The 142,393-nt window shown below is 43.2% G+C and overlaps 6 protein-coding genes and 1 non-coding gene across 10 annotated transcripts; 5 read left to right on the top strand and 2 right to left on the bottom strand.

Moving 5' to 3' along the window:
• The first annotated feature begins 8,649 nt into the window (after positions 1–8,649).
• On the top strand, positions 8,650–9,586 carry LOC128115403 (RNA-binding protein with multiple splicing 2-like). Its single transcript, XM_052746034.1, is given in 2 exon segments — positions 8,650–8,680; positions 8,683–9,586. Coding segments are annotated over 2 exon segments (606 nt in total). The 3' UTR covers positions 9,258–9,586.
• A 29,005-nt stretch (positions 9,587–38,591) lies between these two features.
• On the bottom strand, positions 38,592–44,791 carry Hnrnph2 (heterogeneous nuclear ribonucleoprotein H2). The gene is made up of 3 exons (XM_052735692.1): positions 44,659–44,791; positions 43,248–43,317; positions 38,592–40,784 (listed from the first exon to the last, which is right to left on the bottom strand). Exon 3 carries the CDS (start codon positions 40,729–40,731, stop codon positions 39,382–39,384), a length of 1,350 nt encoding a protein of 449 aa, XP_052591652.1. The 5' UTR covers positions 40,732–40,784; positions 43,248–43,317; positions 44,659–44,791; the 3' UTR covers positions 38,592–39,381.
• LOC128118281 (small nucleolar RNA U13) lies at positions 41,643–41,748 on the top strand. The gene has a single exon (XR_008221097.1). It is a non-coding gene; the product is annotated as a small nucleolar RNA U13 (small nucleolar RNA).
• A 131-nt stretch (positions 44,792–44,922) lies between the features above and the next one.
• Positions 44,923–56,988, top strand: Gla (galactosidase alpha). The gene is made up of 7 exons (XM_052735703.1): positions 44,923–45,264; positions 50,623–50,797; positions 51,721–51,898; positions 52,627–52,718; positions 54,090–54,251; positions 55,466–55,663; positions 56,441–56,988. The coding sequence occupies exons 1-7, from the start codon at positions 45,071–45,073 to the stop codon at positions 56,699–56,701; spliced, it is 1,260 nt and encodes a 419-aa protein (XP_052591663.1). The 5' UTR covers positions 44,923–45,070; the 3' UTR covers positions 56,702–56,988.
• A 1,617-nt stretch (positions 56,989–58,605) lies between these two features.
• Rpl36a (ribosomal protein L36a) lies at positions 58,606–61,931 on the bottom strand. 2 transcript variants are annotated; one of them, XM_052735716.1, is made up of 5 exons: positions 61,806–61,931; positions 61,341–61,446; positions 60,922–60,989; positions 59,462–59,584; positions 58,606–58,724 (listed from the first exon to the last, which is right to left on the bottom strand). In XM_052735716.1, exons 1-5 carry the CDS (start codon positions 61,914–61,916, stop codon positions 58,704–58,706), a joined length of 429 nt encoding a protein of 142 aa, XP_052591676.1. In that variant the 5' UTR covers positions 61,917–61,931; the 3' UTR covers positions 58,606–58,703. The 2 variants fall into 2 exon arrangements, with proteins under 2 accessions (XP_052591676.1, XP_052591687.1); XM_052735727.1 differs by lacking the exon at positions 61,806–61,931 and adding an exon at positions 61,544–61,770.
• A 3,971-nt stretch (positions 61,932–65,902) lies between these two features.
• On the top strand, positions 65,903–110,491 carry Btk (Bruton tyrosine kinase). 2 transcript variants are annotated; one of them, XM_052735669.1, is made up of 19 exons: positions 65,903–66,016; positions 73,105–73,274; positions 74,120–74,218; positions 80,471–80,539; positions 84,312–84,393; positions 93,167–93,295; positions 93,691–93,758; positions 95,754–95,941; positions 96,334–96,396; positions 97,507–97,561; positions 97,811–97,890; positions 98,066–98,193; positions 99,717–99,791; positions 100,490–100,661; positions 101,383–101,599; positions 103,577–103,641; positions 106,056–106,174; positions 107,088–107,245; positions 110,009–110,491. In XM_052735669.1, exons 2-19 carry the CDS (start codon positions 73,134–73,136, stop codon positions 110,078–110,080), a joined length of 1,980 nt encoding a protein of 659 aa, XP_052591629.1. In that variant the 5' UTR covers positions 65,903–66,016; positions 73,105–73,133; the 3' UTR covers positions 110,081–110,491. The 2 variants fall into 2 exon arrangements, with proteins under 2 accessions (XP_052591629.1, XP_052591638.1); XM_052735678.1 differs by having other exon boundaries at positions 65,917–66,027.
• Positions 110,492–111,014: 523 nt separating this feature from the next.
• Timm8a (translocase of inner mitochondrial membrane 8A) lies at positions 111,015–115,160 on the top strand. 2 transcript variants are annotated; one of them, XM_052735656.1, is made up of 3 exons: positions 111,015–111,192; positions 111,284–111,474; positions 114,131–115,160. In XM_052735656.1, the coding sequence occupies exons 2-3, from the start codon at positions 111,343–111,345 to the stop codon at positions 114,290–114,292; spliced, it is 294 nt and encodes a 97-aa protein (XP_052591616.1). In that variant the 5' UTR covers positions 111,015–111,192; positions 111,284–111,342; the 3' UTR covers positions 114,293–115,160. The 2 variants fall into 2 exon arrangements, with proteins under 2 accessions (XP_052591616.1, XP_052591607.1); XM_052735647.1 differs by having other exon boundaries at positions 111,015–111,474.
• The last annotated feature ends 27,233 nt before the right edge of the window (positions 115,161–142,393 follow it).

The following is a 142,393-nucleotide window of genomic DNA, read 5'->3' as shown; positions in this document are numbered from 1 at the left end:
AGCTCAATCCCTTTCCCCATTAATGTCCCCAGACTGTATCCTTGGGGAGGCAGATTTGAAAAGTGTAGATCTGCTCTTCCACCCATGAATGACCTGTGAACTCTGTTTTGGGGCGGGGGGGGGGGGGCATCTGAGTGGTTGATACAATGTGAGGTGGCCAAACAGGCCTGTTGTAATAACAGTGAGTGTAAGGAGTAAACAGGAAATCCTGTGCAGATGGTATCTGAAGATAATGCAGTGCTATGAGATTAATTACTTCCGGGCTTCAGAAAAGAATAGCGAATCTTTATTTGATTTCCTGTTTCTAACATGTGCTTTCTTGTCCTCCTTTATCTTCTGGAAAGTGGTAAGGGAAAAACGTAAAGAGCAAATCTGTAGAGAATATCTGCCATCCAGCAGGACTTGAAGAACAGTTCCCCTCACCCAGCCTGCTTTCTCCCACACATTAGAATGTGATTTCTAGGAGCCAAGGACATGGCTCAGCACATAGGGCTACTGCTGCAGCCTGGCACCCCAAATTCATGCCTGGAACCCGTGTGAAACTAGAAAGAGAGCTCCAGCTTCACGACGGTGTCCTCTGACCTCCACATGCACAATGAGTGAGCACATAAACACATGTGCACACTAAAAATACATTTTAAAATGTTAAACACATGACTTTGACGAAACTGCATGTAATCACTACTGTAGCTTCTGGATTAGGAAAGAAATGAAATGTACACGCAGTTACAGTTACATAATGTTTTCTCCCTGAAGGGAGACAATGCTCCAGTTTCCCTCTATTGCAAGGGCTCACGTGGCCTTGTCAGGTTAGTTGTAGCTTGACATTGGAGAGGAATCATTCCCACCTATACAGTTCCCAGATTGCTGATCAGGGCAGTCCTAGCCAGTGGGAACCCCAGTCTAATGAACCATGGTTATATGACCGGAATGATGCCTGCAACTGACCAGTCACTCAGTACATGGAATGAATAACTGAATGACTAGGCCTCAGTCTCTGGAAGACCACTGCTCCCCTAATGCTGGGGCCTATAATCACAATTTCTGACAAGTGGGAAGAAGCAGGTTCTGACCCTGCCAGTGTGCCCAGTCTTGTTCTGGGTTTAGGAAATACGAATGAAGAAAAGAAAGTTCTTGCCCTTCATACACCAAGGTCCTACTATCTTAGACTATGAAAGGAAGAAACATCATGAACAATGAAATGCCATATGAATACAATGTCAGATAGTGATGAGTGTTATGAATATGAGTGTGGAGATGAGGTTTTGCAGATATGGGGTTATTGCTCTACCAACACTTTGGGGAAATGGTTGATGCCAGTTCTGGGGTATTTAATGTGCAAAATAAATTTAAAATATCTTGTTACACAATTTACTAAAGAAGCTGTCAAAAAATACTTCAGAGAAAAAAGTTAAAGGATATTGAAGTCATGGCAAAGGAACATGACTGAAACTTAAAGATACTTCTACTGACCAAAGACAGTCCTTTTCTTTTCTTGGTTGTGCATGTGTGAACTTCACATACGAGCACTGAATCTGTCTACATCTCTCCTACCGCTCCCTCCTCCCCTCCAACTCCTCCTGTGTCCCACCCTTTCCTCTCAAATTTATAATCCGTTCCTTAGTTATTATGGTTACATATATGTGTGTTATATGTATGTATAGAGATGCACACATGCGTATGCAATCTACTGAGTTCCCTTAGCATTACTTGTTGGTATATGTGTCCAGAGATGCTCACTTGATACTGGCCAATCTATTCCCTGAAGGAAACTGATTCTCTGTCTTTTAGCAGCCATCGACCACCTATAGCTCTTCATCTAAGGGAGGGACCATATAATGCTTTTCTTTTTTAGTACAGAGTCTCCTGTATCCCAGGTTGGCTTTGAATTTGACTTTGAACCTTTGATCCTCCTGCCTCCACCTACAGAGTACTGGAATCACAAATGTAAAACAACTAAAGCCAGGTTCCATGCATGCTAGGCAAGTGCTCTACCAATTAAGTGATATCCCCATTTCCAAAAGATAATAATTGAACAATAAAAAACTATAATAGTTTGAAACACACACACACACACATATATATATATATATATATATATATATATATATATATATATATATATATATATACTGTCAAGACAATACTCACTGGGGGCTGGAGGGATATCTCAGCAGTTAACAACACTAGTTATTCTTACAAAAGACCCAGATTCCATTCCCAGCACCTATATAGTGGCAAACAACCATCTGTAACTCCAATTCCAGGGGATCCGACTTCTTCACTTCTGGCTTCTATACACACCAGGCACACATATGGTGCACAGACACGGATACTGGCAAGGATACTCATACACATAAAATTTTTCTAAGTAATTAAAAAGAAGTCATAGCTCAGAAAAAAAAGTATTCAATCATATGAAAAGCATTTATCATCTGGATATATATTGAAAGTGAACTATGATATGATTTCTTACTTATCAGATTGGCAAAAATCCCAAGTTTTGTCTGCATAGTGTTCTGGTGAAGCTATGAGCAAGCACTCCCTTGTCATTTTGATGGTGGGAATACAAAACAGCACCACCTCATTGGATGGGAAATGGTTGCTATCCTGTCAATTCTCCTTTCACCTATCAATCCCACTTCTTGAAATCCATCCCAAAGAAACACTGACAAAAGCCCACTATGACATTTGTAAGGTCATTCTTTGCAGCTCTATATGCAATACCAGGATGGTTTAAAAAAACTAGACTAAAATGTCCATCAGTAGGACTGTTTGGACCAACTTCAGTATATTCCTTAGATGAAGTATTATGAAGCAATATAAAAGGGAGATCGTGCATCCATATATCTGGAAGTGATCTTTTGATATATTGTTAGGTGAAAAAAGCAAGATGGAGAAAAACAGAAGTATGCTACTATTTGTCTAAGAAAAAAGAAGGGTGTTACGTATATATAAGACATAGGATTAGTAGACAGATGATAGATAGATAGATAGATAGATAGATAGATAGATAGATAGATAGAATAGACAATTATTAATTCAGGACCCCAGTAGCTCAGGCTGTGGATTGCATGGATTGGAAGTAGCTGGGCAGATGAACTTTGTGAAGACCCACAGGCACCTAGGAACCCACTCTGGACAATACCAAGATTTCTACAAAGAAAGTTAATTCAGCTAAAGAGGTAGTAAATAAAGAGGTCGGGAGATCTGCCGCCTGCAGGTTAAACCTACTGCTGCAGACGTTGAAACAAAGCCCAAAGCAAATGTCAAGAGGAAGAAGATAAGCCTTAAGGGAAAAGTTCGAACATTCGGGAAGGAGAGGCAAAATGAAAACCCACAGCAATGGCTAGCAAAGACTGCAGGACGTGAAAACAAGGAAGGCAGTCCCACCCCTGATGGAACTGGACAGAAAGAGGTTAAGAACAACTGAGGTCTTTATAGCAAGTCTCATTGCTGACACTAGTACTTCCCTCCTAGAGCACAGAGTCATGTCTGCTACCAATTCTCTTGAAAATGGGAGCGTTTTAGTATTTAGTAGCTCCAGGAACACATTTTCTGAGGCGTGACCTCATGTAGCCCAGGCTAGCCTCAAACTCACTATATACTTGTCTTGAATTCCTGATCCTTTAGCCACTGCCTCCTGTGTGATGGGATTATAAGTGGGTGTCACAATGCCAACTGAAAATGAAGCCACTTTCTGATGCTTTTCTCGGGGTTGTTGTCTTTGAGACAGAGTCTCACAGACTGACCTGGAACTCATTATAGTCAGGCTGGCCTTAAATTTGTGGCAGTCCTCCTACCTCATCCTCTCCAGTGCTGAGATCATAAGTATGAGCCAACACACTTGTCTATAAATTCATTATGAATAGAGAGTTTGTTTGTTTGCTTTTTTCTAGAAGTGATGGGGATCAAACCAATGGCCTTACAAATTATGGGGAAATACTCTACCACGGAGTCATATCTCCAGCAGAGAACACATGGATAGGAAGGAAAAAAAGTCCATGTCATTTAAAAACTGTTTTCAGTAGATATAAGTGCTTTGTTGAGGCGTGAAATCAAGTACAGGCAACAGCGAAAGAAAGAACTAGGACTGTAGGCAATCTGAAACCTCAAAGCCCACCACCAGTGACATACAGCAAGGTCACACCTCTGAAACCCACCTGAACAGCACCGTCAGCTGACAAAACTCCCTGGACAGCACCATCAACTGACTTTGTATTCAAATATCTGAGCTTCTGGTGGACATTGTCATTCAAAACATCACAGCAACATAGTGAGACCCTCATCTCAGAACAGAAGGGAAAAAACTGAGAAACTTGAAATGGGTTATACCTGCCTATCTCAGTATCTTTAAGAAAAATAACAGCAATGAGCTGCTAAGGTACATTTAATAACTTAAAACTGCACAAGCTTATAATCATACTACCCCAATTTCATTTGCCCCCCCTTGGAAGATGAAGCCAATGGAATTCAAACTTCACTTCCTACACTTGGGACTCTCTCCTCAACTATCAGACAACTGAGGCAATGGACCTCAAGAAACTGGAATTACCCCAGAAGGAAACCGCTGGGGCCCTGGTACCAGTGGGTGGGGAAGGATGAAAAGGTGTGATATTTTCCAGGAAAGAGAGTTCACATGGTTTTTATAACTTATCAGACCATCTCAAGGGACAGCCTAGCAGTTGACAGTGATCTGTCCGTGATAGGTAGAACCCTATCTTAACCAGAATTGCTTAGTTATGCAGACTTCTTATCCTCTATTTAAGCCTATACCTCCCTGGGGATGTAACAAGGTCAGTAGACTGCTTGCTTAGCACATACAAAGCTAGCATTGCACAAACCAGGTACGGTGCTGCGCAGCTGTGATACCAGCACTCAGGAAGTGGGGACAGGAGAACCAGAAGCTCAGCTTACACAGCGAGTTCAAGGCCAGACTGGGCTTTGTGACACACTGTCTCAAAAAAGACAGAAAAGATTTGCATATATCTTAGTTGATTCTTGTATAATATTAGAAGGACCAGCCTTAATATTAATACTTCCCAGGGGCTCAGGAGAGACATCTATGAACAGTGAGGACTATTTTTGGGAAATGAATCTCGGCACACCGAGCTCTTTAGTCTACTTGCTTTAATTCCTCTGGCATAACATCCTATCTACACAGCTTCAGTTCTGTTCTCCTGCCTAGCTCCTTTCTTGCCTGATTTCTCTCTATATTTATCTACTGCTCCCTCTAAGTTTCTATCTTAATTCTCTCATCTTAATTCTGCCTCATCTAGGTTCTTTTCATCTCGTTCTTACCCAGCTAGGACTTCCCCATCTGACTCTTCCTCATCTTCCGTCTTGTCCACACATTTTCTCTGGTCAAAATCCTCCTTATACCTCTCTGTTCTCCACCTCTAAGTTCTCTACGTTCCTCTAAGTCTCTCAGGAATCCAGTTACAAACCCAAGCAATAGCAATCCTCTCGCAGAGCAAGGTCACCAGGCTTGAATTCTTACGGGGTCATAAAGGCAGGTAAAAATTTTCCTCAGGCAGTGACCACCAGGCTTTCTTTTACAATCCAAAATGGGAGTGGTTAAAGAGGAGGTCAACTGAGTGCTAATGACCGGTTAGTATATCAAAAAGGGGATCTATGTGCTCAGTCTACATTCCAAGAAGTGGTTAGGTAAGAAGTTAGGGGTCTATGAAGTTGTAAGGTTGTAAGAAAGGAGGGTCGGAGCTAAATTGTGTAAGCTATTACTTAATGTCCACCTGACCTAGGCAGTGTCTCCTTGTGGAATTTACCTTAAATCAGGAGACTTATTATGTAGTGGTTTGGACTGTTGTTTCTGTTAGTCCTTGAAAGTGGCTAAGGGAGATATATGATTTCAGTGCTGAAAGAAGAGAAACAGATGGGCTGGGGGGAAGGAAACCTTTCCTGAGGCTGTTCTCCAAATACCTTGAATGTGTATGTCCAAAGAGTGATCAGTCCATACTCTTAGCAATTCTTAGGAAAAAATCAATTGGAAAAACTATGAAGGCACACATGATTTTCATAACAGAAGACAGCTGATATATAACAAGCCAAATAATACCAAAAGCTCCTTGGAATTTGGCTTCCTCTGAAGGAATTCCTTGATCCCTTCAGTGGTGGCTTTGCCAAAAACAGCTGAGTTCTTATAATATATTCCTGCGGCCCGTAGCAGTTGATAAAGTGATCGCTTAGCATGCCTGAAGTCCTGGGCTCCATCTCCAGCACTGCATAAACCTGACATGGTGGTAGATGTCTGTAGTCCTTTGCTAAACAGCTAAGTTGAGGTCAGCCTGGAATACAACACTCCCTCTCAAAACAAACAAATAGCCTGAAACTCTTTATAGGGGCTGGAGAGGTGGTTCAATGGTTAAGATCACTTGTTGTTCTTGCAGAGGACCGGAGTTCAACTCCCAGTCATCACATGGTAGCTCACAACCATTCAGTTCTAGATCTTGCATCCTCTTCTGACCCCCACAGGCACCAGGTATGTACATGATATACATACACTCATGCAGGCAACACTCTCATATACATGACAATAAATAAAAATCATTTGGGGGGAGCACAACAGGGGCTGGAGAGATGTCTCAGCAGTTAAGAGCACTGGCTGCTCCTCCAGAGGAACAGGGTTCCACTGCCAGCACCCACACAGTGGCTCACATCTGTCTGTAACTCCAGTTCCAGGGGGAACTGACACCGTCTTCTGGCCTTGTGGGCACCAGGCATGCACATGGCACACAGACATATATGCAAGGCAAAACACCCATACACATTAATTTTTTTTTTTACTTAGTTGGCCTGAAATTCACTAGGTAGACCAGACTGGCCTTGAACTCAAAGATATGCCTGCCTCTGCCTCCCAAGTGCTGGGATAACTGTCTTTAACTGTCCTAGTGAGTACATGTAGCAGAGCCTAGTTGTTGGATCTTGAAGGCTTTGAACACAGCAACTCTAGTAACACTACAGCATAGCTGGGATCTGAAACCTGCTTTGATCACATGGATCTGAGTCTCTTCAGCAGTTGACTCTTATGCCTATTAAGAAACTACTAAGACTGGGCAAGTTTGAAAGACCATGAGGAAAGACTTGAACAAGTCCACTTGTGGGTTGGCTGGGGAGTCTTCTGAAAGATGCTCACAATTCCTATCCTTGAGGAGAGCCGAGAAATGTGTTGGTTGACAGACATCCCTGGAATGATGCTTAAAATGGACCTACTAAAAGTCTACTTCCAGTAGAGACTGAAGAGCCTCCAGGAAAGGACTCAAGCTGTATCCTACACTTGATCTAGGCAACATCTGGAAACCTGATTTGGAGACCTGACTGTTTTCGGGTCACATAGGTAGGGAAGCATCCACTACTAGGCAGTCAAATTGAAAGAAAAACAGAGCTAAGTGCAAGGAGCTCAGCTCAGAATTCAAGCTTTGTCTTTAGGGAAGTAGAGCTATGCTAAAAGCAGTACTGAGATGAGTATAAGTAAACAGCTCAGAAATTAATCACTGAAGAGATCATGGGAACTCTCAGCTGTTGTCTCTCAGTGCCCATCTCTGCTTTCAGAAGCCTAACTTCCGTCAGAGGACTGCAGCCATGTATAGTCTGTGCACGTCTGTGTTGACCACTGATGGAAAAGTGGGGTCTGAAAGGTCCAGGAATATAGAAATATAAAATTGTAAACCTAAAAAAATAAAAGCTGACACTCATCAGCTCTAAACGTTAACTTCCAACAATGGGTCTCTGCTTACAGCCAGCTCCTCTGTCAACAGTCTTTAAGCCACTTGCCCCTCATAGCCAACAACTGCCTGGACCAAAGTTAACTTTTAATAGATGTTTCTACGTGACTTCTAGCCTGCATCCCATGCCTGATGTTTCTACATGACTCCTAACAGACACCCCATGCCTGATGCTCTCCCCCTTACTATAAAAAGGGGGTCAGAACCCACCTCCATTGCCACAGCCTCAAAATCCAACTCTGGCTGTGGTCTCAGCTAGCTGATAAGCTTTTGTGCCCCCATGGTGATATTTTTTTCTCCTTTCTTTCTTCCTTCCTTCCTTTCTTTCTTTTTCTTTCTGGAATAAAGTTTGCTTCTGGTTGAATTGACTTTGATGATCTTCCCCATTATTGCGTGGCCCTGGACCCAACAGGGTCCAGACACAAGTTCCAGGACAGGCAGAGCCCATCACCTCCTCAGTGGAGTCTTGCTCTAGTAGCACACAAGGTGGGGAAGAAGCCCCTCACTACGGAATCTGGCTAGGAATTAGAAGCTTCAACACAACTGATAGATCAGAATTGCTTATAAAGGTATGCTTGTTTTCCTAAATACTTACCAAATAAAGATGTTAAAAACAACAAGCTAAGCTGGGCAGTGGTGGCCAGTGCCTTTAATCCCAGCATTTAGGAGACAGGCAGAGGCAAGTGAATCTCTATGAGTTCGAGGCCAGGTTGGTCTCCAGAGTTCCAGGACAGCCAAGGCTACACAGAGAAACCCTGTCTCAAAAAAACAAAAACAAAAAACCAAATAGCACTAGCCCGCACGCTCCTGGGGGGCGGGGAGGCGCACCGCTCACCGCGCCCCTGCCCACCTCGGGGGCCCGGCGTCCCGCTCCCCTCTCTGCGGCCTCCCCCCTCCTCCCCTCACCATGAGCAGCGTGAAGCCAGACATCGAGCACTGCACACGGCCCCCGGCGGCCCGCTGGAGGAGGAGGTCCGCACACTGTTTGTCAGTGGCCTCTCTGTGGATATTAAACCTAGAGAACTCTACCTGCTCTTCCGGCCGTTCAAGGGCTATGAAGGGTCCCTGATCAAGCTCACCTCAAGACAGCCTGCTGGTTTTGTGATCTTTGACAGCCGGGCAGGAGCAGAAGCAGCCAAAAATGCATTGAATGGTATTCTCTTTGATCGGGAGAACCCACAGACCCTGAGGCTAGAGTTTGCCAAAGCACACACCAAGATGGCCAAAAGCAAGCTAATAGCAACACCAAATCCCACCAATGTCCAACCTGCCCTAGGAGCACATTTGATTGCACGGGACCCTTATGACCTGATGGGGGCTGCTCTGATTCCTGCACCCCCAGAGGCCTGGGCCCCTTACCCGCTCTACACCACAGAGCTGACCCCAGCCATTTCACATACTACGCTCACCTACCCAACTGCCACTGCTGCTGCTGCTGCCCTTCATGCTCAGGTGCGCTGGTACCCCTCCTCAGATACCACTCAGCAAGGATGGAAGTACCGCCAGTTCTGTTAGCTCCTCAGTCTTGTCACCCTGGAGTTGGTCCTGGGTTGTGTGGGGCCAAAACAGGGCTCTGCCCTCACTGCCACCCGAGGCCTGTGCGGAACTGCTGCTTCCCTCTAGACACTGTGAATCTGAAGCCTGACTCAGTGGACGGCTCTTGTTTCCTTCTTCCTCAGTTCTCCAAGGCCCTCCAGGAGGATCCGGAGGCCTTCTGACTGGGACACCCAGGCCCAGCTTGCCCGCCTCAATGGGAACCCAGCACAGCCTGACCTCCTGCTCAAACTTACTTCCGTAGTTCCCCATCAAGGGAAAGGGACATTTGATTTTGCATGTTTATGAATTGTGACGCTTAAACTTGTGCATATGAGTGTACGGTTTGTTCCCACACTGTCGCCATAGCAACAGGTCTTGGCACCGGAGGCTTGTCAAGCCTGGTCTCTCTCTCCACTCCTGACTCCTACACCCACCCTACTTCAGGGAGGCCTGAGCCTTGCGGCTGCTTCTGACTTGAAGGACCCTGCTCCTATCAGACACACACACACACACACACACACACACACACACACACACACACACACACACACACACCACACCACACCACACTTGCAGACTCCATCCTCATCTAGCAGCAGATCCACAGCCTCTGACTTTCACTTAATCAGAGTCCTGCGTCGTCGTCTCCTTGTCCAGAGGGCTGACAGCCTAAGAAGCCTCCCTTGTGCTTGCCTCCCCCAGAACACCCAACCCTGCCACTGCTCCTTACTCTTCCTGAACTCCGAAACCAAGCAAAACGTGAAAAGTATTTTTGTACCCTATGTAACAAAATATTTATGGATCATAAAGGGTTTTTCATGTGTTTACCATTAATTATTGAAGAGACCTTGTTCAGCCTGTCGGATAAGTTTAATGTTTAGTTTGAAGCGTGAAGAAGAAAGGGGGGGGGGTGTTCCGTTCCTTAGCCATCAGCCTTTGTGTCGGGCATTGGTTTAAGAAGAATGAGCTGAAGGATAAATTGTGCAATTCTGTTTTATTTTACAAGCATGTCCGTGCTCTACCTTTAACCTCAGCTCGGATGTTTGGCTGCTTCGGATTGTGGGTGATGTCTGGAGGTGGCTGTTGTAATTGCTGACCCTGTGAGAATGTGAAACTGGATCGTAAATGAAACGCAAAGTAAAAACCTGAAGCGACAAAAATAAATAAATAAATAATAAATAAATAAATAAATAATAAATAAATAAATAAACAAAAAAGCTAGCTGTACTTACCAAGGGCCAGAATGCTAATGTTCTTAACTGCATTAGCTCCCTTCTCATCCCTAAATCTAAACAGGGCATCTCAAGACAACCTCGCAATTTACAAAGGAAAATTCCTTATAAAAAGAAAGTAAACAGACTCATTTTTGTAGTTTATTTTTTATTAACACCACCCCCTTTTTTAAGATATCTGCCTGCCTGCCTCCTGCCTGCCTCTGCTTCCTGAGTGTGGGGATTAAAGGTATGCATCACCACAACTGGCTTTTTTCGTTTGACTTGATTTTTAAATTTTGCTTGATCTTTAAACCTTGTAAATTAGAACCTTTGAGAAAGGTAACTCGAAAAGCCACAGAATCTCCTATGAACCATTCTGAAGACTCCTAAAGGCATCCCTATCTCTAAACAACCACATTTAAAGATGAAGTGTGTACTATCTCTTCTATCTCCTTCCTAAGCGTGACAACATTCCTTCACTCTGACTCATTCTTTCAGGGGGCATAGTGGAGAAACAAGCTTTATGTGAGCGGAAATCCCTAAGTGGGGGACTCCTCAGGCGGCGACAATGCTGACACACCCATTAACCAGTGAGCCCAGCGATATGCCTGCTTTGCATTCACAAGACTGAATTCCAGGAATGAAAGTTGGAGCAGGTTATGAAACGTTCTCGTGGTACTCTCAGCCTGATGCCAGACAGAATTCCACCCCATCAGCAACTGTTTTACAATATCCCTTTTGCTCACCTTGGGGATTATTGTCCTTTAAGTAGAAATCATCTATGTTGAAAGATAAAAGAACTCAGTTTTGACCAAAAAAAAAAAAAAAAAAAGTCCCAGAGACGTCCTAAATTTGAACACAAGGGCCTGAGATTGATGGAGGAGAGATGAGAGAAGTTAATAATCTAATAGATACAAGTGAAATCTGCCCGTCCCGCGGGCCAGGTTATTTGATGAGACCCGAGGAGGCACCTCCTGAAAGATCAATGGGGGCGAGAGAGAGAGAAAGGAGACCAGGCGCATTAAGGAAGACAGAGTCAGTCTGAGTCGCGTCAAGGTCTCGTTTATTGACTGGGTATTGAGGCTTATAAGCAGGGCTTCAGGTAGGGAGGGGAGCAGGGGAAGCAGGGATAGAGAAAATTCCTAAGGAGGGGGTCAGGGTCGAGGTCGCTTTGATCCCGGGCCCCCTGCAGTTGACAGGCTCCAGAAAGTTTATCTAATCGCCATCTCCTGCAGTTAGGCCAGGAAGGTCTTATCTAGTCATATATCCTGCAATTAGGCCAGGAACCTCTTGTCAAGGCTTGACAAAGTCCAGGACATAGCTGTCCGGAGTCGGTCTGCCACAGAAATCAACATAAAGACTGTTCATGTGGAATATTTGCTCTACATCCCATCACAGCTGGCCATCAAGGCCATTGAATCCAGAAACTTTTGAGGCTGTTATTCCAAAAACATTCGAAAAGCAGTAATAGTTCTCTGTATGGGCTGCTTTTCTATTCCACTGCTCCCTGCTTTAGCTAAGGGAAATACATATCTCATGGAAAGGATGGCTCCTCTCCCTGTTCTAGTGAGGGTTTCTATTGCTGTGATAAACACCATGACCAAAAGCAACTAGACGAGGATAGAGTTTATTTCTGTTCACTCTTACAGTCCATCAAGACAGGAACTCAAGGCAGGAACTGATGTAGAGGCCATGGAGGAATGTTGCTTACTGGCTTGCTCTTCGTGGCTTGCTCAGCCTGCTTTCTTATATACAATGGGCTAGGCCCTCTAACATCAGTCACTAATTAAGAAAATGCCCCACAGGGTGGCCTACAGGCCAATGGAAGTATCTTCTCAATTGTGGTTCCCTCTTCTCAGAAATGTTTAGGTGTGTGAGTCGACAAAAAAATCAACCAGCACACTCTCCAAGGTTTGCCACAAATACTCCTAGCTCTGGGTCGGAGAGAGTTTCCCAATTGCTACTAAATTTTGCTTCTGGTTGTTTGTAGATTCTATAGTGGCCCCTTGTACTGGTTGGTTTTGTGTGTCAACTTGACACAAATTAGTGTCATCAGAGAGGAAGGAGCCTCAGTTGAGGAAAAGCCTTCATGAGATTCAGCTATAAAGCGTTTTCTCAACTAGTAATCTATGGGGAAGGGCCCAGCCCATGGTGGGTGGTGCTAACCCTGGGCTGGTGGTTCTGGATTCTACAAGAAAGCAGGCTAAGCAAGTCATGGGAAGCAAGCCAGTAAGCAGTACCCCTCCATTGCCTCTGCATCAGATTCCTGTCCTGTTTGAGTTCCCATCCTGTTTGAGTTCCCGTCCTGACTTCCTTCAGTGATGAACAGCAATATGGAAGTGTAAGCTAAGTAAACCCTTTCCTCCCCAGCTTGTTTTTTGGTCATGGTGTTTGGTCATTGCAGCAATAGAAACCCTAACTAAAACACCCCCTTTATTCTAGAAATCCCTTGGTCTCATGAGTTTTTGGTTCAATGATTTATAGCCAAATTTGCCATGCATTTTCATAACAATTTGCTGGGGGAGGTGAGTCAAAGGCATGCTATGCTTTCGCACAGGATGCTCTTTGTTTTAATTACTTTAGGATAGGATGAATGAATTCCAAAATAAAAGAAGGATCAAATTGCACAGACCATGAATAAACTTGGAGCAGAACTACCCTGGACACTTGTCAAAACACAACTTGTTGGGCCCATCTCCCAGGGTTTCTAAATCAGTCCATCTGAAGTGAAAATTCACATTCCTAAGGAAGCCCTAGGTCACAAGGTTGTAGCTGCTGCTGCTCCTGTGGATGACAATGATTCATAAACCACACTTAGACCCAGTGATGCAAGCCATTGCTGGAGACAGCCCTAGGCTTTGGTTTTTATTGTTTGGGGCCTTTTGAAACCAAGTCTTCTATGTAACCCAGGCTGATCTGGAACTTGAGATTCAGCAGAGTGCTGCAATTACAGGTGGATACCACAACCAGCTCAGGACACGATTATGATTATTGTGCCTTCCAACACTCTATCTGATCCTGCCAAATAACTCATCTGTGCATTCTAAAATGAATCCTTCTGGGCTCAAGGCCTATGCCAGTGATAGGGTGCTTGCTTGGCATGTGTCAGACCCTGTGTTCAATCTTCAGCACCACACAAAAATTAAAATCAATCCAAAACTCATTAGCTAGGGATGTGGGTAGGCCGCCAACTTTATCTGCCATCAAACCTTCCTAGGTGGTATTAGATTTGGAAATGTCACATCTCTGATGAGGGGACTGTGTACATTTGTGCTGTTGCTCTAGCGGGGACTGTTGACCCTTTGCAGGTCTCTAATGCTGACCACTGGTCCTTTCCAGGTTCTCTCTCCTTTGTTTTCTTGAAATCAGGGATTGATGGAAATGAAGGAAAGGATAGTTGCTTATCTCTCTGTGCCATTCAGCAAGTTCATCATGGGTTGTTTAAGGTCATGGGGGCGGTGCTTGTCTTTGAAGGTTATACCTGGTCCTCAGTCCCCTCCTCACTTTCTGCTTCCTGTCCATCATGGAGCGAACACCCGGGGTCTAGAAACACATAGAAGGGACCATGGACTGAACACTTTGAAGCTGTGAGTCAAAACAAATCTTCTCCTCCTTGAGTTGCTTCTGTCAGATATTTTGTCTCAATTATGAGAAACATAACCAGTAGTACATAAATGCTAGGATTAAAGGAGTGTATCACTACATCTAGCTGAAAAGGCATACATTCTTATAATATACATCAACATGGGAAACTCTCAAAACACTTATACTATGTGGAGAAAATCAGAAATATATTCTGGTTATTATCATCCCAGCCCTTTCTAATTTCCCTCCCTCCCCTGTCAACCTCTCCTTCCCTACAAGTCCCTTTCTTAACTGCACTGTTATGCCCAGATCACGACCCCAAAGAGACCACTGAAGACCATGGACGTCCAGAATGCAACAGCAAGGTTTATTCTATAGATACAAGCCTAGACAGGGAACTTGTTCCTACACCCAATACAGTGAGGCAGGGAGGAGTTGCTCTTTCTTTGTGAGACTAGCTATTTTTTTTAAAGATTATTTATTTATTATGTATACAGTGTTCTGTCTGCATGTATGCCTGCTGGCCAGAAGAGGGTGCCAGGTCTCATTACAGATGGCTGTAAGCCACCATGTGGTTGCTGGGAATTGAACTCAGGACCTTTTAGGAAGAGTAGCCAGTGGCCTTAACCACTGAGCCATCTCTCCGGCCCGTGAGGCTAGCTTTTTAAAAGCAAAAACTGCAAGCCCTTCCGGGCGGTTGGGGGGGGGGGGGAGTTTGGCACGGGTGCAACTCGGTTTGGTTTATTTTTATCTCTGTTCTCTTTTTTTTTTTTTTTTTTTTTTTTTTTTTTTTTTTTTTTTTTTTGGTTTTTCGAGACAGGGTTTCTCTGTGTAGCCTTGCGCCTTTCCTGGAACTCACTTGGTAGCCCAGGCTGGCCTCGAACTCACAGAGATCCGCCGGCCTCTGCCTCCCGAGTGCTGGGATTAAAGGCGTGCGCCACCACCGCCCGGCTCTCTGTTCTCTTTTAATTGGGTGAGGGTATGTAACCTTTGAATTTACTGGTTGGGGGTTACAATTACCATTTTGGGGGCTGTCCAGGATAAGTCCCAGGCTTTGTCCTTGAGCTGCCATGGGGGCTGGCTGGCCTAGCACGTACTGACTGTGGGGGCTGGCTCAGTGGCCCAGGCTCTGTCCTTGACTCACGCACATAGCTCTAAGTTGGTGAGGGGTCCCAGACAGTAAACAACTGGCTGAACTTGGAGCAGTCAGAGTATGTGCAGAAAGGGAGCTACTGCAGGGACTATGTCTTTTGTTCACGGCCCTCCTAGAGACTGTTTGCTCAAGTCTCAGGAAACTGAAATTGAGGCCTGATCTCCGAGAGAAGACTGAGCAGCCTGTTATGGCATCTGCTTGGTCCTTTCAGCATGACTTTTGGCTTTGTTTTATGACCCTCTGAGTCTAACTAGGCCATTTGTGCAACCATGAGTTTGGAACTATCCATTGGAGTCTGGCAGGTTCACCTATGGGGACTGAACTGGAGACAATGGCTGCCTATCTCCAGGAATCAACCAGTAGCCAATATTTCAGCAGGGAGAGGGAGAGCCCTGTAAGCCCCTCCCTAGTCCATGATTGACTAGTGACAGCTCAGTCTTGTACAGGCCTACTAGAAGCAACCCAGGAGGAGTTTTATGAGGCCAGCCTGGGCTATGTAGTGAGCTCCAGGCCTGCCCGGATTACAGAGTAGAACCCCTTTTCAATCAAAACCACGCCCCAAAATGTGCAGAAAACTGAAGCATGAGGATCATGAGTTTGAAGCCAGCCTAAGCTACTCTCTCTCAAAACAAATAAAAATCCATACTTTTTATTCCATCTGTACACTGTTCTATAAATTGTAAATTAATATATGGTTTGAATAATTAGATTAGCAGTTTCTTCTGGGGTGAAGATTAACTGGGAAGGAAATGTTTTATATCTTGATTGGGTACATTGGTACATATGAACACAGAAAGTTCATCAGTCTATACATTTAAAATTAGTGCACATTATTGTGTGAATTTTAATGTTATACCTTTTTTTCCAGTACTGGGGATTTTACCGAGTGCTCTACCACTGAGCTGTATCCCCAGTCCTCTTTTTTTTCTTTTTTCATGTTTTTGTTTAAAAAATTTTTTGAGACAGGGTCTCTTGTAGCCCATACTAGCCTTGAACTACATAGCTAAGGATGACCTTGCATTCCTGATCCTACGCCATCCAGTCTATACCTTCCAAGCGCTCGGGTTATATTTGTGTACCATCATGTCTGGCCTTTGTTTCTTCATCTTGAGACAGAATTTCTCTAAATTGCCGGTGGTGTCCTGGAGCTTACTCTGTAGCCAAGGCAGGCTTTGAACTTGGGACCCTTTTGCTTCAGCTTCCTGAGTGTTTGGTATTACAGGTTTGTACTATCAGATCTGTCTCACTGGACTGCTTTTGTTGGTTCCTTTCATCTTCCCCTTGATCACTTCCATCTTTCCTTTCTGTGGGAGCCCACAACTGACTCAGTTTCCCAGTTTGAATCTGAAGTCTATTCTGAGTCAATAGAGTTTAAGCTTGCATGCTCCAGGGCTGTGAGAAAGTCCTGATTAGCCCATGGGAAGGAACACACTATCTAGCTAGACCCAGGCTGTTAATACCAGCTGGAGGTACATTGAGATAGAAAAAGAAACTACCTGCTCCTTGATGCAAGGCAGGATAAATAGTGGTTGAATGCCTGCGCTGTGCATTGCTCTACCTCTGTCCTTCAAAACTGTATATAAGCTGGCTGTGAAATAAGCTCAGGACTGTCCGGCATTGACCGGCAGTCCTCACGACTCTTTCCTGTCTACTTCATTGTTTCGAAAATCCACATGCCTTTACCCAGATACCCAGTTGACTGGTCAGCAGGCTCCTTTCTCCATCCCTCTCTCTATTTCTTATGTATTGGGGGGGGGGGAGGGGATGATGTACCAGGCACTAATATTGATTTTATCTGGAATCCTGGAAAATCCAGTGTTCACATAGCCCTCACAATGAAAATGTGAAGGACAATTATTGCAGGAAATAAGATGAAACAAGTCTGGGGTGAAAGGATGACTCCCGGAGAGAATAGTTATTCCTGTTCCTTCCACTTTGATGCTGGGCCCTCACTTTTCTTGTGGAAATTCTCTACAACCTGGTCTTTGGGGTCAGAAAGATTTTCATCTGAGTTCCTGCTGTGCCATTTACTAACAACTTCACACTGAAAAACAGACTTAACTTCTGTCTTAGTTGTCGTTGTTGCTTAGTTTTCGAGACAAGATCTCTCGCTCTGTAGCCCAGGCTGGCCTGGAAGTCACAGAGATCTGCCTGCCTCTATTTCCTGAGCGGTGGGATTAAAGACATGTGCCGCTACAAGTCTCTCCATAGACTTCATATTTAGAGCACCAGTACCACAATTGCTCCCTCCTTGGCTGTTTTAAGAATTAAGCAAGATAATATAAGTAAAAAGCTTTGTTTACTGAGAAGCCACTTTATTCTGATTGGTTCTTTTATTTTCCTAGGTGGTTGAGAACCTATAATCTTTGGTGACATCTGGCTCTCCTCCACTGGACATCAAAATGCTATTATACTGACTGCTGCAGGTAAGAAGAAGCATTATACTTGCAATGTGATGCTTAAATCTATCATTGAGATCACAAAGCTTTTTTTTTATTTGTTTTTGAGACAGGGTTTTTTTTTTTTTTTTTTTTTTTTTTTTTTTTTTTTTTGGTTTTTCGAGACAGGGTTTCTCTGTGTAGCTTTGCGCCTTTTCTGGATCTCGCTCTGTAGACCAGGCTGGCCTGGAACTCACGGAGATCCACCTGCCTCTGCCTCCTGAGTGCTGGGATTAAAGGCGTGCGCCACCACCGCCCGGCGAGACAGGGTTTTTAATGTATTCCATGTGATCCCCAAACTCACTACGTAGCTAAAGATGGCCTTGAACTTCTTTTCTTCTACCAATAGGGAAACTCAAAGGAGGATCAGGACCCCAAGACCAAGTTCTCAGCACAAAAGAGATTTATTTGCCGCAGAGGGGCAGAGGGCAGGGATAAGGAACAAAGACGGGAAATAGAGAAAGAGGGAGAGGGGGAGGCGAAAAGGGAGAAGGAAGAAAAGGGGTAAGGGAGAGGGGCATGGGTATTTGTCCTGGAGGGACAAAGGACTGGCTTTGGATAGACAGGAGACAGGCTCGGTCCATAGGCAAATGATGGTTTATAAAGGTGTTAGGACAAGGTGTTTAATTTTAACTGGGCATGTTAATTAGGTGAGCCAAAGAGAGCTTCTGATTGCTGGACTTCAGTACTTTGAGAGCTGGAACTTGGTCGTCAGTCTCAGAAGGAGGAAGCGGCCAAATAAGGGAATCGACCTTGATGGCTAGCTTTCGGAATGTAATCTAACGGTTACAGCCAGACAGAGGGAATTGGGGAGAAGGGCAAGGCCTGTCGGAGCCACAAGTTCGCGTGGGCTAGTGTCCCTTTACTGCCTCTGCTCTTCAGTACTGGAATTGCAGGCCTATATAGCCATTCTTGGCAGTACATACCACATAGCCCCTTCTTTCCTTCCTACCTTCCCTCCTTCTTTGCCTCTCTCTCTCCCCCCATCCTTTCTTTGTTTTTTTTGTTTTGTTTTGTTTTTTGTTGGTTTTTTTTTTTTTTTTTTTTTTTTGAGATGAGTTTCATATAGCTCAGGCTGGCCTGGAACTTCCAACATAACCAAAGATGACCTCAAACTCCTGATTGTCCCACTTTTACCCCTTGAGTACAGGGATTGCAGACAGGCATTCCAATGTCTGGTGCAAGCCAATTTCTTCCTAAATAAGCAGTCCTGGGTGGTCAGATTGAAACCATTATTTGTTGCTATTCTGTTACAAAATTGAAGACAGGAGGGACATTTTGGCTTCCTGAAGCTCTCAGCCGTAGTGACAGGCCTAGCCTGTCTATCTTACTGTGTACAGGTATAATAAGACATTGCAGAAACGTTAGTAAATAAAATGTCTTGTGTTTTTTTTCTGTCCCCTCCAGACTTTCCCAGATGACCCATTTCTACCACATAGAAATGGTGGGCAGGGTCAATCAGAACACAAGGCCTGTTTGGTTCCTCCTTGCTGACCCATTTTTGAGAGTATTTTATGCTGTACAATTTAGTTGACATCAGAATTGTCTCCTCTAGAGGAGGTTCAGTGGAAATAGAACTGGCTGCTCTGTGTCAGACTTGGGACTAGGGTTTGTTTTCATACAGAGACTGGAAAGCATCCTGTAAAGCAAAACTCGCTATTGACGTTTGGAGTCGAGGAAAGTTGCTTTTATTTTATTTTATTTTTTAAGATTTATTTATTTATTATGTATACAGCATGTATGACCAGAAGAGGGCGCCAGATCTCATTAGGTGGTTGTGAGCCACCATGTGGTTGCTGGGAATTGAACTCAGGACCTCTGGAAGAGCAGTCAGTGCTCTTAACCTCTGAGCCATCTCTCCAGCCCGGAAAGTTGCTTTTAAAAGAGAGGACTGATTTCTAGGCAGACACTTGGTTGTGTGACAAAAGCAGTGTTCTCTATCTGCAGCCACCGCTTTGTTTGCCTTTTCTGTGTATTGATACAGATGTGTCAATACACGTGTATTAATACAGTCTAGCCTTTCCCTGTCTCGGCTCCACTGCAGACAACAGCGGAGGTGTTTTCCTGAAACTGAAAACCGTTCCGCTTAACCACAGAAGTAATCAGTTGTCAAAGGCTCATACTCTCTAAACCACCCTATGACCCAATAGCCTCCTACCTACACATCCATTTGTTTCTTCATTTCATAGAGATTTATGGACACTTGGACCAGGTACTAGGCATCATGTGGGATGAGGTGTAGGGACCTCAGAGTTGAACAGGATTTATCTTGTACAAATGAAGCAAGTGCCCTCTTGGGACCTCTTATAAGTAAACAGCCTTATAGTTGGGGTAGAAAGTGAGGAGAGTTTCAGAAGGCAGAAAAGCATGTATTGAACATGGATTGTATCCGATTCATGAGATCCTGGAAAACTCATTAGCTGCCGAGGAGATTGCTGACTCTCTGCTGCAGGCAGCAGCAGCATCGTAGAGACTTCCCCTGGTTTTGTCCCCTTCTTCTTGTCCTCTGTATGCCCCAGATGGTGACGACGATATCTAGATAAAGGTGCTTTGGGGTGTCTGTTTCTCGTCTCCCATGCTGTAGGGATATCTTGTTCATTTGGGATGGTCAGACTTGAGTTTCTTGCCACTTCAGAGGTGCCCTCAGGGTTGGGTCTCCCTTCCTAGCATGAAGCACAGTGAAGCAAGTACGAATAAGCCATTCTGACGTAGGTTAAACATGTGCTTTGCACACAATTATCTCTCGAAACGTGTTCTCTGCATTTAGTCTTTTCTCTGCTTTACATACCACACTCCCCAGAAGTTCAAAGTCTTCCCCAAACCACTGATAAACAGTTGAGGAATTGCCCATATCTGGTCTTAGAAAAGTTTACATAGCAAATTCCTTTAAGGCAGATAGAGAGATAGCCATTTTTCCTGGCTTTGTTAAGAAGTTGTATTGTTCTGATCTTTTAAAAATCACTGTGCTCTATAGCAGTTTATGAAAACACAGGACTACAGAGAGATAAAATGAACTAAGGGAAATTGCTGTTGACGTCTCAGCATATTTTCTCTAGTTTGTAAAAAAATGTGATCTTAAATCTCTTTTTCAAAAACTGGCATTATAACATGTATTTTTCTGCTGACTAGTTTTAATGTCAACTTGAGACAAGCTAAAGTCACCAGAGAGGAGGGAACCCCAGATAAGGAAATGTCTCCTGTGGGCATAGTAATGCAAGACTTTAATCCCAGAAGGATCTATGTGAGTTTGAGGCCAGCCTGGTCTAAGAAGTGAGTTCCAGTACATCCAGAGCTACATAGTAAGACCCTGTCTTGAATGAACAACAACAAAAATGTCTCCATAAGATCAGGCTACAGGCAAAGCTGTGGAGTGTTTTCTTAATTAATGATTGATAGGGGAGGACCCAGCCCATTGTTGGTAGTGCCATCCCTGGATTGCTGGTCCTGGGTTCTATAAGAAAGCTGGCTGAGTAAGCTGTCGGGAGCAAGCCAGTAAGCAGCACCCCTCCATGGCCCCTGCATCAGCTCATCTCTCCAGGTTCCTGCCCTGTGTGAGCTCCTGTGCTGGCTTCCTGCAGTGATGGATTATGATGTGGAAGTGTAAGCCAAACAATTCCTTTCCTCCCCTACTTGCTTTTGGTCATGATGTTTCATCACAGCAATGGTAACCCTAACTAAGACAGTTTTCCTGTTTCAATCAAATGTTTCATGAACATTTGCTTTTAAATTTACATGTTTTCCCACTTATTGCCACAAGCAGGTTCAGCACCTTAGCCAGGAAACCCCCTCTAACCACTCCTGCCCTCTCTTCCCTGACTCTAGAATGGACTGCACCTAATAGGGGCTCCCTTGCTATTCCTTTATAATGGCTTCCTATGCAATAAGAAGGTCTTTAAAACCATTTTTAGTAAAGACATTTAATTTCTCAAGGCCCTAGTTTCCTTATGGATCTATAAAGTACCACTTTTTTGGACTGTTGTAATTAAATGAGAAAATTCCAATAAATCCATGCTGGTGGCTGACATATGGAATGTGCTCTACAAGTCTCACAATTGCCTGAGAAATGACTTAAGTGAAGAATATGAATTGAATGGGTAAACCAGGATAAAACTGAGAAATGCTGATTAATCACAACACCAAAAGAATAGTCTTTGGAACCCACTTGTTCTATGTACTTTGGACTACAGGGGCAGACACCAAGTGAAACTTGAATCCAACTTAGAAAACATTTCACATAGCAGTATTTTTTTAATTTGGTGCTGAGGCTCAAACCCAAGGCCTCACACCTGCTGAGCATGCACTACCACTAACATACACTCTACCACTAAGCTACACCAGACCTCACGTTTTTTCATTCATTCATTCAATCAATCATTCATTCATTCACTTATTGCTGGACCGGTGATCAGACCCAGGGCCTCCTGCATGCTAGGCAAATAACCTGAGATTATTCATTAAGAACATTTGAGTGCAAGTGGGAAAGCAGGAAACTCGAGGGAAACTGGTGTTTGACACTGTGTCAAGAGCTTCATTCACCCAGGGTTTCCCACTCAACTTACACAACCCTACTGTGAAGAAGGAAGAGTCCGAACGCTAACCTTACTGATCATCAAGCTGACCCTTTCCCAAAGCTTTCAGAAGTCACAGAACCGCTAGGAGGCCAAAGCTTTATGTAAAACTCCATGTTTTCTTAATAAGTTCAATTGCATTGTATGGATGTGACAGTTTGTTTCTGCCCTCACTTATACATAAACATTTCAGTTGTTTTCAGTTTGGGACAATTACGAATGGCAATAAGTATAAAAGGCTCTCTCTCTCTCTCTCTCTCTCTCTCTCTCTCTCTCTCTCTCTCTCTCTCTCTCTGTGTGTGTGTGTGTGTGTGTGTGTGTGTGTGTGTGTGTGTGTGTGTATCATAAGCTTTCATCTACCTTCCCTGAAGATAGACTTGTTGGGTCATAGAACAAACATATGTTTATCTAGAGCTGATTTTAAAGAATTGAGTCTTCAGCTAGGGTGTGTGTAGTGGCTTACACCTTTTATCCCAGCACTTGAGAGGGAGAGGTAGGTGGATCTCTATGAGTTCCAGGCCAGCATGGTCCATAGAGAGGCCTTGTGTTTTGTTTTTTTTTTTTAAAAAATGGAGTCTTACCCTTTAGTCTGCCTTACCTGGATTTTAGGTAAATTAAATTTCTCCACAAAATGGAACCTATACATGCTCTATAGGTCTATAGGACATTGGAAAATGCAATGCAGATATGGTGTTGCAAACCTATATTTCTAGCACACAGGTGGCTGAAGCAGAAAAGTCGTGAGTTGGAGTACAACCTCGGCTACAGAGCTCCAGGACAACTGGAGCTACATATGAAACCCTGTCTCAAAAAACAAGGAACAGGGGAAGGGCTTGAGATGGCCCAGCTTGTAAAGGAACTTGCCACCAAGCCTGATGACCGTGGCATTGTGTTTGAAAACCACAGGGTGGAAGGAGAGAACAGACATGGCATGCACGTACACAGCCCCTCCAATAAATAAGGCAATAAGAAGTTTACAAAACAAAATGTCAGTCGGACATGGTGGTGCACGCCTTTGATCCCAGCACTCAGGAAGCAGAGGCAGGCAGATTTCTGTGAATGTGAAGCCGATCTGGTTGACATAGTGAGCTCCAGGACAGCCAGAATTCCATAGTGAGACACTGTCTCTAAATACATAAACAGTCAGGCATGATGGTACACACCTATCAATCCTAGCTCTTGGGAATTAGAGACAGGAGGATCACTACCAAGTGCATTATGAGTTTGAAGCTAGCTGAGACTATATGAGACCCTGTCTCAAAAGAGAAAGAAAGAAAGAAAAAGAAAGAAAGAAAAGAAAAGAAAAGAAAAGAAAATTCAAGGGGAAAACACACAAAAAAAGAAGAAGAATAGTAATACTCCTATAACAGGGCTCAAAAAATTCTCTTTTCTTTTTGGGATTCGGTGTTGATTACTGGCTGTCTTGAGACTGCAGAATCCTAGCTAGAGATTTTCTGCAAAATTAACCGAGCAGACTGTCAAGCACAAAATCAATTTGCAAATCCATGGAGATGCTCTCTATGGAAGAATCAGAGCTCAATATACTTTGAGGCTCAGTTCACACAGAGCCTCTAATCAGGCCCAGAAAGGCAAACAACTGCCAGCCTTTCTGAGCTTTCTTCCTACACAGCACAGGAGACAAAGGAACACAACAGTATTCTGCTCCGGCAACTCAGCTCGTGCCCATTAAGAGAAAAACGCTTAGCTCACATCATAATGCGTGCTGCATTTATTCTTCTCTGGCAACTCAGTGTATACCTAGTGGGAGAAAAAACAATGCGAAGATCACATTATAACATGTACTGTGTTCACACAAAGGAATACAATGCAGTCATTAAATATGATTATGTCGTCCTATAGTTAACAATAGTAAAGTGTGATCAGGAACTAATTTTAGGACATAGGTTCCTTTAATGGTCAAGATAGTTGGTGCTGGAACAAGGTAATCTGGATGTGATGGTTGGCTGCAAACCTAGCTTTCTAACCTTAAACAAAGACATTTAAATCTCCATTTTGTCATCTTGAAAAGGAGATAAAAATAATCTCCCACTTATTAGGCAGCTTTGAAGATTAAACAAAACACCATGCCACTTAGAAAACCCTTTGAAAAAGTCAAATGTGGTTCATAGTAAATTTTCCATTGACAACCTGACAATCAGAATTACCCAGTCTGTTCTCCAGTCATCCCACAACCTGCTCTCACCCTTCCACTTACTGAACCTTCTCCATTCTCTTCAAACTTCCAATGGCTCGCCTTCCCATTGTCTCTCTGTGTGTGTGACCACACCCATTTGCATAAAAAAGAATGGTTCTGCAGTGTCAGAAAAGAGCTCCCTCTCATCTTCCCTAGAGCAAGCATAAATGGTACAGATGCTCGAGCAGCCTTATGAAGAGTCTCTCAGTTACAAAATCGATGCCCTTGCCTCCTATGCTCTGCCTACATTTTAGGTCCCAGATCCTCCTCTTTTTAGATGTACACTATAGTGTAATGCTTTTCTCTGTTAGACTACTCAATCCCAACAGATGCTTAATTGTAATCTTTACACAGCCATACATTTCTCCCTATTAAAAAGGGCTTCTCTCGCCGGGCGGTGGTGGCGCACGCCTTTAATCCCAGCACTCGGGAGGCAGAGCCAGGCGGATCTCTGTGAGTTCGAGGCCAGCCTGGTCTCCAAAGCGAGTTCCAGGAAAGGCACAAAGCTACACAGAGAAACCCTGTCTCGAAAAAGAAAATAAAAAAGGCTTCTCTCTAGCACTTGGGAGGTGAGGGAAGACAATCTGGAGCTCCAGGTTATCTCTGGCTATTTAATATGTTTGAGGTCAGCCTGAGCTATATGAAAGTGGTCATCATCATCATCTTCATCATCACAATGAACCTCTCATCGAATTCCTGCTACACTATTGCATTTCCTTTACGAACAAACTGCTTCAAATAGTTGCCTATAATCATTTTTTTCTAGTTTGTTAGATACTCCTATCAGCTAGCCATACCTCAATTCACTCCAACCTAGATTTCTACCCATCATTCCACAAAAATAGATCTGGCACTGTGCATGGTACCTCACGCCTATAATCCCATCACTCAAGAAGCTGGAACAGGCCGGGCGGTGGTGGCGCACGCCTTTAATCCCAGCACTCAGGAGGCAGAGCCAGGCGGATCTCTGTGAGTTCGAGGCCAGCCTGGTCTCCAAAGCGAGTTCCAGGAAAGGCGCAAAGCTACACAGAGAAACCCTGTCTCGAAAAAAACCAAAAAAAAAAAAAAAAAAAAAAAAGAAGCTGGAACAGGAGGATTGCCATAAATACAGACAAACCTGGGGTACATAATGAGCTTCAAGCCAGCTTTGACTGTGGAGTATGATCTTTTCTCAAAGAAAGAAAAAGGGGAAGAACGAAAGAAAGAAAGAAAAAAAAACAAGCCAGACCTTACGGCCTCCATATTCACCAGCCCCTATTTCTTCTATCAGTGGCTTCACTGATTGAAGCCTCTCCTAATATTGTTTTTTTTAAAGAAGTTTCTAGGTGCTCTTTCCCTGTCTCCCTTGCATGCAGGTCCTCCTTTATTCCACATAAAAGGTTTGCTGCTAGTTCTTAAGGCTATTTGTCTTCTACAGTCTCACTCTGTCACTATCTGACTTAACCTGTGGTTTCAGTTAACACCACCTGAATACAAATAGCTCCCACTTTATACCTCCAGTCTACAGACTCCTCCTAAGCTCTAGACCTGCCCGTGCAACTATTTATATGGCTTTTCTTAGGCACATCCAAAGGCACCTGCAATACAACATATCTAAGGCCAATCTCATACTCTTCATCCCCGAATTTGGTATCAGTTTTTCTGACCAGTACCTCAAACCAAACATCCCGGTGTATAAATAAGAAACTAAGAAACTGTCTTCCTTTTTGAGTTTTCTTTCCTTCTTTTTTTTTTTTTTTCAGACAGAGTCTCATGTAGTCCAGGCTCCCTCACACTCACTTGTGGAGGCCCAAATTAGTCAGGGTCTGAGAATCTGAGCGTTACCCAGCAGGGCTGCATAAGGGGATGATTTGACCACGGGTGCGGTCACCAGGTGTTTGGAAGGGTCTACACTTGGCTGTGTGGTGTGCTTTGATCTAGCAAGGGGGAGGCCTTTTGCCCCACCCCTTGGCATTGTTATAAAAAGCCCTTTTGGATAAACAGAAAAGGCCATTGGGTATTGACCCAGGTCCTCCTGAAGCTATCTTGTGTTTCTGTCTTTTTTTCTCACCAGCTAGATCTCTCTTTCTATCTAATATTTTCTTATCCCTCTCTCCTCCTCATAGGAACCCTGGAAAAGGTAGGAGCTGGCCTCCCACACTCACTATATATGCAAGGACAGCCTTGAGTTTCTGAGCCTCCTGCCTCACCCTACCAAGTGCAGAATTAGAGACATACATCTCCATGCCCAGTTGAGAAAGTGTCCTTGACTCCTTACCAATGTTCAGCAGGAACCTCCAGCTCCCTCCTGCACTGAGAAGCTCCATTCCTGTCTCTCCAAACCCCACCCACTCAGAGAATCTCCAAACAAAAGGGAGGCCCCAAAAAGCCCAGTTCTACACTCTTGGTGGCTTTGGCAGCTTCGTCCTCTGAAATTGCCGGCCGCCCAAGTCCCCACCTAAAGCGTTCAGCTTTTAACCATACTTGGGCACAAAACCAGCTTGTGGTAGACACATCATTACCCCTCGCCTACAACCTATATAATCTCCCTGCTTTCATTTGTAGATACAGTTTCTCTGGCCTCCATCTCTGGGGGAGTTGCTTTGCTCAAATAAACCTGTTGTTATATTTTTTTCAATTTGGCTTGATCTGACTTATTGTATTCAGTGGAGAAACCTATTATCGGGGAACAGAAAAACCTATTAACCCCCTCACTTTCCCTATAAGTAATAGAGAGAAGAAACCAAAGTGATCTTTTTCTTCTTCTCTAGTTGACAGAATCTTTTTGTATTTCCACAAGTATGAGCAATTTCTTCATAAAAAGCCATCAGTAGCCGGGTGGTGGCACACGCCTTTAATCCCAGCACTTGGGAGGCAGTGGCAGGCAGATCTCTGAGTTTGAGGCCAGCCTGGTCTACAGAGTGAGTTCCAGGACAGCCAGGACTAAACAGAGAAACCCTGACTCGAAAAACCAAAAAAAAAAAAAAAAAAAAAAAAAAAAAAAAAAAAGAAAGAAAGAAAACTCCCCCTCCCCCTTCTTTCTCTCTATTCCCATGAGGTGCTCTCTCTCTCTCTCTCTCTCTCTCTCTCTCTCTCTGTCTGTCTCTCTGTCTCTCTATCTCTATCTCTATCTATCTCTCTTCCCCTCTTTCTCTCTCCCCTCCATCAAATAAAAGTGTTCACTGAGCGCTGTCTGCATGGCATCTCTGTCTCTCACCCGCTGTGAGGCATCTTGGCTCTACCTGCCAAAGCCTCCCTCCTGCATAACAAGTACTGCAGCAGGCATCAGTTGGGGCTTCTCTACAATTCTAACAACTCCTACTTTGAAAATAGGATCAGATCTCACAGGGCGAGGGTTCAGTTTCAGAAGAATGCCCCCCTCACCCCCCCACACCTCAGATGCCATAACTTTGTAGAGATTTCATTATGTAAGTATGATCAACCATCTGTGGCCCTCCAGATCACCTTAACCATCAACTCCTCTTCCCATCTCAGAGGCTGGGGGTGGGGCTGAAACTTCCAACCATCGTATTGTGCCTTAGTCTTAAATTTTATTTTATTTATTGCTATGGGTAGGCAGTTGTCACAGTGCACATTTGAAGGTCAGAGGACAGCTCTCTGCAGTCAGTTCTCTGTTTCCAGCTTTTATGTGGGTTCTGGGGCTCAAACTGAGGTTACCAGGTTTGCAGGCCTTCCATTGTGAAGCTACTATGGAGCCCCAGATACCAGTCATCCTCATAGGAGCAGGAGACATTCATTCTAAAACATTCCAAGGGTTTTAGGAGTTGCATCAGGAAACAGAAGTGAATACTGCCGTTTGTCTTACCCAAAACTTACGTTGAAATTTAACTGCCATTCTAACAGTATTAAGTAGCAGAAGAGCAGGGTGTTGTGGTACGCGCCTTTAATCCCAGCACTTGGGAGACAGAGGCAGGTAGATCTCTGAGTTCATGGATACCCTGGTCTACATAATGAGTTCCAGGACAGTCAGAGGTATGTAGAGAGACCCTGTCTCAAAAAACAAAGAAAGAAAAAAAGAAGTAACAGAGAGATCCGAGGTTCAAAGACAGTCTCAGCTACCTATGGAGAGTCTGAGGCCAGACTGGGCTACATAAATCATGCCTCAACAACAACAAAAAGGTAGAGTATTTAAGAAAAACATTAGGTGGGTATCAACACACAGGTAGATGAAAGTAATGGGTGTTCTGAAGTCTCCCACTCTCTGCATAATGTCTGGGTCTCTGTATTTGTTCCCATCTGCTCCAGGAAGAAGCTTCTCTGATGAAGGCTGAGGAAGGCACTGATCTACAAGTATAGCAGAATGCCATTAGGAGCCATTTTATTGTTGTTTTGGTTTGGTTTGGTTTTTTTGAGACAGGGTTTCTCTGTGTAGCTTTGGAGCCTGTCCTGGAACTCGCTTTGTAGACCAGGCTGGCCTCGAACTCACAGAGATCCATCCGCCTGCCTCTGCCTCCCAAATGTTGGGATTCAAGGCGTGTGCCACCACCGCCCGGCTGTTTTTTGTTTGTAAGGAGACATGGTTTCTCTTTGTAGCCTTGACTGTCCTGGAACTCTGTAGACCAGGCTGACCTCAAACTCAGAGATCTGCCTGCCTCTGCCTACCAAGTGCTGGGATTAAAGGCATGTGCTACCATCTCACTATTATTATGTTTGTTTTTTTTAGTAGAACAGTACCATTTGGTTTTACCCTAGGTCTCTGGGCTATCTAGTCTCAGGTTCTCGGTCTCCTATGCAGTATCGAGTATGGAGTTCATCTCATGGAGTGGGCCTTAGGTCAAATCAGATCTTGGTTGGTTACTTCCACAAGCTTTGTGCCACCATTGCACTAGCATATCTTGCAGGCAGAACATCCTTGTAGACCAAAGAGTTCGTGGCTGGGTGGATGTTTACATTTCTCTTTTGGTAATTGTGCAGAGTATCTTTCCCTACCACAGAGGCTAGCATGTAGGGGTGAAGCTCTATGTAGGCACCAGCTCAGCTTCTCCATGAACAGTGAGTTGTGTAGGTGTTGTCTTCATCAATAGGGCGCTGCTGTCAGTTTGTGGAGACCAACAGTCTTGACAATAACCTGGGTTGTTTGGGGGTTCCCATGTGACCCCTTTGTCAAATGACTCAATTAGATGTAACTGATTCCTGGTACTTGGAACACTTATCCCTAAATGGGATGTCTCCATAAAATCCCTCCTCTCAGGGTTCCGGGAATCCTGTCCATGTCTGGCTCTTGTGTCTTTTCCTGGGCTCTTCTGTTTGTTTTGTTCTACTCCAATATGTTATTTTGTTTTATCTTATTTTATTATTATCCCTTAGAAGCCTTTATTTTTCCTAATGAGACACAGAAACGGGGTCGATCCAGATGGGAGGAGATGTGGGGAGGAACTGGGAGAAGCAGAGGGAGGGGAAACTATAATCAGGACATATCAAATGAGAAAAAAAAATCTATTTTCAATAAAAGGGGGGTGGAAGTAATGGGTTCTGGGGTTCCATAGCACAATGTGGTGAGTGTATATGCAATAACTTATTACAGAGTTTCTAAAAAACTGGAGAAATAGAGTTTGAAATCACCAAACATAAATAAGGAAATAAGGAACATTAATTACTTTCATATGCACATTATATACAAGTATTAAAATGTCATAATGTAGCCCACAATCATAGATATGTACAATTAAAATAATAATAATAATGGTTCATTCATTTTAAAAAAGGAGGTCATGAGTTGGGAGGATAGTTCAGTAGGTCAAAGAGCTTGCTGCACTAACATAAGGACCTGAGTTCGAATCCCCAGAGCCCATAAAAAAGCCTGATGCATTAATACTCTGTCTGTAACACCTAATAGGAGCCAGATACCATGGCACATACCTTTAATCCCACTCTTATAGGGTCAGAGGAAAGAGGATTTCTGAGAGTTTGAGCTCAGCCTGATCTACATAGTGAGTTCCAGGCCAATCAGAGCTACAGTAAGACTATATCTCAAACAAACAAACAAACATCCCTGATATGACTCTCCAATACATTCTGATCCCTTTCCAATCCTTTGCTCACACTGTAGCCAAAGATATTACTTTCAAAAATCCTATCTGATCCATTGCCCCCACTCCACAGGGTTTCCAATAGCTCTTAGGATATTCGCAAAAACAGCTAAAGTTTGTTTCTAAAGCCTTGTCTGTCCTGACCCTCCACACTGGCACAGCCTCAACTCCAGGCTAATGCTCTCCCAACTGCCTCTTAGAGTCCATACATATTATTTTCAACTCTATTATTCTCCATTCTATCTCCAAACATATAGCCTGGGATCTATTTCCCAAGCTAATTAGCCTCCACCCTTCCTGTAGTTGTCAAGTCGATATTCACTGCCCTGGGGCATGATTCCTGACCACCTTGACTAGTCAAATCGCCCTTCTTTAAATTTTAAAGATTATATTTTATGTGTATAATTGTTTTGCCTCCATGTGTGTATGTATATCACATGCATGCCTAGTGCCTGCAGAGGCTAGAAGAGGGTATCGGATCCTCTGGAACTGGAGTTATGGATGTTTATTTACCGCCATGTAGGTGCTGGGGACCGAACCCAGGTCCTCTGAATCACTGAGCTATTTTCTCCAATCTCTTCCTTCTGGGTTTTTCTAGCACTATGTACCTTCTTCTACCCAGCACTTACCCTCATCTCCATTACACACACGCAGAGCTTTTTCTTGCTGTTTGGCTCCCCATTTGACTGTGGGCTCATTGAGGGCAGAGACTTTGGAGGTGCTCTGCTCACTCATCCTCTGCACCGAATGCGGTGCCTGGCAACAAGCATGGGGTCTTAAAAAATAATTGCAGGAGCCCGAGAGATGTCTGGCAGCATAAGCCTTTAACTCTACAACTTGGGAAACAGAAGCAGGCACATCTCTGTGAGTTCAAGTCCACCCTGATCTACACAGGGAGTTCTAGGCCAGTCAGGACTACATAGTAGGACCCTGTTTCAAAACAAACAAACAAACAAACAAACAAATAAAACTACACATACTGTTTTTGCAAATGACCCAAATGAACTTAGTGCCCCCATCAGATGGCTCACAACAGCTTATAACTTCAGTTCCAAGGAATCCAATGCCTCTGGCTTCTATCTCCCTCCCATACAGGCAATCATACATAAAACAAATAATTTAGCAAGTTTTAGGTGGGTGTTTTGAGACAGGGTCTCACTATGTAACTCTGACTGACCTGGGACTCATTATGTAGACCAGGCTAGCCTCAAATTCACAGAGAATTCACCTTCTCTGCTCCCCAAGTACTAGGCCTAAGGGTGTGTGCCATCATGCCCTGCTAAACTAAATCTTTAAAAAATAATTGTCCTCCAGGAAACCAGACTACTATATATTACCATAAATGCTGTGTCCGAGAGTGTCTTTTTCCCAAAAGAAAGAGAGCTATGTATTAGTGAAAAGTAGTAAAGGTATAAACTGAAAAATGGCTCAGTGAGTAAGAGTACTTACTTACTGTGCAAGCATGAGGTCTTGAATTTGGATCCCTAGAACCCATCTTAAAAAAAAAGACAGGCATGGCAGCATGACTTGCTGGCAAGCCAACCTAGCTGAAGAGAAATAATGAACCCCAAGTTCAGTGGCAGAATGGGGAGAATGGAGCAGAGAACTGACCCAACGTTGGCCTTCTTGGGTACACAATTCCCCCCCACCACCACCACCACACACAACACATGCATACATTGTTTATACCACACAAAAAGAAAAAATAGGAAAGACAGATCTTTAAATAGGTTTTAAACTTATTTTATTGTTTTACATGTAAAGAATGTTTTGTCTGCATGTATGTTTGTGTATCATGTGTGAACAGTTCCCATGAAGGCCAGGAGAGGGCATCATATCCCTTTGAGTTACTTTGTGAGCTGCCATATGTGTGCTGGGAATTAAACCCAAGTCTTCTGGAAAAGCAACTTGGTCTCTTAACCACTGAGCCATCTCTCCAGCCCCTAGATAGGTTTTTTAGTAATACTCCTATAATAGAGGAACAGAGGTTTCAATATAGAATAACTAATTCATATGCTGTTTTTGTTTGTTTTGGGACAGGGTTTCTCTGTGCAGTCCTGGCTGTCCTGGAACTCTCTCTGTAGCCCAGGCTGGCCTCCAGCTCAAAGATCGGCCTGCCTCTGCCTCCCGAGTGCTGGAATTAAAGGCGTGAGCCACCACCACTTACCTCCTCAACCCAAATTTAACAGGGATAGCATAGCTTTACAACAACCAAGGAGCTGAGTGAGGGTGTCTCTAGCTGGAGACTACTGAGAGAGACATCAAGGGAAGGAGAAGTCTTACTAAATAGTCAAACCATCACTGCGCTGAAAGTTTCGGACATTCTTAAAATCGCTCAAAAGCTTCATGTCTGTTTGTAGCCATCCATCAGTCTCCACCTGACAGCCACTTTGGGGAAGTCATCACATTTAAGGATTAAATAGAATGGCCTGTGGTAGCTCAACCAAAATAATAATAAAATGATAACAACAACAACAACAACAAACAAACAAACAAACAATCCTACATGCCTAGATTGTGCACAGCCCTAGGTGCGGGCCCCAATGCCACAAAAGGGGTAAGAGGTACAGCCTAACAGGAAAATTAAAAAGACAAAAAAACATAGAAAAATTAGAGAATGATAAACAGTGACTGCTCAGTTTACTTGCTCAAAAAAGACTGAGAGAGTGTGAATCAGTGTGAACTATCTCTGCATGGTAGCCCAGGCCTGAAATCTCAGCACTGGGAAGTTGAAGGCAGGAGATTATGTGTTTGGTCAGGTTGGGCTACACAGTTCAAACAAAACAAAGCAAAATGAGAACAAGTAAGTGTGACCTAGGGAGAGGTTCAGCAAAGCGGTGAAACATTTTTAGAGATTTTACTACATAGGGGAAAAAATCAAAAAGAAGAAAAGGAAAGTACTATGGGTAGAGAAAGAAAACAAGCAGCATGTTTTCAGAACTTTTAAAAGTTCCAATATGGTGTTTTGACAGTTGGTGAGCTGTTTGCCCTTGATCCCATCATCGATAGGAGATTCAAGAACAGAAGGAAAAAGATTAATCACAAGCCATAAAAATTGGATCAACACTCAACTGAAAATAAACTTGTATTCTGCCGCTTCCCGAATGAATGCCAAGCCAGGAGTACTGTGTTGGGTAATGCGACACCTTCTAGAGGAGATAGCTGCAGGGCCCCTTCCCACCCGCTCCTGGAGCTGCCCTTGGTGCAAAGTCCCCGATTGGGGGACAAACGAGCCTCTGACAACCCTGGCTGGAGGTGATAACACATTGGCAGTTAGGGGGTGGGGTGGCTGTCCAGGCTTCCTTATCTTTGTCTATGCTACATTTTGGCCAGGCTTCCCGCTTTGCTCCATAGGGCCAAAAGGAGAGAGAGGTCTGAGAGAGCGGGAGAGATTGCCCGGGCTTTCCAGATGCCTGGAAATGGCTAACAAAAGGGGTATTTATCCTTCTCTTAGCTCTGCAAACACCTTACGCGGCTTCCTTTCCTTGCCGCCGTCTGCCATTCATCACTCTTGACCACTCCCCCATTTGCTTCGGCGACACGGTGCCATCATCCCCCACCCTACCCCCGAGGCTCTAGCCGCCATTTCCTGGCAGCTTCTTCCAAACTCCTGTCCCTAAAGTGGAATATTCCAGGGGAGGGGGGGGCGGGTTGTTGGAGGGCCTCCGGAAATCTGGAAAGAGAGGACTAGATGGATTCCTGCCAAATTCTCTCCACCCTGCTGAGCCCCCCCCCCCCTTCCCCTTACTGAGAGCTCCCGAATGAGAACCAGAGAGCGGACTGAGAGAGGTTCCAGCGCTGCTCACAGATACTCTCACCCACAGGTTCCCAGGAACGGCTACACAAGCCCACGTGGATCCCAGACATGTCCTTCACTCCCCGATCCCCATTATTTCCTGCTTCCCTCCAGCACAAGTTTCTGTCCTCAAGATAGTCGACCGAGACTCAGTTTCCTCATCTCTAAAGTGGGAACAGCAGTGAAACCTAATGGCATCATGTATAGGAGAAGCAGGTCAAGTACAAAGGATAGCAGGAAGGAAAGAGGGTAAAAAGGACTTTGGGAAATGTCCTGGCAATGTTCAATTAGACCTTCTTAAAAAGGGTTAGGTATATAGCTCAGTGGTAGTGTTTGACATAGGCAAGGTCCTGGGTTCAATCCCCAGCTTCCCTTGACCTGTAAACAAACAAATACATAAATGACAGATAAGAGTTGGTCAAACAGTGCATTAGAAATAGATAAATGGAGCCAGATGGTGGGGGGTGCATGCCTTTAATCCCAGCACTTGGGAGGCAGAGGCCAGCCTGGTCTACAGAGCGAATTCCAGGACAGCCAGGGCTACACTGAGAAACCCTGTCTTGAAAAAAGAAAAAGAAAAGAAAAAAGAAAAGATAAATGGGACACTTACTTAATGGAGCAGCAGTTAGTCTGCTCACTTTTCAGAAAAGTTTCAATTTTCCTTTTCTTCTCTTTTCTAAGCGTGCTTTCCCCAGCACTCTGGGTTTCACTTTTTTTTTTTTTTTTTTTTTTTTGGTTTTTTGAGACAGGGTTTCTCTGTGTAGTTTCGGTGCCTGTCCTGGAACTCACTCTGTAGAACAGGCTGGCCTCGAACTCACAGAGATCCGCCTGGCTCTGCCTCCCAAGTGCTGGGATTAAAGGCGTGCGCCACCGCCGCCACCACCCAACTGGGCTTCACTCTTTAACTAATTCAAATAGTATGGCTTTTTTGGTTTTCTCCATCTTCCTCCTCCTGGCAGCTACCAAGATTTACAGCTTGCTGCCCTGGGATGTTTTAGATTAAACTGTCCTCAAGCTTGAGGGGTAGGGGGTGAAAAAACAAGCTGTAGGTTAAGGGCATTGGCTTCTCCTAGAGGACGCAGATTCTGTTCTCAGAACCCACAGGGTGGCTCATTCGAGTTCCCCCAATTCCGGCTTCCATTGGTCCCACGTACACAAGTGGTTCACAGATACACGTGCAGGAGAAACACCTACCCATACACATAAAATAGTTTTTTAATCTGCAGAAAAGAAGGAAGGGAGGGAAAGAAAAGGGATAAGCAGTTAAGAAACTATAATCTCAGCTGTTGTCTCTCAGGACCGATTTCTTCTTCCAGAAACCTAACTTCCATCAGAGGGTTGCAGCATGTACATCTGTGCACATCTGTCCTGGCCAATGCTAGGGAAGGTGGGGTCCATAAAGAGTAAAAAGGTTCCAAGACAGATACCACCTAACCTCTCCCCTCCTCAGACTAACCTGGTGACCCCATGGCCATGTCTGCTTTGCATTCACAAGACTGAACTCCAGTCAGTGTGCGACCAGGTTGTATAAGGGCTCTCACCACACTCAGCCCGGTACTGGGAAAGCAAATGGAATTGCTCTCCATCACCAGTTGTCTAGCAATAGCCCTCAAGGCCCATCTTGGGGGAAAAAGGTCATTTTTACTCCTAGTGCTAAAAATCATCTTGATGAAAAAGGTGTTGTTTGATTTACAAATGAATTTGACATCACATTTTCTTATTATTTTCCTGGGGGGATGAGTCAACAGTCTTCTATGGTTACATATGATTGTCTCTATTTGGTTACCCATTTTTAAGGTCAGATGAATGAATTCTGGAATGAACGAACGAATTGGTGAGTTTTACATTTATAAGCACATTAGCAGAATACATTACGTACTTGTCAAAAGACAGCTCACCCCGAGTTTTTCAATCATTTCAATCCATCTGGGGTGACACACCACATTCCTAAGGGAGTCCCCAATCATGCTGCTGCTGTTCCACAAACCACACTGGAACTGGACACAAGCTATCGTGGGGACGGTTTTAGGCCATGATTATTGTAGCGGACAACTTTTTGCTGATATTGCCAAGTACCTTGACCCAATGGAGTGGATCATGCACTTCCCCTCCTCTAACCCTCCGCTGGGTAACTTCTATGCTGGCTCACTAGTGGCGGTGGAGTGTACCTATAGATATGTGAAGTACACAGGGACCAGTGTCGATGCCTTGGCAGGTACTGTCCCTTTGCCACCTCTGGTCCTGACCACTGCCATCCTCCACGCTCTTTCCCTTGACTGTTCTCCAGAGCCTGGCTTTCCTACTAATTTATTGTGGTGGGAGACACACCACATGAGGAAATTGCTCAGAGGACAACTTTCTGGGCTCTGTTCTCTGGTGTGGGTCCCCAGGAACCAAACTCTGATGAGGGATGGCAGGAAGCATCTTGAACTGCTGATCCATCTTGCTGGCCCCATTTCAGTGGAGCAAGGGGCGTTCTAGCATCTCAGGATTCAGCTCTCCTTTTTTTCTGGGACTTGGTGACATCTAGTGGCTAACTGGAGCTTTTTCACTCATACTTTGAGAAACTTCTGGAAAAATTACTCAGCACTATGGAAAGCAAAACCACTTTGAATTTATTTACTCCTCTGAGAAAGGGTTCCAAATGAGCTTAGGAGAAAAGGGCAATCATTCCAATCCATTTTGGCACAATGGCATACGAGTCAAAATGGATTTCCTAGTTTCCTGTTAATTGAAATAGAAATTAGAAATAAAGAAAAAAAATCAACCAATCAACCAAAAATATAAATTAGAAACCATCAGTTAATCTCAAATCTCACTGCCATCTTTTCTCAGTTTCCAGAAATGGTACTTAATAAAGTATCCCCAATACAGGATCAATTAATATAAATTTGGTATCTGTATCCTATATCACAGGGTATTTCTAGAGATGCTAAAGCATAGACAACTCGAAGATCCAGTTTCTGGGCAGTCAGATATCCAGAAATATGTAGTTCATGTGCAGTCGTTACTGGTCTAAGGGTGTCCAGGACTAAAGGTCAGGGAGAGGTGAAACACCTAACCACCATGATACAGAGATGTGAGACACCCACAGACAGAAGTGCTGCAGGTGCTGAAGACTCATGGGAGGTGCAAGCTCCGGTAAATAGACAATCAACTGTGGCTTGCACTTCAAAAGAAATGCTGAACTACTTGCAATGAAAAGAGGGAGAGAAGGCGTGATCATAAATGAAGCCATTTCTTCACAGTCCCTTTTAGGGTCCGACGTTAGCAGTGGGAGAATGGTGAGCTGTCTCAAAACATGCTCTTGAGTAATCTCAGCGCAGTACTTGGCACCATCACAGAACCTTCTCAGGATGGGGTGCAGCAGTCAGCCTGTAAATATGTTCCAGTGACACTCATGCAGTGTCAGAGAACAAGTGGCTCACCATCGAGATCTTCTGCAAACCATGAAAATAAAGAGTACTGAAAGGTTTTTATTACTGAGCAGTGGTGATGCACACCTTAATCCCAGCACTCGGGAGGCAGAGGCAGGCGGAGCTCCGAGTTCAAGGCCAGCCTGGGCTACAGAGTGACTTCCAGGACAGTCAAGGCTACATAGAGTAACCCTGTTTTAAAACAAAACAAAACAAACAAAAAAAAACCAAGGGAAGGAAGAAAAAAGAAATCAAAAATAAAATTGCCGGGCTAGAGACAGCTTAATGGGTAAGAATGCTTGCTGTGCAAGCACGTCAGACCCGAGTTCCCATCTCCAGCACCCATGTAAAAAGCCAGCCCTAGTCATACACACGTCACCCCAGTGCTGTGGTTAGCAGACAAGAGGATCACTGGAACTTACTGGCTGCCAGCTTAGATGCAGGCTCAGTGAGAGGCCCTGTTAACAAGACAATATGGCAGAGAGCAATAGAACAGGGTACCCAATGTTTTTCTCTGGTCTCTACCAACACTCATGGTGTACACGTGTGTGCACGTGCACTTTAACACACACACACACACACACACACACACACACACACACACACACACACACACAAAATCCAAATTTAGGCTTTGGATGTAGCTCTGTTGGTATAGTGCTTGCCTTGTATGCAAAAAGTCCTGGGTTTGCTCTCCAGCACTGCATAAACTGGAAAGTCATACATAACTGAAATTACAATACTTAGGAGGTAGAGGCAAGAGGATTAAAATTTAAAGGTCATCCATAACCTGGAATATTTGAGACTTTATCTCAAAAAGAAACCTGAAAATCTACATTCAACTACAGAGAACTTTAAAAGTCAGATACTATATACCCATATAATAGAACATAATTAAAAAAAATCAAACTATACAAGACTTTTCCAGTTTTTAAAAGGAAGATTTATTTAACAAGTTTCACTTAGTACAATACATCTAAATGGAATTCACAATACAAGGTAAGATTGAAATCAAAGCCTCAGAATTCCATACAAACAACATGACCAAACTCCTAAAGTATTGGTTTTACATCTCAAAATTGTCCCAGATCTTTAAAAAAAAAAGTGAAAGTGTACACTCACGTGCCTTACAGGATATTAAACCAAAAAGCTAGAATTAACAAACATGCCAAATGTTGTCACTTTGAATCATAGACACAGCTCCTATATTGATTTTTACAGAAAAGCATGTTTCTCAACATGCATCTGAAGGTTCTGATGTATTGTGTGGTATAAGAGCAACATTTAACATAAGTGAAACTGCTTTAAACCTAAATATGCTTACTGCTTAAGTACACTCCTACAACATAACTAACTTGAGGAAAGCTGAAAGTGGATTTAACAGTTATGGTCAATACTGAACTTGTTATTACATCCTAGATGAATATTTCAGTGTTCAAAATTGCTGAGCTTAAAGTTTGAAAACAATCTTAACTTTCACTTTACAGTAAGCATGAATCACAAGCTTGTAATGCAAAACTGTTAAACTTAAATTTTGTTCTTAAAAAAAAGGAGAAAGAAGAAAGAAAGAAGCTGACCAGTAGTGATCAGAAGCAATTGTATTTCCCATTTACCAATCATACTGGATATGTTGGACATCCTTCCTATTCTATCCAGTTCCTATAAATGCACAGCTTTTATTCCTGGAGCTGTTTGGTGTTCCTTCTCTCCCTAAGCAAGGTTTGACTGATAGTCACTTGAGTTTTCCTGAAGAACTTGGTCATATCCACTCATACTGCTCTGACCACCATAACCACCACCATAACCACCACTCAGCTGCTGGCTAGCAGGCCCTCCATAACTAGACTGGTTGGATAAACCCATCCCTCCCATCATCTGGCTACCATAAGCACCACCGCTGGCCCCCGCTGTAGAATTCAAAAAGAGTTCCACATAGCTATGATCGTAAGCTCCTCCACTTGTCCCTGCAGTAGAATTCAGGAAGAGCTCCACATACCTGTGCTGCATATTAGCTTTATCCTTTGCCATAGCTGCCACAGCATCTTCATGAGTAGCAAACTCAACATCTGCCTCACCTGTAACTCTGCCATCCGGTCCTATTTCAATGTGTACTCTCATGGGATTAAGAGGTGAGAAGAAATTGTAAATATCATTCTCAGTGGCTCTGTATGGCAACCCCCTCATGTGTACACAGTGCCCTGTGGTGCTCTGGAAACTGGACCCACCATCTCCATATCTATGATCAGACATTCCTGAGAAACAGTAATTTAGGTCTCTTCCAAATCTATCAGACCCAAAACCATACCCGTCATTATACCCTCCATAGTCATCATAGCCTCCATACCCTCCACCATAGGCACCTCGCCTCATTCTTTCGAACCCAGCTCCTCTGCCAATGCTATTATACCCTCTTCCAGCCCCAGGCCTATCATAAGGACCCGGGCGCTGCATAGTCATGAGCTTTCGAGGGGGATCATAGTGGGTTCGGACTTCAGCTCTGCTACTCTTGAAGATTTCAATGTACCTGTGCCCTATTCTTTCCTTGTGTTTCTTTAAGGCCTTTTCGGCTATCTCCTGTGAAGCAAACTGCACAAACGCCTCCCCTGTGCTCCGCCCCTGAAAGTCCACCGGCAGTGTCATCCCATTTGGCACAATTTCCAACCCTGAAAAGAACTGAACAATTTCTTCCTTGCTACAGCCAAATGGGAGTCCTCTAAGCCGTACAAAGCCATCATTGGCAGTATCAGGACTATTTGGACCTGTATGCTTTAACACCCAATCCATTTCAACACTGTTGGACTTGAATACTTCAACATATCTGTGTCCCATGGTTTCTCTGTCTTTCTTTAAAGCCAATTTCACTTCATCTTCAGATTCAAGTTCGACAAACGCTTCGCCACTTGGTCTGCCTTCTCTGGTGTAGATAAAACGAACACCTGATGTGCCATTTTGGATTTTGCAATCAGAGAAGAAGCGCATCACCTCCTCAGCTGAGCAGGACCAGGGTAGGCCCCTGACCTTCACCACGAACCCCTCCCTGCCCTCTGTGCTCAGCATCATGGTGACTGTTGGGCTCTTGCTGGCAAGCTTGACTCAACACAATTTCAACGTGGCTTTAAAAAAAATTAGAAAACCATTGTCATGAAAAATTGTACAAATTATAGTAAGAGAAACAAAGAAAACTATTGTTATAGATTCACATCAGTAACTTTTTAAAAAGATAGCCACATGAACAAAAAGACTGCATTAAATTTTTAATGCATTCACTTAACAATGACTTATTCCATTTCTATTATATATCAGGTATAATTAATTAATGGTGATTATTTCTGGGTAGCAGTACTATAGGACTTGTTTCCATGGATATATACATGGAAAATATTAAGACATTTTTGAACATTCTAAATTGTCTTCACTGACCCAATGTATTAACATCATAGAGAGAAAATTAAAAACTGCAAATAAAATATATCTCATTATATAAAAATCAAAAATTTCTTTAAATCAAAAGACAAACAAAACTTATGAGAAGATGTAAGTCCATTAATATCCTAATATAAACAACGCATGCAAATCAATAAAATCCAGAACTATTAAAGACTAAGAGATAAACAGAAAAAAATTGGGAATTTACATATTCAAGCATCTTTTAGATGCCAGGTCCAGTACTCAGTTCTGACATGTAAGAATCAATGAGTCCAGAAAGGGCTTACAGTCCTACAGGAGAAATGTATGCCTTCACCAAAGGTAAGTGCAAATAGATAGAATAAAGGAAGGATTGGTTGATGAAGTGTTATCAGTTGGAGGCAGAATGGTTAATTGAAACAAACTAAACTGATCCTGTTCAGGGATCCAGAAACAATTTATAAAAATTGTCAATGGAGCAAAACATGTAAGAGTACAAAACTCCAAAGATAGGGCTGTCAAGAAAGAGATTAGCTCCTGAGGGTTTGATTTAATACAAGGAGGCTAGCCTCTTGTTTGGTTCACAAGCATGATGATGATTCAGTAGTCACACCACTGTGTGACATGTGCCTCCCCCAAACCTGAAGACGTTGGGACATTACCGCTCTGACGCTGGGTGTGGAGAGGGAATATATAGCATCTTTTATGGATTTTAAACAGGAGTGATGTCATTATAGCCCTTTCAGACTCATCACCCAGGCAACTGGAACATTCAAACAGAAGGAAGGGGGCTAGCTGAAAAGAGCAAATTAACAAAATGACCTTGCCAGGCAATGGTGGCACACGCCTTTAATCCCAGCACTCTGAAAGGCAGAGCCAGGCGGATCTCTGTGAGTTCGAGGCCAGCCTGGGCTACCAAGTGAGTTCCAGGAAAGGTGCAAAGCTATACAGAGAAACCCTGTCTTGAAAAACGGAAAAAAAAAATGACCTCTTAGAGGTATGTCAAGAGATTCACTAAAATAGGAGCAAAGAGGTAAGGAAAAAATCTGCCTAAATAAAAAAGTGGAATCTGCAGGACCTGATAAAAAAGATTATGGGTATTAAGGGTTGCTACATGGGATGGTACTCAGGAGACAGAGGCAGGTGGCTTTCTGTGAGTTCAAGGCTAACCTGATCTACATAATAAGCTCCAGGCCAGCCATGCAGAGCTACATATGAGACCCTATCCCCAAAACAAACAATAACAAAAGATATAGGACTGCAGGCAACTTAGAAATACTAATAGTGAGAGAAATAGTCTTCCCTAGAGAAGGGCATACTGGTTATCCAATACCAAACGGTCAACTCTGAAAACATGCATACTAATAACATTCTACAGACTAAGCAGGTTGTATCTATATATTTAGGAATATGCACACATATGCAACAACTATGAAAAAAGTCCAGGAATTTGAAAGAGCACAAGGTGGGGAGGTGTTTAAACATGGGATGGTTTGGAGGGAGGAAAACGGACAGGGAAAATGATGTAATCATATTATAACTTCAAAAAAATTTAAATACAGGGAAAAGAGGAGTATATAGGGGAAAAGTCTGGGAAATGTTCAAACTTCAATCACTGGAAATGAAATTTAAAGTAAAATAAACCTTTTTAACACCCATCAAAAACAGTGGCGATTAAACAGTAATAATAAGTCAACATTAGTCACAAACTAGAGTTTCCTAGAAGAGTGAAAACTGATGACTATTCTGGAAAAATATTTTGGTAATAGCTGGGCGGTGGTGGCACACGCCTTTAATCCCAGCACTCGGGAGGCAGAGCCAGGTAGATCTCTGTGAAGAGTGAGATCCAGGACAGGCACCAAAACTACAGAGAAACCCTGTCTTGAAAAACCAAAAAAAAAAAATAATAATAATAAAATAAATAAATAAATAAATAAATAAATATTTTGGTAATATTTACCACACCTTCTGACAGAAAATTCACTTCAGGTATGTGCCTTAAGGAATTATCTGAAATTAAGAGCAGGATTTATTGAACTATATATTGTTTGAAAGGCATTTTAGGAAGAAAACTGGAACATTATACATTTAATACAGTTATAAAATTTTAACTGATTCAAGATCAAAGATATTTTTTAATCTCAATTATGTAGAAACAAAAATTCACATACCCTTTGACCCTGCTAGAGTTTCTTCCAGGAATCTGGTCGACAGAAATACTTAAAAATTTTTGCTGCAGCACTGTAATGGTAGAAAATCAGAAAACTAAATAGCCATCAACAGAGATGGATGAATTATATGTCTACTTTTTAAATGGAGTTCTATGCAACCCCTTGCAAAAGAGATTTGCCCTTACCCAGAAAGATTTCCAAAACACATTGAATGAATGAATACATATAATATAATCCTATTTGTATTAAAATACAAGCATAAAACCAAGTGTATAAATGTGTGTGAGACGATGTGAAAGTAGCTTCATGTAAGATAAACTTTAAGAACAAACGGAGGGCAAGAAGTGGAGGTGGCCTTTCACTTTTTAATACCATACACTTTCATAGTTTTAATCCTTTAAGCTCACTGTATTGGAGCAAAAGTAATCTTAGAAAAAATATAAGCATTGGAAACATGACAAAATTTCTTAAAGAACATTTTGTGTGCGCTGATGGAGACTGGATCTCAAATGTTAACAGTGACTATTGAGTTTATGGTTTTTTTTTCCTTTTATTATTTTTTTATGTGCAGGCTTAATGGTCTGCTGAAAGAATAATAATTTGACAAAACATCCCAGGGACTATGGTGATTTCTACAGCTCTCTGCCTCAATAGATCCTCCCTAGTGGCTGGGAGGTTTTGCTTCCTTACATTTCCTGAGAAGGCCACCAGGACTCTGTTACCTAACGTAGTAACCAGGATTTGTGAGTTAAGAATCTGTGTACTTATACCTGTGCTACAGCATACTTTTTGTAACTGTAATAGAGTTGGGTAGTGCTCAACTGTGTCCTTTTTAAACGAATATATTACTTTTCGAATGACCAAAATTCAACTCGTAGATCGTTACAAGCAGAAAAACAAACGTTCCAATAATTAAGTAAAAGCATTTATTGGGCGCCTCTCGAGCACGCAGTAGCTGCCCAGCTCACACTCTAAAGGTGTAATGCACTCGGGACCCCTCGCGACCATCGCGCAGTTTGAACAGTTGAGCGCCTGAATGGATGGAGCGGTACTTCGACCGCGGGTCTCAGTATGGTTTTTTTTGTTGTTGTTGTTTTTTTTTCTCCTAACTCCGGCCGTGTTTTTGAAACGCTTTTCACCTTACGGTTCCCTCTTGCAGGCAGAGGGGGAAAGGTCCCCCGAGATCCGGCCACACGAACTGATTTACAAAAACACGCACGCAGTCACGACCGTCCACCATTTCCCCACCAGGCGCAGCGCAGGCCGCTTCCCGGCACTCGGGGAGGGGGAGGGGGGAGGAGGACGCGGGGGGGGGGGGAGCCGAGCACGAAAAAGGCGGAGGCGACCCCGAACTCCGCTCTGCTCTGCCTTATCACCACCCGGGGTCCCCATTTCCCACCCACACACCAACCTCCAAGGAGACCGGGGGATTATCCTCCTTCTTCCCTCAAACGGCTATAGCGAGACGATAGACGACGACCAGAACTACTTCTGCTCACGTAAGCGATTGATCACGTGAGCGCCTACGTCATGTGAGATCTCGGTCACGTGAGCAACTCTCGGCTTAAACTCGGGATCACTGAGGTGCCGCACTTCCTCCCCGTTTGGAAATGGGGTGGGTCAAGGTAAAGAGAGCGCCAATATGATTGGTTAATGTATGTCTTATGTGATTGTTCATTGGTCCACCTCTGGCGATAACCGTCCAGTTGCCTGAGAAACGATGATGTCATTACTGAATAGCTCATCCATGATTGGTCCGCCCCAAGGGTAAACTTAAAGCCCATGTTAACTGCAGGAAACTGAACCAAAAAATTCCTGTGAGCATGGAGCTTTTGAGTGGAGATCCGGGTTTGGTCTATGAGCTTGCGCTTCCTCCCCTGGCCTTAGTTTTCTGGAGCATTCTTGGGGCTAAAGCACTGGACAATGGCTTGGCGCGGACTCCTACTATGGGCTGGCTGCACTGGGAAAGGTTCATGTGCAACCTCGACTGCCAAGAAGAGCCTGATGCCTGCATCAGGTATGAAATATTGAGTGTGTTTGTGTGGGTGTATTTGGTAGAAGAAATGGGAACATTTGAGCTGGAGGGGTAGATTCCTCTACTATTGTTTCTTTTTTATCCCCAACAAAGTATCCATCCGGGATCTGGACGGTCCCTAAACTGTTACCAATGTGAGCTGTCCTGAGATGGAAGATAGGCAGCAGCCAGTGCGTTGCTCCCGCTCCATCTCTTCCTGCACTGGGAGTTTTTCATATATCATATGGTTCCATGCAGACCCTTTGAGTTTGTACTCTGCCCTTGTTTAGTGCTAGCCTTGAGCTAAGCCATAAGCACGGTTGGAATGGGTAGGAGGATGACGAAGACCAATGCCAGTTTTTCTTTTTGGATCACGGGTTCTTTGGCTGTACTGAAGCGAGAGTTAGAGAAACCATGAGATTACTGAGCTGTCCCTCAACCCCTTTTCCTTGAGTGTGGCATCAGGCTGGAAAGTTGACCTGAAGGAACTTTGCACATCAAAGGTGAGAGTTGAGACCGGGTACAACCTATCTGATTCTCGCAATCCTAGTTTACAAACTAGGAGTAACATCTTTTTTAACTCGAGGAGCTGACACAGAAAAAGCTGTAAAATTGCTGGGCATGGTGGCTCAGGACTAATCCCAGCACTCCAGAGGCAGAGGCAGGCAGATCTCTTAAATTCAAGGCCAACCAGTGCTGCATAGTGAGACCCTGTCTCAAAAAGAAAGAGCTTACTATCAAGAAAAAAAAAAGAAAAAAGAAAAGGAAAGAAAGAAAGAAAGGGCTGTAAAACGGTTATCTCACACAGATGAACTTTCAGTTAAATAAACCCATTTTAAAAACCAACCATTCATGCCCTGACCCCCTCAATTAGGCAAATAAAACAGATGTCTCTATCCTGGCATGTATAGGAAATGAATTGTAAGTTTACAAATATATGGGCATTTTTCTAGAGAGGAGATGTTTTCCTTTCTTCAAATTCTTAAATGAATCTGTGATCTAGAAATGATTAAGAACCAAGTATTAGATATTGAGTGACTGCCTTATAAAAATTATTGAAAACATAGTAAGATCACCCAGTGGTGCAGAACGGCCTCTAAAGGCAGCTGCCACAACTCCCGCTCTGTGTTCATAAATTATTTCTCTGAATGCCTGTAAAGATAAAATCAGGGTGTTGGTCAGATATCATAAAAGAAACTGGCTTTCTAATTTTCATACTGTCTGTTCTATCCCTGAGATAAAATTTGTGGCAATTTGCCAATACAGGCTTTTTATATTTTTGTTTTGTTAATTGTGGCTGTTTTGGGGTTTGTTTTTGTTTGTTATAAAACTAATGCATGGTCATTGCAAATAATGTAGATGGTAAAAATAATATAATAGAAATTAAGACTCCCCCTCATTTCATCGTCTAGAAATAATCATGGTTAGCATCCATACACAACCTTACAATTATTGTGTAAATGAATACACAGATTTCTAATTGACTTCCACAAAAATAGTATCACTTTATGTATGAGTGGATAACATCAAGACCTCAGTGCCCTTAAATTCTACTTCATTGTACCTTGAGGCAAATCATTTATCTTGTTTTGTTTTTCTTGAGGTTTGAGGACATGGCCACGGGCCTTGCAGATGCTAGGAAAGTGCTCTATTACTGAACTTAATTCCTTGCACTTGGATTTTGGGGACATGGTCACCCTGAGTGGATCAAGCTAGTCTTGAACTGGGGATCCTTTTGCCACCACTTCCTATTTACTGGGGTTACAGGCGTGCAAGATCATGTCCAGTTTAATTATTTTTCTTCTAAATTGGGCTGGGGTGTAGCTCAGTTGGTACAGTGTTTGCCTAGCATGCACAAAGCCCTGGGCTTTGATCCCTGTCATCTGGTAAACAGAGAGTGGTGATGCACATTTAAATTCCAGTATTTAAGAGGTGGAAGGAAGCAGAAACATCAAAAGTTCAAGTCCATCCTATGCTACAGAAGCCTGGGATACAAGTGACCTCAAAAAAAATGTGCCGAGTATATATAGTACCTGGTACAGAGTAAGAACTTGATAAATGCAAATGTTGTATATGCTCTAATTTATTTGTGCAGTCCTTTGTTTTCTTTCTTTCTTTTTTTATTTTTTTCATTCTGGAACTCACTCTGTAGACCAGGCTGGCCTCGAACTCACAGAGATCCACCTGCCTCTGCCTCCCGAGTGCTGGGATTAAAGGCGTGCGCTACCACTGCCCGGTGTGCAATCCTTTGTTAATAGCTACTTGGATTCTTCAATTTTTGTGCATCCTATTCTTACCTGATTTCTTTTCTTCTATTCTTCTCTTTTTTTTTTTTTTTTTAATGAGAAAGGTCTCACTTTGTAGGCCTGGCTGGTCTGGAACTCTAAGCAATTCTAATGCCTCAGCCTCTCAAGTGTTGAGATCACTGTCATGCACCACCACCACAGGCAAGCTCAATTCTTTTCTTAGAACATTAATTCTAGGGCCCAAAGGTATGCTCATTTTGATAACATCATTCATTTCCAAAGATTTCGCAGATATATGTACACAACAGTGTATAAGAATGCCTATTTCTCAACAATATATCCAAACCTGAATTTTGTTTGTCATTCTTTTAAATCTTTTGCAAATCTGTTTTGTATTATTCTTTATGTATTTTTTCTGCCTCTGTGGAACTTGAACCCAGGATCTAACATGTTAGGAAATATACCACTGAACTATACCCCAGTCCTTCTTAATGTACATTGATGTAATTACTAAGGAGGCCGAATGTCTTTTCCTACTTTCAATCTACTCCTTGAACTGTTGTCCTCCATGGATCTGCCTCCCCTGCTTTTTGCCATTACCCTATTTAACTCCATCACCTGCATTTTTCTTTTATTCCATTAGGTTTGGGTCTAATATATATTGCAAATACAGGTGGTTCTTGACTTTGAGTTGTTTTGATATTCATATAATGTGACATATCAATTCTTTCATTATTTCTGGCTTTGGAGTCTTATGCCAAGAAATCAAAAGTTAAGACACAAAGTAAAGAGCATTTTATTTGGATGCAGAGTAAATTTGCAAATGGGAAACAAAGACTCCTCAGTTCCACTGAAATAGCATTCCAGAGGGAAGGTGAGCTTGAGTTTTTTGTTTGTTTTGTTTTTGTTTTTTGTTTTTTTCAAGACAGGGTTTTCTCTGGCTGTCTGGGGAACTCACTCTGTAGACCAGGCTGGCCTTGAACTCAGTGATCCACCTGTCTCTGCCTCCTGAGTGCTAGAATTACAGGCATACACCACCACTGAGCTTGGGTTTTTATTTTTACTTATTTCTTATGTGTACAGTGTTCTGTTTGCATGTTTGCCTGCAGGCTAGAAGAGGGCACCAGATCTCATTACAGATGGTTGTGAGCCACCATGTGGTTGCTGGGAATTGAACTCAGAACTCTGGAAAAGCAGTCAGTGCTCTTAACCTCTGAACCATCTCTCCAGCCCAGCTTGGGTTTTTATAAGGTGATTGGATTGTTAGCCAGGCAGTGGTGGTGAATGCCTTTAATCAGATGCAGAAGCAGGTGGCTCTCTTTGAGATTTAGGCCAGCCTTGTCTATACAGCTGGTTCTAGGACAGCCAAGGCTACACAGAGAAATCCTGTATCGGGAGAAAAAAAAAAAAAAAGGGAAGGTGATTGTGAAACCTTGTATTCTTAGAGGAAGCTAGAAGACTCATGGCATGAAATGGGTGGATCTCTTTCTGAAGCCTTGAATTACAGTAATCTTTGTATTATAATGCCATGTTACAGTAGCTTCCTTTCTTTCATAACACAAAGCATTTTATCTTTCAGGTGAGCTTTTCAAATCTTTTGCCAAATTCCTTCAAAAGTCTTTTTGGAGTTTGTTCAAGGTTTTCTGAGCCAAGACTAAGATAATATTTCTCCAAAAAAAAAAAAAAAAAAGGTTAAAGCCGGGCGGTGGTGGCACACGCCTTTAATCCCAGCACTCGGGAGGCAGAGCCAGGCGGATCTCTGTGAGTTCGAGGCCAGCCTGGTCTACAAAGTGAGTTCCAGGAAAGGCGCAAAGCTACACAGAGAAACCCTGTCTCGACAAAAAAAAAAAAAAAAAAAGATATTATTTCTCCATTTATTTAAGCCAGTGAGGAGCAGGATAGTTTTAACATATGATTGATAAATATATTAATGTCTAGGTATCTTAGCTTTTTTGGTTTTCTGTTTCTGTTTTTCTGTTACTATTGTGAATGAGATTGTTTAGCTCTACGTAGGAAAAGCTGGTACCGGAAGCAGCTGTCTGTGATGTTAACTCTTACTCTGCTGGGGTTCCTCTAGTTGTCCGTAGGCCAGGCAGACCTTGGACCTGCAAATCGCCCTGCTTCAGTTCCCTCAATAGCTGGAATCACCAACCCGTGTCACCACAACTTCGGAGTTGCAATAACTTTCCAATTTTGTCATGTATCTCATTCTTAGTTTAATTATTTGCAGTTTTTGTTTATTTCTTTTTTTATATCTGTTTTCTTTTTTTTAAGAATTTATTTATTTTTATTTTATGTGCATTAGTGTATGCATGTCTGTGTGAGGGTGTCAGGTACGCTGGAACTGGAGTTACAGACAGTTGTGAGCTGCCATGTGGGTGCTGGGAATTGAACCCGGGTCCTCTGGAAGAGCATTCAGTGCTCTTAACTGCTGAGCCATCTCTCCAGCCCCTAAATATTCTTTTGTTTGTTTTTGTTTTTGTTTTTTTGAGACAGGGTTTCTCTGTGTAGCTTTGCGCCTTTCCTAGAACTCACTCTGTAGCCCAGGCTGGCCTCTAACTCACAGATATCTGCCTGGTTCTGCCTCAGGAGTGCTGGGATTAAAGGCGTGCGCCGCCACCACCGCCCGAAAATAAGGTAGGGAATTTCTTTATGGCAATGTAAAGGCAGGGTAAGACTAGGTTTCTTTTTTTTCTTCCTTTCTAATTTTTTTTTTTTTTTTTTTTTTGGTTTTTCGAGACAGGTTTTCTCTGTGTAGCTTTGGAGCCTGTCCTGGAACTCACTCTGTAGCCTAGGCTGGCCTTGAACTCACAGAGATCCGCTTGGCTCTGCCTCCCGAGCTAGGATTAAAGGCGTGTGCCACCACCGCCCAGCGTTTATTTCTTTTGTGGTTAGGGAAAGAACGGCCCCACCCTTCTGTGAGTTCTGGGGCAGAGATTGGGAGGAAAGGGAGAGGAGAAACAGGAAGGACGGTTAATTTTACCTGTATGGGTTGTGATTACTACCACAGTATCACTGCATTTTTGGAAACTGTGAAATCCCAAGGTGCCTTAAAATGGGAGCGTGTAAGCATTCATCTAGTGAATTGGAATGACCGTTGGAATTCCTTTTTCAGTGAGCAACTGTTCATGCAAATGGCAGATCTCATGGTCTCTGACGGCTGGAAGGACGCAGGTTATGAATACCTCTGCATAGATGACTGTTGGATGGCTCCAGAAAGGGACTCAAAGGGCCGACTTCAGGCAGATCCCCAGCGCTTTCCTAGTGGGATCCAGCACCTAGCTAATTATGTGAGTTTAAAGCTGTTTGTTTCTTTTTTTTATGGGTCTGTATCACTTACAAAAGCTTATTGAGAAACAGGCCACGTGATACTTCAAAAATGGAATGGTTGCTGTTATCTCAACAATAAATTATGGTGTTTACCAGGTGGAATTATCATCACATCAGCCTATACACATTTTCCAATAGCTCCTGAGGCCTGCCTTTTTTTTTCTGAAACCAGTGAATTGTCTAGGAGAAAAGGAGAGCTTGATTGTGTCGAGCATGCTTGTATCTCCATAGCAGTGTGGGAGGTTACCACAGTTATACCATTCATGAATTCTCAAAAATGAAAGCAAACGTTCCAGAGACTACTGAAGGCAAATGAAGCCCTGATACTAGCTTAAGGCAGTTAAGCAGATTTTATTCAGGACTGTAGGAAAAAGGGTCAAGCTCCAATCCAGATGGACAAGTGAGAATCTACAACCAATGAGCAAATCCTGGGAGTTCACTAGGTGGAAAACTGCTAAAAGGAAACATGAAGTCAGGGGATGGTATAGCTTAGCAGGATTCTTGCCATAGTGAGCTCACCCAGAAAGATACCATGGAGGCCAAGACAGGAGGAGATTCAGAGAGACCTAACTGAAATGTAGCCAGCCTTTCTCAAGATGTATCTGTTACCGTTTTGGAAGGAGACTGTTTGGGATCCCATGAGGAATGTTAAAGTGGCCATAGCTTTTTCCTCACTTCTGTGCTACAGTTCACCATGTATAGTTAGAACTATCCTAGCAGACTTGGAGGATTTGTTCTCTGCTTCCCACAAACTCAGCTAGAAAACTCGAGTGCTTTAAGGAGGCAACCCCCCAAGACCCAGAGAAGTACACATCTCTCTGCTCTAAGTCTTAGGAAGTCCCCCGCCTGTTTTTAACTACTTCCTGATCCATCCTCATTTCAGGTCCACAGCAAAGGATTGAAGCTAGGAATTTATGCAGATGTTGGGAATAAAACCTGTGCCGGTTTCCCTGGGAGTTTTGGATACTATGACATTGATGCCCAGACATTTGCTGACTGGGGTGTAGATCTGCTAAAATTTGATGGTTGTTACTGTGACAGTGTGACATCCTTGGCAGATGGTATGTTTTTTTAAAATACATTTATCTTTAAAATTACATTACAATCAACAAAATAAAAATGATTTATGGTGTATGTGCTGTGATGCCTGCTGAGAAGTCAGAGGACAGCTTGCAGGAATAGGTTCTCTCTTATCTGTGACTACTATGTGAGTCCCAGGGATCAAACTCAGGTCGTCAGGCTTGGCAGCAAACACCTTTACTGCCTGAACCATCTCACCAGCCCAAATAGTTTATTTTCTTTAAGAAATACAGCCATAAGCATTTCTCAGTTTTTACTTAACATCAACTGAAAGATCAAGCCACAGAGACAAGAGCTTTGAGGCTAGAGGAAGCCGAGCCTCCAAAGAACTAATCTCAGTCATTTATTCATCTACGTGGGATTCATACGTGCCTAACTATGGCACGTGGCATACACTGTGTACTTTCAAGCCAAGGACTCGGAAAAGGAATGATAATTAGTAATGATAACTAGATCTGACATCGTTTGTGAGAGTCCAGAACGTCACAGATAAAGTAACATCTTACCCCTGCCTTTCCTCTATATATGCATCATCTCTGCACTACCTCCCCAGAGCAATCCTGGCAGTCACAATTTAAGCAGAGAGCAAACTATCCCTGTCACTGGTTTACAATATAAACATGGACCTTTCAAGTGGCTTTTTCAAATGTTCGGCACTAACTGGAAATTCCCTTCTTTCCTTTATTTTACCCATTGTTTTCTCCTACAGGTTATAAGTACATGTCCTTGGCCTTGAATAGGACTGGCAGAAGCATTGTGTACTCCTGTGAGTGGCCTCTTTATATGAGACCCTTTCATAAGGTGAGCTAGTGAGCCCAGAATTTCAGAATCTAAATTTCAGAATGCTTGTAATTATAGTCTAAGCTTCCACTAACTGGGAAACCACCTCTTATTTTTTTCCTTTTATTTCACTGTTCATATCTTATCACCGGCAATCCTGCCAGTATTCGCTCCAAAAATCCATCCTGAATTTACTAACTCTTGTCCTCCCCACCACATCCCCACTGGCCTTCCGGGCCACTCTCATCTCTCACCCAGCCTGCTCTGACAGCCTGATCTCCCTACTTCTGCCCTCTTCTCTACCCCCACCATTTTCCAAGCAGCAGCAGAACCGTCTTCTGAGAAATGTCAAGGGCATCCATCCCATCAGTCACCTCCTTAAAACTTAACGGGCTTTGCATTGCACTTGGAGTAAAATCAAACTCCATTACCCTGCCTCTTACCTGCCTTCTATCCTCCAACAGCTCTTTCCCTCACCACACTTTGTTTCTTTCTGTCCGTCAAATACCGTATCGACTCCACTGGTGTATATTCACTGTGCATGGTACTTGGCCACACAAAGACATTTCCATATGCGTCTATGATTATGTATTTGCTTATTATTTCTGCCAAGTCTTCGCCCAAGATTTTAAAAGGGCTGGCTACTTAACATTGAAATCTGAGCAGGTGCTCCAAACTTGGGTCTTCTCTACTTTAAAATAGCCTTCTGCCTGTGCATTCTCTAGTCCTTAGCTGCTTGGTTTCCCTGGGAGAGCTTTCCTTTCCTGTTCACTTGTTTGCCCATCTCCCCTCTAGAATGTAAATCCAGGAGGGTAGGTCTTTCTCACTGTTTCCCAAGCATATGGCCACTTGAATAAGTATTTATGGAATGAGTCCCTATTATTTTCTTTAAATCTTTCTATAGTCTTTTTCCTCAGCATTTTAGCCCTTGGATAGCACACCTACATATCTACAAACTGATTCATTACACAAATTACATGTCTCAGATTCAGATTTTATCATGTTTGATGGCATCCTGTATAATTTTACAAGCCTTATTTTTGCTCATTTAGATCACTGTAATTATTTCATTACAAAAACAGAAACATGCCCATTTTAGGCTAGTTTACAGATTCCAATAAAAACAAAGTTCTTTCATAATGCTAGTACCTAGACACCACAGTTCAGTGCATGTCCAGCATAAATAATATTAAAGTCACTGTAAACAGGTACTTAAAATTGTATGGCCTATTTATAAAGTAAACATCTTCTAGTGGAACTCCCTTACATTTAGAACTCTAAAAGATGGTCAGGCCTTGTTATTTGTTATGGGGAGACTTTTGATCTGTAGACTAGAGGCCATCAGTGCATCTCACAGTAAAGTTAAGACTGCAAACAATTCTGTCTTTACAGCCCAACTATACAGATATCCAGTATTACTGCAATCACTGGAGAAATTTTGATGATGTTTATGATTCCTGGGAAAGCATAAAGCGTATCTTGGCCTGGACAACATTGAACCAGAAGGAGATTGTTGAAGTCGCTGGACCAGGGAGTTGGAATGACCCAGACATGGTAAAGACCTGAGCCCTCCTCATTTAAGAGCTGGTCGCTTTTTTTTTTTTTTTTTTTTTTTTTTTTTGGTTTTTCGAGACAGGGTTTCTCTGTGTAGCTTTGCGCCTTTCCTGGAACTCACTTGGTAGCCCAGGCTGGCCTTGAACTCACAGAGATCCGCCTGGCTCTGCCTTTCAGAGTGCTGGGATTAAAGGCGTGCGCCACCACCGCCCGGCTGCTGGTCGCTTTTTTTCTGTTGGTGCCTGGCTCTGAAACCAGGGCCTAGCACAAACCAAGCAATGTTTCTAGCACTGACCTACACACCCAGCCCTGGGAAGAGGCTCTCTGTGAGCACTTACATCACAGTGCTGTGGAAAATGGTTTCTCTCAGTTGACCATCTAGGAAATTTTTCAATTGTTCCAGCAGGCATTGGGTAAGCTGGTTAGAGTCTCAGCACTCCAGAGGCTGAGACAGGAGAGTTGTTCCAAATTCAAGGCCAGAAGGTTAGCCTGGACTACATAGTAAAGACCCTATCTCCAAAAAAAGAAAAGAAAAAAAGAACTGAGGGGGCCCCTGCAGGTATCCTGTCAGAGAAACGAACCTGCAAAGAGATGAGATTGAAAACCTGGTGCAGATTGACTTCGTCAGCCTGGATCACTTTAGGGAGTCTAATGCCAGGCAGTTCACTGTCAACATATTGAAAACACTACAGTTTGGGTAAAGGCTTCCAGGAAACCATCAGTCCAATTCCAGGTGCACAATAAAGCTTAAGGTGTGACTGCATAGAAACTTTTACACAGTACATGTGACCCGTTCTATAGCTAAAGGACCTAGAGTCTAGTGTGGTCTCTGACTGATAGCATAGAGGTCAGCGGGCCATAAAATACATGTGACATCTCCCCTAAGGATGGATAATGGTCTAGGGAGGGAAGAGTCTGGGATAATCATTCTGGGGGGTTTGAATGAGATCTGCCTCTATAGCAAAAGGTGGGTGAGGTCTGCCTCCACAGATAGCAACAAAGTCACCAGTTTGTTAACAAAATCCACTCCCAGCCTTCTGGACAGAAAAACGGGTATTTTATCTCCTCAGTTGAGAAGAGGCCCTTGTGTGTTTAACATTCCTGGCTTTCCTTAATGCCTCCCTGAGTACGAGGACCTCTGTACCCTCAGCAAACAACAAAAACCCAAATAGTTGAATCTTCTCTCATCTGAATTATTTCCCTCTTTGTCATAGTTAGTGATTGGCAACTTTGGCCTCAGTTGGGACCAGCAGGTAACTCAGATGGCCCTTTGGGCTATCATGGCAGCTCCTCTACTCATGTCCAATGATCTCCGACAAATCAGCTCCCAAGCCAAAGCTCTACTTCAGAATAAGGATGTAATTGCCATCAACCAAGACCCCTTGGGCAAGCAGGGGTACTGTTTTAGAAAGGTAAGTAATACTTCCTGACCAGGAGTATACTATCCTGCCTTCAAGTTTATGATTTGCACTATTTGTGATGGCCTTTTATCAAATTATCTCAAGCCTAACTGTGCTATATGAAGAAATGATTGGCTTCTTTTCTCAGTTATATTTCCCTTGAACTTGAGAACCATGTAGTTAAATAGTAAGACTTTGTCAGAACTGTTACTGGGTTTTGTTTTGTTTCGTTTTTTCAATACAGGGTTTCTCTGTGTAGTGCTGGCTGTCCCGGAACTCACTCTGCTGCCCATGCTTGTTAGAGGGTATCCACCAGAGAAAACTACTCTGACAAGAGCTTAAGCCAATAGGAAGGTTTTTTATGGTTTTTCCAAGACAAGTTTTCTCTGTGTAGCTCTGGCTATCCTGGAATTCCTTCTGTAGACCAGGCTGGCCTCCAACTCAGAGATCCTCTTACCTCTGCTGGGATTAAAGGTGTTCAGGATCCCAGTGTTTTTGTTTTTTGCTTTCCAAAACAGGGTTTCTGTGTAGCCCTGGCCATCCTGGAATGCCCTCTGTAGACCAGGCTAGCCTTGAACTCAGAGATCCACCTCTATATCCGGAGTGCTGGGATTAAAGGTGTGTGCCACCACGCACAGCTAGACATTACTTTTTAATTTCTAAAATATGCTGCTGGCCAATTTTAATTTTTCCTCCAAGTCTATGATAGTTCTGACAATAAGGCTGAATATCAAATAAGGCCAGTAATGGGGTTCCCACATGTTCACACTTCTTTTCTTGGCTTTTTAGGAAAACAACATCGAGGTTTGGGAACGACCACTCTCAAACTTAGCCTGGGCTGTAGCTGTGAGGAACCTGCAGGAAATTGGTGGACCTCGTTCTTACAGCATCCAGGTTGCTTCCCTAGGTCAAGGAGTAGCCTGCAATCCTGGCTGCATCATCACACAGCTCCTTCCTGTGAAAGTACAGCTAGGCTTCTATGGATGGACTTTAACCTTAAAATCTCGAATAAATCCTTCAGGCACTGTCTTGCTTAGGCTAGAAAGATAAGTTAGACTATCTAAAGGCAGAGATGTACATTAAATGGTCAGTTTTGCTAAGGACTACTTCCTGTCTCTTTCCTGTTTCCCCTTTAAAGTACCCCAAAGTCATGGCCTTTAAAAGCTACTTCAAGGTAAGTTTTTGGAAAGGCTTTTGAAATAAAGTGGGTACTCCTGTGCCAGGCACTATAACAGATGCTTCAGGTATACTGGTCCATTTTAGCCCTCATAATGCTGAGTCCGGTGTTCCACCTACTGGATTCTGTAGGGCCAGGATTAAAAAAACCAAAACTTTTATTTTTATGTGTTGAGTGTTTTGCCTACATGGATGTGTGTGCTCCACATGCATGCCTGGTGCCGTGGTGGCTTATAATAAGTTTTGGTTTTAATCACTGGGCAAGCTTCAGTGAAACATTTCACTATTGGGATAAGAATTTGTACTGTATCAATCTGATAATAGAAAAAATAAATGTCAAAAAAAAAGAAGTCAGAAGAGGGCATAGGATCGTCTGGAACTGGAGTCGGCGATGGTTGTGAAGCAAGTGCTCTTGATCACTAAGCCAGCTCTAACACATAAAGCAAGGGATTTAAAGCCAAGCCAACCCCACACTGATTGCTAGGTGAGGTACTTGGTGTGGATTGCTTAGTCTGGTGCAAAGAAAAATGAAATCAGCTTCCTCGGTTAAAGGATTGAAAACATGCCAGGGGATGGGCTGGCCCTAGTGGCATACCTTTAATCCCAGTACTTGGGAGCCAGTGCATTAACTAAGACACCAAATGATGAACTGCCCTATTGACAAGCTGGGGCATTCAAGCAGTTTCTAGTAAATTAGTAGACATTCTAATCCGTGAGAACAAACTTGTGGTCAAGGTTTCAAAACTGCCCCTTTGCTATCTTTTTTTTTTTTTTTTTTTGGAGACATGATTTCTCTGTATAGTTTTGGTGCCTGTCCTGGATCTCACTCTTAGACCAGGCTGGTCTCGAACTCAGAGATCCACCTGACTCTGCTTCCCGAGTGCTGGGATCAAAGGTGTGCACCACCACCTCCTGGCTGCTATCCCATTTTTCACTACTCTTCTCACCAAGAGGTGTGCATATACATAATCACAGGCATTCAGGAAAGCTGAAGCAGGTTTGCAAAGACTGAGACCAGCCAGGGCTATGTAAAAATCTCAATCATACACACAAATTCATGAGCAAACATGTACCTCTAATTCAGAATATATACAAAATGGTGCAAAAGCACCCACCTAAAATACTGAAGGGGGCAGATAATTTTCAGGAAAAGCCTATTGACCTGGGTTTGACCCTGGAACCCTTGGTAGGAGAATCAACTTTCAAATGTTTGTTTCTGACCCCCTGTATTCACATTCATGCAAAAGAAACAAGCTCAACCCATACATGGGCCAGAGAACTAATGCAGCAGGTTAAGAGCAGTGGCTGTTCTTCCTGTAGACCCAGATTAATTCCTAGCACCCACAAGGTGGTGGGTTTGTTGGGGGGCATTTCAACACAGTAAAAATCTCACCTGATGCTTGCAGACCTCCACTGCTGTACCTAACTCTAAAGACATGGGTTTTCTCTCAGTATCTCCTCCCTCATCTGGTTCCTGCTGGGATTCATATCTTGCCTGTGTTCCTCACACTAATAAACTGGTAGAGGGGCCTCCTTCTAACTGCCAAAAATAAATAACATTAAAAGCTAAAAAAAAAAAAAAAAACAACTCACCTGAAAGGTATGTGGCTCTAAGTCAAGATGTTTAAAGGGACATAACCTAAAACCAATAATGTACATTGGAGTGTACTATGATGCCTAGAGAACATAGCCAAATCTCCTTAAGTAGCAAAGATATAAGTCATATTTTACGCCGGCTCAAAGTTCAATCCTAAAGTAGTACTCAGACACCAAGCAGAAACTCAGAGAATTTGTTTATTCCCTCCCCCAAAACCAACTGCAATCGTAAGAGGTGAGTACAAGCTCATGATTTTACTGTCTTCATAACAAGATCAGCTTAGAACTGGATCACCTGGCCCTGTAAACAGAACAGAAAAACAAAGTGTTGTGTTTTGTAGTACCTTTTTTTCCTGAGACAGTGTTTTTCTATAGCTTTGGAGCCTGTCCTGGATCTCGTTCTGTAGACCAGGCTGGCCTCGAACTCACAGAGATCTGCCTGCCTCTGCCTCCTGAGTGCTGGGATTAAAGGTGTGCACCACCACTGCCTGGCCTGCTTTGTAGTTTTTAAGGAACCTTACATTATCCATGGTCTCGACACATAACTTATTAGTTGGTTGCCTGCCTACCATGGCCCTGGGTTCAATCCAAGACCACAAAACACTTCCAAGGAGACCATGTTGCCTCTTCCTTCCCTAATTGTAGCAAAATCTATACACTGAAATCTTGAAGCCATTTAGATATACTGGTGTTCAAGATTTTCAATTTTTCAGCCAATAAAGCACACGAAAAATCCACAAATCTGAAAAACAACATAAAAATAAAATACTCGCTGGGCGGTGGTGGCACACACCTTTAATCCTAGCACCCGGGAGGCAGAGTCAGGTGGATCTCTCAGTTTCAAGCCAGCCTGGTCTACAGAGGGAAACCCTGTGTTCAAAACAAAACACGAAAAGCTCCTGGTCCCAAGCATTTCAGATATGGGATATGTAACTTGTACCTTCAGCTGTGGACAATTATCTTTGATGGTACCCTATGGCATAGTAAGCTCAGAACAGTTACCCCTACGGATAAAGCAATTATTTAAAAGAAGGGTACCTTTCTCTTCTTATCGCCTCCCAGTTCAAAGTGCTTGCATCTCTTAATAGCCAGCATCCTCTTTGATCTGCAGTTGGGCTCAACACACTCAAGTCTCAGCACAATCTTCTTTGTCGTTTTAGCCTACAAAAGAAATGAAGTCAAATCCTTCACAAAATTACATTGTTGCCACGATCTGTATTTAGCTATGGAGGAAAAACAAAAACCCAGAAGCCAATGATTTGGAGAACTTAATAGTAACAAAGCTGAAGCTTATGTGGTTGTACGTGCCTGTGTTTCCAGCACTCTGGAGATGGAGACAAGTGGCAGCCACATGAGTCTGAGGTCAGCCTGGGCTACATGGGATTGCCACCCCCTACACACACACACCCAAAAAAAGCTACTTTAAATTTGTAGCCCTTCAGGCTATTTGTGTTGTTTACTGGTTGATTCAAATAAAAGCCAGCCAAATTCACACAAATATGAAATAAAACGTATGGAATTCACCAATCAAATTTTAAGACTTCAATTAGCCCTAAAGTCAGTTAACACTCACACCCCATTAATAATCAACTTCTTCTTTTTTTTTTTTTTTCCCGAGACAGGGTTTCTCTGTAGCTTTGCGCCTTTCCTGGAACTCACTTGGTAGTCCAGGCTGGCCTCGAACTCACAGAGATCCGCCTGCCTCTGCCTCCCGAGTGCTGGGATTAAAGGCGTGCGCCACCACCGCCCGGCAATAATCAACTTCTTAAGTCCACCATTTTAGCCAGTTTTGTTGCTAGTTTGCAATCTGAAAGCTGAAACACATAGCTGTCTTCCAAACAAACTGGCTGGACATTTAAATGAACAAGCATTCTCATTACCCTACATCCAATCCAGGACCCAAAGGAAGTCACTCATTTAATTTCTACAAGCAGGCTGGCAGAAGAGGAAGAAAGAGATGAACGAAGAAATGCTATGTTCCAAGTAGCTGAACCTTAAGGAACCTCATTAAACTGGAGAAGAATCCAGAATTCAGCCAGTGGAAGGCCTACACACATACTGTAAGAAATTTTAAGACTTCATGAGACTTGAGAAATCCAAATATCCTTCCATGGCAGTACAGGGAATTGAACCTGGGCTGCCCTCATACTTGGCAAGCACTCTACCACTGAGCTTCCAGCAACAAAGAGCTGAGGATTCAGACATGACAATAAATGAATGAAAGGTCTTGCTGGTGGACACATAATTCAGTTCTTAGGAAAGCAGGACATATTCCTTTATTTTTGCCTTTTTAGGGGGTATTGTAAATACTGAGATGCTATAGTCTAGATTATAGTCAGATCTGAGTTGACTCCCAGCTCCACTGCCTTGGAAACATCCCTGGCACAAGTGGGATAACTTTGCTGTAATTAACACTAGTAACGCTTGGAGACAAGAGATGACAAATGCAAGGTCCTTCCCACAATAATCAAGGAACATGTCAATTAGTAATCACTAACCTTTTTGCGGAAAATAGGCTTAGTCTGCCCACCATAGCCGCTCTGTTTCCTGTCATAGCGCCGCTTTCCTGGAAAAAGTCATTTGTTATGATATGCTACAGATCATATGTCAAAATAGCCACAAGGGAAAGTCTTAAGTTTAAATTGGAGCCGCCCTGCATTAATAAATTTTGGTTGCACCCAAGGAGGAGGAGGGGGAATATCTGGACTTGTTACTATGTCTCATAAATGTCACATCCAAACCAAGTTATTTACTCCGGCATGGCAGGAAACAGGCACAACTCCAACCCTTCAGAGGTTGAGGCAGGAGGATTGCTTATTCCAGGCCAGCTTGCTTTACATAGTTGGCCTTTATCTCCCACAAACTCCCCATCCCCGCCCCCTAGCCACCACCACCAAACTACATATAAACAGCTTACCCTGAGCATACAAAGAATCCTTGCCCTTCTTGTACTGGGTCACTTTATGGGGTTGGTGCTTGCCACATTTCTTGCAGAACGTCCGGCGGGTCTTAGGAACGTTCACCTAGTAAAAAGTGTTCAGAACGTGCCGTTACCAGACCACAGTGGCCCAGCACCCTCCCTGGATCGACATGAAACTGAATAACTCTACAGCTACTCACTAAAAACACATCGACCATGTAGATCTAAAAGTTGGTCCAGTCACACGCGCCATCAAACAGCGTATCCACCCACAGCTAAATCAACCCATCACTTCAATTCTTCCGCCCATAACTCGGTTCCCTGTGTGTCGCTCTCGGCAATGCTAGATTTCTTAGGTACATCGAGATCTTGCCAGAGCCTTGATGTACTCTGGGATAGTACTGTCTACGCCGGGAGCAAGGATTAAGCTGGATACTACGAAACCCCGACATACAACCATACCATGTTGGCGGGAGCGATATCGGCACAGAAAGAAAGAGGCAAGGCCAGCAACGGAAGTTTATAGGAGGTGCCTGAGTGCACTTCCTCAGAGCCGTGGGAGACAGCTACCATAGAGTCTGTAAGGATCCCAGCGCAGCGCCCTCGGATGGCTGGGATGATTTATCTTAGCCGCGGACAAGCGCTTCAGCCGAGGCTCCGCCTAAAGTCTGTGGCTCTGTCCTCCACTTCCTCCCGCCCAGCGCCCCGCATCTTCTTTACTCCATCCGTTTTGGCGGACGTTGCAATTTAGCAGCTTAAGCGACGAAAGCAATGCTCTTCCCAGACTCCGATCTGCCGTGTTGAAGCAGAATAGGGACTAGGATCAAGTGGAGGGGTCTTCCATCTCAGCCTAACATTCTCGTTCTGTTTCAAGGAGACTGAAATGATCTTTCACGGCAAACTGTGGCTCAAGAAAGCCCTGGGAGGGAGCCAATTGCTTTAGTTTGCTTATTTAATGTCTGTTCTGTTTCAAGCACTGTTGTAGGAGGAGGACATAGTAATTGATTATGCTCATCACTGTCCAATTCCAGGCTAAGTACTTTGAAGGAAAAGAACAATGCAAGCAATACCCTTTTAGCCGAGGAAGTAAATTGGCTGCTCTTAGTTCTGAAAACTGACAGTGAATTTATCTGGCTTCTGAAATAGTTGGGCCAACCAAGAAAACATACCTCAGCACTTTACTTCCCTGAATACTTGGCAGCAGACATGTATGAAGTTTCAAGATAGTTCAACAGAGAAAGGCTGAAGGGAGCTGAGGTTTGGGGTTTTGTATTTGTTTTTGTTTTTTTGTTTTTTTGTTTGTTTGTTTGTTTTTAAGATAGGACTGCAGGTAAGCCTGTAGCGTATTTTCTTTTCTTTTTTTGGTGGGGGAGGAGGAGCTGAGTTTTAACATTGATTCTCAGGATGATTCTAGGAGGAAGGTGGTAATGCTACTTCCATTTCCCAGGGGAGGGCATGGATCCAGTAGCATGTGAAACTATTTGTCCGGTGTTAACAGTAGTGGATTCAGGATGCACACCCCATCCCCATGCATTCTGATGACTCCTGGTTTCCTTTTACTATCACACAATATTACCATTACGGCCTGCCTATTATAACAGCTATCTTTGGGCCGGGGAGAGCCTCACAAATCCCAGGCGGGCCTTAAACTCACCTATGTAGCTGAGGATGGCGGTGAACTTCTGATCCTTCTCCTGAGTGTTGGGGTCACAGGTATGTGCTATGTGCCACCCGTGTCTGGATGCCTGCCTCTTTTAATCCTGCCAATCTTCGGGAGCTGTTTTCTATTACTAGTATTTACCAAATGAGGGAACTGAGGCACATGAGGCATTACATTCACTTATCCAAAGTCACACGCATGGATATTTTTAAAGTTGGGATTCGATCTTAGGCCATTGAGCAGTACATAGGCCTACCCTTACCCAGTATATTACACAGGGAAAGAGAAGCCACTGCAGGGTAGACGTTTGGGCTAGAATGCAGAGGAAGCAGCGGTGGCCTAGGGGCTAATGTTAGGGGACCCTGGAGCATCCTGCTTGCTTAATGCTCCAGAAATAAGTTGACTCTGTTCACCCATATTTTTGTTCGATGGTCTCTGGGGCTAAGATAATAACAACACCATAGCCTGCTTCATTTCTTTGCCAAGCTGCCAGCCTGAAGTCCAGCAGTATTTTCCTCCCTCTAGACTCTTAGAAATCTTGCTGGCCTTTAGGGAGTTTCTACTTTTTTTTATTGTTGTTGTTTGGTTTTGTTTTCCATGTAAGTAATCTGGAGATAGAAAGACAATTAGCCAGGGTTGGGGATTTAGCTCAGTGGTAAAGCACTTGCCTTGCAAGCCCTGGGTTCAATCCTCAGCTCAAAAAAAAAAAAAAAAAAAAAAGAAAGAAAGAAAGACAATTAGCCTTCATCTAATCAAACTTTGTTCCTTTAATCATTCCCCATGTGATGTGGTTCGGGGAATTTTTATTTTAAAATATTTAGTTGTCTAAATTGCATATGTTTAAGGTATACAGTGTGATCATATACACTTATCTTGTATAATAACTACCACAGTCAAATTAATACATCCATCACCATCCATTGTTGCCTGTGAGTGTGTGTGTGTGCATGTGTGTAGGGGTGAAGACACTTAAATCTGCTCTCTTATCCAACTTCAAATAAGCAATAGAATATTAATACAGTCTCCATAATGCATATTAGACCCCCAGAAATTATTCATCTTATAGTTCAAAATTTGTTTAGCAATATTTCCTGTTTTCTACATGTATCTGCTCATTGATTTCCCCAAAATGAAGCACTTAGAACTTAAGACAAGACTCTAGGTATAGTCTGTCATTGCACAGTGTGTGAGACATTCACTTTCCTCTAGATATTATGCTTCTATTAAAAAAAAAAACCCAATGTTCTCTTGACTTTTCTCTCAGCCGTGTATGTTTCTGACTTGCCATTTCTCTTAGCTGCTATCAGCAAAGCCCAGGTACCATTTTCACGGGCACGGCTGCCACCTTCTCCCTTCCATGGGGAGCGAACACAAGCCATCAGGCTTGGCAGCAAGTGCTTTTTCCTACTGGACCATCTTGCCGGTCCATCCCCGGGGAGCCATTTGCGTCACTACTGTAAGCGTATTTATTCACACTGTTTGGGCATAGTCCTGTCGGTATGAATGGGTGTGCTGGATGAGTGGTTGTGTGCAAAAGGTGAAGAAGTAGCTTTATTCTGCCCTTCCCCTTTGCCTCCCTGTCTAATTTCCCACAGTGCTCCTATTAATTAGCAATTCCCACCCCAAATGGACCTTTAGAAAGGATGGACCATGTGACAAGGAGCATCTGACTGAAGAAAAGGGGAGGGATGTGAATGTCTGTGGTCACTCCATTGGAACAGTTACTGCATGTGACCAGGGAAAGGACATAACTCGTCAATAAAGTAGGGAGAGCCATATAACACTTGGTGCCCATCTATCTGTACCAATGTGATGATTTACCAATCTGCCAGTCTATAAATGCTTTTAAAAAGTCCTGGTGCTTTCAGAATTCTGACCAATTTGGGGGATTGGTGATGTTTCTGTATTAGGGTGTAACATCTCAAGGTAAGGCAATATGAAAGTGCCCCATGAGTGAAGATGGACAAAGAAATCAGTCACCAGATACAGGCTGCATTTCTTTAGCGAATCCTCTGGGAGAAGACAGGAGCTGGGGCGTAACCTAAGGACCTGCTGAGGGACCATTCAGGCTTCAAATAACACATCTAGCCTTGCTTACTGCTTTACGGAATCAAAGAAAATGGTGTAAATTGTTTATCTTTGAGAGAGAAAAAAATTGAGGCAGAATTTCCTATGTTGTCCAGGCTTTCAACTTCCATCGCCCTAGTAGCTGCATTATAAATGTGTTTTCTCATGGTTAAGGTCGTAAGGCTGAATCTTGAAGGAAGAATATTCATAAAAGAGCAGTCAGAAAAAATGGGGAAGGGCACAAGTCTTTGTGTGGGCTTACACTCGGGCATATTTATCTGTAGAAAAAAAAAGCTTTCTTAGAAAATGACTCAGCAGGGGAAGTCTTGTCTCTACCTCTGTCAGGCTGTGTATCTCAGGGTCTCTGAGTGAGCCCTCTTTGTCCTTCAAGTTGAACTGTGTGGCCCTAAGTCTCCCCTGCTGAGGGGACAGGAGACTTTAAAGACACTGGCTTTGTTCTGTGTCTTGCCAGCTTAGGCATCTCTTTTCTTCCTGTGCTGATCATCCCCCACAATCCTTTAGGTATGTCATCCCTTTACCCCAGGGAGGGTAATCTTGATGACCTGTTCATTCGGTCCAGCCCCATCATCTTTGGGGACTCAGCAACCCCAGCAATGGTAAGATTCTGTCAGAGCTGGACTCTATTGGTGGAAGAGGTCCCAGGCGAATGAGGGTGGGGAGAGTTGGGGGCGGGGGTAGACTAGGGACAGCGGTACGGAACCAGATACCATATTGTTAAGAAGAAAAAAAGGCATTGGTTTAAGTCAGGAAACAAAAAAAGGGAACTGAGTGGCTGTGAAAGGGTGGGGTTTGTTCAGACTGTCCTTCCTCTCTGGACTGTAAGAATATGTCTCCAGGGCCAGTGTCTTCAGAGACCGAGTCCCACCTTCCAAGTCCCGGCATCTCATTACATCTGGGAAGCTACCTGCATTAAGTCAGAACTGAGGTGGGTCTGAGGTGAGGCAGAGACTGGGCACAGCCGTAACTCCTTCTCTTGGAACCTTCAAAGGCCAGACAGGAAACATGGCTGGTTCCATATATCTGCTGGTGGAGAAGACTCACGGAGAGTGGGAGGCCACCAGCAGAAGACCCTGGCATGCCCTTCCAATGATGGAGGGGAATGTAAAGGTCTTCTGAAGACAGCCAGTGTGGTGGGGGCATTAGAGGAAGAGGAAAGACTGATTTGAACATCTGAAAAGGTAGCCAACGTTAGACACGGAGCTCTGCAGCTCTTGGTGGGAAAGAAATACCTCAGGCAGCAGTAGGGCAAAAGCTAGCCACTTTCACCAAATACTGTTTGAAGACCTGAAATGCGTCCTCGTATCAATGAGACCCTTAGAAGAAGGAATTCTAAGCAGCCGCTTAATCTGCAAAAACTCTAAAACAGCTCATGTGTCTCAAATGGCAGTGCTAACTGGGGAAAGGTCTGGGCTACATGGGGCAGATGCAACTTGGTTTGGCCTTCAACCGGCCAGATATTACCAGGATGAAAGCCGGCTTATAGGAATGATTGTGTGGAGGCTGTGGCAACCTCGTGGTAATAGTGGGTAGGAGACAGGCAGCGGAAAGCAGCCTCCACCCCAGCTGAGACGGTGTGGCCAACCCCTGAGGTCTCTGGGAAGATTTTCCTCTTACCATTGCCTACCATGTGCATGGCTGCCTTTTCTCTTGGCTTCATTATCTCTCCTCTCGTTTCCTTTCCCCTCCCTCTCCTTCCTCTTCTTTTCCTGGTCACTAGCCCCTGATCCAGAATCAGCACGTAAGAGCCTTTAAATTGCATCACATTTATCTTGCCACTTTCTCCTCGAGCTATCTTTTCCATTTCTCTTCCCCCTTCCCACCTGCCTGTTACTTTGCTTGGAAGTTATTGCCAGGACTTAATGGGTAAATAAATGTGAAGTCGTTAAGACAGGCCCCTGGCAAGAGTAAGTGCTGTCTCTCAGCAGTCATTACTAGTTTTGTTCCTCCGGAGCCCTGCCAGTGGCCCATAGGGCTGGTCTAGGGGCAAATGGTGTGAAATTCAGACTCAGATTGCTCTGATCCAGCTGATCTAGACATTCTGGAGTGAGTGGCCAGACCTCCAAATGGAATCTTATCATCCTCACTGCTCAGCTCTCAAGGCTGGAAGGTTTATCCCATGCCGCGTCCATTGCCAGAGCAGAGTGGTGGTGGGGGATGGGGTGTTTATCCCATGCCATGCATTTCCAGAGGCAGAGGAGCAGCGGTGCAGAGGTTGGAGGTTGAGGGAGGGACACTCCGCGCAGCCCAGAGACTGTCCTCTTGACTGTTAGGTGTGCGTTCTAGCCCGGCTCCTTCCTTCATTTTGCATGCCACAGTTCTGAAGCAAGTGTACTACTCCCTTTCTCAATTATTTGAAATGCGCCACAAAATGCAGATTCTCATAGAAACCTAAAGTGTTACACCCATGCAATATCTCTTAAGGCTTGCCTCATCCACTCTAGTTTGATTTTATGTATTTATTTTATTTGGAGACAAGGTCTTACCTACCTAGCCCAGGCTATGTCGCCTGGACTAGTCTCAAACTTGTGGTCCTTCTGCCTTACTCTCCTGTGTACTGAGATTGCTTGTGGACATTGCCATACCTGGCCTGACCTGTTTCTGTTCAGACTGTTTAATCTATTTGCTCATGCAAAACTCCAGATTCCTGTTGCTTATGGCTGTTGATGTTTTGTTCAGACTCTTGGCAAATGCCTTCTGGGGGAGAACCAGTGTAACTTTGCATCTCCTTGTAGGAAGGGTCTCGATGCAATTTAAATAGTCACTATGATTTGTTAGTTCCATTTGAGCCAATTTCCTATAGAGTTGCTTGTCAGTGGTCTCGAGCCATAGCAGGAAGTCACTTAGTTATAAGGGGGAGGTTATGGCTGCTGAAAACCAAAGTTTGGGCGATCTCCAAAGAGTCATCTGTGTCTATATGTCCACTTTTCCCTCAGCAATGCTGAGAGCAGAACCTAATTCCTGAAGATAAAGGAGGGCTAGATTTTTTAGTGTAACAGAGCTCAAGAAACAGTTAAAGAAGAGCTGGGTGTGGTGGCACACACTTGTAATCCCAGCACTCAGGAAGCTGAGGCAGGAGGATTGCCTGGAGTTCCAGATCAACCTGAACTGCAGAGCAAGACGTTGTTTCACAAAGGGGGAGAAGAAGGAGGAGGGTGGAGAGGGGAGGAGGAGGAGGAGGAGGAGGAAGAAGTAGTTGTTGTTATGGAGGAGACTGACTTATTTTACTCCAAACCTGCTTGGTTATGCATGAAGCCATCGGGGGAGGGGAACACGCCTCTGAGGGAGCCTGAAACAATTGGGCCACGTGTAACTTTCAGTTTGTTATAGAGGTTCACATACAGTAATTGAGTATGATCTGAGAACTTTATCAATCTAGAATGTTTAATCACAGGCATTCCTTCCCAGTCCCCACTCTTGGAACGCCCTCTTCAAATAAGCCACAAAAAGCAACAATTTTGGGTAACACTGGTTATGTGAGCCTCAGCTTTTCTCACTGCGGACCCTTACCAAAATGAAAAAGTCTCACTACTAGAAAGAGCGTTTAGAGAGTTCCGAGGGATTGACAATGAAGACAAACTAGAGTTTGAGGTCACTGACTCAGTGAAAAAGTTAGTGTACAATAAAACCAGAGTATAAAATGACTGAAGGTGAAGTGAAAAATGAAGTAAAGATGTGGAGGAAAGGGGACTTCGGCTCTCAAAGCCTGCTCTTTGGAGCAGAAATTGGTATACTATTTCTGGAAAGTATTTTGGCAATATGTATCAAAATGCAAAATGTACACACAGTTTTCACATTTCTTTATGCACTGTGTATGGTATGTATGTGTGTATGGATGTCTTTCTCTGTGGTGTGTGGGTCTGTTTGTATCTGTGTGTATGTATGTGTGTGTGTATGTCAGTGTGTATGTGGTGTATGTGTCTGTGTGTGGTGTGTGTGTGGTGTGTGTGTGGTGTGTGTGGTGTGTATGTATGCATAAGTGTGTGCTGATGCCTTCAGAGAATGTCAGATTCCCTTGAGCTGGAGTTACAGGCAGTTGTGAATAGCTTGGTATGCATGCTGGGAACGAACTTGGGTCCTCTGGAAAAGCAGTAAGCACTCTCCTTAACTGCTGAGCTGTCTCTCCAATTCTTCTTCATCATTATTATTAATTATTGTTGTTTTGGGTATTGCTCTTGTTGTTTAGACTTCGAGACAGGGTTTCACTGTGCAGCCCAGGCTGGCCTTGAACTCACTATGTGATCCTCCTATCTCAGCCTCCTGAGTGCTGGGCTAACATGCCTACTTCACAGGCTTGGCTAGGAATAATGGTAAGCAAGAATCTTAGAAACGTTTTTTAGGAAAACGTATTGTTGCATGGATGGATGAATGGACAGATGGATAATTTTAAATATAAGCAAACTATACATGATATGTGCAATATGATTCCAAATATAATAAGAAATGCACACAGAAAAAAATGAAGATGCCAAGATACTAATATATCTATATGTGAGGTTTGTAATTGATTTTTTTATTTTTAATATCCCTGAACTTGAAAGATTCCCCACAACGAATTTGTGTTATTTTGATATAATAGGGAAAAAATAAATGTTTAACCAAAGAGAAACAAAAACTCAATTGAAAAATAAATCAGATATAGTGTTAGTCTTTACCATGAATTTGGTCACCTGTAATGCTGACAAAATAAGTTGGTTTCAATAGAGTCTAAACAGTGTTTCTTGGAAATTTACCACTAATAATTGGGTTGCTTTGATGACATTTTAAAGACCTTTCTTCTGCCTGGGTGTGGTGGTGCACGCCTTTGATCCCAGAACTTGGGAGGCAGAGGCAGAAGAATCTCTGTGAATTTAAGGCCAGCCTGGTCTACATAGTGAGTTCCAGTATAGCCAGGGCTACATAGTGAGACCCTGTCTTAAAGAAAAGAAAAGGAAAAGCCACTGGGTTTGATATTACCAAATAAACTAGGTGTGGTGATACAGCGTATAATCCCAACACTCAGGAGATAGAGGCAGGAGAGGATCAGAAGGCCAAGGTCATCCGTGACTTCATAGAAAGTTTGATGACAACCTGGGCTACATGGGACCTTGTGGTAAAAAAAAAAAAAGAAAAAAGAAAAAAGGAAACTCAACCTAAATCAATCTGGGAAGTAATGGCATGCTACAGAAACTGCAAGAACTATACAGCAGGAGCTATAGATGGATGACAATGGACAAGTGATGCAGTCTACAAATATTAGTTTCCTTATGTTTGTTGTGAAGAATACATGGAATGTCACATAGAAGATGTTGGTCAGAAGCTGGAATGCGTGGCTCAGTGCTAGAGCTCTGGACAAGCATGCACAAGACCCTGAGATTCATTCCCAGCACCACACACATAAATAGTCAAATAGTACAAAGTGCCTGGCAGGTAAATGACACTGGAACAGGAGTTTTCTTCCATATCCCTTCAGAGAGAATCGAAATGGCCAGACGCTTGATGATCAGTTGCCCGGAACTTTAAAGGAGACACAATGAGAAAACAATCCGTCCTGACTATTCTGGTGAAGTCGTTGTTTGAAGTCTGGTGACTCGCGTCTGTCTCTTCTACTGACTATTGCTGGAGTGCTGTCTGTCCCTAGCAGTGTTTTATCTTATCACAGCAAGGAGGATTGCCAGCGATGCTCTCATTTATTAACTCTTCAAGTGCGATTTATATTAATTCCCTGGCACAGTGCAGTTTGTGTGATGACTGAGCTCTCACTAACAGGCTTCCTCTGCCTGAATTCTACTGCAGCATATAGAGCTGAGAGACTGCAAAGAAAAGAAAAAAAAAAGGAATGCTTTTGATCTTCTTGACTGCTGATGCTACTCAGTTTCCTTCAGGTTTTATTTTGCCTTCTGTAATGTGGGTCTTGGATTTTGAAGAGGTATTTGATTGTGATTCACCATGAGCAAGAGTGATAGTATTACGAAGGTCTTCATGACTTAGCAGTTAATAAGATTAGAGTATGGTTGCTCTGTTACCACTACTTGTCACTAAATGGAGGAGTGTGTTATTAAGAGGAACTTCTTTGGAGTCTGAGCTGAAACTGAAGGTAGGACTGATTGATTGCTCATAATCTTGTCAGCTTGTCACTCTGGTGGGAGTCCATTTTAGGCAGAGGCCAAGAATGGAGACTTATGTAGCAAGGTACAGGGAAAGGTTTGCATTTCTGCATCAGTTTTCTCTAAAGATCACCAACAAAACATTAACCCGATAATCCACTGCCAGAAGACAGCAAGCAGCAGCTGTGTAGTAGACAGAAGGCAAACCTCATTCTCAACATTCTGACACTCTTTGAATCCATTTTTGTCTTCTCTTCATGATAACAGAACTGTCTATACCACAAGAAAGAAAGAACAAAGTAACTGTGAACAGCATCAGGCTTTCAAAAAAAAAAAGAAAGAAAGACACTCCCTTTCTCTCCCTACTGAAAAAAAAAACCCAGCTTTTCAGAGAAAAAAGTAAAGTGCTGACTTTACTTATTTGATTTCCGTCGTGTCACCAAAAGCAAAAGGAATTTAGTGAAAATAAAACTCCACACTCCTTGTAGGGAAGGAGCCCCTGCTTCTAACAAAGCTCAGAGGAGATCTGATGAATCATTTTACTCTGTGGTCCATTTTTATGACTATCATCTTTTCATTTATGCTTCTAATGAAAGTTTATAATTGGTAAAGTTGTGCATAAACTTTAGGTGAATTGACGTGTGTGTGTGTGTGTGTGTGTGTGTGTCTGTCTGTCTGTCTGTCTGTCTGAAAAAGCCATTGGTGAGCTGTGCCTGGTGCTGCAGGTCTTTCATATAGATAGCACTCCAGATGCTGAGGCAGCAAGACAGCTGTGCCTGGGCCACCAAAGGAGCTGGAGGCCAGCATGGGCTACACAGGGAGATACAGTCTCAAAACTATAACCAAAATTTCAAAGAGGCTAGTGATGGGCCTTAATGGTTGGGTCCCTGTCTCACTCAAGCAAGGCCCTGTGTTCCATCCTCAGCACCACAAAGACTCTTTGACTGTTTTATGGAATTTTCTGGAATATTCTAAGCATATTGTTTTTCCTACATGAGTACAGATGGCATCCTTAACAGCAACATAGTTACATTACTTTTTTTTTCAGAAAAAAAGACGATTTTTAAAAAAATTTTATTGTATGGTTATGAGTGTTTTGCCTGCACGTACATATATGCACCATTGGCATGCCTGGTGCCCATGGAGGTCAGAAGAAAGCACTGAATCTCCTGGAACTGGAGTTCCAGGTGGTTGTGAGCCATCGTACGGGTGCTGGAAACTGAACGCTGGTTGCATGCAGGAGCAACAAGTGCTCTTATCCACTGCGCCATAGTTACGTCTCTATTACCTGGTGCCATCTAAAAAAACCATCTAAGGAAAGGGGAGGGGAGCCCAAAGCACTACCTCTGTAGTAAAACTGTTCTCAACCTGCAAACAAGGCTTCTGTCCTTTGTAACCCAGGCAGCAGGGCATGAGCTATATCAGTTGAATGGCAGTTATTATATGTTCAGAAGTACAGGTGAATTCCAATGTCCTTTTGGCTACAGACCTGAGTGGGTCAACTTTTGAAAAATTACATTTATTGTTCAGGAAACTGGGAACTAAAAGTCCAGGGTCTGCCTTAGTGAAGTTCTGGTACCTGGATTATCCCTTCTGAGAATACCAAGGTCAACAGTTCATTTACAGATTCTGGCCATGTGTCATAAAAGGACAATGTCTAGACATTACCAAACAGCTGGTGTTTGTTGTTGGTTATCTAGAGCACTGCGTTCCCTTATATAAGAAGCCAGACTTTGTTTGGTGTGGGTTCACTGTACCTGAAACTTGACAGAGTTGGGGACTGTGGAAGAAGGCGATCAGGGAGAAAAATAAGGCTACTTGATAGTGCTGGAAATGTGCGGCTCATTTAAAACAGGTAGCAGGGCTGAGGGGGTACCAGGAGGGATAGAGGTGGCTGTGCTAGAACCTCAAAACCTTTCGTTATCCACAGCACACAAGCGAGCTCCAAGAGAGGAAGCCATGGCTGCAGTGATCCTGGAGAGCATCTTTCTGAAGCGCTCCCAACAGAAAAAGAAAACATCACCTTTGAACTTTAAGAAGCGCCTATTTCTCTTGACTGTGCAAAAACTTTCCTACTATGAGTATGACTTTGAACGTGGGGTAAGTTTCCCAAATGTGAAGTCTGAATTTCACCATTTCAAGGACTTAGTCTTGGATCTTCTGTGAGACAGGAGATAGGTCTTACAAAGTGTGTATGGGGGGGGGGCGTAGAAATAAAATAGACCTAAGTACATCAAACTCTGAAAAATATTTCCTAGTCTAGGAGTAGGTACAGTCATGCCAGGAAAAAAATTCAAGGGTGTGAGAAACTGTTCAGGATGTCTTACCACAGAATCTTGTGGTTGGTAAGAACTTGTTATATGCTTGTTAAGGATAAAAGCCAAGAAGTCAACATTGCCTTTTTATTTCTTGTGACAAAATTGCATAAAATAATTTATTCTTCCATGTTATCTGCCTCTGATTTGGTATTTAAAGGTTAGATAGATGTTGGATTATTTTTTACTTTAAAAATAACAGGTCTAGCCGGGCAGTGGTGACACAGGCCTTTAATCCCAGCACTTGGGAGGCAGAGGCAGGTGGATCTCTGTGAGTCTGAGGCCAGCCTGGCATACAGAGCAAGTTCCAGGAAAGGCACCAAAACTACACTGAGAAACTCTGTCTCCAAAAAACAAAAAAACAAAACAAAACAAACAAACAAACAAAAACAGGTTCTGCCAGGCACAGTGGCACACACCTTTAATCCCAGCACTCAGTTGGGTCTACACAGTGAGTTCCAGGCCAGCCAGGGCTACATAGTGAGACCCCATCTCAAAAACAAACCGAAACCAGGTTCTGTTAGGCTATGTGTGCCATCTCACCATAGAGGATGATTAGATAACAATGGGTAAATGTCTGATTGCTTGATCATTCTTCATCTTTCTCCATTTTCTTCTTCATTCCTTCAGAGAAGAGGCAGCAAGAAAGGTTCAATAGATGTTGAGAAGATCACCTGCGTTGAAACAGTAGTTCCTGAAAAAAATCCTCCGCCAGAAAGACAGATTCCGGTAAGAAGCCGCCAGAGTCAAAGAGAGGGAAGCTACAGATTGCAAGGCACTTGGAACTTCCAAATACTCCATCTAGAATGGTGGTGGTGTCGTGTGTTGTAGAACAGTTTTGTTTCTTTAGAAAACTCTTCATTGGGAGCCAGGGAGATTGCCAGGAGGGTAAGGGAAATTGCTGTCAAGCCTAATGACTTGAGTTCTGTCCCTGAACACATTACATAGTAGAAGGAGAGAGCCAACTCCTGAAAATTGTCCTCTTACCTCCACTGAAAACTGTGACACGTATGGACACACACTCACACACACAAGGAAACAGATAGAAAACAAGAATGTAAGAAAGAAAGAAAAAACAGCTAGGCAGCGGTGGCACATACCTTTAACCCCAGCACTCGGGAGGCAGAGGCAGGTGGATCTCTGTGGGTTCGAGGCCAGCCTGGTCTACAGAGAAAGATCGAGGATAGGCACCAAAATTACACGGAGAAACCCTGTCTTGAAGAAAAAAAAAAGGAAAGAAAGAAAAATAATTTTTTCATTCAGGCTGGGAGATGGGTCTGTGGTAAAGTGGTTGCCAGACAAGCCTGGGGACTCGAGAATCTCCAGAACTCATCTAAAGTCAGACCCTGTAGTGCGTCTGTAATCTCACACTCCTATGGCAAGGTGGGAGGTGGAGGCTGGAGAATTCCTGGAAGCTCAAGGCTCAACTAGTCTGGCATATGCAACAGCTGAAAAAGTGACCATGTCTCAAAGAAGGTGGAAGATGAGCACTCACACCCGAGGCTGTCTGTCCTCTGACCTCCACAGGCATGCTCCTGAAAATATGTACATACATACACAGAGAGGGAGATTAAAAAAGAATTTACCAGCCGGGCAGTGGTGGCGCATGCCTTTAATCCCAGCACTCGGGAGGCAGAGCCAGGCGGATCTCTGTGAGTTCGAGGCCAGCCTGGTCTCCAAAGCGAGTTCCAGGAAAGGCACAAAGCTACACAGAGAAACCCTGTCTCGAAAAACCAAAAAAAAAAAAAAAAAAAAAAAAAAAAAAAAAAAAAAAAAAAAAGAATTTACCAAGAGAGAATTTGCTTGCTTTTTTTGAAAATGTCTTTTCTTTTTAATGATGCGTTTGTGTATATGCCCACAGAGGCCAGTGTCAGATCCCCGAGTTAGAATTTCAGGCTGTTGTGAGTGGATGCGGCTTCTCGGGACCAAGCTTGGATCCTCTGGGAGAGCCGTTACGTGCTCTTAACCACTGAGCCATCTTTCCAGCCTGAAAAGTCTTCAGTCTTCCACGAGTTGGTGATACCAAGTCAGCATCTTTCCTTCTTAGCAGATACACACTGAACCTGGAAAACTTTATAGCACCCAACTTAAAATACTGCTGTACTGGCCTCTCACAACGAGCAAAGAGGACTAGTTTTCCTCCTTCAGGTTCCAGTGTCAGAGTCATGACTTGAGGAAGTCTCCATGCCAAGGCTGACTCACAGGAGATTTTTTCTTTTTTTATTAACTTTTAAAATTTTATTTTACATACCAACCACAGTTTCCCCTCCCTCCTCTCCTCCCGTTCCCTCCCCATACCTCCTTTCTAACCCCACCCCATCCACTCCTCAGAAAGGGTAAAGCCTCCCATGGAAGTAAGCAAAGCATGGCATATCAAGATGAGGCAGGACAAGCTCCTCCCCGCTGCATCAAGGCTGAGCAAGGCATTCTACCATAGAGAATGGGCTCCAAAACGCCAGCTCATGCGTCATGGGCAGATCCTGTTCCCACTGCCAGGGGCCCCACAAACAGACCAAGCTACACAACTGTCATGCAGGGGGGCCTAGTTCGGTCCCATGCAGACTCCACAGCCATCAGTTTAGAGTCTGTGAGATCCCCCTAGGTCATCTGTCTCTCTGGGTTTCCCTATGATCTTGACCACTCTGTACAATCCCTCCTCCCTGTCTTTGACTAGACTCCCGGAGCATGGCCCAATGCTTGCCTGTGAATCTCTGCATCTGCTTCCATCAGTTACTGGATGAAGGTTCTATGATGACAGTTAGGGTAGTCACCAATCTGATTACTGGAGTAAGCTAGTTCAGGCACCCTCTCCACTATTGCTAGTAGTCTAATCTGGAGTCGTCCTTGTGGATTTCTGGGAGTTTCCTTGGCACCAAGTTTCTCCCTATCCCCAAAATGGCCCCCTCTATTCAGATATCCACAGGACATTTTTTAAAAGAGCTTCCTTCCTTCCTTCCTTCCTTCCTTCCTTCCTTCCTTCCTTCCTTCCTTCCTTCCTTCCTTCCTTCCTTTATTTATTTGGAGTCTCACTCTGTAACCTAGGCTGGCCTGGAACTCACCATGCAGCTCAGGTTGACCTTTAATTCTTTGCAATTCTACCTCAGCCCTCCAAGTGCTGATATTACAGGCATGAAATTAGAGTCTACTTTTTAAAATTTCACAATAATTATTATTTTATTATGTGTATGTGTGTGGGTGTTTTGCTTGTATGTATGTCTGTGTGCTACCTTCTTGCCTTGTACCTGAAGAGGCCTGCAGAGACATTGGATCCTCTGGAGCTAGAGTTACAGAGATGGTTGTGAGCCACCGTACAGGTGCTGGAAACTAAACCAGGCTCCTCTAGAAGAGCAGACAGTACTCTTAACTACTGAGCCATCTCTCCAGTCCCCAAGATTAGATTCTTTACTATCTCATTGTTTATTCTCCCTGAATTCCCAGGCTCTTTCCAGGGAATAGCACCTGCTGATTATTGAGTTGATTTTTTTTTGTTATTTTTATTTTTCTTTTTTATAAGAGTATGTATATTTAATGTAGAAACTGGAAAAATATAGAAATCACAAAACTAAGATAAAATGATGTCAATTCCATTATCCACTTAAGTAATAATTATCATACTGGTACATACAGATTTAAATATATTTTTCTCCACCAGCAATACACATGCACTGATATATATTATATAATTAGAATCCAATACTACTCTACACCTTGCTTTACAATTTACCTTTATTTTCTTTGGGAGGGAGTTGGTATTTTAGATTTTTGGTTTATTTTTTTCTGGGTGTGCGTGGTGTAAGTGTATGCAAACGCATGTGCATCTGTCTGGGTGCCTGTGGAAGGCAGGAGGCCAGGTCAGGTGCCTTCTCAGTCTTTCTCCTCATGCTTTTTTTTTCTTTTTTTTCTTTTTTTGGTTTTTCGAGACAGGGTTTCTCTGTGTAGTTTTGCGCCTTTCCTGGAACTCACTCTGTAGCCCAGGCTGGCCTCGAACTCACAGAGATCCGCCTGCCTCTGCCTCCCGAGTGCTGGGATTAAAAGCATGCACCACCACTGCCCGGCTTTTCTCCTCATTCTTTTCCCTTTAAAATGTTTTTCGTTATATTTATCTAATCTATCTACCTGTCCATTTATTTATTTATTTGAGACAGGGTCTCACTATGGAGCTCTGGCTGGCCAGGATTTCACTATGTAGAACAGGCTGAACTCAAACTCAGAGATCCACCTGCCTCAGCCTCCTGAGTGCTAAGATTAAAGGCATGTACCAGCATGCCTCGATACACTAATCTATGTATGTATGCATGTATGTATGTATGTATGTATGTATGTATCTATCTATCTATCTATCTATCTATCATCTATCTGTCTGTCTATCTATCCATCCATCCATCTATCTATCTATCTATCTATCTATCTATCTATCTATCTATCTATCTATCTATCTATCATCTATCGAGTGTCAGTGGGTGGGTTCAAAAGTGGTATAGTATGAGTATGGAAGCCAGAGGACAACTTGAGGAAATCAGTTCTCGCCTTCCATCATGAAGTTCCTGGAGACTGAACTCAGGTCACCAGGTTGTGTGACAAGTGCCTTTACTCTATGAGTCATTTTGTTGGTCCTCTCCACCTTATTTTTAAAAATTATTTTATTATTTTATGTATATGGGTGTTTTGCCTGTATGTATATGTACCATGTGTGCAGTGCCTGAGGAGGCCAGAAGGGGGAGTCAGATTCCCTAAAACTGGAGTTACAGATGTTTGGAAGCAGCCATGTTGGTGTTGGGAATCAAACCCAGGTCCTCTGCAAAAGCAGCCAGTGCTCTTAACCTCTGAGTCATCTCTTTAGCACTCCACCCTTATTTTTTTTTAAGGCTTATTATTTTGTGAATGTTTGCCTGCATGTATGCTCACCACATATATGCTTAGTACCTGGTGCCAGTGGAGGCCAGAACACTGTATCAGATCTAGTGTAGGATCCCATGGAACTGAAGTTATAGGCAATTGTGAGCCTCCATGTAGGTACTGGGAACCAAATCCCGCTCCTTTGAAGATCAGCAAGTGCTTTTAACTGCTGAGCAATCTTCAGCCCCAAACATTTTTTAAAGTGCTTGAGCATTTTGCCTGCATATATATATATGCAGTGTGTGCATGCCTGGTACAAAAGGAGGCCAGAAGACGGTGTCAGATTCACTGGACCTGAAGTTACAGGTGTTTGTGAGCTGTGGTGTGCCTCCTGAGAGTTAAATCTACTCCTTTGCAAGAACAGCCAGTGCTCTTAGCCACTGAGCCATCTTTCCAGCCCCAATGCATTTATTAATTTTGTTTCTATTCCATTTCAGTTTCTAGAAGGGGAATTATGGTATCTTATAGTCCTATAAACTATGTAAGGTGGTATTTTCTTCATCTTTATAACGTAAGATTTTTTTTAGCATGATATTTTAAATACTAGTCGATTTTTCAGAGAAGAAAAATAATATTTCATCGCTGACTTATTTTTTACTTATAAGACTGGACAATAATGTGTCGACTCCTCATTTATATTTTTTTCATTTGTGAATTGCATGTTCATCTTTTGGCCCACTTTTATTGAGATATTTACTATGTTTCTAACACTTTTAAAGACATCTTGATATAAGAATATCAGTCCTTTGTTAATATTAATGTATTGAAAATATGCTTCCAGTTTTTTAATCTTTAAGTTTGGTTTTGGTTTATTTTATTCTGCCCAAACAGCAGTTTCTTTCCTTCCTTCATTTTTTTCCCTTCATCTTCTCTCTCTCTCTCTCCTCTCTGAGAAATGGTCTCACTATGTATTTCTGGCTGACTAGGCTGGCTTTGAACTTACAGAGAGCAGCCTCTGCCTCCCAGGTGGTAAAATGAAATGCATATGTCACCACACACAGCTCTTTCTTCTTTTTGTTTCTGTCTTTTTCTGTTTGTGTTTTTGACACTTTCGCTCTGTGGCCCAGGTAGCCCAGGTTGGCTTGATCTCCCTCTGTAGCCTCAAGCTTCCGAGCGCTGGGATTACAGGTGCATACCATCGCTCCCAGACCATAAGTTCTTTATTCGTTTTTTTGGCCATGCTGGTAATTGAACCCAGAACTTCATGCGCACAAGGCAAGCACTCTAGCACTGAACTACAGCCCCACCCCATAATAGTTCTACTTTCATCTTATGCTCTTCAATCTGCCTGAACTTCACACTGGGGTGTGATGTGAAATAGCTATGCAATTCCTAGCACCAATTATTGAGAAGCTACAGTTTTGCTAATGATTTGAAATGTCTATGGGTCTATGGGAAGTAATCATTACGAAATTATTTTGGAAAAAAAAAAAGAAATCATTTTGGGGCCTAGAGATTTGGCTCAGTAGTTAAGAGCAATTGCTGCTCTTGCAGAGGGCATAAGTACAGTTCCCAGCACCCATAGCGGATGGCTCACAAATGCCATAACTCCAGCTCCTGGGCATACCATGCTTTTTTCTGGCATCTGTGGACATTTCACGTATATATAAATAAATACAAAATAAATATTTTTTAAAAAGTAAGAACTGACTTTTGCAAATGTTTTCTAAATCCACGGTAGAAGATTCCCAAAACCTAAAGAAATTCAGAAAAGAGCAGCACTTCTGTCCTACCTATTTTTCTGTTACTGTGCTAGAACACCATGGCCAAAACAACTTATAAAAGAAAGTGTTGAATTTGGGGCTTATGGTTTGAGCAGGTCAGAGTCCATGATGATAGAGTAAAGGCATGTCCACAGGAACAGCTGAGAGCTTACATCTTGATTTACAACTTGGAAGCTGAGCGGCTGGGAATGAGTTTTTTGAAACCCCAAATCCTCCAACAAGACCACACCTCCTAATCCTTCCCCCCAAAGTTCCATCACTCGGGGGCCAAGTATTCAAATAGATGTTAGCCAACGGGGGCCACTCTCATCCACACCACCACAACATCCATAGGTAACTGTACTTCCTTCTTTCGTTACAGAGGAGGGGTGAGGAGTCCAGTGAAATGGAACAGATTTCAATCATTGAAAGGTTCCCGTACCCGTTCCAGGTGAGTTATTTTCTCTAACCCACTCTGGAAACGCCTCTGTAATGAAGTCATTAGGTATCAGGTGAAGGATACTAGGTCCCCGGGAGCAGAAATCGAAGTAGTCAAGGAAGTCACGTTAGGAAACCAGGCCAGTTTGGCCCACTGCATAGTATGCCAGCCACTGAGATGAGTTTCCAAGAGAGAAAGAGTTCATTTCCAAGGCAGACAGTTGTGGAAGTAGGAGATGCAAGTCTCAGATTGTCCTCCCTCAAAGGGTTGAAGGACATTTATCAGAAAAATAAGTGGGGCAATTTAAGGTATGGAGACAGGTTGTTAAAGATAATCAGTTGTCAGCAAATGTGAAGTCAATTGTCATGGCTCTCTGTGGGACATATGTTCAGAAAATGACGTAATATGGGGGTGGAGTTTTCAGTTCTAGACCATTCCTTGAGAATCTGCACAGGACCAACTGAAGAGTCAATGGTTTCTCCTAATTCCCTCTCCCACCATACTACTAATGAGATTAAATCGATATCAATCCATGGAAATAGTTTAATGATTAAAGGAATTTATTGGGGGGGGGTTAACTCACAATACAGGAAACTCACAATACAGGTAATAGGGATTATAGCAGGATTCTGGAAAGGTGAGGCACGTGCCAACGCTGTTCTCTGGAGAACTCTGCCATGGTCTGTCTCAGCATCATCCAACATTCACAAGGAAGAGAGAGCAACCCATAAGTGCATCTCTGGTCTTAAGGATTCCCGGAGGCCGTGCCCCAGGGGCAGGTACCTAATAGCTACCTGCTACTTCCCTAGAGGCAGGCTTCAGGGCATAGCACAGCCAGCCACCCACTACATCCTACCCATCCTAATTCTCTCTCTCTCTCTCTCTCTCTCTCTCTCTCTCTCTCTCTCTCTCTCTCTCTCTCTCACACACACACACACACACACACACTCTCTCTCTTTCACACACACACACACCCTCTCTCTCTCTCTCTCACACACACACACACAAACACACTCTCTCTCTCTCTCTCTCTCTCTCTCTCTCTCTCTCTCTCTCTCTCTCTCTCTCTCTCTCTGTCCCTCCTAACCCCCTCTCCTAATCTTCTCCCCCTTTGTCCTAACCCTCTTCCTCTCTCTCCTAACCCTCATCTCCCTTTTAGTCTTTACCCTCTCTCTACTAAACTCGCCATATTAACCTTCCTCTTCCTCTCTCCTCCAGTTTTTAAAAAGATGTCCCTCTAGGAGGTGTGAGGCAGGTCTCAGACTTCCGATTGTCCTACCATAATCACCCAGTTGCTGGGATAGCAGGTTTCCTAACCAGTGCTGCCACACCCAGTCAGAACTGGTGATATTGGTTGGGAAGAGACCTTGGAGGTCTCTGAAAGGTAACTAGGCAAACATTATTATAATTAACCCTGTATCAGAGCTCTTATTTACAGCAAAACTAGGGCTGGCTAATACATACCCCAGCTGTGTTACTTGCAGGATTAATGATTTCTTTTGAAGTCAGAGAAAAGCAAACAAAGGGTAGCTTGGTGTAAACATGATTCCGCCAGTTGTGTTTGTTGGCTGGTAACGACAGACGGATGTAGCACGAATCTTAAAAGGTCTTATTAACAAAAAACAAACCCAGAGCCAGGTATTGGGGTGAATGCTGAATGATCAGAGAAACTGAGGACTTAGGGGCTTCCAGTCTGAGGAAACAAGATCAGCTGAGGAATTGGCAAGGTGAGGTTAGCTGTGGCTGGTTCTGCTTCTCTGATCTTCCAGCGTTCACCTCAATACCTGGCTCCGGGTTTGTTTTTATTAATAAGACCTTTTAAGGTTCATGCTACAGACAGAAGTTAGGATTCTGGCCTTCCATGGAGTTTTAGAGACAGAGGTCTTAGTCTTTGAATGCTAATGTTCATGAGAATGACTCTCAGGTCCTTACAAGATGCTTCTGAGCTGCAAATGAGATATATTTACTACTGGAAGCCCTTCATTTAGTAAATATGCAGCAGAAGCCTCTTGGCCATCCAGCAAAGGCTTATTTATTTATTTGTTTATTTAACATTTAAATTTTTAAATTCAATATATGAGATTGACAAGTATATTTCCTTTTGTGTTTTTCTCATCTAACACAATTTCTTTCCATATCTACACCTCAAAAAGATTCTAAATAAACACCAGGCCTATTATGATATGTCTTGTCTATGATGGCTGAATTGAGAAAGACACTCTGCTTGTTGACTGATCATTTCACTTCCTTCTGGCTCTGCAGGTCTATTTAATGGCGGTCATGTGGGTTGAAAAGACAGAAAAGGGGAGGGAAGGGGGAGTATTAGGAAGTTCAGTGTGGGAAAGGTTTATTGACATAAAACAGACATTCCGGTCTAGACTGAAGCAGGTGAGGAACATCTTTTTGAGAGATGCAGCATAAGCCATAGAAAAGAGTGCGAGCTGGGCTTCAAACTGCCTTGCTCGTATCCTGAGAAACGTGTAGGCCCCACGCAGTGAATGTAGCAGCCTCAGCAGCAGTGAGAGGCAGAAAAGGAAGTGGAAAGTCTCAGGGGAGGGGCTTTCTGTCATGGATGTACGGGCACAAGCGAGCCCAACAAGCACAGAGAAAACTGTAGAACCATTTCTTTCGTGGCTAACTTGTGAAAGAAGGGTGTTTGTGACGTAGTTTTTATTACCACTGTCTTTGAACATGATGATCTTGTTTGGCTGCATGAGCAGATGATGAAGAATGGCAGTGTATAAATAAAAATAATTCGTAATTCAAAGATAACTTGTATTTGACTTTAGAATTCATTGTATGATATCTGCTAACTCTATGAGGGTTAGATACAGATTTTTTTTTTTGAGACACTACTTCACTATGTACTCAGGCTAGCCTAAAATTTACCATCCTCCTGCCTCAGCTTCCTGAGTGATGGGATTATAGGTATAAGTCACCATGCTTGACGTCAGAACCAAACCTTTTATATTTTATGCATGTGTGTAATACCCAGCATAACGAACATGGTAAGTGTTTAAAAATACTGATTTGATGATAGTCCCTGATAAATACTTACCCAATTTGAAATAAGTTTGTAGTTCCAAATTTGTTTTGGCAAATATTAATGAGAGAAGGCCGCTGGAAAGGGTTGTAACAGTCATGAATTAAATTTTTACTCCCTCTTTTCCAAGCCAAAAACCACATAAATAATAATCAAAGTTTAAGTCATATAGATTATCCTTTCAGTTTTCTTCCATATAAACCAAAATTTAATACTGAGATCACAAAATATCCCTTGTTAAAGGAAAGAAAAAAAAAACCTCTACCAAATGTTAAGGAAGACATTGTGTACTAAATAGGCACATAAATTAAAACATACACCAAGAGGACTTGAGTATTCAAAAGCTAAGAACTTTAAAGTCTTTTTCTAAAGTTTTTTTTTTAAAGATTTACTTATTTTTTATGTATACACCAGATCTCATTGTAGATGGTTGTGAGCCACCATACGGTTGCTGGGGATTGAACCCAGGTCCTCTGGAAGAGCAACAAATGCTCTTAACCTCTGAGCCATCTCTCCAGCCTCAAGCTTTGAAGTCTTACATCCCTGGACATGAGCAGTTTAGGACTTCTTCAACTGGTTTACCTGACCCCTGAACCACTGCTAACTGAATACACCAGTTTTCCTTCTTTCTTTTATACGACAGATATACAGTGCTGTTCCTTAAGATTCACTCATTGCGCTGAGATGTTTCTTCTAATTTCTGAATCCTAACCTTAAAATTTGCTGTGTTCATCACTCCAGGTTGTATATGATGAAGGACCGCTTTATGTTTTCTCCCCAACTGAAGAACTGAGAAAACGTTGGATTCACCAGCTCAAAAATGGTGAGGATTCCTTTGAAAGCAAACTAGTTTTAGAAAGGAAAAGAACGAAATTGTAACAAAGAGAGGAAAAGAGAGAGATGGAGACATGAAGCAGAGAGGAAGGAAGAACGAATGAATGAAAGAGAAAGGGCTCATGGAGGAAGGAGAGAGGACAGTGAGAGAGTTTCGCCTCAGTGGATCACTACTCCATCACAGGAATAAAAGATAACATACTAGACTGAGTTGTAACCCAGTTCTGTCATCTCTCCAGCACAATTTTTGTGCGTTTTAAATGTTTTTATTATTATTATTTGTGTGTGTGTGTGTGTGTGTGTGTGTGTGTGTGTGTGTGTGTGTGTGCCTGCACGCCCCAGCATGTATGTGGAGATACTTTCAGCAGTCGGGTTTCTCCTCCCATTGTGGGTTCTAGGAATGAAACTTGGGCTGTTAGCCTTCGTGGAAAGCTCCATTACCCAGGAAGCCACCCCATCAGCCCTTTCTAATGCAGTTTTGAATCTTTTTTGTTTGTTTGTTGTTTGTTTTTTTCGAGACAAGGTTTCTCTGTGTAGCCCTGACTGTCCTGGAACTCACTCTGTAGACCAGGCTAGCCTTGAAGTCACAGAGATTCGCCTGCCTCTGCCTCCTGAGTGCTGGGATTAAAGGCGTGCGCCACCATTGCCCAGCATAATGCAGTTTTGTAATTATGGACACCTTCATTTTATTTATATGAAACTTTACATAACAATATCTATGAATGCTGCACCATTTACAAAGGTGGTATGTTGCTCAGTGATCATACAGTATTTAAAGTCCTGGATGTGAACTACCTAGCTCGAAAAATTAATTAGATGGGGTGTGAGAGTGCTTGAGGTCAGAGACAAAGAGTTTGGTTTCAAGCCACTTTCTATTATTGACTTTTGGCAAGTAGGCCATGGGCTTCTTGGTGGTCCAGCTTTTTCTCCCAAATGGCAATGATGATAAAGCCTGCCATACCCACCTCCAGAGTTGCCTAAGAATCAAACAAATAATAACATATGTGAAAGTATGAGAAAAACCATAAGGCAGTAGATAAGACAGGGCAGCCATCTCCTCCTTGTGGGTAACTATCTCCGAAGGAGCTGCTTTGTAGTCATTGCTCTGTGAAGACCTAAACTTGAACACTTCCTCAGTGTTTCACCACACAGTGATAAAGACAAGTTTCACTGTAAATGCGTGCAGCACAGGATGCATGCGCATATTCTCGTGTGTGTATATATAGCTACATGTCAAGTGACTGAGAGATTAACTGGTTGAGTTGCCATCAGGAAAGGCTGCCTAGAGAAACAGGAAGGAGGAGGGCAGCCCGATAACGGCACAGTTGGGTTATCGCACGCCAGCCCTTTGTCTTCACAAACATTTAGACGCCGGGGCTCAGTGGTTTGCCTTGTTCACCCCCTTGGAAGTATCAGTACAAATTCCAATCACCAATTCTTTCAAACTGAAGGAGAAAAGGGAGGGAAGGACCATTCAGTTATTGAGTAGCTTCTATGTATTGTGTTTCATTCTCCCAATTATCTTGGACTCATAGCAACAATAACCAGCACCTCACAGGCAATTACTCTGCACCGGGGTCTGTGATTAGTGCTTCAAATGTATCAGCTCATTTAATCCTCACAACAGTTCGATAATGTACCATTCTCCTATTTCCAGGTGAAAGAAGTGAGGTTCAAAGAAGTGACATAACTGCTCATGAGCACATAGCTAATCAGTGGCGACTACAGGCTTGAGACTCCATTCTCTAAACAAACACACGATTTCCAAGTCAGAGAGCTATTCCTAGACACTGACACAAGAGTTATGGAGGGCATCTGTATTTGTCCTTCTTTGGTTCCCTTGACAGTGTTGCGTTCAATGTCTTGCACACAAAAAGCAGTTGATAAAAAGATGCACAAATAGATGTTTGTGTGGGAGTGGGTACCTACCACCAATGTAGGCTCTGCAATAATGGCTGGCAGCAAGTTAGGAAACAGGAAACCATGGGCAGACTATCTGAGGAGAAGCAAGGGAGAAATGTGTGAGTTAGCAGTTCTTTTACACCTCAAACACTAATTTCCAAACCAAGTTCATTAACCAAAATTACAATAGGCAACTCATAACGCTAAGACAACAAAAACACTGTCACTTCAGCTGGATTGCTAATGGCCAGTAGTCAGTGTGGCTAGGTACAGTTTTGCTTTCCCTTCTGTTTTGCTGAAGCCGCCTCTGGTATGACTTGTCAAACCTGTTTGGACATCCCACAGGAGACAAAGCAGGGGCTGCTTTTTCTCCTTCTCCTCTTCCTCCTCCTCCTCCTCCTCCTCCTCCTCCTCCTCCTCTTCCTCCTCCTCCTCCTCCTCTTCTTCAAAAGTTTACTGGGCTTTATTACTGTTCTCAATAATTTTTAGATATCCCCAGGACATATTTTACACACACACACACACACACACACACACACACACACACACACACACACATACACACACACACACACACAAATGTTACAGAGGAGTTAGATGAGAAACCATGTTTCATATCTTGCTGTTTTTGAATTGTGGTCTCTCTTTCTTCTTTCTTTATCCCTCTCCCCCCCCAAAAACCTACAGGACTGAAGATGTATCTCAGTGGTAAAGGACTTGCCTACTATATGCAAGGCCCTGGGCCTTGATACCCAGCATATTAAAATAAAGAGGCAGAACTTCAGTGTAGAAGTAGTTCCATGAGCTAAAGTTGGGTCAAGGGCCCCCCAAAGGACCAGGATGGCATGTTGCTAGCCTGCATGGAAACGGCGCTCAGAGCTCACATAACAGTGGCATCTTTTTAGACTCAACTGGCTTTCAGCTGCCTGAGTCACTCTGAGGAGACGAAGCAGGAGCATCTTCTAACAGTTAATATTGTTGCTGAGAGATTTAGATGAAAGTCCTAATAATCTCAGGATAGTCTTTGGTGCTAATAATGGAAAATAGTGATCTGTCCTGCTTGCTGTGGTGGCGCACGCCTTTAATTCCAGCACTCGACAGGCAGAGGCAGGAGGATCTTTGTGAGTCCCAGGCTAGCCTGGTCTACATAGAGTTCTAGGCCAGCCAGGGCTACATATTTTGAGACCCTTTCTCAAAAAAAAAAAACCCTCAATGAAAAAACGTTATTAGGAACCTTCAAGTTTCATTATACTAATACTATCCTTGTCTTGAGTTAAAAAGCATCAAGTGGGCCGGGCGGTGGTGGCGCACGCCTTTAATCCCAGCACTCGGGAGGCAGAGGCAGGCGGATCTCTGTGAGTTCGAGGCCAGCCTGGTCTACAAAGTGAGTTCCAGGAAAGGCGCAAAACTACAGAGAAGCCCTGTCTCGAAAAATCAAAAAAAAAAAAAAAAGCATCAAGTGGAAATCACCAACACACAAAGGAGAAGATTTCATGAGTATTGATTACTGAGGGAGGGGGGTTAATCATAAAGAGGCATGGAGGAGCCTTCTGAAGTATTAGATCTAAGTGAGGTTAAGCAATGAGTTATAATAGTGACTTGCTATACACCATAGGTCTGTGTAATTTATCGTAAGCAGGCCTTAATTTTTAAAGCAGGACCTAATATCCAGCCACTGTATTTTCTGTTTCCCGTTTCTTCTTCTTCTCCTTTTCATCCACTTCCCATTTCCCTTCCTCCTCTTCATCCTCCTCCTTCACCTCCTTTTCCTCTTCCTCCTCCTCCTCTTCTCCCATCCCTCCACCTTTTTATTAAGTTTGAATGTATGTGGGTGCAAGCCTGTGTACCGTGCCACAAGTCTGGAGGTCAGAGGACAGCTTGCCTTGTGGGATTCAGCTCTTCTCCTCCTCCTGTGGATCCTGGGGATTGAAGTCAGGTGATCAGATTTGGTGGTAGGAGCCTTTACCTGCAGCCATCCCACTGGCCCCCTTTTCTATTTTTGTTTTATTTGGTTTGTGGCGATATCTCACACTGTAGCCCAGGCCCATATTGAACTTATGGCCATCCTTCTGATTCAGTGCTAGGATTAGAGGTGTGAATCACCACACCTGGTCTGTAGTAATTTTCTCAGTGAGACTTTCCATAAAACAGCCTTATCGCTAGGACTTAGCCATGGGCACTTTCATTTCATTTCCTTGAACACAACAGTGGATAAAAACAACCAACATTTCTCTCCTATCACTCCTCCTCCTCTTCAGCGGTAGTACAAAAAACCAGAGCCTTGTTTGTGCTCAGCACTTGTTCTGTTGCTCAACTCCATACTTCAGCCTCACATTTCTTCTTGAGTATGTTTGGTCAAGCTCAACAAAGCCCATCCTAATTGACCTTCAGATACAGCAAGCGTCCTGACCTCACCAAAATTAACGGAACGAAGGCACAGGCAAAGCTTCAACCACGAACCTGGGCAGTGAATTATGCACGTTTGAAACAGAATTGTAGACAGTCTCCTGGTAGCATGAGGGCCGTGGATCAGTCTTTCAAGTACTCAGAGGATAAGCACCAACCATTGTACTTTCCTGACAGGCCACCTAGCTACCTTCTCCCGATGGAACACCCTGCCTTTCTAATTCTCTTCCAAGTCGCTGGAAATACACAGCTCTAGACAGCCAACAAAAGTAGGGATGCTGTCTTCAGTTTTGTTCTGGTGCTGTTTTGCTTTGTCTTGTTTGTTTTGAGACAGGGTTTCACTATGCGGACCAAGCTAGCTTAAAATTCCTTGTGCATCCCAGGCTGGCCCGGTACTCATGGTACCTCCTACTTTAGACTGCCCAGGCATAATGCAGGAGGCCTGGCCACAGCCGAGGCAATCATTCCACCACTGAGCTAGCAACCCCAAGTGACTTCCTTCTATTATTTTATTTTATGTATGTTAGTGATTTACCTGCATGTATGTATGTGCACCTCGTGCATGCTTGGTGCCAGCAGAGGTCAGACGACAACATCAGAGCTCCTGGGACTGGGGTTACACATGGTTGTGACCTACTACGTGGGGGCTGAGAACCAAAACCAGGTCCTCTGCAAGAGCAACAAGTGCTCTTAACAGCTAAGCCCACTCTCCAGCACTCCCTCCCAGAGAGACTTCTTAAGAAACAGACACTATTTAGGAATGTAAACAGTTCCTTCTTGTTGTAATTTTGGGGCTAGGGTCTCATCACCACATAGCCCAGCCTGGCTTGTAACTTGTTTGTAACTCAGGTTGGCCTTGAACTCCTAATCCTCCTGCCTGAGACTCCCAAATGCTGGAATTACAGACATGGCCCTATAATTACTTTTTGTTTTGTTTTGTTTTAAGACAGGGTCTCTCTGTGTAGCCTTGGCTGTCCTGGTAATTCTTTTTTTGTCTTTTCTTTTTTTGTTTTTCGAGACAGGGTTTCTTCGGCAGCTTTGGCTGTCCTAGAATTCACTCTGTAGACCAGGCTGGCCTGGAACTCACAGAGATCTGCCTGCCTCTGCCCCCCAAGTGTTGGGATTAAAGGCGTGCGCCGCCGCCGCCCGCCGCCGCCGCCGCCAAGCTTCTTTTCTTTTTTTAGACAAGGTCTCACTATGTAGCTTTGGACGACCTGGAACTCGCTCTGTAGACAGTGCTAGCCTGGAACTCAGAGATCTGCCTGCCTCAGCCTTCTGAGTGATGGGATTAAAGGTGTGGCCCACTACACCCAGTGGCGAGGAGGATTCTTTAATGAGTACACTGAAATTGTAGAAAGCAGGACGCTTCCCCGCCCCCCCCCCAGTAGCATATAAGCGTAGACTAGTTTGTCAGGGTGGCTAGATGTTAAGTATTCTAGCAGTGTCTATTGGTACCCTGTGGTCAAGAAGGCACAGAAGAACTGGAGGTCTTTTTTTCTTTTTAAGATTTATTTATTTATTGTGTATACAGTGTTCTGTCTGCCAGAAGAGGGCGCCAGATCTCATTACAAATGGTTGTGAGTCACCATGTGGGTGCTGGGAATTGAACTCAGGACCTCTGGAAGAACAGCCAGTGCTCTTAACCGCTGAGCCATCTCTCCAGCCCAAACTGGAGGTCTTGAAACCCCTGGGGAAGGGAATAGCACAGTGGGAGAAGCAGAGAGCGCTTGTGGTCAGAGCAATTAGCTCAGACAGGGTGGAGTTTCAGTGGCATTATTTAGAAATACCAGTGCCTGCTAATAATTAAAGGCAGATAAACATTTGGTCACTTGTATTACATTACTTTTTTGGGGGGGGGTTCGAGATAGCATTTCTCTGTGTAGTTTTTGGTGCCTGTCCTGGATCTGGCTCTGTAGACCAGGTTGGCCTCGAACTCATAGAGATCCGCCTGACTCTGCCTCCCCAGGGCTGGGATTAAAGGCGTGCGCTACCACTGCCTGGCTTACTGTTTTTAAAGTTTCTATAGGTGATGCAACTACCACCACCCTGTGCTTGGTAATTATGGTGATATTTTATTTGTATTAAAATGTTATTTGTATGTTAATAAATAAAGTTGCCCGGGGGTCAGAGCTATTAGCAAGCCATAGGAAAGCAGGGCAGTGGTGGCGCACACTTGTAATCCCAGCACTTGGTAGGCAGAGCTGGGTAAGTCTCTGTGTGTTCAGGGATACAGCCATTATTGGATACACATGCCTTTAATCTCAATACCAACCGTAGAAGACCTGGAGGTCTGTACAGACAGGCTGTGAGGAAGCGGTCATGTGGTTGGGTTTACAACCAATGAGAAGGCAGAACAGGAACTCTATATAAAGACTTTAACACAGGGGTAGCTCTGGTTCGGAGAGGTAGGACCACTGGAGGAGGAAGGGTAAGGTTTTAGCTCTTAGCTCTGACCTCTTGGCTTTCTTCTTTGCTTTGTTTTTGTTTTTGTTTTTGTTTTTTGAGACAGTGTTTCTCTGTGTAGCTTTGCGCCTCTTACTGGAGCTCACTTGGTAGCCCAGGCTGGCCTCGAACTCACAGAGATCCGCCTGCCTCTGCCTCCCGAGTGCTGGGATTAAAGGCGTGCGCCACCACCGCCCAGCAGGCTTTCTTCTTTGCATTCGTTCTGCGTTTCTTATTTAATAAGAAGGTTGGTTACATCTACAGGTAACGGTGAAGAGGAACTCTGAAAAGTTGGCAGGGGAAAGTGGGTAAAAGCCTCAAAGGTGGGGCTGGAGAGATGGAAAATGGGGCTGGAGAGATGGCTCAGAGGTTAAGAGCACTGGCTGCTCCTCCAGAGGGTCTGAGTTCCCAGTAACCACATGGTGGCCTCACAACCGTCTGTAATGAGATATGGTGCCCTCTTCTGGCCTGCAGGCATACATGCAGGCAGAACTCTGCATACATAATAAACAAATCTTAAAAAAAAGTCTCAAAGGTCATGATGAGGAACTGGGAATGTTGCTCAGTGGTACAGCACTTGCCTAGCATGCTCAATCCCTAGCACCACCACACGCACCCCTCCCCCAATGCATGTTGTGAAAAGCACCCTTCTGTTGTTTTACTTGTTTATTTTTTGAGAAAGGGTTTCTTGTAGCCCAGACTGGCCTCAAACTTGATGTGTAGTTATGGATAGATGTCCTTGAACTTCTGCCTTTACTTTCTGAGTTCTGGGATTACCAGTGTATGCCACTACCCCCCACCCCACCCCCCCAGACAGGGTTTCTCTGTGTGGCCCTGGCTGTCCTGGAACTGGCTTTGTAGACCAGGCTGGCCTCGAACTCACAGAGATCCTCCTGCCTCTGCCTCCCCAGTGCTGGGATTAAAGGCATGTGCCACCAGCACCCAGCTTGCAATAAGATGATTTTATACATACATACATACATACATATATATATATATATATACATTATATATATTATACCTATCTTAGTCAGCGGCCAAGGAAGATTGGGATCTTGATGTTTTTTTGGTTTGTGTGTGTGTTTGTTTTTTTTTCCCTAAAGGCAGACTCACAGTTCCCTTAAGCTCAATCCTACTAATTATTCTTCACACAGGAAGCCTAATGCTGCACGCTCTCCCTAAGGCAGGTGTCACTAAAGCATGACTCAGGATCCAGGCAGAGTAGCTCACACCTGGAACCTCAAGACATGGAGACCGAGGTGGCCGTCGTTAATTTTGAGTATAAAACTACCCCAGACTACATAGTGAATTCTAGACCAGCCTGGGCTACAAAGTGAGACTCTGTCTCAACAAACAAATAATAAAAAGATGACTCACAGCCGGGCGGTGGTGGCGCACGCCTTTAATCCCAGCACTCGGGAGGCAGAGGCAGGCGGATCTCTGTGAGTTCGAGGCCAGTCTGGGCTACCGAGTGAGTTCCAGGAGAGGCGCAAAGCTATACAGAGAAACCCTGTCTCGAAAAACCAAAAAAAAAAAAAAAAAAAAAAAAAAAAAAAAAAAAAAAAAAAAAAAAAAAAGATGACTCACGAAGTGGGAACCCGAAAATTGGTATGCTAAAATATGGAATGAGTTAGACCTGGGTACATTTATTTCTCTCCTCTGAAAAACAAACACCATAATTAACAACTGCCTTGCTGGGAAAACGCAAACAATATCTTTACCATTGGGTTCTGGAGCCACCAGCTCGTCTTATTGTGTTGATTGGAGAATAGTCCCTATGACAGACCACTAAAGACAACTGTGCAGGAAATAATTGGAGTTGGTGCAAACAGGCAGGCCAAGCTACTTCTGTGAACCAACCAGGCTGCTTGCTGTCCCTGTCCTTCAGGGTGATGCTTAAGGAAAGAGAGTAGTTGTTGGATGCTCAACACTTCCCTCTGGCAAAGAGGAAAGCAGGCAGCTGGTATGTTCTCTGGCACGTTCTGGGTGATTTTTCTTTTCTCTCGCAACAGTAATCCGGTACAACAGTGACCTGGTACAGAAATACCACCCTTGCTTCTGGATCGATGGACAGTATCTCTGCTGCTCTCAGACAGCCAAAAATGCTATGGGCTGCCAAATTTTGGAGAACAGGAATGGAAGTAAGATATCTGATCAGTACCCCCCCACTGTGTGTGTGTGTGTGTGTGTGTGTGTGTGTGTGTGTGTGTTGCTGGGGATGGAACCCAAGGCTTCAGACAACTGCATCCTCATCCTGATTTCTCCTTCCTTTGGCATTATTTCCATCATGGTCTCAAGGGTCTGTCAAATTCAAGGACACGGCACAAATTTGCACATTTGGACTGCTGGTGGGAGGGATTAGTTAATGGGGTCTGAAATCCAGCTGGTATTATGCTAAGGTGAGTGACTAGGCACCTAGAATCTTCTTTTGACTTGCCAAATGCAGTGTATACAACAGCAAAGCCCGGAACCAAACCTGTCTCTGGGCCTTCCCCTAAAATGCATTTTATACTATCACTGGCTTCTTGTTTTACAGGCTTAAAACCTGGGAGTTCTCATCGAAAAACAAAAAAGCCTCTTCCCCCTACCCCGGAGGAAGATCAGGTATAAAGGAAAATTACATACAGCTGTGGGTTAAATAAAAATTTGTTGTCATTGGGCATGGTGGCACACACTTCTAATCCCAGCACTTGGGAGGCAGAGGCAGGTGAATCTCTGAGTTGAGGCCAACCTGGTCTACAGGGCAAGTTCCAGAACAGCCAGGGCTACACAAAGAAACCCTGTCTCAACACAACAAGAACAAAAACAACAAGAACAACAAAAACGTTGTCAGTCACTGGCCACACATCAGAGTCTTAGACTTGCCTGGAACTTGGAAGTATGTGTTGATGTTTACACCAAGCGAAAGGGTTTGCCCATCTACTTACACTCCCTCTTCCATGAGGAGAGGGCTATCAGGTAGCTCTTGGCACCTATTTAATTTATTTAATCTCATTTTTTTGAGACATGTGGTAATTTGAAAGAAAATGGCCCCCATAGGCTCATAGGAAATGGCACTATTAGGTGGTGTGGCTTTGCTACAGTAGGTGTGGCTTTGTTGGAGGAACTATGTCGCTAGGGGGTAGGCTTTGAGGTCTCAGAAGCTCAAAGCAGCCTAGTGGCTCAGTCTCTCCCTGCTGCCTTCGGATCCAGATGTAGAACTCTCAGCTCCTTCTCCAGCACCATGTCTGCCTGCATGCCACTATGCTTCCTGCCATGACGATAATGGACTAAACCTCTGAAGTATGAGCCAGCCCCAATGAAATGTTTTCCTCTATAAGAGTTGCTGTGGTCCTGGTGTCTCTTCACAGCAATAGAAACCCTAACTGAGACAAGACAGGATCTTATTATATAGCCCTGACTGGCCTGGAACTCACCCTTGTAGACAGGCTGACCTCAAACTCACAGAGATCTGCCTACCTCTGCCTCCAGAGTGGTGGGATTAAAGGTGTACGTCACCATGCCCAGCTTACTTTTTTTTAATTAAAAGTGTTTTCAAACATACAGTAAGGTTAAAAGAATTTGGCACTGAACACTTTTAGATTCTACAACTACCATTTCCCATTTGCTTCTTTCTTGCTTTCTCTTTTGCATTTTGAGATAGAGTTCACTATGTAATCCAAGCTGGCCTCAGTCTCTCTCTCTTTTCCTTTTTTTTGGATAGGGTGTAGGGGGAGGGCATGATCTTAGGTAGCCAACTTGATATGTAGTTTAGGATGGTCTTGAACTGCTAATCTTCCTTCATCCCCCTCCCAAGTGCTGGCATGTGTGGTACCATGTTTGACTGACCTCAAACTCTTAATCCACCCACTTTTGTTTCTGGAGTGCTGGGATTGCATCCATGCTTCACCATCCCTGGCTAATATTTTACTTCACTGTTGAGATGGCTTGTCAGGTAAAGACCATTTCCACCAAGTCTTACAACCTGAGTTTGATCCTTGGGATACACATGGTTAAAGATAAGTTGTACTCTGACTTCCACATGTACACTGTGACACACTTGCATGAATACATACATACACGCGCACAGAGAGAGAGAGACAGAGACAGAGAGAGAGGGAGGGAGAGAGAGGGAAAGGGAGAGAGAGGGAGGGAGAGGGAGAAGGAGAGAGAATAAACATAAACCTTGATTTGGGGCTCCATTTTGACTTTAGGAAGTTTTATTATGATCATTTTGCAAAGAAGGAATCTGAGGTCCCAAATCAGTTACTAGACCCATGTACTACTTAAGTACCAAGCAGGTTTCCTGGTCGCAGACAGAGAATGCTAATGTTTGGGTTCTGTTAGCAGAAAATTTAACATAGTTGGTGTGTTGGAAACTTTCTGGAGATAAGAGTGTTGAAACGCTCCTTAGGTGATCTTCATGAGTACCTGAGTTGGAAACACCCGCATGAGGCTTAAATGGTTGTGGAATGAAGGTTGATTCAAATGTTTATTATGCCTGATGTGAGTTAGAATGGTTTCTTTCTCCTGTAAAGCAGAGAGTTAGAAGGAAGGAGAGGAGCACGTCTGATGACGAGCCAGCCTTCTCCCCTACTATTTTTCCTCCTAACCACACAGATCTTGAAAAAACCACTCCCCCCTGAGCCAACAGCAGCACCAGTCTCCACGAATGAGCTGAAAAAGGTTGTGGCCCTTTATGATTATATGCCAATGAATGCAAATGACTTACAATTGCGAAAGGGTGAGGAGTACTTCATCCTGGAGGAAAGCAACCTACCATGGTGGCGAGCACGAGATAAAAATGGGTGAGTGTGTGCAGCCCCCCTGAGCCTTTGCCTGCCCACTCCACCTGCACACGAAGTGCTGCAACACACTTCTCCTGTTCTGGGTCTGGATCAGTGCTCACTCTTCTCACAGCGCAATGAATACCCTCTCCCTTCAAGTATTTCTCAGTGTACAGCTCTCCATGCACCATCTATCCCCGCTAGGCACATCTGTGGCGATGCACACAATGCATTGTCAAAGTTCAGAAGCTCCACTTTTCACTGGCTTCACCACGCATCAGAGAGACAGTCTTCTCTAAGGGCTCTATTTCCATTTCTGTCTGTGATTTGCTTTGAGCTCAGGGAAGTGGAAACAGGAGTTGGTCTAGATGAGGGTGAAGAAGCCCTGCATGACCATGTTGTTTACTCTACAGGCAGGAAGGTTACATCCCCAGTAACTATGTCACGGAAGCAGAAGACTCCATAGAGATGTACGAGTGAGTATGCTTATGTTCTCAGTGCACAAACTTGGGGGAGAAACCAAGTACAGTATGTACTTTTTATACATTTGATACATTTAAAAAATGATGTATTTATTTTATGTGCATTGGTGTTTTGCCAGCATGTATGTCTGTGTGAGGGTGTCAGGTACCCTGGAACTGGAGTTACAGACAGTTGTGAGCTGCCATGTGGGTGCTGGGAATTGAACTCAGGCCCTCTGGAAGAGCAGCCAGTGCTCTTAACTGCTGAGCCATCTCCCTAAACCCCCAGTATATATATTTTTTATACTTTTTTTGTTTTTCAAGACAGGGTTTTCTCTGTGTAGCCCTTTCTGTCCAGGAACTTGTTCTGTAGACCAGGATAGCCTCGAACTCACAAAGATCCACCTGCCTCTGCCTCCCGAGTGCTGGGATTAAAGTTTATATACTTTTTGTTTTTTTGGTTTTTCGAGACAGGGTTTCTCCGTGTAATTTTGGTGCCTGTCCTGGATCTTGCTCTGTAGACCAGGCAGCCTCGAACTCACAGAGATCTGCCTGGCTCTGCCTCCCTAGTGCTGGGATTAGGCATGTGCCACTGCCGCCTGGCATAAGTTTATATACTTTTACTGAGCTTTGTTTACTTAAAGATTGACAACAAAATTAGTATTAACTCAGTCAAATGATGCCACCACATTAGTGTCTGTATCTTGTTAGGATATGCCCACCCCAAATCCCTATACATATGAGTGCTGGAGGATTTTTCAGACTTGCAGTACAGAAGAATCTCACTCAAAGAACTCTCACAGGAAACATTTGCAAAAACACCAAAATTAAAACAATGTCCTTCCTTCCTTCATCATTGAAGTGGATTGTCCTTGAGTGAGCCATCCCTAATACTTTCCTCATAAATCCCGCTCCCTGTTTGCCCTCTCCACTCTGTATCCATGAGTCCTCAGGGCCAATTTGAGCTTTGGAAGGGCTAGAGTGCACTGTGTGGTCTGTTGATAGATCCTTGCTAGTGTTGGAATGAAATGATGGAATCATCGTAGCAGTGGGCCCCGGGGATGCTCTAACTTCCAAGACACTTGGACATGGCCTAGAAGCCAATCAAGCACACTCTCTTCCCAGGTGGTATTCCAAGCACATGACTCGGAGTCAAGCTGAGCAACTGCTAAAGGAAGAGGTGAGTACGGGTCACAAGCAAAAGACCTTCTCTGTACACAGGGAATATAAGCTAAGAATTGGGGCCTCCTTCAACTGGAATCCCACTTCAACCTTTTAGTTCATTAAAAGCAAGGAGGCTGCATCTCCAACATGGACCTTGAGGGGAAAATCAGGGGCATTCTATTTTCTATCTCCAGTGTTTGGGCAGGCAGGATGCAGGCATAAACACCATTTTCTCTTACAGTGAACTTCTTTTTTATTGTTCCAGGGAAAAGAAGGAGGTTTCATTGTCAGAGACTCCAGCAAAGCTGGAAAATACACTGTGTCTGTATTTGCCAAATCTACAGGGCAAGTGTTACTGTTCCAATGGCTTGGGGGCAAAGGACAAGGGTGGCCTCTCTACGCTTCCTGATGGTTTACCTCTCTCACCTCCTCAGCCTTAAACTCAAAACTCATCTCACTTCACTCTCTGGGTCCTCCCGTATCTGGTCCCCAAGTTACTGACTAAATATCGTTTATTCAGGGACCCTCAAGGGGTGATACGCCATTACGTTGTGTGTTCCACACCACAGAGCCAGTATTACCTGGCTGAGAAACACCTTTTCAGTACCATCCCTGAACTCATTAACTACCATCAACATAACTCTGCAGGTGAGTACCCAAGGCAGCCCAGAAGGGTTATAAACACCTGGAGAAACAATTCAAGACAGAAGGATGAGAAATGTAGTCACATAGGGCAGTCAGAATTAGTTATGAAAGTTAATCCCTGTGGTGCTGGATAGAGTTCTAGTCAGGATATAACCACACCTCACATCCACTAGGGATTGACTGTTTTTTAAAATGTAGTGCCAGGGACTCGATCTCAGCATTTTAGGCAAGTGCTCTTTCACTGAGCAATTTTCCCAGCCCTCTTTGTTTTTACTTTTTTCTTCTTTTGGTTTTCGGGACAGGGTCTCTCTGTGTAGCTCTGGCTGTCCAGGAATTTACTTTGCAGACCAGGCTGGCCTCGAACTCACAGAGATCTGCCTGTCTCTGCCTCCTAGTGCTGGAATTAAAGGCGCGCGCCACTATGTCCCGCTTTTTTCATTTTTACACAGGCTCTCACTATGTTATTCAGGCTGACCTGGCCCTTAATCTACAGCTAGGGCTATCCTTGAATTCATGACTCTGCTGCCTTAGCTTCCTGAGGTGGGAGTACAGGCCTCACCAGGACTGGCAGGGCTATTTCTCTTCTTCCTTCTTCTTAACATACTTCTATTATTTAAATTTTTGTGTGTTTGTGAGTGTGTGTCTGTGTGTGTATGGTTGTGTGTCTATAAGAGCAGATGCCTGTGGAGGCCAGAGACATTGGATCCTCTGGCACTATAGTTATGTGTGTGCTGGGAACTGAATTCAGTTCCTCTACAAGAGCAGTATGTGCTCTTAACCACTGAGCCACGTCTCCAGCCTAGGACTAACTTCCTATTTGGTGCTAAGGACACATAATGAAGAGACTAGTGACTAATGAATCGGAAAATATTCACTAGTAATTATTCATCTTCCTACCATGTACTCTTGTCAATCACTCAGTTCTAGAAGCAAGTAAAATTCTGAGTTGAGATCCTTGGCCTGAAAGAACACTCAGGTTAGACAACAGCAGAACACAGTTTCTGAGCACCCCCAGACTAACAGATGAAAGCTGGGAAGACTGGTGGGGTGAGGCCCGAGCACTTGGGAATGCTTCATTGAGAAAGTAGGATGTGAGCTAAGGCCAGGCTGGGATGTGGGATACATTCGTCACTGAGTAAGAAGGCTGTTTCTTTCTGTCTTTTTTCTTTCTTTCAGATTGTTGTTTCTATTTTTATCTTCTTTTGAGATAAGGTCTTACCATCTTGTCATGTAGGCCAGGATGCCCTCAAACTTACAGCAATCCTTCTGCCTCAGTCTCCAGACTGATGGGATTACAGGTGTGAACCACCATACCCGACAATAAGGAATCTATTTCCATTGTTATTTTCCTTTTTTTTTTGTCCTCAAAAACTTTTGTGAGGAAAGAAACCTTCAACAAACAATGTGGATTGGTGGAGATCTGGGATTCAAAATTACTTAGAAAGATTCACACTAGAATTGTAAGAGTTTAAGATGTGCAAGGAATTCCCATGTCCTACGCTGACATTATAACCTCTCTGTTTCAGGACTCATATCCAGGCTGAAATATCCTGTGTCTAAACAAAACAAAAATGCACCTTCCACTGCAGGCCTGGGCTATGGTAACGGCTTCTCTCTGTAGATTTGGGTGGACTGGCAGTTACAAGAATTACCTCAGTAGATCTTGTCTTATGGAATGTTCTTAAGATGTACAGTTCTGTGCCAGCTGTCTCTAGGCAAGGCTAGACAGAACCAAGATATTTAACAATTTTCTCCCCCTAGTGGTTCCTTCTGGTACTGCAAAAACAGATTCAGAAAAGGATTTATTATTGATGGTTAAATTTTTTACATTTATTTATTTGTGCATGTGCACACAAATGTGCATTAGCACACAGATGTAGGTCAGAAGATGACTTAGAGTTGTTTCTCTCCTTCCAAAATGTGGGTTCAGGGGATCAAATTCAGGTCTTCAAGTTTGGTGGCAAGCACCTTTACCTACAGAGCCAACTCACCAGCTCTTTTATCATGTAAAAAAAATTCTATTCATGAGTTTATTAACTAACTGTCATTATTAGCCTAATCATAACTGAATTTTGGAAGGTTGTTTCATTTATCTTCTTGCCTTTTGGCCAATTTGTACCTAAAATCCCCAGATTCCTCTGACCAGTAATCCCTTCTGTTTGAGATTTATCTGAGTAAAGAAAGGTAGATTAGTACTCCTGAGAATTCACCCTTTACTGTTTTTCCTATTTATCCCCTAGTAGGGAATCTTGTATAGTGTAGGCCTCCTCAAAGATTCACAACAAGACTTTGTTGGTAGGATCATGGGAAATTGATCCAAAGGACCTGACCTTCTTGAAGGAGCTTGGAACTGGACAATTTGGTGTAGTAAAATATGGGAAATGGAGGGGCCAATACGATGTGGCCATCAAGATGATCAGAGAAGGCTCCATGTCTGAGGATGAATTCATTGAAGAAGCCAAAGTCATGATGTGAGTTACATCGTAAATTCGACTCCCAGTGCAATTGTAGAAGGAGTCTAAGAACTATAAGGAGAGCACACTGTGCTCTAAGATGACTTCCAGGGAGAGGAACTTGGGATCAGGGCTCTGAGGTTAGCCTTTGGTGGGTTGCGTTAAAGAACTGCTAAGGTGCCGGGCAGTGGTGGCGCACGCCTTTAATCCCAGCACTGGGGAGGCAAAGCCAGGTGGATCTCTGTGAGTTTGAGGCCAGCCTGGTCTACAGAGCGAGTTCCAGGACAGGCTCCAAAGCTACACAGAGAAACCCTGTCTCGAAAAACAAACAAACAACAACAACAACAACAACAAAACCCACAAAAAAAACTGCTAAAGTAATCATTTCTTTGATTTAGATACTGGTTGAGAATAGTGTTGGGCATGTATATAGCCCCTCTCAGTAGCATTTTGGAGTAGATGTACAATATTCAACTTTTAAAAGAAAAGATGATTCTAGTTTTACCTATTGTTATTTTAAGCTTGGACTTGTTTCTTGTCCATTTGGTAGGCTCCAAATCCCTGTTTACCCTCACTTTTGAGGCACCTTTGGGGTTCGTGATGGGAAGAAGAAAATAATCTTGCTATTATGTTACCCTATCAGATGGTCTATGCTAGGCCCATCCTTTTCCTCCCCTGCCCCTTTATGAGTGGTCTGCAGGGGCCAGACGGGAGGACTAGCTCCTTGCCTCTCCTGTAGGAATCTTTCCCACGAGAAGCTGGTGCAGTTGTATGGAGTCTGCACCAAACAGCGCCCCATCTTCATCATCACTGAGTACATGGCTAACGGTTGTCTTTTGAACTACCTGAGGGAGATGCGCCACCGCTTCCAGACTCAGCAGCTGCTGGAGATGTGCAAAGATGTCTGTGAAGCAATGGAGTACTTGGAGTCGAAGCAGTTCCTTCACCGAGACCTGGTGCGACCTCAGAAGGCCTGGGGTGGGGATCAAGGGGTAGAATGAACATTGGAAGACATAACATACCCTGTTGAGTAGGGTTGCAAGGGCCAGCGTTTAGATTTTCTCTAGAAACCAGCACACATTAAGCGTGCATCTGTCCCAGTGTTGCACCCATCAGTTGTCTCCAGCCTCAATTCCAACACGCCTGCCACTTACCCTGAGGCCCTGTCACTTCTGAGCAAACACTACCTATTCTAGACCTTGAGAAGAGGAGCAATCCTGTGTTTCCCAGAGGGACCGCTCCTGGTACAAAGCCACCATTTGAGTCATTTACATCAGAGTCACAAACAGGACCCATGGATACATTTTGATCCACTTTTTCTTTTCTTTCTACTTTATTTTTGAGACAGGGTTACATGTAGACCGGGCTGGCTTTGGACTTCTGAACTTTCTCTCTCCACTCCTGAGTGCTAGGATTATAGGTGTGCATCACCACACCTGGTTTATGCAGTGCTGGGAATTGAACCCAGGGCTTTGTGCTTAGCGTTCTACCAACTGACCACATCTCCAGCTCTCTCCTTTTTTTAAAGATTTATTTATTTATTATGTAGACAGTGTTCTGTCTGCATTTATGCCTGCTGCCAGAAGAGGGCACCAGATCTCATCACAGATGATTGTGAGCCACCACGTGGTAGCTGGGAATTGAACTCAGGAACTCTGGAGGAGCAGCCAGTGCTCTTAACTGCTGAGCCATCTCTCCAGCCCTCTCTTGTGGTTTTTAAGACTCTTTTATTATAGTTAACATACTATAATACTTAAAGAGGAGCATTCTACATTAAAAAACAACTGTACTTTCCAGTTTCTCTTGAAAATCTAGACCACGTGAGAAGTCAGGACCCACAATCTCACTGTCCATGCTAATAGTCCCTTGGAGCTGGGATGCAACTCTCCCCTTCCTAGCAGGCCTGTGTGCAACACTTCCTGCAGTCTCCACCTACTCCACATCACTCTTTGCTTGCTTTCTTAGCCCCTAGAGGCATCAGTTTGTGCATCTGTTTCTTTTAGCCAGATGGAGACTCAAATTGCCCTCGTCTCCCTGCCAGAAAGGCAGAAAACAAAACAAACTTGCCCAGTGTTTCTTCTGGATTCTCTTAGCAGTTCAATGAAGTGGGGTGGTCTGCGTGAATGAAATTGTTCTGCAGGCTTTATTCAGGAATGCATTAACAGGTTGCTTGCTCTCCATGTGATGGAAATGCAGCAAAATTTCTCAGGATCAGTCAAGTATGCTGCCTCACCCTCATAATCTCAGCACTTTCGAGACTGAAACAGGAAGATTCCATGAGTTTGAGACCAACCTGAGCTACAGAGTTCTAGGTCAGCCTGGAGTACAGAATAAGATCCTTTCTCTAAACAAACAAACAAAAAACCACAAAATTAAGGGCAAGAGAGAGAGTTTTGTTGGTAAAGTGCCTTCAGAGTAAAAAAAAAAAGAGCCAAGTTCAGATCCCTAGCACCCATATAAAAGCCAGGTATGGCAGCACACATCTGTCATCCCAGCACTAGGGTTTGGGGCAGAGACAGGCAGATGCCTGGAGCTCCTTGGCCAGCCTAGCCCAATCAGTGAGCTCTAGGTTCAGTGTTGCTGTCTCAAGAAATAAAGTAGCAAGTGATCAAGGAATACACCTGACATCAATTTCTGTCCTCCATATGCACACACATACATGTAAAACTACATGCACACACACCACGTGCACACACGCGCGCGCGCGCGCGCAGCGCGCGCGCGCGCACACACACACACGCACACACACACACACACACACACACACACACGCACGCACACCTCTGCAGCATCAAATAACTCCTACTAGGTGGAAGGTGCCTTTAGCTGAAGGCCACGAGTCTTCCCAATTTCGTTTTGCTGCTCGGCAGAAGCTTCGCATCTTTAGCCTGGGGGCCAAGGGTGCCGTCTCACTGGTATCTATTCTACTGCAGGCAGCTCGAAACTGCTTGGTAAACGATCAAGGCGTTGTGAAAGTGTCCGACTTCGGCCTGTCTAGGTGAGTGTGCCTTTCTCATCTTCCTATGTATGATTTATTTTGGAAAATGACTGTGCTATATAGTCCATGGTGGCCTCAAACTCGTGAGCGTTCTATCTTGCCTCAGCTTCTGCACTGCTGGGGTGACAGGTATTGCTACCACATCTGACTTTCTCATGTACTTGAAATGGGAAAACGACAGAGAACTAACAGGGAGGAGCACGGCATAATTTTTAATCTGTTTTCTTTTTCTGGTCTCCTTTTTGTGTTTTTGTTTTTTTGAGACAGGGTCTCTCTATGTAGGTCTGGCTATCCTGGAGCTCACTATGTAGACCAGGTGGGATTAAAGGCACGCACCATCATGCCTGGACTTTCTGTTCTCATTATAGTGTCTTCTAACCTCTAGGTATTCTGAATCATTTAGTTCACTTATTTCTCTCTCTCTCTCTCTCTCTCTCTCTCTCTCTCTCTCTCTCTCTCTCTCTCTCTCTCTCTCTCTCTTTTTGGGGGGTTATATTTCTTATCTTTTTAGTGTAGCCCAGGCTGGTCTAGAACTCACTGTGTAGCCCAGGCTGGTCTGGAACTCACAGCTATCCTCCCACATTACCCTGCCTTAGTGTATTGACTCATGAGGGGAACCCTGCAGGTATCTGGGCAGGGAAGTGAACCCTCCAAGAGATGAGATTGAAAACCTGGTGCAGATTGACTTCGTCAGCCTGGATCAGACTTTGGGGAGTCTAATGCCAGGCAGTTCACTGTCAACATATTGAAAACACTACAATTTGGGTAAAGGCTTCCAGGAACCCATCAGTCCAATTCCAGGTGCACAATAAAGCTTAAGGTGTGACTGCGTAGAAACTCCTTTACAAAGTACGTGTGACCATGAGGGTGGGTTCTATAGCATAGAGGTCAGCAGGTCATAAAGTACATGTGACATCTCCCCTAAGGATGGATAATGGTCTAGGGAGGGAAGAGTCTGGGATAATCATTCTGGGGGGTTTGAATGAGGTCTGCCTCGATAGCAAAAGGTGGGTGAGGTCTGCCTCCACAGATAGCAACAAAGTCACCAGTTTGTTAACAAAATCCACTCCCAGCCTTCTGGACAGAAAAACGGGTATTTTATCTCCTCGGGTGAGAAGAGGCCCCTGCGTGTTTAACATTCCTGTTTCCCGTAGTGATCTGTGGGTGCGAGGACCTTTGTGTCCCCACCAGACTCCACCTCTGGAGTCCTGGGACTCCAGGCATGCACCGCGCGACCCCAGTTCATCCTTTCCTTCGCTGTTGTATCCCTCTTCTCCTTTCCTCTTCTTCCTCCGCACCTTCCTCCCCCTCTTCATCCTTCTCCTGTCTCCCCAATATCTTAGCTTGCTATTAAACCTGCTGACTTTCTTCCATTACTCCTTTCTTGGTCTAACCCTTATTGGCTACTGCAGAATGAAAGAAAAGGAGAAGAAGAAATGCAGGGAAAGAAAATGTGGAGTAGAGAAGAGGAAAGAAGCCCTGTTTATTTTGACTGTAATCATACTGTGGATCAGGAAAGCTAAATCAGAAGTCAGGATGGAAGCAGAGCCTGATGGTGCAGGCCTGTAATCCCAGCTACTCTGGAGGATCGAGTAGTGTCGTGATTGAAAGTTCAAGGGACTGGAGAGGTGGTGCAGTGGTTAAGATCACTGGCTGCTCTTCTAGAGGACCTAGGTTCAAACCCAGATTCCCACCTATGGCTCACAATTAACTGGGCGGCGGCGGTGGTGCACGCCTTTAATCCCAGCTCTCAGGAGGCAGAGGCAGATGGAGCTCTGTGAGTTCAAGGCCAGCATGGTCTACTGCGTGAATTCCAGGACAGCCAGGGCACACGGAGAAATATGTCTCAAAAAAAAAAAAAGTTCATGGCCAGCTTGGGTAATTTAGTGAGACACTGTCTCATTCATTAAAAAAAAAAAAAAAAAAAAAAGGCCGGGCGGTGGTGGCGCACGCCTTTAATCCCAGCACTCGGGAGGCAGAGCCAGGTGAATTTCTGTGAGTTCAAGGCCAGCCTGGGCTACCAAGTGAGTTCCAGGAAAGGCGCAAAGCTACACAGAGAAACCCTGTCTCGAAAAACAAAAAAAAAAAACCAAAACACAAAAATAAAAAAAAAAGTACAAAAAAGGGCCAGAAGTGAATATCACTAGTAGGGTACTAACCTGGTATAGGCAAGGCTCTGGGCTCAGCCACACAGAGGACAAATGAATATTTTTCTAAAGAAAAAGAAATTAAAACGGAAGTTTTGTTGAAAGTAACAATTTGTAGACTGCATTGGCTGGCCCGCAGAAACTTTTGAGAAAGCATGTAAGTAAACGTGTATTTGTGCAGCCCTCCCTCATGGGTGCGCTGAGAAGACTCACGCACGTATCAAGCTGTCTAAATCTTAAGGGCAACAAGTCTTGCATCCCTTGCAGGTATGTCCTGGATGATGAGTACACCAGCTCGGTAGGTTCCAAATTCCCGGTCCGATGGTCTCCGCCAGAAGTGCTTATGTACAGCAAGTTCAGCAGCAAATCTGACATTTGGGCTTTTGGTAAGTAGATGCGAACATACAGGTTAGGGCGCGGAGATGGCTCCGCGGGTAAGCCAAACCGCTTCTCATGCAAGCCTTACAACTCGAGTTCAGATCCCCAGAACCCACTTCAGATCCCCAGAACCACATAAAAGCTGGAAGCGGCAGTGAATACAGCTGTAATCTGCGATCCACTGTACCCCTACCAGCAGACAGGAGGCAGAGGCTGGAGAATCACAAGTAACTCAAGGGCCAGATAGCCTGTAGAATCTACCAGAAAAACACCATGGGAGCCCCCTGTCTCTAACAAGGTGGAAGGTGTAGATCAATACCCATGGTTGTTATCTGACCTCCACTGTATGCTATGATGTAGATGAGCACACACGCGCACACACACACACACACACACACACACACACACACACACACACACACACATTGGTGAGGAGAAGAAAGAATATAGATTATACAGCTCAGAGAAGAACGTAACAGGACAGTTCAAATTTGCATTCCCATTATCATTCATCTGATCCTTGGGTGCTTCTTGTGTGTCAGGACCCATAGGGGTTTCTGAGGACAACCAGCGCAAACTGGACATAATCTGTGTTTTCTTAGAACTTACACTATATCCTGGGAAACAAACCATCCAGTATTCAATGGCTTCTGAATACTGATTATGTACTAGGCACTCTGCCAGACCCCAAAGCTACCGAGACAAACAAGACACTGCGGCTCTTCTAGGGGAACTAATGGTCTAGCATAGTGCAGCTCTGATAACGATCAGTGCAGCCAGGACCACGGCCCTTGTCTGAACAAAATGCAAAATCCACAGGGGGAGAAATCAGCTTCTTCTAATCTTTACGGTTCATCCGGAAGGATTAGGCCCCAAGTGTTCCAAAAAAGACTGAATACACTTCTCTTTTTTATCTTCTAGGGGTTTTAATGTGGGAAATTTACTCCCTGGGGAAGATGCCATATGAGAGATTTACTAACAGTGAGACAGCAGAACACATTGCTCAAGGCTTACGTCTCTACAGGCCTCATCTGGCATCAGAGAGGGTGTATACCATCATGTACAGCTGCTGGCATGAGGTGAGTGTTGCAGCGTTCGCTCTCAAACTGTTCCCTGGAATTTCCTTACTTTCTCATTGAGCTGGCCAGTCCCCTCTCTCCATGGTCACTTGTCAGCGGGGCACAGGCTTGCAGCTGCATGTGCTTTCTTACTCTGGCCTGAATCCGAATCCTCTGATGGCTTTTCCACGCCCACCCTACTCTTCACTAGAGTATCATTAGCAGAGCAGACCCTAGTACCTATATCAGCTTTAAGAGTGTGCGGTGGTGGGGGGTGGTGAGGGGTGGTGAGGGGTGGTGGTGGTGGTGGTTGGGTTGTGGGACCATACCATCTACCAAAGGCACGCAGGTAAGACAACAGGCATTGCCAAGTCTGTAATCATTATCTGGGACGCTCCTTCCACTTTACTAGCTGCCAAGCTTTTCTGGTTGAGGGTCTAAATGAGACTTTAAAAACCCTGTTGCTTAGAAGAAACCTAAAGTAGTTTTTGTTTGTCTGCTTTGGTTTTGAGGTTTTGATTCTAAAATATTTTTAAATTATTTGATTGTTTTTCATGTATGGGTATTTTGCTTGTATGTATATCTATGCACCACATTCACACCTGCTGCCCGTAGAAGGCAGAAGAAGGCATCAGGTCCCCTGGAACTGGAGTTATGGACAGTTGTGAGCCACCATGTAGGTGCTGGGAATCAAACCTGGGTCCACTGGAAGAGCAGCCAGTGCTCTAAATACCTGTGTCAACTTTCTAGCCTACTTAAAAATACAATATATTATAGATTTGAGGGGGTACAGTTGTAGTATTTTAGAAATAAAGATCTTGTTTCACTGCTCTAAAAATGCGTTGCCGGGGCTGGGGAGTGTGGCTCAATTGGTAGAGTGTTTACCTAGCGTGAATGAGGCCTTGGTTTCATTTACACACCTCATAAGCCAGGTGTGTGGTGCAGGGTTTGTTCGACACAGGGCTTCGAATTGTCAGGCTGGCCTCAAACTCATTATGTAGCCAAGGTTGACTTTGAACTTCTGGTTCTCCTGCCTCCACCAGCCAAGTGCTGAAGTCACAGGCATGCACTAATATGCCCTACTCCTAAGGATGTTATTGTTTTATTATTATTTTGAGATAGAGTCTCTCTACATATTCCTGGCTATCCTGGAACTCACTCTGTAGACCAGACTAGCCTCGAACTCACAGAGCTCCACCTATCTCTTCCTCCCAAGTGTCATAATTAAAGGCATGTGCTACCCTGTCCAGCCTCCTAAGGCTTCTTCTTCTTCTTCTTCTTCTTCTTCTTCTTCTTCTTCTTCTTCTTCTTCTTCTTCTTCTTCTTCTTCTTCTTCTTCTTCTTTTTTCCGAGACAGGGTTTCTCTGTGTAGCTTTGGTGCCTGTCCTGGATCTCACTCTGCAGACCAGGCTGGCCTTGAACTCACAGAGATCCACCTGGCTCTGCCTCCTGAGTGCTAGGATTAAAGCCATGTGCTACCCTGTCCAGCCTCCTAAGGCATTTTCTTCTTCTTCCTCTCCTTCTTCTTCTTCTTCTTCTTCTTCTTCTTCTTCTTCTTCTTCTTCTTCTTCTTCTTCTTCTTCTTCTTCTTCTTCTTCTTCTTCTTTTCTCCAAGACAGGGTTTCTCTGTGTAGCTTTGGTGCCTTTCCTGGAACTCACTCTGTAGCCCAGGCTGGCCTTGAACTCACAGAGATCCACCTGGCTCTGCCTCCTGAGTGCTGGGATTAAAGGTGTGCGCCACCACTGCCTGGCAGCATTTTCAAAAATATAAATTACTGGGCTTCTTTTCGAGAGATTCTGGAAAGGTACATCTGCTATGGAACTCAGAAATCCTTTCATGTTTCCCGAAACTTCTGATACTTGTCTAGTTTTGAAAACCACTGATTTGAATACTAAGAAATTGATGATCCTTTGGTTCTGACAGATTGAGGCTATTCTGTCATGAATCCTTCCTGAATTATCAAATACGTCAGGGCAACTAGGCCTATGTAGTCCCAACACTCAGGAATCTGAGGTCGGAGGGTTTGCCATGAGTTTCAGGCTAGCCTTCCTGGGCAGCCTGAGATATAGAGTGACATCTTATCTCAAAACAAACACCAAAAAACTAAAATTTTCTTTTCAAAAAGACCATATCTCAACTAGGTGTGGTGGCACATGCCTTTAGTCCCAGCACTTGGGAGGCAGAGGCAGGTGGATCTCTGTGAGTTCGAGATCAGCCTGGTCTACAGCAAGTTCCAAGACAGCCAGGGCTGCACAGAGAACAAACAGATAAAAAAGAGTAATCCTAAAAAACGTTTGTATAGCAGCCAGGTGGAAGTGGGGATAGGAAGTCCTTGCCTGACTTCTGGAAAGAGATGCAAGGGATAAGGCAAAAGTTCCTAGCATGATGGGCTGGAGAGATGGCTCAGTGGTTAAGAGCACTGGCTGTTCTTTCAGAGGACCCGGGTTCAATTCTCAGCACCCATACAGCAGCTCACAACTGTCTGTAACTCCAGTTCCAAGGATCCGACACCCTCACACAGACATACATGCAGGCAAAACACCAATGCACATAAAATGAAAATAAATTATAAAAAAATAACTTGAGTTGCTAAAGATGAAAAGCACACAAGGACTTTATGGAGACTGGCTTTTTCATTTTTCTTCTTTGTGTGTTATCAAGAAGATATGTGGCTAGGTTTTTAGTACATACTTAATAAGCCTAATACTTTGTAATTTACTACTGGCTTCCTTGTGGATTCTGGATTCTACACTGTAACACTTGTCTGTTTTCTTTGGTTTTAGAAAGCAGATGAACGTCCTAGTTTCAAAATTCTCTTGAGTAACATTCTAGATGTCATGGATGAAGAATCCTGAACTGGCTGATAAGCTTCGTGGATCTACTCCTCTCTCCTACAAGTCCTAATTCCACTTTTTCTGAGGGCTCCCAGGCTCACGGGCTCTGTAGCCTTCCATGCTCCTACTGAATACATAAAGGCCCCTGTGTATCGAGGAATGCCTTTCTTCTTTCAGTCCCCGGCATAATGCTTCTGAGAAAAGGCCGAGGAATTTCTGTGCCTGGTATTGCCCATGACTTCAAGACTCCTAACAGACTGAATTTGGGATGGGAACATTTTGGGGGAGGGAATGTTGAAAATAGCTCCACTAGATGTCTAACAGCTTGTTGGGTAAGTGTTAAGAGTTTGGGGGCAGGACAGACTGGAATGGTGCCATTAAAATGGGAGGGATGGATTGTTTTGATAAAATAAAATTATTGGAAAGAGTGAAGTTATCTCCTATTTTAATTCATCACACAGCCGCCCTGAAGCTCCCTGTTTGAGAATTGCAGAAAATCGTGTGTTATTAGTTTGGCATATTCCTAATCTATTTGAGAATTGCAGAACACCGTGTGTTATTATCTTGGCGTATTCCTAATCTAGAACTCGACAGAATCCACATTTCACCCCCTCTTTCTCCTGTTAAAGCCTGCCTGTTAATTGTAAAAGAATCCACAAGCCTTCCACCGTGCTTGACACACAGTAGACACACAGTATCATTTGAATGGATCTTAGTTAGGGACAAACTCAGCCAGATCCTCATTTCTCTACATCAAGAGGAAAACCCCATCAAAGAACTGGACCCAGGGGTCCAGGGTAGCCAGTTCATTCGCAGAAGAGTTCTGGCTGGGGGCAAAGCCAAGGCTGAGAAAGCGCGGGCCAATTTGGAAGTGGGCAGGGCGGAGTTGCAGGGCCGGCCCTTCACTGGACCACGTGGTGTGAAGTAACTTCCTCTTTTCCTTTCTACTAGTCTTTTCTTTTTGAATCTCCGCTCCCACGGTGCCGCGGCGCTCCAGGCCACGGCCAGGCGCTACGGCTGGGGTGCGGCGGGGAGTGGATCTTACCCCCCCCAACCCCCGCGGAGACAGCGGAGCGCGGTCGCCTGCGGGGAGCAGGCAGAGGCGGCCGGGTCGCCTGTCCAGCGCCGACGCAGTGAGCTCACAGGGCGGTCCCCAAGGCGGGGCGGGGCGGCGCGCGCTGGGGGGTGGAGGAGGGAGGTTGTGGTTCCGGTTCCGTCACCCAGACACGTGAAGGTCGGCAAGTCGGTTCTGTGCTCGCCTCGGCCCGCGTGGTCGCGCCGGGATGGATTCCTCCTCGTCGTCTTCGGGCGCGGGTTTGGGCGCGGTGGACCCGCAGTTGCAGCATTTCATCGAGGTGGAGACGCAGAAGCAGCGCTTCCAGCAGCTGGTGCACCAGATGACGGAACTTTGCTGGGTGAGGATCCCTGGGCTTGGATCTGGGTGCTATGCCTACTTTCCCAGTGCCCTTGCCCCCATGGGACTTGCTAGGATGTCGGGAACTTCAGTGTGGGTGGTCTTGATTGCACTCTGGGTTCTCAGATTCCTTAGGCCGAGTCTGAACTTCTCTGGAAGACCGTAGGTACAGAGAGAGGGTTGGGAGTCACAGGCTCACACCTCTGTCCCACCCAGCACTCGGAGGCACCTGAGGTTGAAGCTGTAGTGCTGGCCTTTAAGACTGATCAGAAGGCCCAGTCCTGGAATTTTAGGGTGCCCGAATCCCAGAGAGCCCATGATTTATTTCTGGACTCCTCGGGATTTACCTAGATTACCCAGTTATAACCCCTCCTGATGAAAAGACGAGCGGCTCTAACTCATTAAGTATAAAAGTGGCATAATCTCTCCCAACATACACATTTATTTGCCATCACGGTGAGTTGTTGTGTAATACCAAGACATTAAGGTCTGAAGGTTGAGAAATTGAGTCGGCTCAGTGAGGGGACTTTGGCAGAGGGGCAGAAGGCGTTTGTTTGTAGTTGAGATCAAAGTGTTCTGGTTGCCAAGGACAAGCACACTGCCCTCCTGTGACATAAAAACTTAAAGAATTTAGAGGCCAGGGATATTATTCGTTGGAATTAGAGAGACTCTAAGTCTTGTGTATAAAGCAGAGAATCATGAACGAAATGTATTACAAAGGTTTCTAACTATAATACAGACATTGATTTCCTTGGTCCTTTTCCTGTAAACTTATGGATTGCTGGACTGTGCTCTTTAGAAATGCTTGGATTAATTCTGGCTTGCCTTGGATCAGAGGGCTTCAATTCTTTGTTTGTTTGTTTGTTTTTGAGACAAGTTTTCCTGTATTCCAAGCTAGTCTCATACTGAATGGATAGCTGAGAATAGCCGAAAGTGACCTTGAAAATGGTTTTCCTGCCTCCTCCAGCTTTTTATGATTTTTTTTAAAAAATTGTTTCTTTTGAGTTGGGCTTTGCTATTTACTCCTGGCTGACCTGAAATTTATAGAGATCTTTTTCCTGCCTCTGCCTTCTGATTGGTGGGATCAAAGGTATTCACCACCAAAATATGATATTCTCTTTCTTTCTTTCTTTCTTTCTTTCTTTCTTTCTTTCTTTCTTTCTTTCTTTCTTTCTCTCTTTCTCTCTTTCTCTCTCTCTCTCTCTCTCTCTCTCTCTCTCTCTCTCTCTCTCTCTCCCCTCCCTCCCTCCCTCCCTCCCTCCCTTCCTTCCTTCCTTCCTTCTTTCTTTTCTTTCTTTCTTTTTTTGTGTGTATGTGTGTGTTTGAGACAATGTTTCTCTGTGTGACAGCCTTTGCTGTCCCAGTCACAGAGATCCTCCTGCCTCTGCCTCTAGAGTGCTGGGATCAAAGGCATGTGCCACTGTGCCCAACTTCTTTTTCTTTTTTAAAAAAGTCTCTGATTGATCATGTTTGGGTGGGAAGTAGTGTGGTTAATGACTGCTTTAAGAATAATGAACTAGGAGAGGAAGAATTCATTTTCTTTCAGTGGTACAGCCAACTGAAGTTTCTCATGCTCCTATAGAAGAACCTTGTATGCTCATGCAAGCAACCCAAAACTCCAGTGGATCATAAAGAAAGGGGCGTACACTAGGGAGAGGACTTGTTGGGAAGTAGAGGGCATTGAGAGGGTAATGGGGAATGTGATCAAATTGTATCATATACATGCATTTCATATATATACATGTATGAAATTGTCAGTGTGTTTTTTAAATCTGTGAACTCCAGTTTCCCGCTCCTCCTGAGGGGATACAAGAACCTTTGGTACATGTTGGGTAGGATGGTACAGTCCAGAACTTGGGAAGCAAAGACAAAAGGATCTGAAGTTCCCGGCCAGCACAGAGAGTTCCAGCCACCTAGGCCTACATAGTGAGACCCTGTCTCACAAGACATACTACTCTGTCTTAAGGAAATAGGCTTAAAGAATGTCGCTTCATAGATTTTCTTTGTTGATTGGTTTCAGGGTACCTAACTAGTTGTTTTGTTGTTTTGTTTTTCCGAATAGTTTCTCCATGGCCGGCCTCAAACTCAGATCCCGCTGCCTCCCAGGTGCTGAGATAAGGTGTGTGGCCGCCACCACCGCCTGAAAAAGGTTATTTCACTTGTATTTTTTTTTTTTTTGCCTCTTTTCTCACTCTGTTATATCCAAGGTGTGCCATTTTCTGGCCCATTGACTTTGAGCATACTCTGTCAGAGTTTCCACTGGTAAAAATGAGGATTGATAATGGTGTTTTCCATTGACTTGTTGCAAAATGTAATGTAAACCTGTGTCCAATTGTTTGACAATTGGTAAGATGCTAAATGTGAAAATTTTTATATTAATTTTTTAGTAAAAAGGCAGGGTCTTCATCATGGCATATGTGTTCTTAACGTGGATTTCTTGCCTCCCTTACAATCTCTTTCTCTCCTCAGTCTTCTAGTTACATCACATATGTATAGATGCACACATGCTATGCAATTTTAAGTCTAGGTGTTCTAGGTAAGAGAAAACACAGGTCCAAATGTATTAGCAAATCAAATGTTTAGGTGAAATTACTTCTATAAGCAAAAGGCTTTTGTTTGCAAGTTCTCTTTGTGATTCTGTGTCTTATTCTGAACAGGAGAAGTGCATGGATAAGCCTGGGCCAAAGTTGGACAGTCGGGCTGAGGCCTGTTTTGTGAACTGTGTTGAGCGCTTCATTGACACAAGCCAATTCATCTTAAATCGACTGGAACAGACCCAGAAGTCCAAACCAGTCTTCTCAGAAAGCCTTTCTGACTGATCTCAGCATTACCTCTTTGGAAAAGTAGTTCAAGAAATGAAGAGCTGTTGATGGGATGGTTGAAGAAATGGCTATGGGGGGGGGGTTGGCTCCCAGTTTTCTTTATCATCTTGGGACATCTTGTCACCTGAGAACGAACAAAGACCAATTTTTATGTATGGGAGTTGAGAGTCATGTGTATTTGGTTGTGTTTTTAAAGCTAATCATGTGAAAATAATTGACAGATAAATGAAATTATGAGATGCATATTACTGTGTATGGGACTATGCTTTCTCAAGGTCCCTTAACTGCTTTATATAATTTTGATAGTGGAAGTGCTTTCTATAATTTGATAGTGGGACCACATAGGGTAAATCTCTATTTGTATGGATTCATTTCTGATTTTTTTAGGGAGATCTTAGTGTCAGAAAGAGTAACAGTGGGGAAATAACCTGGCACTGTTTAACCATGAGCTTTCTTATCTTTATAAGTTCGACTATCAGAGCTGAAAAAATTCTATGGGTGTTCATATAATCCAGCCTTTTAGGTTGTCTTTCTCCCCTATACTGTGATTTACTTAAATATCAAATTGAAAATATGGTCTCAAGGTAGAACGGGCAGCCTGAGAATCTAGAGGGCTTTAGTTAGTTATAAAGGAATCTAGCTCATGAGCAAAATTCGTACTACCAGACTGCCACAGGAGGAAGTTAACCTACTCTGTATATCAGGATACAAAACCTTCACAGATGTGCCTAAAGAGATGCTAATGATTTAGGCCAGTCAGAAACTAACAACAGTTTCAGGTAGAGGTGCATGCCTGATGTCAGTCATAAATTCCATTACTGCATTCTTTCTTTCGGTCACTGAAATAAAAGCTCTGCAAGATCAACTTGTGATGGTGAGGTTTTCTATTTTGGGTTTTTATCTGCAACTCAGATTTCATGTGGGCGCATTTCAAGACAGAAATGTAGTTAGTCTCTCCTAGAGGTCCCTGGCGTTTTGTGAGAAGAAAGTACTTTCAGATGAGATGAGAAGGGAAAACAACTTCTGTGCTAACACTTAGGTCTCTGATAGAAGAGCTTATATTGAATTCCCCTCTTGTTTTTAAATCCTCATAGACTGGAGTGTAGACCTAAAGGAAAACTGCTTAATACAAATCCATGAATGTGGGCAATTACCTACTTCTAGCATTTCCTCATGGGCACCACAGGGAAATTTTTGCAATTGGGATGAAAATGTAAGTCAACAAACTAAAGTGCCTTTTCCAAGCCAGCCTCGCTGTTTGGTAAGAGGGATTCAATAGAAGCAGCCGGAAGGCTGAAGAGATTAGTTCTAGCCAAGGGAGACATAAAGGTTTCAGTGTAGTAAGTTTCATTAAGAAACAGCACAGGACTGGAGACGTTGCTCAGTGGTTTAGAGTGCACTTGTAGCTCTTGCAGAGGACTTGGGTTCAGTTCTCATCCAGATGATAGTTCACAGCCATCCTAACTAGTTCCAGGGCATCCAAGGTCTTCTGGCTTTCCTGGCACTAGGCACACATGATACACATGCACTTGTGCACGTCTTCATGCACATAAAATTACATCTAAAAAGAATTTGAATAAAAAGTATGATCAGGGTGTTAGGAGATGTTTGTGGAGCTTTGCTGTTTTCTAACAAATAGCTGAGACTTGAGAGGACCAAGTGACCAAGCTTTAGTGCCAAGGAGAGTTGTTTGGCAGAGATAACAATCCAAGTGCCTCAGGGTAGAAGCCACATGCCATGAGATGAAACACGAAGTCCAGTAGCATGAGACAAGATTGAGGAAGGTAGGACAGTGTGAGGCCTTTTGGCTTTTACCTGGCATAGTGGAAAGCCATTTGAGTGGGTTTTTTTAAGCAGGTGTGTGATGTCATAACTTCCTGCTTGTAGTACTAGTAACAATGCCATTTTCATGTGGAGCAGAGTTTAAACACTGAGGGTAGGTATCTGACACACATATCTTTCATATGTGTCAAGGTAAAAGATGGCACAGAGTTTATTTTTTTTCTATTTTTTTGTTTTGTTTTGTTTTGAGACAGAGTTTCTCTTTGTCTCGGCTGTCCTGGAGCTCACTAGCTAGACCAGGCTGATCTCAAACTCAAAGAGATCCTCCTGCCTGTGCCTCCCAAGTGCTGGGATTAAAACCATGTATGTACCACTATGCCTGGAATTAGTCTTCATTCTTAAAATACTGTGTCTCATTGTATGTATGCACAAAGTGAAATGCTTTCACTTTATAGTGTTATCACATAATCAGCTAATAGAGCAAAGAAGAGTATGTCAGGTTCGGACACTATGCTTTGGCACCATTGCTGTGTTCAGCACCGTTAGGTACAAGGTAATGGAGAAGAAAAAGTATAACATATGCCCCTGCTTCCAGTAATTTACAACCATTGGAGTTTTGGCAATCTCAAGAATGTGTTTTCACACCTTGATTAAAAGAGGCGTACTGTCAGTCCTGCAATTCCAAACCTTGATTTCCAATATGTTTACATTAGAAAACTCAGGACTGAAATGAAAGGAAAATCTGAACTGAAATCTTAGAAGCCTAATATGTAGTAAGAGGCCAAGCTGCTCTGCTGTGGAAGGTACTTCCTAGAAGCTCCGCTGTTGCCTTGACTGCCCATATATTGACCGGAGCCTAAGACATTGTCTTAGAGGCCCTAAAGATTTCCCAAGCATCCTGCCTGTCTCTGAAATCCCCACTGCTGAGTCCATGAACTAATATTAATTAGCAAAGATAGATAGAAGGGAAACAAGGACTTCAAAATGAGGACAATAAGCATCTTTATAAGGAGTTTGAAGTCTAAAATGTAGCAAGCCAACCCATGGAAAGTTTTTACAAGAGACAAAGGAAACAATTGATAGCCCTTTCTTTAACCAAAACCAAAACAACAGAAATTGTAATACCAAACTTTTTCTGATAAAATACTGAAACAATCTTGGACTAGGGAGCAGTTATTTCAAAGATTATGCACTGGTACAGTTCTCTTAAAACTTCATTCAGGCTTGTGTTTATTGGCACGTAATCGAATCAAAGGCTGATGGAGGAATGTCCTGTATTTTATGTTTTTCATCTATGTAGGCATGTGGGTATTATTCTGATTCATCCATCTCAAGTATATGGTTTAGATATTTTTTAATGTATTCCGTGGGTTCATGTATTGAAGACTGGGCCCAGTGTAGTGATAATGGAAGGGCAATTTAAGAGATGGGACCTTCAGGCTGGAGAGATGGCTCAGTGGTTAAGAGCATTTGCTGCTCTTGAAGAGGCCCTGGGTTCAGTTCCCAGCACCCACACGGTGGTTTACACTGTTTGTAACTCCAGTTCCGGAGGATCCAACTCCCTCCTCTGGCCTTCGTGGGCACCAGGCACTCATAGACATACATGTAGACAAAACACTCATACAAAAACAAAAAGAACAGCAATAGAGGTAGGAGCTGAGGGCAGGTCATTAAGTCACTGACGAAGCTGACCCTGGGTAGGGTTAAGGTACTTTCAGAGGCCACTGAGTTCTTCAGAGAGTGAGTTACTAGAACGAGCCTGACCCAGGTTGCTATTTGCCTTCTCATTTGTCATTGCCATCTCTTCACCCCAGCCGTGCTCCCACTTTTGCCACCCGCCATGAAGTGACAGCTTGAAGGGGAGCCCCTGCCACAGCCAGTGTTGTGTTTGGACACTCAGATTCCAAATCTTTAAATTCATCTCAATTCTTTACAGAGTTAGCCAGCTAGGGGCATTTTATTAGAGTAATAAAAAACATTATTATCAAGCCAGGCAGTGGTGGCCTACACCCTTAATCCCAGCACTCGGGAGGCAGAGGCAAGTGGAGCTCTGTGAGTTACAGGCCAGTCTGGTCTACAGTGCTAGTTCTAGGACAGCCAAGGCCACACAGAGAAACCCTCTCGAAAAACAAAACAAAAAAGCCCAGATTACTGTATTATCAAAATGCAACAGGTATGGACTAAAAGGAACATCTCCAAAGGCACAGAAAAAAAAGAAGCTAAAAATATGTAAAGGACACCACAGGTAGTAAGTACCAATGAAATTTCTTTTTTTTAAAAGATTTTATTTATTTATTATGTATACAGTGTTCTGCCTGCATGTATGTCTGCACACCAGAAGAGGGCGCCAGATCTCATTACAGGTGGTTGTGAGCCACCATGTGGTTGCTGGGAATTGAACTCAGGACCTCTGGAAGAACAGTCAGTACTCTTAACCTCTGAGCCATCTCTCCACCCCCCGATGAAATTTCTAAGAGCATAGGTTGCTATTGCTTGAGTTAGGAAAAGAACGACATAGGAAGGACTGCAGATGTACTGACCATGTCCAAGCCCTGGTTTAGACAGTTCATTTAAATGGTTGCAAAGATCACATGACAAGTCAAGCACATCCAGGTTAGGCTTGTGCTCCTAATTAGCTTTCCTAAATAGCGGGCACTTTCAAGATGATGCCCAACTTTCTGACACCTAGCATGAAGTGGGCCCTCTTAAAGCAGATAAGAATATCCAAAAGGGTTAGGTTAGTGATTCTGGCCATAGGAAGGTTTCACTAAGGACAAGTAAAGCAGAACCGACTACTACACCCAGGGCCAAAAAGATGACTCCTGTGATAAAGCAATTGAATTGCTGTTTTAATTCTTAAATAAGAAAGCCTAAGTAGTTTGGTAGATTACTTAGCACTTTAATCAATGAGTATCATTTGAACACTTGGACAATTCATGTATGAACTGGTTAAAAAAATACTTGTGTATCTGTAGCTAGAGAGTTTTCTCTCTGGGTCCCGCCAAGTCCCGGCAGTCCGACAGCCCACTTATAAACACACAGACGCTTATATTATTTAAACTGTTTGGACTAATGGCTCAGGCTTCTTGTTAACTGTTCTTATATCTTAAATTAACCCATTTCTATTAATCTATACTGTTGCTAGAGTTTTCCTGCCTGGCCCACAGTCAGGACAAATCTCTGACACCCGCCAGTCCCACAGCCATTCAGACCCGACCAAGTAAACACAGAGACTTATATTGGTTACAAACTGTATGGCCGTGGCAGGCTTCTTGCTAACTGTTCTTATAGCTTAAATTAATCCATTTCTATAAATCTATACCTTGCCACATGGCTCGTAGCTTACCGGCATCTTCACATGTGGCTTGTCATGGTGGCGGCTGGCAGTGTCTCTCTGCACCCAGCTTCCTGTTCTCTCAATTCTCCTCTCTGTTAGTCCCGCCTATACTTCCTGCCTGGCCACTGCCAATCAGTGATTTATTCATTGACCAATCAGCAACACATTTGACATACAGACCATCCCACAGCACTATACTTTGCCACGTGGCTCGTGGCTTACCGGTGCCTTACATCTTCCTTGTCATGGCGGCCGCTGGCAGTGTCTTTCTGCCTCAGCCTTCCACTTCCCAGAATTCTTCTCCTCCTTGTCCCGCCTATACTTCCTCCTGCCTGGCTACTGGCCAATCAGTGTTTTATTTATTAATCAATCAGAGCAACACATTTAACATACAGAACATCCCACAACATGTATCTAAACCTACATCTAGCATAAATCAGTCTTACAAGTGGAAAGCCTATGCAGCATAATCGTGGCAGTCTCTGCTGCACAGAAATTTATAGAAGGAACAATAGGATATAGCAAACCAAGTTCTGAAATACTGGTCAAGAACCCCAAATACGGTCTGAGATGACTCAGCAGGTAAAATTGCTTGCCACCAATCCTAGTGACCCAAATTTGATCCCTAGGACCTACATGGTGGAAAAAGAGAACAGACTCCCAAAAATTATCCTCAGAATTTCACACATATACCATGTGTGGTGGGTTGAATGAGAATGGCCCCCATAGGCTCATAGATTGAATACTTGGTCACTAGTAAGTGGCACTATTTGAAAGGATTAGGAGGTGTGGCCTTCTTGGAAGTGTGTCACTGGGTGTGTGAACTTTGAGGTTTTAAAAAGCCCGTTGCAAACCCAGAGTCTCCTTCTTCCTGCTATCTGCAGTTCCTGTTAGAGAACTCTCAGCTATTCTCCAGCACCATGTCTGCCTGCTGCCATGCTCCCAGCCATGATGATAATGGACTAACCCTCTGAAATGAAGCTAGTCCCAATGAAATGCTTCATTTTATAAAGAGTTGCCATGGTCATGGTATCTTTTCACAGCAATAGAACACTGGCCAAGACACCATAGCACATGTGTACCTGCACTCTTTCTGTCTCACACACACACACACTCACACACACACACTCACACACACACACCTACTACTACTACTATCATCACTACTACTACCATTAATAAAATAATAATTTTTAAAAACTCACAAATGAAAGCTGGCTCATATGGTGTTAGAGATGGAATCCAGAACTTTCTGTATGCTAGGCAAGCATTCTAACAACTGAACTACATCATTAGCCCAACTCTGTGTATGTGTGTGTGTGTGCACGTGCCCTTGCCTCTGAACACATGGGGTCCAGAGATTAACATTATCTTTCTGTATCATTCTCTACCTTATTTTTAGAGACAGAGTCTCTCACTGAACCCAAGCACCATATTGGCTAGATTGGCAGGCTATCAAGTCCCTGGGATCTGCATGTCTCATTTCCCAAGCACTGGGGTAACAGGCACATGCCTCCATGCTTGGCATCTGACGCCTGTACTAGGGATCCAAACTCAGGTCCTCATGGTTGTGCAGCAAGCAGTTTACTCACTGAGTTATCTCCCAGCCCTCTTCATCACCAATTTCTTCATCTATTAAACTGAGATAGTTATATCTACTTCACAGGGTTGGAAAATGAGATAACATGAAAAGCACTTGGCATGCTGTATGTAAATGCTAGCTAATTATTATTACTGTTGCTTAGAACTGAGCATCTTAAATTTATTTATTTATTGTGTATGTGGAGAGGGGTGTGTGTGTGTGGTGTGTTTGTGTGTGTGTGTGTTTAGATCAGAGGACCCAAAATTCATTTCTCTTCTTCCACCATGTAGGTCCCAGGGGTTGAACTCACGTCAGATTTGGCAGTAAGCTCATTCATCCATCTCACTGGCTCAAGAACAAATTTGATTGAAAGCCCATTGTAGCATTTTCCCAGAACTGAGTGTCTTTGATAATGCGGGCAAAGTGATTGCTTGGGAGAAAAGGAGAAAAAGAAGAAGTCACTTTAAAGCCTGGTGTTGGGAGCATGTGGCACCAATCCCCACATTCAGTAGATGGAAAAAGAGGAATAAGAAGTTCGGATTTGTCCTTGGCTACATAGTGAGTGTGAGGCTACATGAGGGCATATCTTAATGTTTTTAGAGCAATTTTATTTTCTATTTTTATCTTTGTGTCTGTGTCTGTGTGTCTGCATGCCACATGTGGGTGTGTGCCTGTAGAGGTCAGAAGAAGGTATACAAGCCTCTGGAGCTGGAGTCACAGTCCCCTGATGTGGGTGCTGAGAACTGAATTCAGGCCCTCTGGAAGAGCAGGAAGCCTTTTAACCATGGAAAATTCTGTTAAGAATTTGAGTTTGGAGTCTGAGCTCTGCTTCCTGATTGTGGATGCAATGTGACCAGCTCTTTCCTGCTTTTTCTGCAGAGATGGACCATATCTCCTGGAACTGTGAGCCAAGAGAAACCTTTAAAAAGGGGGTCTTGAGATGCTGGAGAGATTTCTCAGTTGTTAAGAGCCCTTGTTATTCTTACAGAGGACCTGAGTTCAATTCCCAGCACCCGCATGGTGGCTCACAACCAGCCATAATTCCAGCTCCAGATCTGACACCCTTGGTGGGCACCAGGTACACAGGTAGTGCATAAACATACATGCAGTCAGAACATCCATACACATAAAATGAATACACTGTGGAGTTCTCCCTACAATCGATGGGAAGATACTGGGAGATTTTAGACAGCGGAGTAATAATACTTGCATTTTGAATAATATTTTTAACTATTGTTAAAAATGTCATACATATATACAATGTATTTTTACTTTATCAATCCCCCACGACCCCCAAGCCCACTTCCAACTTCATGACCTCTTCTTTCATTATTATCATTAACTCTGTTATTCCAATGTGTGCTGATCATATGAGCATGGGTATGAGGCCATCCACTGGGGCAGGAGAAACCATTAATAACAGATGTAATCAGTTCCTTTGGTTTGTTTGTTTTTGTTGTTTTATTTATTTATTTATTTATTTTTCGACATGTTCTCATGTAGTTCCAGACTGATCAGAAACTTGCTCTGTAACCCTACACTGATCATGAATTCTGGATCCTCCTGCCTCCATCCCTCAAGTGCTGGGATTACAGGTGTGTGCCACCATGCCTGGCTCCATACATGCTTTCAAACTTTCAAGAACTATATAGAATTACTCGAAGTAAATGAAAGTCCTCCACTTACCCTTACATATCCATTTAGAAAGATCACTTTAGCAGCAGTACATAGATTGGGTTGGAGAAAAAGAAAATAGTAATAAGAATATTTCACTAGTTGAGAGGAGAGAAAACAGGGAAGGCTTAAGGTAGAAGTGGGGATGAAGAAGAGGGGGCAATACTAGGAATAGAAAGAAGCTATGCGAGAGAAATTTGGAGTGAGGTAGCATGGCAGGCAGTATAGAAAAGGAGTAGGAGCTGGGAAGTAATCCCAGCCACTCTGGAGACTGAAACAGGAAGGTTGCGTGTTCAAGGTCAGCCTGAGCAATATAACAAGACCCTGGTTCAAAATGAAGAATTTAAAAGGGGCTGTGAATGTAGCTCAGTGGTAAAACACTTGCCTTGCATGAACACAGCCTTGGGTTCAATCCTTACTGCTGTAAAAAAAAAAGTGGAGGAAGAGATAAGTTGGAGAGTAATGTGCCAGTGAGAATGAAAACAAACTTGCCTAGAAAGGAAGATGGTACAGCCAATCGAGATGAGTGGGCCATATGGAGTTTCACATTCGGCTAACCCCTGAGGTCATTTAGTGCCTCCTACAACTTAAGGAACAGATGCAAACATCTACATTCAGAAGTACTTAAAGGGTAACTCACAATAGTCTATAAAATTTTAACAGAAAAAGTCAGAAGCAAGTCAAGAACAAAAAAGGTGAACTATCAAATCATTTGATTTTTGTTTGGTTTTGAGACAGCATCTCGTATGACCCAGGCTGGCCAAGGAAACTCTTGAATTCCTAATCCTCCTGCCTTGTCTGCTCAAGTGTTCAGATTGCAGGCCAGCATTACCACAACTTTTAGCATTTTTATTTTGATAAAAAAGGAAGAAAGAATAGAAAGAAAAGTAAAGAAACAGTTCTTAGCATGCATGGGACCCTGGGTTTGGGTCTCAGAGCAACACACAGAAAGTTTTAGAGTACTTCAGATTCTCCCAATTTGAATTAGGTATGTTCAGCCTGCATCGTGTTCTCTTTAGCAGGCTGTATTTGAGGCATCTTGCCTCAGGGACTCAGCAGTTATTTGTTAGGTTGTGTTTCAGTCCTGCAGTTATTGTTTCTTTAAGATTTAGACAACTTGCTACATAATATGACTGGCTTGATTTACTAAGGCACTCTTGTTCTAATTTAATCTAACATGACCTAACATTGTTGCTACAAAGCAAAGATTATCAACACTGCCTAATTATCTTCTGAACAGCTCTTCTTTGCCATCCTCGTGTAGAAGGACACACTGTGTCTTTAAGGGCTGATTTCTATTTCCATGTACTGTCTGATTTTTCTTTCCCTCAGGCAGGTCTTAAGGACATTTGCTTTTCTTCAAAGCTGCCAACACTTTAGGGTTCTTCTTCCCATTGACTTTTATCCCCAGCCAGTGGTTCTTAGTATTTTAGTCCCAAGTCCATTTTCCTTCATAAGGGAAATCTCCAAGGTTGTACATACATTTTTAATAGACAACTCCCATTCATATTCAGTTCCTCACTGATATGGATCCTTCTCAGGAACCAAGCACTGAAATCTAAGCACTCAGGAGGCTGAGGCAAGAGGATCATGAATTCAAGGCCAGCCTGCCTTTGATGTCAACCCGAGCTACAGATCGAGGCCGAGTCTCTAAAATAAAAGCAGGGAAGGCTAATGGTTTAGTGGACAAAGGCACTTGTGGTGCCAGGAGTGACAACCAGAGTTCAATCCCTGACTCCTACTTATTGGTGAAAAGAGAGAACCGACACCACAAATTCGTCCTCTGACCACCAAGTGCACATTCCGGCATGATGCCCCTTACAGTAATAACAATGATTTTAAAACCAAAGCAAAACAACAGGAACCCCAGTCCTTCTCAGTCTTTTTATTTGAGTGGGTTTCAATCAGACTTTCCCACTAAACACAAAATTCAGAAACGGAGAGAATTTCTGCTCATTCTGATAAACATGGGTCTTCTTGACTCCATCTACTGGTTCTAATGTTATCTCGTTAGGAAACGCTTTTGACAGGCACATCCAGAAATAGTGTTTCCAAACTCTCAGGGTACTCCTTAACCTACTCAAGTCAACATACAATCAACCATTAACAGACGAAACCATCCAAGTATATGGAAATGGAAATGGAAATGCCTGTTGACCATTGGAAAAGGACTGGAGTCAGGAAGCAGAAGCACAGGGCTTTATCTCAGATCTGCAGTTGCTTGTAAAGACCTGCCCCATCTGCCCCTTTCCGTTGCTGTAAACATGCCTGCTTCTGGACTTTCCCATTCCTCATCTTCAGTCATATAGGCTAAGTTCTCATGCATGGTCCTCAGTCAAATAGGCTATGATTTGAACCCACCAATGACAAAAGAAGTCAGAATTGATGCTGATTAGTCCAAGGCACTGTGGACCATGCGCTCAAGTTTTTGGAGGTTTCTCTCCTGAGTTCCTCTCAGAGTGAATACTTTGTTTCAATTCTCCCCTCAGTCCTTGGTGCATGTTCCGGGTGTGGCATTTCCCATTCCTGTTTTCCCACAACAAAGAGAAAAGTCCTTTATATCTAAAAGAAATTTTAAAACTGCCACAGAGATATGTCACTTTTTATTCTTTTGGTTTTTAAATTTTTGGTTGTATATTTAGAACATACAATCAAAAATCTGATACCATCCTGTGATTGTGTGGGTGTGAGGAAACAGGTACTTTTTCCTATTACTGGTGTGTAGATGAACAGTCTTATTAAATAAGAAACACAGAGCCAAATGTAGAGTTAAAAGCCCAAGAGGTCAGAGCAGTAGCTGAGAGCTGAGACTTAAAACCACCCTCTTACCCTTCCTGCTGCTGCTGTCCTTCCCCTCAGGAAGAGACCTACTTCCTGTGTATCTGTCTTTTTATTGACTTTCTGTTCTGCCTTCTCATTGGTTGTAAACCCAACCACATGACCTCCTCATCACTGCCTGTCTATACAGACCTATACAGACATAGAAAACCAGGTCTTCTATGGTTGGTATTGAGATTAAAGGTGTGTGTCTCCATGCTGGCTGTATCCTTGAACACACAGAGATCTGTCTGTCATGTGATCTGGATCAAAGGTGTGCGCCACCACTGCCTGGCTTCTGCTATGGCTTGCTATTACCCCTGACCCCCAGGCAACTTTATTTATTAACATACAAATAAAATCACATTTCAGTACAAATAAAATATCACTATACTGGTGGGATTGTAAATTGGTACTATATCCATGGACAGCATATTAACAGCATTTGACAGGTTGCAAATGTACACAGTTTCTATTCCAGAATCTGACCTCTAGGAATGTGAATGTACTCATGTGTAAAGACTGATGCACAGGAAAGTTTGTAATAAAGAGGAACTGTAGCCAACCCATTGGACTCTCAATAAGGTAGGAATTGAATAATCCTTGTGTTAGTTTGCTCTCTGTGGCTGTGATAAAGACCCTTAACAAAAGAAACTTCAGTAGGGAAGAGTTTATTTGGCTTACCTATCTTTAGTCATGGTCCATTGAGGGATGCCAAGACAGGAATTTAAAGACAGAACCTAGAGCAGAATCAGTGGAGAAATGCTTCTTATTGGCTTGCTCTCCATGGCTTGCTGTTTGTTTTGTTATGTACCCCAGGACCATCTGCCACAGGATATCACCACCCATAGTGGGTTGGGCCCTTCCACATCAATCATTAATCAAGAAATTGTCAGTAGGCTTGCTTACAGGCCAGTCTGATGGGGGCATTGTCTTAATTAAGATTCCCTGTTCTTGGATGAATCTAGCTTGTGTCAAGTTGACAAAAATCAACCAGGACAATCCTGTATTGAAATATTGAAATACTATGCAGTAATAAACATGATGAAGCACCTCTTGATATATTAGTAAAGAATGAGCTCCAGTATACCATTATATGTTGTTAAATCAAAATTCTAAGAATCAGTCTTGATACAACTACCATTTTGTGTAAAAATGAAGATTACAATATATACCTATTTTCATGAATAATCATAAATGATCTCTTTTTTTAGATCTATTTTTTTGTTTTTTTTTTTTCGAGACAGGGTTTCTCTGTGTAGCTTTGCACCTTTCCTGGAACTCACTCTGTAGCCCAGGCTGGCCTCGAACTCACAGAGATCCACCTGGCTCTGCCTCCCAAGTGCTGGGATTAAAGGCGTGCGCCATCACCGCCCGGCTAGAACTATTTTTTTAAAATTTTATGTGCATTGTTCTTTTGCCTACATATATGTCTGTGAAGGTACCAGATATCCTGGAATCAGAGCTACAGACAGTTGAAAACTGCCATGTGGGTGCTGGAAATTGAATCCAGGTCCTCTGGAAGAGCAGCCATCTCCCCAGCCCCCATAAATGATCTGTTGAAGGATATTATTAATATTGGTTGCATGTGGAGAAAGGAGCCTACCTGGTTGAGGGTAGCAATGTGAAGGACACTTTTTACTATATGTTTTTTGTTATACTTCAGGTCCTTTAAGAATATGATTGAATTACATTTTCAAAATAATATTTTTATTATCATTATTTGTGGTACTGGAATTAAACACAGGGATTACCATTCCAAGAACACATTGACCACTAAGCTACACCCCAAGACCATCAAAAATGTATGAATTTGGTCTAGAGTTTGACTCAGTACCTACTGTGTCAGCATGAAGACCTGAGTTGCAATTCCTGGCACCCCCATAAAAACCCAGGGGTAGTCATGCACATCTATAGCCCTAACAAGACTGGGAGGAGGCATGTGGATCCCTGGGGACCATTAGTCGATTGGTGAGCACTGGATTCAGTGAGAGACTCTTGTCTCCGAAGATAAGGGATCCAACTGCCTCTACCTCCTGAGTGCTGCAGTTAAAGGTGAGAGACAGCATGCCAGGCCATTAAAGCAGTTTTTAAAATAATATTTATGTAAATAAAATCACAAAAATCATATGCTTCTGAATGCTGTGTTAAAATAAAAACCAGTTTTGTGTGCTTTATCCCAGTTGGTTACAGGACTTCTGTGTGCTACAAGCGTGTATAGCATGGAACAAGCTAAGTACCTGTGTTCAGACTATATGCAGAAGTCCAGACTTGCTGTGTGTTTTGGTCTGTTTAATGAAAAAGTGTCTGCTGTGTATTATGGTTATGTGGTCTTACTTATGATAAACAAGTAAATAATTTCTTCCCAGGGAAAAAAGCAGTTGAAAAATATTGAAAAATAGACATATTAAGACTAACAGAATTTAGCTTTAAAACATTTCAATTATTATCAACTATATGACTTGTTTTCAAATTAAATTCTGCAAGTTTTAACATAGGTGAACCCTAAAAGCATATACATACATGTAGACTCAGTAGGTTGTAGTTATACATTTAGTGTGTGTGTGTGTGTGTGTGTGTGTAACAATAATAATTAAAAACAGGTCATGAATTTGAGTAGGAGAGAGAAAGATGGAAATGGGTTGGATAGAGGAGAAGAAGGGGAAATGATAGATTATATTTTAATTAAAAATAATTAAAATTACATCTAAATGAAATTACATTTTAGAAGGTCAATAATAACTAAGCTGGATATTTTTTTATTATTTGTTTGTTTACTTATTTTGAGACAAGATCTCACTCTCACATAGCTTAGATTGGCCTCGAACTCTTGATTCTCTTACATCCACCTCCCAAGTACTGAGATTACAGATATGCACCATCATGCCTGCTTTGGAATTTACTAAACATTGATTTCCTGACTTCAATGGGAGCACACACACATCAAATATATTTTATTAATATAAAAACTTAGGTCTATGTAGAATTCAGGATAAATTCCAGAACTCTGGTGCAATTTAAAAATAATTTTTTATTTTTTATATGTATGAGGGTTTTATTTTCATGTATGTACATCATGTGGATGCCTAATGCTTGCAGAGGCCAGAAGAGGGCAACATATGCCTTGGATCAGGGGTTTCAGATGGTTGTGAACCACCTATGGGTGCTGGGAATTGAACACAGTTTCTCTGCAAGAGCAGCCAGGGCTCTTCATTGCTGGGCCATCTTTCCAGCATGGACACCTCAACAACAACAACAACTACTACTACTACTACTACTACTTTTTCTCCTCCTCCTCCTCCTCCTCCTCCTCCTCCTCCTCCTCCTCCTCCTCCTTCTTCCTTGAAGTGGCTGGGCATTGAACTCAGGACCCCTGGAAGAGCAGCCAGTGCTCTTAACCTCTGAGCCACCTCTCCAGGCCCTGGATTTTGTTTTTAAGATGATAGGAAAGCAACCTTCAAAGTATTTTATGTGTGTATTTTAGGAAGATTATAGTTATATGGGTACTAAACACAGAAAAAGGACAAAACTTGAAGATCCAGCAGAGATCTGGTAGATTAAAAATTGTTTTAATGTTTATTTATTTTGTATGTGTGGGGGGCATGCCACTGTACTCATGTGGAGGTCAGAGGATAACTTGCTGAGTTCACTTCTCTCTTTCCACCTCCGCATGAGTTCCAGGGATCAAACAAGTCATCTGCTTCGGTGGCAAGAATTTTACCCACTGAACCGTCTCACTGGTCTCCTGGTAGACTTTTAAGGTAGAGGTAAAATTTCCAGATACATAGGGTAGGTTCTCAAGACTAAATGTAAGTAGTAAGAAGAAACAAATCACTGAAAATTCATCATGTATAACCTGCTCTTTTCCATATTGTATTATGTATTCATTTCCTAGAAATGAAATAAATCACAGTCATTGTTCAGTTTCCATTATCAATTTTAGACAGCAAAATTTCATTAAGGACTAAAATGAACTAAGGGGAACATTTGTTTTCAAAAATGATGGTTATATTACTAAGAAAATATAACATGCTTTTTATGTAATTAATAAGACAATCTCAAAATATATGTACAAAATATTGTCACTCTGTGTTCATGGAAGATTGCCTCTTATCCTCTGAAAATACTAAAATCCATATGACACACATATAGTTGTCATACTATATTACTGGAATGTAGAGGAAGGAGAATCAGACATTCAAGGCCATCTTTGGGTACATAATGAGTTTGGGGTCAGCCTGGGTTAGATGAAATCCTGACTCAAAAAAACCCCCTAATTCTGTAAATGGAAACAAAGTTTTAAAATGACAAACTCATGTGGTATGGTGGCCCATGTGCCAGTGGCCATGCCGGAAGAGCTGCAGTCAGCAATGGAGCTTTTGGAATACAACCCACCAGATACCAAAACTATGATGGGTGCGCCCTGGAGAGGCAGAGCCCCAGGGAGATTGCCTCCAGAATTCCCACGGCTTCTGCTGTGCTTCCTCCTGCCTGCTGCAGCCCTGCTCTACTGTATTTGGCATAGTGTGGTTACTATGTGAAAGGATCCCACTGTATCTAGTATGGTGTGATTGTTTCATGGGAAAATTCTACTCCTCACTAGGCAATTCACTTGCAGATCATAATGAAGATGATTTTTATTGAGCAATGATGCTTAGTTGGCTCAATGATTTAAAGATACAGGTAGCTAGGACCGTTAGTAAAGATGATTAGGGAAATGGTTTAGGCTGCTCTGCCAATCGCTTTATGCCAATCGCTCCAATGAGGCATACAAAAGACAGAAGTAAGATTAGAGTCACCCTCCTTTTGCTAGATTTGAGACTTGCCGAGGATGGAAAAGAAGAGCATGGAAATTTCATGCCTTATAGACCCATGAATTCTGCCTGGGGAAAAACAGGCTGATGGTCAAAGAATGCAATTATGTCCCTCCACCCAAGGTTAGGGCTGAGTTCCTCGATCATGTAGTTTACAGAATTAATCACAGGTTTCTCTAGGCACCTTGAAGAAACAAAGTTGTGAAAGGAAATGAAATGACCCTGTTGTGTGTAAAGGAAAAAGAAAAACACATGGTTAGCTGACCACTCGTTTAAGGTTGTGTAGAGTAGAAATTGGCTAGGAATCTGCCACACTGAAACCGCAGACAGCCTCCCGCCAGCACAAAAGGACCGTCTGAAATAGACTTGGCCTGCTTAAAACTTTGTTAATCAATAATAAAAGAACCATTGCTTTGGGGTGAAGATGTCATAGTGGGGAAATTGATAACAAGAAAAGTGTTTAACTACTGTGGGCTTCTAAGAAAAACATGCGACGTGATCATAATGTGATTTCTTCCTGTGTAAAGATTTTAATTTGTTCTTGGAAAATATGTAACTTGTGGTTGTGAGGTGATTTCCTTCTTACGTAGAGGTTTTTGTCTTAGGTGGTATAAAAGGGATAAGAGAAAAATAAGAATAAGAAGGAGGGGGTGGAAATAAAATGAACAATTAAGCCTTGCCCCTCAGATAAGCCTCGTGTGTGTGTGTGTGTGTGTGTGTGTGTGTGTGTGTGTGTGTGTGTGTCTGTGTTTAGTATTCGCCGACTCCACACCTCCTCTCCAGTTTTTCTGACCTGCTGAAGCTGGTTCTTTGGCACCGATGCCTTAACCCTACCAAACTGGAGGCTGAGGCAGGAGGATTGCAAACCCAGGGCCACCCTGAGTTGTATATAACAAGTTCCAGACTAACTGGGGTTACATTGTGAGAACTTAAAACAAAACAAGAAAAATAACAATAAACAAAAACCCATTACAAACTCAATGGAAGCCGGGTGGTGGTGGCGCACGCCTTTAATCCCAGCACTTGGGAGGCAGAGGCAGGTGGATCTTTGTGAGTTCGAGGCCAGCCTGGTCTACAGAGCGAGATCCAGTAAAGGCGCAAAGCTTCACAGAGAAACCCTGTCTCGAAAAACCCCCCCAAAAAGAAAAACAAACTCAATGCATATAGTAAACCACATAGCAAGCACGGCTAGCCAGACACAATGCAGCATGGACAGTTAGGGAAATAAAAATAAAGTGAAGGAAAGGTAAAGAGACAAATGAGAGAGGCCACATGAGATATAGAAAGAAGTGACAGCTGAGGGTGTCCCAAAAGTATTGAATTCACAATGCAAATATTCAAATTCAAGTATGAATCCTGAGCATGGAAAATACAACTAAATCCACATTTGGGAAACTGATGAGTATTCAAAGCATCAAAACAAGTTATTATTATGACAATAATTAACATTTGATATGTTCCATTACTCAAAAATAGTGATTAAAATTTATTGTTATTATTATTTGTGTGTGTGTGTGTGTGTATGACAGTAGATGTATCATGGTGTGTATGGAGGTCAGAGAACAACTTTTGGGACTCAGATCTTCCCTTCACCTCTGGGTTCCAGGGTTCAAAGCCAGGTTGGCAGACTTGTGTGGCAAGTGCTTTCAGCTACTGAGCCAAGGCACCAGCCAAAAACAATGATTTTTTTTTAAAGTATATTTATCTTTAATTTTATGTACAGCACAAAAAAATTTGAAAGCAAAAGCAGAATAGCATTATACACAATCCTGTGCCTTCCTTTTATCTTGACTCCTCATTTTAACTAGAAGAATTTCCCTCATGATATTCAGCAGGAGCAGCAGCGAAAGTGTAAGTAGCAGCTAACAGCTTATTGATTATGAGCTTGGCATTTTATACTGAACTTCGTTTGAATCCCAGCCCACCACATCCCAGATGTATAGAACTGAACAAGTGACTTACCTTCGCTCTGATTCCATTTCCTCAATAGTAAGCAGCTCCATCCTAGAGTTATTGTGATTCACTGTTTACAAAAAGATCTCTTTTGCCCTGTGCTAAATACACGTATAATTTCATTTAATTGTCATAGAACCCCAAGAACAAACTGTTCTTGCCTTTATTCTACAGATGAGAAGTATGGGTCTTAGAAAGATTGTTAGGCCTCAGCAATGCTCTTGATTTCAGATCTGTCTCTAAAATCTATGTTATTGCTGGGCATGATAGAGCACACTCATTATTCCAGCACTTACGAGGCAGAAGTGTGAGGATTTCAAGTTCTAGGCCAGCCTGCGATGTATAACAAGTTTTAGGCCAGCCTGGGCTGTATAGCAAGTTCTAGACTAGCCTAGGGCTAGTGAGTAAGGGCTTGTTCCAAAAATAAATAAATAAACAAACAAACAAATTGATTAATTGGGCCGGGCGGTGGTGGCACAGGCCTTTAATCCCAGCACTCGGGAGGCAGAGCCAGGTGGATCTCTGTGAGTTCGAGGCCAGCCTGGTCTCCAAAGCGAGTTCTAGGAAAGGCGCAAAGCTACACAGAGAAACCCTATCTCAAAAAACAAAACAAAAAAACAAAAAACAAAAAAAATTGATTAATTGAAGCTTAATGCTATTATTGTTATGTTACAACAATATATATAATTAAAAATGATTTATTTTATGTGTATGAGTGTTTTGTCTGCACATATGTCTGTACCATATACATGCTTGATGTTCATGGAGGGCCAGAATGTGGCATCAGATCTCCTGGGACTGGAGTTACAGACAACTGTGAGCTGCCATGTACGTGCTAGCAATTGAACCCCAGGACAGCTCTTAAGCACTGAACCATCTTTCCAGCCAATATATATATGGATCAAGCTGGCCTCAAACTCACAGAGTTCCATCCACCTCTCTCTACCTCCTAAATGCTGGGATTAAAAGCATGTGCCACTCTGCCCCATCGTCAATCTATATCATTGTAATGTCTTAGTAAGATACAAAATTCATGAAGCCAAATAATATTTCTCAGTTGTTGCAATTCAGATCTTTTATGTTTATTCATGTTACAAATGACCCAGCAGGGTGGTGGTGGTACATGCCTTTAATCCCAGCACTTACGAGGTGGAGGCAGGCGGATCTCTGTGAGTTCAAGGCCAGGCTGTTCTACAGACCTAGTTCCAGGACAGCCAGGGCTACACAAAGAAACCCTGTCTCAAAAAACCAAACACACACACACACACACACACACACACACACACACACACACACACACACACACACACACCCCAAATCAAACAAAACAAAACAAAAAGTCCAAATGACCCAGTGAAGAATATCTTTGTACACAAAATATTATGTGAACTTCAAATGAATTAATGGAGACAGGAATTCAGGCTCTCCTGGAACTCAAATTTACCCTGTCTCAGCCTCTCAAGTATTGGGATTACAGACATGGGGGTGTCAAATGAGCTCTTTAGGGCAGTGACTTTAATTGGACTTAAGTAAGTCAAGAAGTGCGACACTTGACAAGGGGCTAGGGAGATGGCTCAGTGGTTAAGAGCACTTACTGCTCTTACTGACGACCCAAATTCCGTACCCAGTACCCACATGGTGGCTCATTAGTGGAATTTTGTCCAGTTCCAGGGTTATCTGATGCCGTCTTCTGGTCTCCTTAGGCAGTGGGCACAAACGTGGTTGTGGTGGTTTGAATGAGAATGACTGCACTAGGCTCATATATAAGCCAGGGCTCTAAATAGCCCTGGCCGTCCTGGAACTAACTCTGTCAACCAAGGCTTATTGTGGGGTATCCACCCGAGAAGACTGCTTGGACATGGGTTTAAGCCAATAGAAAGTCTTTATTAGCTAGCTGGTGATTATACTGGGTGTTCAGGATCCCAGTGTAGCCCCCACCCTTTCTCAGGGTGAGATTTTAAGCACAAAAACAATGTTCTGGGTTGACATTCTTCAGTTAATAAGAATGGTTAGCCAGAAGCAGAACTACAGAAGCCAAAAAGCAAGGTTAGTACATTTAGAGACTTTCCCAGAACTATGGACTTTGATGGAGTAGGCCTTTATTTTAGTTTTGTCACATGGTGCTGTCTACATGCCTAGTTTCACAGCCTGAATGGTACTTCCATCACGGAGTCAGTTGTGCTAAGGACTGTGGACCTACTAAGGTCTGGGGCCCTGTTACATTCCCAATAGCTCTTAATGAATGAATCAAATTGTGGACTGATCATGCTATAAAGAGGGTAGTTAGTCCTAAGGACCATTAATTTTACTGAACTGAAACATAATTGGCCATATAGTTTAAGATGCAGGGCCCCACAATCCAATTAGAATGAGAATTAAAGATCCAGCCACTTCTGACAGCAGAGTAGTTAGCCAGGGGGATCAAGAGAACAGAGACTGGTACCAGTTTTGATTTATGTCTTTGTCTCTTTCTCTTTTTGTAGTTTTCCCCAACCATGGTGAGATTTTTCTCTAATTACACCTAATCAATTAGCATAGAAACAACAGGTTTTTCTCAAACCCATACATGGTCCCCTGATTCCCATGACAAGTAAGTCTAAGGCCCTCTGATTTTGTAGGACCATGTACAGATTTCTGTAAAGGAATCTAACTGTTGTTTTAATTTAGAAATGGAAACTCATTACCTCTAGGTTCTGATCAACCTTAGTTTCTTAAAATTTTTTTTACAAGTAGATAAATAACCTTTATTATTTTTTTGATTGTAAGAAGCATAGCAGTGACATTATTTTTTTTTAATTTTTTATTTTTATTTTGCAATACAATTCAGTTCTACATATCAGCCATGGATTCCCTTGTTCTCCCCCCTCCGGCCCCCCTCACCTTCCCCCCGGCCCACCCCCCATTCCCACCTCCTCCAGGGCAAAGCCTCCCCCGAGGACTGAGATCAACCTGGTAGCCTCAGTCCAGGTAGGTCCAGTCCCCGCCTCCCGGGCCGAGCCAAGCAATCCTGCATAGGCCCCAGGTTTCAAACAGCCAACTCATGCTATGAGCACAGGACCCGATCCCACTGCCTGGATGCCTCCCAAACAGATCAAGCCAATCAACTGTCTCACCCATTCAGAGGGCCTGATCCAGTTGGGGGCCTCTCAGCCATTGGTTCATAGTTCATGTGTTTCCATTAGTTTGGCTATTTGTCCCTGTGCTTTATCCAACCTTGGTCTCAACAATTCTCGCTCATATAAACCCTCCTCATTCTTGCTAATTGGACTCCCAGAGATCCACCCAAGACCTAGCCATGGTTCTCTGCATCCAGATCCCTCAGTAGTTGGATGGGGTTTCTAGCACGACAATTAGGGTGTTTGGCCATCCCATCACCAGAGTAGGTCAGTTCGGGCTGTCTCTCGACCATTGCCAGCAGTCTGTTGTGTGGGTATCTTTGTGGATTTCTGTGGGCCTCTCTAGCACTTTGCTTCTTCCTATTCTCATGTGGTCTTCATTTACCATGGTCTCCTATTCCTTGTTCCCCCTCTCTGTTGTTGATCCAGCTGGGATCTCCCGCTCCCCCAAGCTCTCTTTCCCTCGACCCTCACCCTTCATTACCCCCACTCATGTCCAGGCTGTTCATGTAGATCTCTTCCATTTCTCCATCATTGGGCGATCCCCGTGTCTTTCTTGGGGTCCTGTTTTCCAGGTAGCCTCCCTGGTGATGTGAGTAGCAGTCCAGTCATCCTTGTTCCACATCTAGTATCCTGCTATGAGTGAGTACATACCATGTTTGTCTTTCTGAGTCTGGGTTACCTCACTCAGGATGATTTTTTCTAGATCCATCCATTTGTCTGCAAACCTCATGATGTCATTGTTTTTCTCTGCTGAGTAGTATTCCATTGTGTATATGTACCACATTTTGTCTATCCATTCTTCAGTTGAAGGGCATCTAGGTTGTTTCCAGGTTCTGGCTATTACAAACAATGCTGATATGAACATAGCTGAACAAGTGCTCTTGTGGTGTGGTTGAGCATTCCTTGGGTATGCCCAAGAGTGGTATAGCTGGATCCTGGAGGAGATGGATTCCCAATTTTCTAAGAAAGCGCCATATTGATTTCCAAAGTGGTTGTACAAGCTTGCATTCCCACCAGCAGTGGAGGAGAGTCCCTCTAGCTCCACATCCTCTCCAACATAAGGTGTCTTCAGTGTTTTTGATCTTAGCCATTCTGACAGGCATAAGGTGGTATCTCAGAGTTGTTTTGATTTGCATTTCCCTGATGATTAGGGATGTTGAGCAATTCCTTAAATGTCTTTCAGCCATTTGAGTTTCCTCTGTTGAGAATTCTCTGTTTAGTTCTATAGCCCATTTCTTAATTGGACTGTTGGGCATTTTGATGTCTAATTTCTTGAGTTCCTTATATATTCTGGATATCAGTCCTCTGTCAGATGTGGGGTTGGTGAAGATCTTTTCCCATTCTGTAGGCTGTCGCTTTGCCTTGTTGACCGTATCCTTTGCTCTACAAAAGCTTCTCAGTTTCAAGAGGTCCCATTGATTGATTGTTTCTCTCAGTGTCTGTGCTACTGGTGTTATATTTAGGAAGTGATCTCCTATGCCAATGCATTCAAGACTACTTCCTACTTTCTCTTCTAGCAGGTTCAGAGTAGTTGGATTTATGTTGAGGTCCTTGATCCACTTGGACTTAAGTTTTGTGCACGGTGATAGATATGGATCTATTTGCAGCCTTCTACATGTTGATATCCAGTTATGCCAGCACCATTTGTTGAAGATGCTTTCTTTTTTCCATTGTGCACTTTTGGCTTCTTTGTCAAAAATTATATGTTCATAGGTGTGCGGATTAATGTCAGGGTCTTCAATTCCATTCCATTGGTCCACATGTTGGTTTTTATGCCAGTACCAAGCTGTTTTTATTACTGTAGCTCTATAGTAGAGCTTGAAGTCAGGGATCGTGATGCCTTCAGAGGTTGTGTCATTGTACAGGATTCTTTTGGCTATCCTGGGTTTTTTGTTTTTCCATATGAAGTTGAGTATTATTCTTTCCAGGTCTGTGAAGAATTGTGTTGGTATTTTGATGGGGATTGCATTGAATCTGTAGATTGCTTTTGGTAAGATTGCCATTTTTACTATGTTAGTCCTGCCTATCCATGAGCATGGGAGATCTTTCCATTTTCTGACATCTTCTTCAATTTCTTTTTTCAGGGACTTAAAGTTCTTGTCATATAGGTCCTTCACTTGCTTGGTTAGTGTTACCCCAAGGTATTTTATGTCATTTGTGGCTATTGTAAAAGGTGATGTATCTCTGATTTCCTTCTCAGCTTCTTTGTCCATTGTATATAGGAGGGCTACTGATTTTTTTTGAGTTGATATTGTATCCTGCTATGTTGCTGAAGGTGCTTATAAGCTCTATCAGTTCCTTGGTGGAATCTTTGGGGTCGCTCAAGTATATTATCATGTCATCTGCAAATAGGGAAAGCTTGACTTCTTCCTTTCCAATTTGTATCCCCTTAATCTGCTCATGTTGTCTTATTGCTCTGGCTAGAACTTCAAGTACTATATTGATTAAGTATGGGGAGAGTGGACAGTCTTGCCTCGTTCCTGATTTTAGTGGAATTGCTTTGAGTTTCTCTCCATTTAATTTGATGTTGGCTGTTGGCTTGCTGTAAATTGCCTTTATTATGTTTAGGTATGTTCCCTGTATTCCTGATCTCTCCAAGACCTTTATCATGAAGGGGTGTTGGATTTTGTCAAATGGCTTTTCTGCATCTAGTGAGATGATCATGTGGTTTTATTCTTTGAGTTTGTTTATATGGTGTATTACATTGACGGACTTTCGTATGTTGAACCACCCTTGCATCCCTGGAATGAAGCCTACTTGATCATGGTGGAGAATTGTTTTGATGTGTTCTTGGAATCTGTTTGCCAGTATTTTATTGAGTATTTTTACATCAATGTTCATGAGGGAGATCGGTCTGTAATTCTCTTCTTTGTTGTATCCTTGTTTGGTTTAGGAATCAGGGTAGCCTCATAGAAGGAGTTTGGTAATGTTCCTTCTGTTTCTATTGTGTGGAACAATTTAGAGAGTATTGGTATTAACTCTTCTTTGAAGATCTGGTAGAATTCTGCGCTGAAACCATCTGGTCCTGGGCTTTTTTTGCTTGGGAGACTTTTAATGACTGTTTCTATTTCCTTAGGGGTTATTGGACTATTTAAATAGTTTATCTGGTCTTGATTTAACTTAGGTATGTGGTACCTATCCAGAAAGCTATCCATTTCTTTTAGGTTTTCCAGTTTTGTGGAATAGAGGTTTTTGAAGTATGACCTGATGATTCTCTGGATTTCCTCAATGTCTGTTGTTATGTCCCCCTTTTCATTTCTGATTTTGTTGATTTGGATGCTCTCTCTCTCTGTCTTTTGGTTAGTTTGGATAAGGGCTTGTCTATCTTGTTGATTTTCTCAAAGAACCAACTCTTTGTTTCATTAATTTTTTTGTATTGTTCTCTTTGTTTCTATTTTATTGATTTCAGCTCTCATTTTGATAATTTCCTGGCGTCTATTTTTCCTGGGAGACTTTGCTTCTTCTTGTTCTAGAGCTTTCAGGTGTGCTGTTAAGTCACTAGTGTGAGATTTCTCCAACTTATTTATGTGGGCATTTAGTGCTATGAATTTCCCTCTTAGTACTGCTTTCATAGTGTCCCATAGGTTTGGATATGTGGTGCCTTCATTTTTGTTGATCTCTAGGAAGTCTTTAATTTCTTTCTTTATTTCTTCCTTAACCCATTGGTGATTCAGTTGAGTATTGTTCAGTTTCCACGAGATTGTAGGTTTTCTGTAGTTTTTGTTGTTGTTGAAATCCAACTTTAGACCATGGTGGTCTGATAGAACACAGGAGGTTATTTCAATTGTTTTGTATCTGTTGAGATTTGTTTTGTGGCCAAGTATGTGGTCGATTTTAGAGAAGGTTCCATGGGGTGCTGAGAAGAAGGTATATTCTTTTTTGTTAGGATGGAATGTTCTGTAGATATCGATTAAGTCCATTTGAGTCATGACATCAGTTAAGTCCTTTATTTCTCTGTTAAGTTTCGATTTGGGAGATCTGTCCAGTGGTGAAAGTGGGGTGTTGAGGTCTCCCACTATTAATGTGTGGGATTTTATATGTGATTTAAGCTTTAGTAATGTTTCTTTTACATATGTGGGTGCCCTTGTGTTTGGGGCATAAATGTTCAGAATTGAGACTTCATCTTGGTGGATCTTTCCTGTGATGAGTATGTAATGCCCTTCTTGATCTCTTTTGATTGATTTTAGTTTGAAGTGTATTTTGCTGGATATCAGGATGGCTACACCTGCTTGTTTCTTAAGACCATTTGATTGAAATGTCTTTTTCCAGCCTTTAATTTTTAGGTAGTGTCTATCTTTGAATTTGTGATGTGTTTCTTGTATGCAGCAGAAAGATGGGTCCTGCTTTCGTATCCATTCTGTAAGCCTATGTCTTTTTATAGGTGAATTAAGTCCATTGATATTGAGGGATATTAATGACCAGTGGTTGTTCATTCCTGTTATTTTTTGGTGGTGATGTGTGTGTACTTCTCTTCGTTGGGGTTTACTGCTGTGGCTCTATCTATTGCCTGTGTTTTCGAGGGTGTATCTGACTTCTTTAGGTTGGAATTTTCCTTCTAGTGCTTTCTGTAGGGCTGGGTTTGTGGATAAGTATTGTTTAAATCTGGCTTTGTCATGGAATGTCTTGTTCGCTCCATCTATGATGATTGAAAATTTTGCTGGGTATATTAGTCTAGGCTGGCATCCATGGTCTCTTAGTGTCTGCATTACATCTGTCCAGGTCCTTCTGGCTTTCAAAGTCTCCATTGAGAAATCGGGTGTTATTCTGATGGGTTTGCCTTTATAAGTCACTTGGCCTTTTTCCTTTGCTGCTCTTAATATTCTTTCTTTATTCTGTACGTTTAGTTGTTTAATTATTATGTGGCGAGGGGATTTTTTGGGGGGGTCTAGTCTGTTTGGTGTTCTATAAGCTTCTTGTATCTTCATAGGCATTTCCTTCTTTAAGTTGGGAAAGTTTTCTTCTATGATCTTGTTGAATATATTTTCTATGCCCTTGAGTTGGTATTCTTCTCCTTCTTCTATCCCTATTATTTGTAGGTTTGGTCTTTTCATGGTGTCCCAAATTTCTTGGACATTTTGGTTCATGACTTTGTTGGCTTTGGTGTTTTCTTTGACTGATGAATCTATTTCTTCTACTGTATCTTCAACGCCAGAGATCCTCTCTTCCATCTCTTGCATTCTGTTGGTTATACTTGCATCTGAAGTTCCCGATCGTTTACTCAGAGTTTCTATTTCCAGCATTTCCTCTGTTTGTGTCTTCTTCATTTTTTCTATTTCCCTTTTCAGGTCTTGGACTGTTTCCTTCATTTGTTTCATTGCTTTTTCTTGATTTTCTTTCAGTACTTTATTGTTTTCTTCCAGGACTTTATTGATTTCTTCTAATTTGTTTGCCCTTTCCTCTAGTTGTTTACAGCGTTCTTCACATTTTTTGTCTTTTCCTCTACACAAGCCTCTAGCTTCTTCATGATGTCATTCATAAGGCTGTTTTCTTCTGCTTCTTCCAATTTCTGATGTTCAGGTCTAGGTGTTGGAGGAGGGCTAGGGCCTGGTGATGCTGTATTGCTATTCATTTTGTTGTATGTGTTTTTGCCTTGACGTCTGCCCATCTCCTTGTGGTTCGTTCTTGGCCTTATCCGCACACTTGGTTCAGACAGAGCTGACAGATTCAGGAAGTCTCTCTCTCTTGTCCAGATGGGAGCTCTCTTGTCCAAATGGGAACGGGGGGGGGGGGGGGGCAGGATGGGAGCTCTTGTCCAGATGGGATGTCCGGGGCAGGATGGGAGCTCTTGTCCAGACAGGAAGTCCGGGGTAGGATGGGCGCTCTTCTCTCTCTCTCTCTCTCTCTCTCTCTCTCTCTCTCTCTCTCTCTCTCTCTCTCTCTCTCTCTCTCTCTTCCAGAAGGGAAGTCCGGGGCAGGATGGGAGCAGTTTCTTAAAATTTTTTATTTCCCATGTTAAAGGCTGATGTGCCTGTGACTGTTGTGAGCTAACTGTGCCTGTTCCAACTAGCCCTCTTTCTTTTTTTTTTCTGTGTAGTCCAGGGTCCATATTGAAATGTATTTTTCCTTCTTTCCAATTATATACGTGTGGTAGTTTGAATGAAAATGACCCCCACAGGCTCATAGGGAGTGGTGCTATTTGAAAGGATTAGGAGGTGTGGCCTTGTTGGAGGAAGTGTGTCACTGGGGGTGGGCTTTGAAGTTTCAAATGCTCAAACCAGGCCCAGTATTGCTCTCTCTTCCTGCTGCCTGCAGATCTGGATGTAGAACTCTCAGCTCCTTTTCCAACACATGTCTGCCTGCACGCTGCTATGCTCCCCACTATGGTGATAATGGACTCAGCCTCTTAACTTGTAAGTCAGCCCCAATTAAATGTTATAAGAGTTGCTGTGGTTATGGTGTCTCTTCACAGCAATAAAGTCCTCACTAAAACAATAGGTATACCAAGGACAAATATGTACAAAGATGTATAAAATGAGTTTCTCAGTTGGGAAACCATCAGAAGAGGCATATTTAGTAAAACCATTAGTACATGTCTACCATGTAGGCTCAGGGGCTTGATAATATCGATGTTATCCAGATGAATTAACCTACAAAGCAGAATAGTAGGTGTTAGAATAGGGGGAAGTGCCGAGGTTAAAGGTTTTGGATAGTAGACAAGTTTCAGTTCCTTGTAAGTCCTCTAGCATTGATTTGTGCTGCCCCAAAGTCACATTAAGTTTTGTCAGTCAGTAGGCTGACAGTCTGGTTAGTTCCTATCCCTATGTAGTATGGGGACCAGAGGTCTAAACAACCATCAATCCTGGTCTATTTCTGTCTGGAAACGATGAACCCAACCAGGGGGCCCAGCCACAGAGCATGTATAAACTCTATTTTTAACTCAAAGGGTAAGCTCCTATGTCTTTTCTTTCTGTTCAATATAAGCAGACATTGAAAGTGGGCATAAGTGAGAAAAGGTCAAGATGAATATGGGTTTGCTGGTCTGTAGTCACACTAGCTAATACTTTCCCTGTATCTGTCTTC

The sequence above is a fragment of the Peromyscus californicus genome, unplaced genomic scaffold (assembly GCF_007827085.1).
Source record: "Peromyscus californicus insignis strain IS unplaced genomic scaffold, ASM782708v3 Scaffold_10__1_contigs__length_136768540, whole genome shotgun sequence".
Taxonomy (NCBI): domain Eukaryota; kingdom Metazoa; phylum Chordata; class Mammalia; order Rodentia; family Cricetidae; genus Peromyscus; species Peromyscus californicus.
Note: the sequence above shows the minus strand (reverse complement) of the source record. Positions and strands in the feature narration are given on the sequence as shown.

What these genes read in the sequence shown, in the direction of transcription:
- Btk (XM_052735669.1), top strand. Translation starts at nt 73,134, where the DNA reads ATGGCTGCAGTGATCCTGGAGAGCATCTTTCTGAAGCGCTCCCAACAG. An exon ending in TCCGACTTCGGCCTGTCTAG is followed by an intron (nt 103,642 to 106,055) that starts GTGAGTGTGCCT and finishes CATCCCTTGCAG; the next exon opens with GTATGTCCTGGATGATGAGT. An exon ending in TGTACAGCTGCTGGCATGAG is followed by an intron (nt 107,246 to 110,008) that starts GTGAGTGTTGCA and finishes CTTTGGTTTTAG; the next exon opens with AAAGCAGATGAACGTCCTAG.
- Timm8a (XM_052735656.1), top strand. Translation starts at nt 111,343, where the DNA reads ATGGATTCCTCCTCGTCGTCTTCGGGCGCGGGTTTGGGCGCGGTGGAC. An exon ending in AGATGACGGAACTTTGCTGG is followed by an intron (nt 111,475 to 114,130) that starts GTGAGGATCCCT and finishes TATTCTGAACAG; the next exon opens with GAGAAGTGCATGGATAAGCC.
- Hnrnph2 (XM_052735692.1), bottom strand. Translation starts at nt 40,731, where the DNA reads ATGATGCTGAGCACAGAGGGCAGGGAGGGGTTCGTGGTGAAGGTCAGG.
- Rpl36a (XM_052735716.1), bottom strand. Translation starts at nt 61,916, where the DNA reads ATGGTAGCTGTCTCCCACGGCTCTGAGGAAGTGCACTCAGGCACCTCC. An exon ending in ATATCGCTCCCGCCAACATG is followed by an intron (nt 61,447 to 61,805) that starts GTATGGTTGTAT and finishes ACTTTTTACTAG; the next exon opens with GTGAACGTTCCTAAGACCCG. An exon ending in GGATTCTTTGTATGCTCAGG is followed by an intron (nt 60,990 to 61,340) that starts GTAAGCTGTTTA and finishes GACTTTTTCCAG; the next exon opens with GAAAGCGGCGCTATGACAGG.
- Gla (XM_052735703.1), top strand. Translation starts at nt 45,071, where the DNA reads ATGGAGCTTTTGAGTGGAGATCCGGGTTTGGTCTATGAGCTTGCGCTT. An exon ending in TCCAGCACCTAGCTAATTAT is followed by an intron (nt 50,798 to 51,720) that starts GTGAGTTTAAAG and finishes TCCTCATTTCAG; the next exon opens with GTCCACAGCAAAGGATTGAA. An exon ending in AGGGGTACTGTTTTAGAAAG is followed by an intron (nt 55,664 to 56,440) that starts GTAAGTAATACT and finishes TTGGCTTTTTAG; the next exon opens with GAAAACAACATCGAGGTTTG.